Consider the following 144179-nt stretch of genomic DNA (forward strand, 5'->3'; position numbering starts at 1 on the left):
TCCTACTATAAACCTATACTTTTTCTATTTGGATTCATAAAATAGAGTTCAATATGAAACCATAGCAATTTGATTCACTCAAAACGGATTTAAAATGAAGAAGTTATGGGTAAAACAAGATTGGATATTTTTTGATTGTTTTAGCTACGGGAAATATTGTAACAATTCTATGCAAATCATATCCTAGCTAACTTATATTGTATTATATATGTATTCTAATATATTATGTAATCTTGGGATACCATAGACACGTATGCAAATGTTTTGACATATCATATCGACCCATGTATATATATTATTTAGAACAACCATAGACACTCTATATGCAGTAATATTTGAGTTAGCTATACAGGGTTGAGGTTGAATCCAAAAATATATATACTTTGAGTTGTGATCTAGCCTGAGACGTGTATACACTGGGTCGTGGATTGATTCAAGATAATATATATCGATTTATTTCTGTACATCTAATTGTGGACAACTAGTTGTAGGTTACTAACGAGGACAGCTGACTTAATAAATTTAAAACATAAACGTATTCAAAATGTTGTAAATATATTTTGAACATACTTTGATATATATGTACATATTTGTTGGAAGTTCGTGAATCGACCAGTGGCCAAGTCTTACTTCCCGACGAAGTAAAAATCTGTGAAAGTGAGTTATAGTCCCACTTTTAAAATCTAATATTTTGGGATGAGAATACATGCAGTTTTATAAATGTTTTACAAAATAGACATAAGTAAATGAAACTACATTATATGGGTGAATGATCGAAGCCGAATATGCCCCTTTTTGCTTGGTAACCTAAGAATTAGTAAACCGATCTACTAATTGACGCGAATCCTAAAGATAGATCTATTGGGCCTAACGAACCCCATCCATGGTTGCGGATGCTTTAGTACTTCGATGTTGTTTTATCATGTTCGACGGATTTCCAGGAATGATAGGGGATATTCTTATATGCATCTTGTTAATGTCGGTTACCAGGTGTTCACCATATGAATGATTTTTATCTCTATGTATGGGATGTATTATGCAATATGAAATCTTGTTGTCTATTATTACAATTTGATAATTATATAGGTTAAACCTATAACTCACCAACATTTTTGTTGACGTTTAAAGCATGTTTATTCTTAGGTGATTATTAAGAGCTTCCGCTGTTGCATGCTAATATGTGAACAAGATTTGGTGTCAGCATGCTTGTATAATATTGTTTAAAACGGCATTCGAGATCTATTTTGTTGTAACATATTAATATTGTAAACCAATATGTATTGGTAGTGTGTAAGTGTGATATTTTTAGATTATCATTTTTGGATAATCTAGGTGGTGTCTTTTTAACCTTGTCGATAAAATAAAGGTTAAGGTTTGTTGTAAAAACGAATGCAATCTTTGAAAAACGTTTCATATAGAGGTCAAAACCTCGCAAAGAAATTAATTAATATGGAACGTTTATAATCGATATGAACGGGACATTTCAGTTGGTATCCGAGTGAAAGGACCCATTCATATACATTATAAACGATTCACAATAGTTGATTACATTGATAGGTATTTGACCTCTATATGATACGTTTTACAAACATTGCATTCGTTTTTAAAAGACAAACTTTCTTTACGTCAAAAATTGACGGCATGCATACCATTTCATATTACATCCAACTATAATTGACTTAATATTAATCTTGATGAACTCAACTACTCGAATGCAACGTCTTTCAAAGTATGTCATGAATGACTCCAAGTAATATCCTTAAAATGAGCTAATGCACAGCGAAAGATTTCTTTAATACCTGAGAATAAACATGCTTTAAAGTGTCAACCAAAAGGTTGGTGAGTTCATTAGTTTATCATAATCAATCATTTCCGTAATAGTAATAGACCACAAGATTTCATATACATAAACGTTTTAATAAAAATATTCTAAGTGGTTGAGCACTTGGTAACCATACTTAACATTTAATCAACGTCGCATATTCCCTTTATTATGAAATCTCACTACACTGTACCAAGTGTAGTTACTGAAACGAAGTACTGTGCAACCGTTGAATACTGGTCGTCCAGTCCGGTTGGGGTTGTCAGGCCCGATAGATCTATCAACAGGATTCGCGTTTACAATACCACATGTAAATGGTAGTTACCAAGCTATTAGGGAAAAAATATGCAAAGTGGTACAACTTAACGTAGAATATGTTTTTAGTACTTGTGTCTATTTTGTAAAACAGTTATAAAACAGTGCATGTATTCTCAGCCCAAAAATATATATAAAAAGGGAGTAATGAAACTCATAATACTGTATTTCGTAGAAATTATGTATATGATGGCACTGAACAAGTGCAGGGTTTGTCTCGAATTCACGAACGTATCAATATTGTGATTCAATATTGCAGGAAAGTACGTAGACGCAACAAAAATGATAAACGTTAGGTTGACCTCACGAGCAATACCCTCGATCAATACCCATAACCTCTATAGCTATAACCCATAATTTCCTTAGCTCTATCCCGTTTGAAAACTTATTTTGAAATCGTCTGAATATAACTCCGTCATAGTATTTTATGTATACTAATAATATCTTGAAATAATACTAAGTAAATATATATATGTAAATCGATTGAGAGAGTTTAGAGAAATATATTTTCAAGTTTCTATGAAATAATGAAACCTATTGAATTTTATTTATAATAGATTTTTGAATTATTAAAGTGAATTATTAAAGTATGAATTATTAAAGTGTGAATTATTAAAGTATGAATTATTAAAGTGAATTATTAAAGTATGAATTATTAAAGTGAATTATTAAAGTATGAATTATTAAAGTGAATTATTAAAGTTAAAGTAAAGTAAAAGTAAAGTAAAGGTAAAGTTAAAGTATAGGAAAAGTATAAAACTATGTACGTATAATACGCGTATAAATATATATAATATTAATTTAAATTGTTATATATATTTAATAAAATAAAATATAAATATCGTTATTTTTATCATACTAGTTAAGTAATGAGTTGTCAAAAGTGGTTCTAGATATTTATAAAAGATATATACATTTTAATAATAAAGTTCTTTTTAAACTGAAAACGTTTTTTGTACTTTTGAAACTAAATCAAATAAATATGAAAATTTTGTTTTCCAAAACTAAATATATTTAAGAATCATTTTGTTAAAAGGTTAAAATAATGGAAATCGTTATATCATAAAACATTTTAGAAAAGTAGATTTATATATATTCATAATAGGTTTCAAGTTTTTAAATTACAGTCTGTTGGAAATCGTTATTTACACTCCATGTTCTTATTTTCATATCAAATAAAATGAAAGTTAACATAGTTATCTTATCAAGGTCACGAGAAAAATATTATAAAACATGCCTTGGAAATTAAACAGGAATTTTCACTAACCCTTGTCTAGTTCCCGTTAATTGACACATTTGTTCTTACTTATAAATCACTTCACCATTTTCCGAATGTTGTCAAAAAGAATAGATTTCTTAAATCACAGTGGACCTCATAACATAGGCCCTAATCATATCATAATGTATCTGATAATTCAATCATTTGATATTATCTCTTAATTCTATCGATAAATATATCGAAACAAATATGTTCATGTAAAGTATCATATATCTAATACTTTGTTAATATTGTCAGTTAATATTATATATTATATATACATATCTATATACACATAATTGTTCGTGAATCGTCGAACACGGTCAAAGGGTAATTGATTACATGAATGTAGTTCCAAACTTCTTGAGATTCAACATTGCAAATTCTGCTTATCGTGTCGGAAACATATAAAGGTTAAGTTTAAATTTGGTCAAAAATTTTCGGGCCGTCACAGTACCTACCCGTTAAAGAAATTTCATCCCGAAATTTGATCGAGGTTGTCATGGCTAACTATAAAAATGTTTTCATGATGAATATGAGTTGATAAATAGAGTTTTATCATCATTGAGTAATATAGATAAAACAATTTGATTACGCGAATAGTATAAGTGAAGCTATCGCAAGAGAGTGAAATGAGTAAACGTATATTCGTTTTAACCAATGACGTAGTTATGATTGATTTCCGGAATTCATAGGATTTAAAGAAAATCTTTGCAATAAGATTTGGTTCTTCGGTGATTAAGGAAATCAGGATCTTCTTTGATTAAATGCGATAATCTGTCTCGATTTCTCTGTCTGATATTTTACTATAAATCTACCCCCTTCGTTTCTTTATTTCCACAGCTCACACCTTCTAGTCTTTCTCCCCAATTCATACTTTAAAGCATTCGTTAATATGCTTCATCCAGTATTGATTCTTGATATACTCTTAACTATCATATCTGTCATTCTTCTTTTTCATCTACCACCGGAGGAAGTTATTTTATTCTACCATTACCTTGGGGTTATTCTGGTTTTCATTCTCCCGGGTCTTTATATTGCTATACGCATTGATATACACGGTTTGTAATTTTGGGGTTGTTATCGGACTTTATATCCTCCATTATATTTCGGAGCTTCATGCTTTCGTTTTCTCTTCCCGACCTTAAGTCAAGCGAATAATGGTCCAGAATTCGTAGATATGAATTTTTGGATGAACATAGTTAATGTTCCAAGAAGAAAATCGTAATGGCACGATCTTGATTTGACAAATTACCAGAATATCCGAAAATATAGAGCTATCAAGATGATATGTTCTTAATATATTTGGAAAATGGGTAGAATGTAAGAGTCGTGTAAATAGTACATGATGACGGTATGTTCTGTGAATCATCACGTTCCATTAGAAACTCAGCATGACTTACGGTAATATAATCATGTTGATCAAGTGTCATTATATTATACTAACTCATGCTTTAGTTCCCAACACTACTTCAAAAACATTCCTATTTTAAATTCGAATTTTTTTCTTCAGAATTTAGAAACTAACATAGTTTCTTTTTATATTGTAACGCAGATATTGCGAAGAGATAAAAGATTTCGGATAAGAATAGTTGTGAATCTTCAGGAATATCGAAGATATTTATAATAAAAGATACGATAATATCTTAGAATTCTTAACATAGATGGATGATGAAGAAGACTTGTCTGTGAAGGTTTAGAATAAGAAGTAAGGTGTTTGCTAACGATTTCAGTAGACACTGAATCATTTGGATCCTTAAAAGGCAGGTTTAGTCTTTGTTATTTGTCCACAGCCTCCTTCATGGTCTGCTCAATCCGTTTTCCAGTTTCAAACCTTCTCTTTTTCTCAGCTTTACCACCATACTATTCTTTATCATCAAACTTTTGACTGTTAAAGTCGTTTACAGTTTTTGCTGCTTCATCAGCATTTTTTCCAATTTCGGAGAACTAGTTCATAGTTTGGGATGTTTTTCAGAAAATTCACATTCGAAGTATGTAAGTCTAGGAGATAGACATTATATGTATACATATAACTTTTGACGTAAAATTGTCGCGAAATTCAAAATACTGATTGCTAATTCCCAGTAGTTGGTGTGACAATTATTGTTACAGGATGTATGTGAGTACATGATGGGGTTTTAATGAATAAGTATAGTGGCTTTTCGGAGAGGCTTAATTCAAAGGTTAATGAAGTTGTTGATAAGTTTACTGCTAATGTAGCGAGATATGAAAGGTTCCCCGGTAACAATGATGAACGGGTAATTGTTCGTATAAACAAATGAAGGTGATTTGCTGGAGCTGTGACAAAACTGTCTATTTTGGAAAGAGATTGAAAAATTATATTTGGTAATAAATGTCAAAGGATCTGACACTGATACGTGTTAAACTATAACTTTGGTTTCGAGAGCTTTTCAGGTGCATGACAGTGGGTAATATGTGGTTGGATCATCATCTCGCATGTCTTTAGGAATTTCGAAGTGTTTGAACACATATTGTGATTGTTAATATACATATGATGTTCTAAGATTTTGAATGATACATATATTTTTGTGAGTTCCATGAATAGAAATGAGGTTCTAGGACAGTTTTGAAGTCAAAGTATAGTTTTGAAAGATGTAGGAATATAAGAGTGATGATTTCGGTTATATCTTGAATCGAATTCTGAGATTTCAAAATCAGAATACGTAATTAGATTTTGAATGAGTATGGTTGTTTTGATTTCTATAAAAGAATGTATATTGTTGTGAAAGTAGGGAGTATAATGGATGATTTGCTGAATCAGATTCGAAGAATGTAACATATTAATTGTGAATTTATATATCTCTCGGGTATTACCTACCCGTTAAAAAAATTCACAATTAGTATTTTGTACAAAAAAATTTTATTACAGTCTTTATGGAAATATATACGTGTATATTTCTTCATATGTAATATAGATTTAATGAGTTAATATTAAATTAAACTCATTTGATTTATGGTTAAGGCTAGGATAGATAATTTCTAAACTTTAGAAATTACATAATCGCCGTAGAATGTTTCCCCAATGAAGTTATGAATCAATACTTCATCGTTGTGGTATTCCTTGGTATCTACATGGCGTATGACGTCGATGCTCATGGGACAGATTGTGAAGTTGAGGTTTGCGATGCGGTTGTTGGTGGTGGTAATGGTACTGTTGATGTTGTTGATGGTGGTACTGGTTATGCTGCTGGTGCTACTTCTGGTGTTTGTAACCTTTGCACCATATTCTCCAAAGGCACTACCCGAGCGCGAAGCTCGTTGATTTCTTCTATTACACCGGGGTGATTGTCGGTTCGGACGAGCGGATAAATAAGATCTAGAATTTGGTGTAGTATATAATCATGACGAGATACTCTGGAAATGAGAGAGAAAATGGTGTTTCGGACAGGTTCGCCGGTAAGTGCTTCAGGTTCATTGCCAAGAGGGCAATGTGGTGGATGAAAGGGATCACCTTCTTCTTGTCTCCAATGATTAAGTAGATTACAAACCCATCTCCAATTCATCCAGAATAGATGATGGCTAATTGGTTGATCCATTCCGGTCACGCTGCTTTCGGAGCTCATGTGCAAATCCATATCGGCATAGCTGTCGAAATCCGAGGAACTCGAACTTGTTGAGGGATCCATCTTATATGATCAGGGAAAGAATTTTTGGTATGAAATAGATTGTAGAATTTATATTTGGTATTCTTCAATACATAATTTACATATGTATATATAATACCAAAATCCCATAAATTACGGAGGAATCTTTGAAAGATGTCAGTCAAAGTTCACAGTAACAGATATGCTAAGATAAGAATTCGTCTATACACTATTATGCAATAAATGTAGGAAAACGCGTCTAGACTTAAGAATGATAAGCAGGTAATTTCCTAAGGATGGTAAGTAGATGATTTCCGACTAAAAATGATAAGTAAAACTTTTGACATGCAGACACGGTCGAAGTCCAGACTCACTAATGCATCTTAACAACTATCAGCTAGACACACTAATGCAAGACCTGGTTCGCTAAGACCACCACTCTGATACCAACTGAAAGGACCCGTTCATATACATTATAAACGATTTACAATAGTTGATTACATCGCGAGGTATTTGAGCTCTATATGATACGTTTTACAAACATTGCATTCATTTTTAATAGACAAACTTTCTTTACATCAAAAATTGATGGCATGCATACCATTTCATATTACATCCAACGATAATTGACTTAATATTAATCTTGATGAACTCAATGACTCGAATGAAACGTCTTTCAAAGTATGTCATGAATGACTCCAAGTAATATCCTTAAAATGAGCTAATGCACAGCGGAAGATTTCTTTAATACCTGAGAATAAACATGCTTTAAAGTGTCAACCAAAAGGTTGGTGAGTTCATTAGTTTATCATAATCAATCATTTCTGTAATAGTAATAGACCACAAGATTTCATATACATAAACGTTTTAATAAAAATATTCTAAGTGGTTGAGCACTTGATAACCATACTTAACATTTAATCAACGTCGTATATTCCCTTTATTATAAAATCTCACTACACTGTACCAAGTGTAGTTACTGAAACGAAGTACTGTGCAACCGTTGAATACTGGTCGTCCACTCCGGTTGGGGTTGTCAGGCCCGATAGATCTATCAACAGGATTCGCGTTTACAATACCGCATGTAAATGGTAGTTACCAAGCTATTAGGAAAAAAATATGCAAAGTGGTACAACTCAACGTAGAATATGTTTTTAGTACTTGTGTCCATTTTGTAAAACAGTTATAAAACAGTGCATGTATTCTCAGCCCAAAAATATATATAAAAAGGGAGTAATGAAACTCACAATACTGTATTTCGTAGCAATTATGTATATGACGTCACTGAACAAGTGCAGGGTTTGTCTCAGATTCACGAACGTATCAATATTGTGATTCAATATTGCAGAAAAGTACATAGACGCAACAAAAATGATAAACGTTAGGTTGACCTCACGAGCAATACCCTCGATCAATACCCATAACCTCCATAGCTATAACCCATAATTTCCTTAGCTCTATCCCGTTTGAAAACTTATTTTGAAGTCGTCTGAATATAACTCTGTCATAGTATTTTATGTATACTAATAATATCTTAAAATAATACTAAGTAAATATATATATGTAATTCGATTGAGAGAGTTTAGAGAAATATATTTTCAAGTTTCTATGAAATAATGAAACCTATTGAATTTTATTTATAATATATTTTTGAATTATTAAAGTGAATTATTAAAGTATGAATTATTAAAGTGAATTATTAAAGTATGAATTATTAAAGTGAATTATTAAAGTATGAATTATTAAAGTGATTTATTAAAGTATGAATTATTAAAGTGAATTATTAAAGTATGAATTATTAAAGTAAATTATTAAAGTTAAAGTAAAGTAAAAGTAAAGTAAAGGTAAAGTTAAAGTATAGTAAAAGTATAAAACTATGTACGTATAGTACGCGTATAAATATATATAATATTAATTTAAATTGTTATATATATTTAATAAAATAAAATATAAATATCGTTATCTTTATCATACTGGTTAAGTAATGAGTTGTCAAAAGTGGTTCTAGATATCTATAAAAGATATATACGTTTTAATAATAAAGTTCTTTTTAAACTGAAAACGTTTTTTGTACTTTTGAAACTAAATCAAATAAATATGAAAATTTTGTTTTTCAAAACTAAATATATTTAAGAATCATTTTGTTAAAAGGTTAAAATAATGGAAATCGTTATATCATAATACATTTTAGAAAAGTAGATTTATATATATTCATAATAGGTTTAAAGTTTTTAAATTACAGTCTGTTGGTGAAGCATAGGATAAAGTCCAAAGGTTAAATAAACGTATGAAATCATCTTAATGAAAAATGTCGAGTTACTTAACTTGTCGTTATCCAACATCTAAGTTATTTACACTCCACGTTCTTATTTTCATATCAAATAAAATGAAAATTAACATAGTTATCTTATCAAGGTCACGATGAAAATATTATAAAACATGCCTTGGAAATTAAACAGGAATTTCCACTAACCCTTGTCTAGTTCCCGTTAATTGACACATTTGTTCTTACTTATAAATCACTTAACCATTTTCCGAATGTTGTCAAAAAGAATAGATTTCTTAAATCACAGTGGACCTCATAACATAGGCCCTAATCATATCATAATGTATCTGATAATTCAATCATTTGATATTATCTCTTAATTCTGTCGATAAATATATCGAAACAAATACGTTCATGTAAAGTATCGTATATCTAATACTTTGCTAATGTTTTCAGTTAATATTATAAATTATATATACATATCTATATACACATAATTGTTCGTGAATCGTCAAACACGGTCAAAGGGTAATTGATTACATGAATGTAGTTCCAAACTTCTTGAGATTCAACATTACAAATTCTGCTTATCGTGTCGAAAACATTTAAAGGTTAAGTTTAAATTTGGTCGGAAATTTCTGGGCTGTCACACCGAGCGTTGGTCTTAGAAAACCAGAAATTTGCATTAGTTAGTCTTATCGAGTTTGTTAGGATACATTAGTGAGTCTGGACTTCGACCGTGTTTTCTTTAAAAACGATTGCTTAACACTTTTGTTGGAAACTATATATTATTAACATGTAAATATTATGTGATATATTAACCTCTTAATGTGTTTGATATTGTGAGATAGATGTCTACCACTAGTACAAATCCCATCGATTAACTTAATAATAATGAAGAGTCGAATATATTTTGGGAAGATTCACAAATTCCCGAAGAAGAACCAGAAGAGGAGGAACTAGAGGAGGAATCGGAAGAAGAGGAACCGGAAGAGGAGGAACCGAAAGAGGAGGAACCGGAAGAGGAGGAACCGGAAGAAGAAGAGGTTCCGGAGGAAGAAATATTGATACCTACAGTAATTCGATTAAATAAAAGAAAATCCTCAACCAACGGACCAAAGTTAATAATGGTCAGTGGTGTTTCCGCTGAGGAAGCAAAATATTGGGAAGATTACCAATTTTCCGATGAATAGGATCCCGATGAGGATTCCGATGATGTTATAGAAATTACCACGACCCAATTTAATAAAGCGAAAGAAAATAATAAGGGAAAAGGTATAAAAATAGAGAAACCCGATTACAACCCCGATGAACTTTATATGTATCGGCAACATCCGTATTTCCTAAAATGTAACAATGACTCGGGAACCTCTAAACCACCAGGTTTTTCTAAACCATTGTGGAAAACGACGGCTCATATTAGAGGAACCCCATATATTCCTAGAAAATTAGGAAAACGAACCAAGTCAGAAGAAGAAGAAACCAGTGATTCAGATTAGAGGGTTGTAATCATGTTGTGTATTATATGTATTGTAGTGTGCTTGTACTTTTATGTTCTATGTAAAAATTGCTTGTATTATTTAGTAATTATCTTTTACGAATCTAATCCTTATCTATTTTACAGTATAAAAACAAAATGGACGTTAAGGGTAGACAATCAAATATTTTAGAAGATCTACCAGAGGATATGATTGAGGAAATCTTGTCTAGAGTCGGTCAGAATTCATCAGCACAATTAATTGTGGCAAAATTAACTTGTCAAACATTTGAAAGACTTTCCAGAAATGCCTTAGTTTATAAAAGGCTTTCCTTTGATAGGTGGGGTATATCACATTGGGAAGACCGTAAGTTACGCCTTGTTTTCTTTAAAGCGTTAAATGCGGGGAACCCAAATGCAATTTTACGCTACGGGTTAAGAACCTATTTTGACTCAACATATCCCAACATAGGATTTCGTGAATTAGAAAGAGCTTCTAACATGCAACATAAAGAAGCATGTTATGCTTACGGGTTAGTGATGTTCACTTCTTACCAAAGTGAGAAAAATAACATCGGATTGCAACTTTTAAATAAAACCTTCCCACAAGTGACGGATTCAATAGTTGGGGTGAGAAATAAGGTTGTTAGATTATTACGGGGTTGTTGGACATTACGAAACCCTCGTCCTTTTGACGACATTACAACATGCTTCCTAGCCAATGGTCATAACGGTTATTTTCCAAAAGACCAAGGATGGGAAGCCGCCTTAGTAAAACCAGAATGCATGACTTGTTTCTGGACTTATGAATTACGTGTATTTATTTTCTTTGCAAAACAACTTGCGTATTAACTAGATTTATCTTCAAAACTGTCCTGTATCAAGGTGTACTATATTTCATGTTATATGTAATATAGCGAAGTTGTAAGTTTGAAGAATATTTATATGTGATATATTATTATAATCAGTTTTTTATATGGAATTGTAGTTGAATTGTATATTAGCTACTAAGTATGAACTTAACGGGTAGGTAGTACCCGAATTAAAAACTATAAAATGCTAATATGAAGAAAAAGCTTTTATAAATAAGTTCATACTATGCTACGAAATACTATTGACTACTCTTAAAATTCTATATGATTAACTTAATTCTTTTGGGCTATTTTTGAAGGAAATGGCACCGGCAACTCGTCAGAATTTGAACATGAGCGAGGAAGACTTCCGTGTTTTCCTTGCAGCAAACATAGCCGCAGTACAGGCTACGATGCAAAATAACAATAACTCTGGATCTAGCAGTGGAACTAATTTCACAAGAAATCGTGTAGGATGCTCCTACAAAGAATTCACTGCCTGCAAACCTTTGGAATTTGATGGAACCGAGGGTCCAATTGGATTGAAACGGTGGACTGAGAAGGTTGAATCGGTGTTTGCCATAAGTAAATGTACTGAAGAAGACAAAGTAAAGTACGCTACGCATACCTTCACAGGTACGGCGCTAACATGGTAGAATACCTATCTCGAGTAGGTAGGACAAGATGCTGCTTACGCACTACCGTGGTCAGCATTCAAGCAATTGATGAACGAGCAGTATCGTCCCAGAAATGAGGTCAACAAGCTCAAGGTAGAGCTTAGTGATAAAGCTAAAAACGAACATATATTTCATAGCATTATTCCTCAAGAAAGACAAGCTTTTAGTTGCAATTGTTCTATTTACAAGTGATATTCGTTTAAATAATAAAAGGTGAAGACAAAAGACAGATTCGACGAATTGAAGACGCAAACGACCAAAAAGCTCAAAAGTACAAAAGACAATCAAAGAGGTTCCAATTATTGATAAGAAACGTCTCAAAATTACAAGAGTACAAGATTCAAAATGCAAAGTACAAGATATTAAATTGTACGCAAGGACGTTCGAAAATCTGGAACCGGGACCAGAGTCAACTCTCAACGCTCGACGCAACGGACTAAAAATTACAAGTCAACTATGCACATAAATATAATATAATATTTAAATAATTCTTATAATTATTTATATATTATATAAATAAATAAAAACCGTCGGCAAGAAAGACTCCAAAATGTGTGAGCTGTATTTACAAACTCCGCGACTCGCAGAGTTTGAAGGCAAAAAAATGCCGCGAGTCGCGGAGCCCCAATTTCTGAAACTCCCTATAAAACCAACCGAATTCTGATCGCAAAATCATCCTTTTTCTTCTTCTCTCATAATACGTAAATATTTATATTTATATTTTAATTTTAATTTTAATTTTAATTATAATTCTAATAATAAGGGTATGTTAGCAAATGTTGTAAGGGTGTAAGTCGAAATTCTGTCCGTGTAACGCTACGCTATTTTTAATCATTGTAAGTTATGTTCAACCTTTTTAATTTAATGTCTCGTAGATAAGTTATTATTATGCTTATTTAATCCGAAGTAATCATGATGTTGGGCTAATTACTAAAATTGGGTAATTGGGCTTTGTACCATAATTGGGGTTTGGACAAAAGAACGATACTTGTGGAAATTAGACTATGGGCTATTAATGGGTTTTATATTAACTAAACAATACCTTGTTAATTTAATATAAAAACTTATAATTCAACGTATTTATATATAACCACATACGCTTGACTGGGTACGGTGGGCGGGATATCTATAAATACCAATAATTATTCATTTTACCGAACACGGAACTGGATTAATAGTTAATAGACTTGTTGAAACAGGGGTAAATTACATTCAAGGGTAATTGGTGTAATTGTTAACAAAGTAGTAAAACCTTGGTTTACACGCAGTCGATAACCTGGTGTATTCATTAAACAAAGTATTAAAACCTTGTTACAATTCGAATCCCCAATTAGTTGGAATATTTGACTTCGGGAATAAGAATAATTTGACGAAGGCTTTCGCTCTTTATATTTATGACTGATGGACTATTATGGACAAATCCGTATGGACATATTAAATAATCCAGGACAAAGGACAATTAACCCATGGGCATAAAACTAAAATCAACACGTCAAACATCATGATTACGGAAGTTTAAATAAGCATAATTCTTTTATTTCATATTTAATTTCCTTTATTTTATATTTAATTGCACTTCTAATTATCGCATTTTTATTGTTATTGTATTTAATTGCACTTTTAATTATCGTACTTTTTAATTATCGCAAGTTTATTTTATCACACTTTTATTATTCGCAATTTCATTATTGTTATTTACTTTATTCTTTAATTTAAGTCTTGTATTTATATTTATTATTTTACATTTGGTTTTAACTGCGACTAAAGTTTTAAATCGACAAACCGGTCATTAAACGGTAAAAACCCCCCTTTATAATAATAATATTACTTATATATATATATATATATATATTTGTATTTTTATAAAAGTAAACTAATATAGCGTTAAGCTTTGTTTAAAAAGATTCCCTGTGGAACGAACCGGACTTACTAAAAACTACACTACTGTACGATTAGGTACACTGCCTATAAAGTGTTGTAGCAAGGTTTAAGTATATCCATTATCTAAATAAATAAATATCTTGTGTAAAATTGTATCGTATTTAATAGTAAATTTAATAGTATTTCCTGCTAAATTTAATAGTATTTTTATATACACCTCGCACGACATCAAGTATTTTTGGCGCCGCTGCCGGGGATTCGCTTAAAAGCCGGAAGCGCAACGCTAATATAAAAAAAAAAATTTAGTTTACTTTTATTAAAATTCACTTTTGTAAAAATACGTTTTAAATATTCGAAAATATAAAAAGAAAAACAAAAATTTATATATTTTTAAGATTTTGTTAAATATTTAAGTTTTATAAAGTTTCTTTATTTTTATTTTATAAAAGTATAAGTTTTATTTAAGTATTTGGTTTTTATTTAAAACATAAAAATAAAAAACCGAAAAAAAGAAAAAAAAATTTTAATATATATATAAATCTATTTTTAAGATATTTTTAAAATTATAAAGTAGTTCTATTTTTATTTAAGTTTTTAAAATATAAGCTTTTTATTATACAAATATTTTGATATAAATAGAAAATATAAAAACAGAAAATATAAAATAAAATAATAAAAAAAACGCGTAAAATTCTAAACTGTACCAGAGTTGAATTTTTGAACCCCGCGACTCGCGGAGTTTGATGCTTTGAATACCGCAAGTCGCGGAGCCGTCTGACACGGGCCACACAGAACCCTAATCTGCATTAATTACGGGTAATTATTAATTATTATTATTATTAACCCTAAAATAAGTATTATTATTATAATTAGTTTTATTTTAAAAGTTTCTTTTTATTTAATTTATATTTTAGTTAAATTAGTTTAATTAAATTGTAAAATTAGTAGTTTTAATAAATAAATAATATAAAAATAATATTTTTATAAAAATTGTAATTTTTACAACTTTTTGTATATTTTTATATTTTGTCCCTTTTCAATCGTTTTAGCGTAATATTTGTATTTTTCGCTCATATTTAGTTTTAAACTTAGTTTTTTGCCATAGTTATTTTTACTTCTAGATTTTTAGGCTTTGCCGTAGAATTCCTTAAGTGTCTTTTCTTTAGACTAAGATTTAGGTGCTTTAGAATTTTGCGACGCCTTTTTAAGTTTTAGTTTCTTTTTAAGTTATTTCCATTTGGGATTTAGTTTTTCCTTTAAGCTTTAATATTTTTAGACGACTTTTACCTATGTATCAATTATCATTCCAATTAGTAATCTCAATTTGCGATTATAATTTTAAGTTAGTTGTAGTAATAAGGTTAGGTTAGTCAAGTGTTTTTAAGTTTTATAAGTTTCTTTTATTTTTCCGTCACCTTTTATTTTTCAACCATTTTTCTTTTTCGACCTTTTTCCGACGAACTCTTTTTCTTTCTTATTTCTCGCTATTCTAGTTTTAGGACATAGATTTTTATTCTACTTCTTATCTAAATTTCTTAAAATTACGAAAATTTATTTTAAGTGGTTAAATTGATAGACATCAAAATTTTCTGGTTCGTAGTAATAGTTGGATTTGTACGTGGACCGGGTTATTGGAGCCAAACAGTCCTCAATTATATTGAGACCAAACGAATCCTGCCCCTCTGTTGCATCTTTTGGCTATTCGAAACGTGAGCAAAATCAGAAAAGTCTATTGATTGGATAACTTATTATAATTTTTCTTTCCTTTTTAAAACAAATAGGATATTCAGTGAATGCACCGAGCAAGACGTTCACCACCTTTTGTACGTTCACCACCTGTAACTAGATCAAGACATTTAGCAAATATTACTGCCGTTGATTTTTCTTTAGAATCGTCATCCAGTCGACCAAGTACTCCAGTTCAAATTTCCGATAATCCATTTTTTGAACCCGACCTCACAATTGAGAATCCGGAGAATATTCAGGAACGATTCGTAGATCCTGAACCATTAAACTTTCCTCCGGAACCACCAATCATTCAAACAGAGATTGTTGAGGAACGAACCATTAAATCAGAATCATCTAGTGATTCCGATTCAACAAATTCAATTATGGAGAATCTGGAACCTTTAAGAATGGAAGACCGAATGAGAGCTAAACGCACTGGCCAAGGTCACGCAATTACTCATCCAGACATTAATGCGCCAGATTATGAAATCAAAGGACAAATTCTACACATGGTGACTAATCAATGCCAATTTAGTGGTGCGCCGAAGGAAGATCCAAATGAACATCTACGTACCTTTAATAGGATCTGCACACTATTTAAAATTCGAGAAGTGGAGGATGAACAGATATATCTCATGTTATTTCCCTGGACTTTAAAGGGAGAAGCCAAAGATTGGTTGGAATCGTTACCTGAAGGGGCGATTGATACATGGGACGTTTTAGTTGAAAATTTTCTTAAACAATTCTTTCCTGCATCTAAAGCCGTAAGACTTCAAGCAGAAATTGTTACGTTTACACAGAAGCCAAATGAAAATCTATATGAGGCGTGGACAAGATATGGAAAGTTATTAAGAGGATGTCCGCAACATGGTTTAGACACCTGTCAAATAGTACAAATATTCTACCAAGGATGCGACATCACTACAAGAAAAGACATAGATATAGCAGCTGGTGGTTCTATTATGAAGAAAACCGAAACTGATGCTTACAAAATTATTGATAACACTGCTTCCCACTCACATGAGTGGCACCAAGAAAAAGATATCGTTAGATCATCTAAAGCAGCTAGAGCCGATTCTAGCCATGACTTAGATTCCATTTCCGCAAAGATAGATGCTGTGGAGAGACGAATGGAAAAGATGACTAAAGATATTCACTCAATACGAATTAGTTGTGAGCAGTGTGGAGGACCACATTTGACAAAAGATTGTCTCAGTATTGAATTAACAATGGAACAAAGAGAGAATATTTCATACATAAACCAAAGGCCTGGAAATAATTATCAGAATAATTATCAACCGCCAAGACCGATTTACAATCAAAACCAGAATTATAACCGAAATATTCCATACAACAACCAACAAGGTCCTAGCAATTAACAAATATCCAATAATACATACAATCAGCAAAGACCTAATTTTCAAAACAAACCACCACAACAAACCGATGATAAAAAGCCGAATTTAGAAGATATGATGACGAAGCTAGTTGAAACTCAAACGCAGTTTTTCACATCTCAGAAACAAACTAATGAACAAAATGCTCAAGCATTTAGAAATCAACAAGCTTCTATTCAAAATCTGGAACAAGAAGTAAGTAACCTAGCAAGGTTAATAGGTGAAAGAAAACCGGGAAGTCTACCTAGTGATACAAATGCTAACCCCCGGAATGAAACAGCTAAAGCCATTACCACAAGAAGTGGTACAACACTTAAACCACCTGAAATACCTGTAACTTCTGATGAAGCTATTCCTACTCCACAAGAACCACAACCTGATCAAGATAAGGAAAAAGAACCGGTAGTTGAAAAGGTTAATGAAGATAACACAGTTAAGACTAAACCTTATGCTAAACCATACCAACCACCACTTCCTTACCCGAGTAAAATGAAGAAAGAGAAACTTGAAGCCGAGCAATCCAAATTCTTGGATATGTTTAAACAGATAAATGTAAATCTTCCTTTCATTGATGTGATTTCAGGAATGCCTAGATATGCTAAATTCTTGAAAGATCTAATCTCAAATAGAAAGAAAATGGAAGAACTCTCGGCTGTTACCATGAATGCTAATTGTTCAGCAGTGCTGTTGAATAAGATACCAGAAAAATTATCTGATCCAGGAAGTTTCACAATTCCATGTTTTCTGGGTAGTCTTAGTTCAATAGAAGCATTGGCAGACTTAGGTGCTAGTATAAATCTAATGCCGTATTCACTATACGGTAAACTAGACCTTGGAGAATTGAAACCAACTAGAATAAGCATACAACTAGCCGATAGATCAATAAAATATCCTAGAGGGATAATGGAGAACATGCTAGTTAAAGTTGGTACTTTAGTATTCCCAGTAGATTTTGTTGTTTTGGACATGGAAGAAGATTCTCAAGTTCCTCTCATATTAGGAAGACCATTCTTAAACACGGCTAAAGCAATGATAGACGTGTTCGGCAAGAAACTGACCCTAAGTATAGAGGACGAGAGTGTTACCTTTTCAGTTGATAGAGCAATGCAACAACCACAATCTGCAGATGATACATGTTATTATATTCAAACTATAGATGCACATGCAGAATTATTAGAAGAATTTCCAGAATTACAAGGAACAGGAGAATGTTCTTTAGGAGAAGGTAATGAACCAATTGATGAAGCTGAAATGTTAGCTACACTTATAGCTAATGGATATGAACCAACAACAGAAGAAATCCAAATGCTAAAAGAAGAAGACAGATATCGATACAAATCATCGATAGAAGAACCTCCGAAATTAGAGTTAAAGCCACTTCCAAACCATTTGGAATACGCTTATTTACATGGTGAATCTGAATTACCTGTAATAATATCGTCTTCTCTTACTAAAAATGAGAAATCACAACTCATTTCTGTGTTGAAAGCTCATAAACCAGCCATTGCATGGAAGATTCATGATATTAAAGGAATAAGTCCTTCGTATTGCACACATAAAATCCTTATGGAAGAAGGTTATAAAACGTATGTGCAACGCCAACGAAGACTAAATCCTAATATGCAAGATGTAGTTAAGAAAGAGATTATTAAACTGCTAGACGCACGTCTAATTTATCCAATCTCTGATAGTCCATGGGTAAGCCCAGTTCAATGCGTGCCTAAGAAGGGTGGCATGACTGTCATTACAAATGAGAAAAATGAGCTTATTCCTAATAGGACTGTAACAGGATGGCGTGTATGTATTGATTATAGAAAATTAAATGACGCCACCAGAAAAGATCACTTTCCCTTACCTTTCATAGATCAAATGTTGGAAAGATTAGCCAGAAATAGTTACTATTGTTTTCTAGATGGATTTTCCGGATATTTTCAAATTCCAATAGCACCCGAGGACCAAGAGAAAACCACATTCACGTGCCCTTATGGTACTTTTGCTTACAAACGCATGCCATTTGGACTTTGCAACGCCCCTGCAACCTTTCAAAGGTGTATGATGGCAATTTTTCACGACATGATAGAAGAATGCATGGAAGTTTTCATGGATGACTTTTCAGTCTTCGGTGATACATTTGAATCATGTCTAGTTAATCTAGAACGAATGCTCATTAGATGCGAACAATCAAATCTAGTACTTAATTGGGAGAAATGTCATTTTATGGTTAAAGAAGGCATCGTTCTTGGTCATAAAATTTCAAAAGAAGGAATTGAAGTGGATAGAGCTAAAGTAGATGTAATTGCTAAACTTCCACATCCCACCAATGTTAGAGGAGTTAGGAGTTTTCTAGGGCATGCCAATTTTTACCGACGTTTCATAAAAGATTTTTCTAAAATTGCCACTCCTATGAATAAACTCCTAGAAAAGGATGCTCCATTCATCTTTTCAGATGAGTGTATCAAATCTTTTAATATTCTTAAAGAGAAACTCACTAATGCGCCGATCATGATAACACCAAATTGGAATCTACCATTTGAACTAATGTGCGATGCAAGTGATTTTGCAATGGGAGCCGTTTTAGGACAAAGGATTAAAAAACGATTTCAACCTATATATTATGCTAGTAAGACGTTATAAGGAGCACAAACGAACTATACAACTACTGAAAAAGAACTCCTTGCTATTGTCTTTGCTTTTGACAAATTTCGATCATATCTCGTTCTAGCAAAAACGGTGGTCTATACCGACCATTATGCTCTTAGATACCTATTTTCAAAACAAGATGCTAAACCAAGATTAATCCGTTGGATCTTACTCTTACAAGAGTTTGATATTGAAATCCGAGATAAAAGAGTAGCAGAAAATCTCGCCGCTGATCATCTTTCTCGTCTTGAAAATCCCAAATTAGAAGTTCTAAATGAATCGGCCATACAAGACAACTTTCCTGATGAATATCTATTGAAGATAGATTATAAAGAAATTCCATGGTTTGCAGACTATGCAAACTAATTAGTTTGTGGATTCCTTGAAAAAGGATTATCATACCAAAGACGAAAGAAATTCTTCAGTGATATAAAACACTATTGTTGGGAAGATCCACATCTGTTTAAAAGTTGTCCCGATGGAATAATTCGCCGATGTGTATTTGGAGATGAAGCTAGTAAAATTTTAAACCATTGTCACACAGGACCAACTGGAGGGCATTATGGGCCTCAACTAACAACAAGAAAAGTTTATGATGCTGGATTCTATTGGCCTACAATTTACAAAGACGTACACCTTCTTTGCAAATCATGTGATGCTTGTCAAAGGGCCGGAAAAATAAGTCAACGTGATGAAATGCCACAAAATGTCATCCAAGTATGTGAAGTATTTGACATTTGGGGTATTGACTTTATGGGTCCATTTCCAAAATCTCATAATAATCTCTATATTCTCGTAGCCATTGATTATGTATCTAAATGGGCGGAAGCACAAGCTCTCCCAACTAACGATGCACGAGTTGTAGTCAACTTTTTAAAACATCTTTTTGCAAGGTTTGGAACACCGAAAGCTTTAATAAGTGATCGGGGTACTCATTTCTGTAATAATCAACTTGAGAAAGTTCTTAAAAGATATGGAGTAACTCATAAAATCTCCACCGCATATCATCCACAAACAAGTGGACAAGTTGAAAATACCAACCGAGCTTTAAAACGTATTCTAGAGAAAACCGTAGGATCAAATCCGAAAGAATGGTCCATTAAATTGGAGGATGCACTCTGGGCTTTTAGAACAGCCTACAAAACTCCAATTGGAACCACACCTTTTAGACTTGTTTATGGAAAAGCATGTCATCTTCCAGTAGAAATTGAACACAAAGCATTTTGGGCTTTGAAGACATGTAATCTTGATTTACATGAAGCCGGACGTCTACGGTTAAGTCAACTAAATGAATTAGAAGAATTAAGACATGAAGCATACGATAATTCGTTAATCTATAAGGAAAGAATGAAGAAATGGCATGATAAAAGAATCAGAAGTTCAAAAAAATTTAAAGAAGGAGACAGAGTTCTTCTTTTCAATTCACGATTCAAGCTATTTCCTGGAAAATTGAAATCAAGATGGTCTGGACTATTCATAGTCAAAAGAGTTTTCCCATACGAAACGATAGAATTAATAAATTCAAATGGGATTGAATTTAAAGTTAATGGTCACAGAGTTAAACATTACATACATGGTCCGATGGAAGTTGACAATGAAGTTAATCATAATTTCACCACCCAAGAAAACCTTCAAAATGAAAACTTAAATATGTTATCAACAACATATGAAAAATCAAAATTGGAATATAGGGAGGATTCAAATTTGAGTGATGAAGAAGAATTCCTATACAAACCTCCCATTTCAAGAAACGAAGAAAAATGTGAACAAGAAATTCAAATAGAAATGAAAGAACCAAGGAAAGAACACCCGAAAAAGGTTTACAAACCAACTCGACTTACTAAAGCAGGAGACCCGAGTGAATTTATCATTTCTTGCTTACTTAATGATGGTGCTGTATATAATGGACTCGCAGATTTAGGAGCAAGTGCAAATATTATGCCTCTTTCCTTATACAAAAGATTAGGCATGGGTAAATTAAAACCAACCAAAATAGGTGTTCAATCATTTGACCAAACCATTAAACACCCGGTTGGAATAGAAAATAATTTACTTGTTAACGTGGGAAGTTTGACCTTTGTTGCAAACTTCATAGTGATTAATATGGAGGAAAACCTTGATATTCCTCTAATTCTAGGTCGCCCATTTTTAGCAACCACCGAGGCATTCATTGATGTAAGAGAAGGTAGAATGACACTTAGGGATGGTGATACATCGATCACCTTTGTGAACCGAAAGTTTAAATCTCCACAAACCAAAACTGTTAGACCAATAAAAACGCATAAGTGTGGGGAAGATGAAGAAACACTTAATGATGATCCAATCACAAAGAATGCTGTTAACGATACGAAATTAGATGAACCCATTTTTAACAGTTCAATGAAGAAACTTTATAAACGGATTCACGATGCTAAGATTAAAGGAAACTTTAAGTTATATAACCGATTAATATCCAATTTATCGTCAAAAGAAAAGGCAATGTTAGTTGAATTTGTGAAAGTTACGGAGGAAATCAACAAATGGGTTAATGTAAAAGTCAAAGATATACAAGTTGTTGATGATTCAATTGAAAATAATGTTAATCACAATTTCAACTAAGTATAGGGGGTTTATGTATTTCTGTTAGAGTTAGATTGTCTGTTTTCGTGTAGTTCTCGAAAATGGAACCCGAATGGTCTTTCCCTAGCAGACCCTAAAGAACTAGTCTTCTCCCCACATTCTGAATTTTTTTTTTTTTAGGTTTTTACAAAATGAAGACTGCCTGTGAACTAAACCATGGTCTAATGCTACACGCTTTGATCACTAAACGTAATAATGACACACTACCGAGTGAAATAGTATCAGTAATCAGAGAAAGATTGGACGGAGTTAGAAAAGAATCCAGATGCGAAGATAATAAGTTACAATTTGGTAAAGGAAAATCAAAATCCGCAGCGAAAAGAAGAGCACGACACCTAGAAAGATGTCACAAATGCGGAAAATGGTCACATGGAGGTAAATGTTCAAATAATCAAACCTATTCAAATACCGAATTTGTTACTTTATGCAGAGACGGACCGTTCATATGTTTAGAAGAAAAGACACTGAATGCTCGAGGTTACGCCTATGTAGCCATGGAAAACCAATTAAACCGACTATCTTATGAATGGGATAGATCATATAACTAAGAAATCTATTTCACAGGTAAGTCTGTACAGTTTTTATTATTTTTTTATTTTTAACCTTTTGATAATAAACGCTAATTTGTTCGCTATAAAGTATTAAATTGGTATTGAATAAAATTAGGTTTGGCGACCGAAATTGTTGATATCATACAAAAATTTATTACATCACTGCGAAATTTAACGTTTATTCTTAAGGTATAAATATCTTTAATCAATCAATCCAAAATATTTCAAAAAATTCGTCATGAGTTAAATTAGGTCTTGGAACCGAAATTACTTTACCGAAAAGAGGGGCGCATATTTTTGATAATATTTGATTGATTAAAGTGGGATAAAAAGCCAAAAAGATTTTTAATTTTATTTTTACCATGTTTTTAAAATTAATATATAAATCTTAAATTAATATTGTAAACTTTGTAAAAACAATATATTTAAAATTATAAATATTTGAAAAATTAATATAAGTTTGGTGTGGATTTATAATATGAATTTTTAAATTAAGTTTGGTGTGAATTTTTTATTTTTAAAAAAATGAATTTTTAATTTTATGCATTTCAAATTTTAAGTTTGGTGTGAATTTTTAATATTAATTTTGAATTTTATATTTAAATTGTGTGAATTTAAAAATAAAAATTTACTTTATCTCATTAAGTTGAAAATATGATTTTTAAAATTCGTCGTAAGTTGAAGACTAGGTCTTTGAATCGAAATTGCTTTACCCAAGGGAGGGACGAGAACTTTTATTATCATTATTTTTAATCTTATTGAATTAAAGTATGCCAAAAACATTAAAAAACCCAAAAATCTTAGCTTTTAAAACAATCGCTACAAAAAGACAAATTTTAAAATTTTGTCGAAGGACGGACTAGGACATCGATCCGAAACGACCTCGTCCTAAATAACAAGGGAAACAAAATTTTAAATTAATTAATTAATTTTTTTAATTAGTTTAAGATGTTAAAAAAAAAAAAAAAAATAACAAACTCCGCGACTCGTGGAGTTTGAAGCTTTAAACCCCGCGACTCGCGGGAGGACCGAAATACAGAAAAAAAATAAAAGGAGCTGGAACAGCTCAGTTGCACACCTCAAACAAGAAAAACACTGCGAAAACACTGCACAAAAACCCGAAAAATACACCCCAAAATCACAATTTTTAACCGTTAATCATCAAATCTTTTACTAAAATCATGTTGAGAAGGATGCTATCTAGGAATTACTCAAGAAAAACGGTAAATTTCTACACCTAAACACCATTTAATCCGAAAATTAGTGTTCTTGAGCAATTTTTTTCCGAAATTGATTTTGATGCTTTTTAGTGTAATTAGGCTTAAATTGTTTATGTATTATACTTGTATAACCTAGATTGATGCTATTTAACATGATTAGAAGCCTTAAACTTCAAATTTTGAGTATCTAGGGTTTGTGTTCTTGAGCAAATTTGGAGCTTTTTGATATAAACAGGTTATGGCCGATTTTTGTCATGAATTGTTGCTAAATTAAGTAGTGTAACATGTTTAGGTAGTTAAATGATCCAAACTTTGAGCCTAAACATGATTTTGAGAATTAAAGTGGACTTTTTCAAGTCTAAAATTCATGAACTTGATTTTTGAGAGATAATGCCATTTGAAACTTGTTTAATTGCTAGTAATGATTATTTTGACATGTTATTTGAGTTGAATGCTTATGAACTTGGCGAACATTTTCGTATATGCTTATTTGAAAAAGTGTAAATTTGATAAAAATGTGAAAATGAGCTTAAGTTTGATATAAAATGATCATGTCATTGTAATTATTTTGATTGATGATTTTGCTGACACTAATGCATATTTGGATGCACAAAAATTGTGTTTGATGTGTTTTGCAGACTGGAAGGGGTGAATCTTCATCCCAAGCTCGCAATGCTCCTGCTGAGAATGCGGAACAACAGGAGGTGGATAACTACTACAAGCAAGATATACCTCATCCAGTCATGACATTTTCTGATATGCACTTGGAAGATTTGCATCCGAACCTGAGATTTGACAGACTTTGGATAGATTATCCAAAGTATCAAAGGGGGTTGCATACTCTTCATTCTAAAGTTGTTGAGGAAGCTAGGGTCATAGAATGGGGACCATTAGAAGCTGTAGAATTGGCCGGGCCAATTAGGGAATTACTTGCACAGAGGTATGGTAATTCTACTTTTAATGACTGGGTACGTTTATTCACCATACGTAGACCTGTATATAAAGTATGGTGTGAAGAATTGTTGTGTAGTATAGAATTAAATGATCGGGTAGCTAGTTTAACCGATCGATCTTTTATTAGATTTTTGTTAGGAGGTTCGATGCGCCACATGTCTTTACTAGACATGGCTCAGGGTTTACATATATATACGCCTGAGGAGTTAGCATCTGCCGATTATAGAGGGTTGATACTAAATGGTAGAAAGATAGATGAAAATTTTGATACACACGGTGTATGGAGTCAAATGACAAGCCATCACCGATTCAAAGGGGGAAATTACTCTTATTTGGATATAGATAGAGCTGAATTAAGAGTGATTCATAGGTTTTTAGCTAATTCGATTACACAAAGAGGTAAGAACAAGAAAAAGGTAAATGAACAGGATTTGTTTTACGATATGTGTATTCGAGACCCACAAAGCGCTGTAAGTATACCTTATTGTGTGGATTATTATTTATCAGCTATGGTTAGGGGGATGAGACCGCATAGCATAATAGGAGGTGGTATTTTTATTACTTTGATTGCTGAATATCTCGGTGTGGATATAAGTCGGGGGGGATTATTAGTGGAAGAACCAGAACCCCGCGATACTATAGGTTTAAATGTATACCATGGTGCGAAAGTTTTGAAGAGGCGAAATAACGCCGCAGTACAATACCATGGTAGACATCCACAGGTTGAGAGAAACCAACAGCAAGGTAATGTAGGAGGGGAAATGAAATGCAAGAAATGCAAAGGTTTATAGCTTCACAGGAGTACGAAAATGCTAGACAGAGAGCATTTGAAGATTGGCAAGTTCATCAAAACCAAATCATAGCTCATTGCCAACATATAGGTAGAAACTATATTCCTACACCAAAACCCATATTCCCTCCCTGGTCTATAGAGATGCAACCACCGTATCCTACGTATAACCCTGCCGAAGCATTCTATAGCACCTATGGTTATGCATGGAACCCCTATTGGTACCAGTATCATCCCTAGTCTAATTAGTTTTATTTATTTTGTAATTTGTAATGTTGATACGTTTAATACTTATGTTAATATTGTAATATTTTTTATAATTTTCTAACTTTTATTCTTAGATTTTAATAATTTTTGAATGTGGGGTAATATACCAAACTTCAAAAATATGTATATATGTTTGCAGTTTATCTTATGTACACAACAGGGTAAAACAACGCATTTTCAAAGATTGGCATTAAGTTCAGCAAAAGCAACTAATTTTGACGACAAGATGCAAAATATATGTGAAATAACAACAAGACGGAATGAACAAAATGATGTGCACCATTTATCATTCAGCAAACAAACGCCAATATATTTGGAAACTTTGGTAAAATTTAATCATTTTCACACAAATCACCCTCAATAATTTAAATTGTTACTGATTTCTTGCAAATGAGGGCATTGCAAGATCTTAAGAGTGGGAAGGGGTTAAATTCTTTCGGATTTTAAAATTTTTACTTTATACACTTGGTTACCATTAGAAATACTAGTAAAGCAGTAGTTGTATTAGAATCTAGTACTCTCTGATAATAAAGAACAGCCCTAGTCTTATATACTGACTACCCAATTCTAGTAAAATTTTTAAAAATTTTCAATTAAATGAACTCAAAATCATGTTTATACATATTTATGAACAATAAAACTAGGTTTTAACACCGAAATTATTGTTACCTCAGAAAGGACATAAATTGAGAAACAAACCAAAATGTTAAAATTCATTTAAAATGGAATAGAGGACGATAAAAAGAAAAATAAAAGCCAAGTGTGGGAAAATTTACCAAGTTATCTTAAACATATGTCACATATATCTGTAACAAATAACTGAAAATACTTTTGCTTTGGACTAAACTAAACTGTTTTACCCGATGAAAGAAAAGAAGAGATGGATCTACACGATGAATCAATTCCATCATTTAAAGGAAGTAAAGTCTTCCGAAAAAGAAACGCGCTTCTTGATTTAGGTCAAGAAGTTGTCGTCCAGACTAGCTGTAGGTTGACGAAAAATCTAGAAAAGTCATCACTAAAATCAGCAGGAAATCCACGGACCTCAGCATTAAACAGGGTCGCCAAGTGGTCAGATTTATCCTAACCATGAGAAGGATTTATCTCGTAAAATGTGGGGCACCATGCAAATTAGCTGGATAAGACTAATGAATCAGATCCCCAGAAAGGATAATCTCCTTAAAAGATCAAAAACCAGCTTTTAAGCATGATATTACTCAATCCTTGAGATTGACCTTAAAGATTGAGAATTACAAACTCATGGAATTCAATGATATCTAAACTCGAGCTTGAACGAGAAAATATTTTGATCAAAATTACAAACCGATTTGTTTTCTGAAAACCCATTTTCAATGCGTTCATTACCATTGAACGTAAAATCCTAGGAATTCACCTGGAATTCATTAGGTCACCTGAACCAAATCGGGTGTCAACCGTAAGAACGGTGGTTGCATAGCATGGTCAAAGACAGGACCTTGTGCCAGACCGAAAAATTATACGGGTGAGCTTTACTATTGCTCCTACAAAGGATAGTAATTGCGTCCAACACGTTATAGACCATAATCAAAAGCAAGTCACGGGACATTGCCTTAACAGTTGCTTGTTCATCGCTTTCCTTTACAATTGGACGGTAGTTTACCGAAAGGTAATATACGGGACAAGTAAACTGGACGTGTTGCTTTCCAAATACAAGGTTAGCAAGTGGGTGACACAAAACCATAAGTTTTGAGCTAAAATTTTCAAATCTGAAACCCACCAAACCCACAAAAATATTTTGCAAACACCGGTAAAGGGTTATTCCGGAAAACTTATCTAGGGTAAAAACTAGATTTAATTTTCAAAAGATCAAATGTTTTCATAAAGATCCAATTTCCTTAATGGATCTAAATTTTTATAGTCATGTGGGACTGTAAACCATATCGTTACAACCATTGTTTATACCACCGTATAGAAATCACTGATGTACAAAGTGTGAAGAATAAAGAAGTGATTCTAGTATTTCAAGACGATATTGCTTGAGGACAAGCAATGCTCAAGTGTGGGAATATTTGATAATGCTAAAAACGAACATATATTTCATAGCATTATTCCTCAAGAAAGACAAGCTTTTAGTTGCAATTGTTCTATTTACAAGTGATATTCGTTTAAATAATAAAAGGTGAAGACAAAAGACAGATTCGACGAATTGAAGACGCAAACGACCAAAAAGCTCAAAAGTACAAAAGACAATCAAAGAGGTTCCAATTATTGATAAGAAACGTCTCGAAATTACAAGAGTACAAGATTCAAAACGCAAAGTACAAGATATTAAATTGTACGCAAGGACGTTCGAAAATCTAGAACCGGTACCAGAGTCAACTCTCAACGCTCGACGCAACGGACTAAAAATTACAAGTCAACTATGCACATAAATATAATATAATATTTAAATAATTCTTATAATTATTTATATATTATATAAATAAATAAAAACCGTCGGCAAGAAAGACTCCAAAATGTGTGAGCTGTATTTACAAACTCCGCGACTCGCGAAGTTTGAAGGCAAAAAAATGTCGCGAGTCGCGGAGCCCCAATTTCTGAAACTCCCTATAAAAGCAACCGAATTCTGATCGCAAAATCATCCTTTTTCTTCTTCTCTCATAATACGTAAATATTTATATTTATATTTTAATTTTAATTTTAATTTTAATTTTAATTATAATTCTAATAATAAGGGTATGTTAGCAAATGTTGTAAGGGTGTAAGTCGAAATTCTGTCCGTGTAACGCTACGCTATTTTTAATCATTGTAAGTTATGTTCAACCTTTTTAATTTAATGTCTCGTAGCTAAGTTATTATTATTCTTATTTAATCCGAAGTAATCATGATGTTGGGCTAATTACTAAAATTGGGTAATTGGGCTTTGTACCATAATTGGGGTTTGGACAAAAGAACGACACTTGTGGAAATTAGACTATGGGCTATTAATGGGTTTTATATTAACTAAACAATACCTTGTTAATTTAATATACAAACTTATAATTCAACGTATTTATATATAACCACATACGCTTGACTGGGTACGGTGGGCGGGATATCTATAAATACCAATAATTATTCATTTTACCGGACACGGAACTGGATTAATAGTTAATAGACTTGTTGAAACAGGGGTAAATTACATTCAAGGGTAATTGGTGTAATTGTTAACAAAGTAGTAAAACCTTGGTTTACACGCAGTCGATAACCTGGTGTATTCATTAAACAAAGTATTAAAACCTTGTTACAATTCGAATCCCCAATTAGTTGGAATATTTGACTTCGGGAATAAGAATAATTTGACGAAGGCTTTCGCTCTTTATATTTATGACTGATGTACTATTATGGACAAATCCGTATGGACATATTAAATAATACAGGACAAAGGACAATTAATCCATGGGCATAAAACTAAAATCAACACGTCAAACATCATGATTACGGAAGTTTAAATAAGCATAATTCTTTTATTTCATATTTAATTTCCTTTATTTTATATTTAATTGCACTTCTAATTATCGCATTTTTATTGTTATTGTATTTAATTGCACTTTTAATTATCGTACTTTTTAATTATCGCAAGTTTATTTTATCACACTTTTATTATTCGCAATTTCATTATTGTTATTTACTTTACGCTTTAATTTAAGTCTTGTATTTATATTTATTATTTTACATTTGGTTTTAACTGCGACTAAAGTTTTAAATCGACAAACCGGTCATTAAACGGTAAAAACCCCCCTTTATAATAATAATATTACTTATATATATATTTGTATTTTTATAAAAGTAAACTAATATAGCGTTAAGCTTTGTTTAAAAAGATTCCCTGTGGAACGAACCGGACTTACTAAAAACTACACTACTGTACGATTAGGTACACTGCCTATAAAGTGTTGTAGCAAGGTTTAAGTATATCCATTCTCTAAATAAATAAATATCTTGTGTAAAATTGTATCGTATTTAATAGTAAATTTAATAGTATTTCCTGCTAAATTTAATAGTATTTTTATATACACCTCGCACGACATCACTTAGATTATTACAAACGCAAGGTTTCGATATCACCACGTACGAATGACGATTCACCGAATTGTGCCTATTGTGCCCCAGAACGTTCGAAGACGAAGAAGAGAAGATCGACGCATTTGTAAAAGGGTTACCGGAAAGGATTCAAGAAGATGTGAGTTCACACGAGCCCACCTCCATACAAAAGGCAAGTCGAATGGCTCACAAATTAGTGAACCAGATCAAAGGAAGGATTAAAGAGCAGACGACTGAAGAGGCTAACATGAAACAAGTCAAGAGAAAGTGGGAAGAAACCAATGACAAGAGGCACCAACACAACAACAACAACAATCACAACCACAATCGCAATAACTATCCCAACAACCGCAACATCAATCGCAACAACAACTTCAACAAACGTCCTAACAACAACTACAATAACCGTCCCAACAACAATAACAACAACAACAATAGCAACAATAACAATCCCAACAACAATCTCAATAATAACAATGGCAACAAAAACCAAAAACAGTCATGCGAAAGGTGTGAAGAGAATCACCAGGAGTTCTGCACTACATTTTGCACTAGGTGTAGAAGAAATGGTCATAGTGCGGAAAAGTGTGAGGCCTATGGACCAAAGTTTAACAGAATTAAAAGAACAAATAATGTCGAAACATATAATGCCGCCATAGTTTGCTTTGCATGTGGAAAACCGGGCCACATTAGTAGAAATTGCCCGAATCAGGGGAATACTAGTGGGCAGGGCCGCGGAAGAGTTTTCAATATTAATACGGCAGAAGCGTAGGAAGACCCGGAGCTTGTTACGGGTACGTTTCTTATTGACAATAAATCTGCTTATGTTTTATTTGATTCGGGTGCGGATAGAAGCTATATGAGTAGAGATTTTTTTTCTAAACTAAGTTGTCCACTAACGCCTTTGGATAACATATTTTTACTCGAATTAGCAAACAGTAAATTAATTACAGCAGATAATATATGTCGGAATTGAGAAATTAATTTGGTTAGCGAAACATTTAAGATTAATTTGATACCAGTAGAGTTAGAGAGTTTTGATGTGATAATCGGTATGGATTGGTTGAAAAAGGAGAGAGCAGAAATCGTATGTTACAAAAATGCAATTCGCATTGTACGAGAAAAAGGAAATCCCTTAATGGTGTACGGAGAAAAGAGCAATGCGAAGCTAAATCTTATTAGTAATTTAAAGGCGCAAAAACTAATAAGAAAAGGTTGCTATGCTGTTCTAGCACATGTCGAGAAAGTACAAACTGAAGAAAAGAACATCAATGATGTTCCCGTCACAAAAGAATTTCCCGATGTATTTCCGAAAGAATTACCGGGACTGCCTCCACACCGATCTGTTGAATTTCAAATAGATCTCGTACCAGGAGCTGCACCAATAGCTCGTGCTCCATACAGACTTGCACCAAATGAAGGAACTCCAAAGCCAATTACAAGAACTTTTAGAGCGTGGTTTTATACGACCAAGTACATCACCATGGGGAGCTCCTGTTTTGTTTGTCAAAAAGAAGGATGGTACATTCAGGTTGTATATCGACTACCGAGAGTTGAACAAACTTACCATCAAGAATCGTTACCCACTACCGAGAATCGATGACTTATTTGATCAACTACAAGGCTTGTCGGTTTATTCGAAGATCGATTTACATTCTGGGTATCATCAAATGCGAGTGAAGGAGGATGATATTCCGAAGACTGTTTATTCGAAGTTTATGGTTATGCCGTTTGGGCTAACTAACGCACCAGCCGTGTTCATGGACCTCATGAACCGAGTGTGTGGACCATACCTTGACAAGTTTGTCATTGTTTTCATCGATGACATACTTATTTACTCAAAGAATTATCAAGAACACGAAGAACATTTGAGAAAAGTGCTAGAGTTGTTGAGGAAAGAAAAACTGTACGCTAAGTTTTCAAAGTGTGCATTTTGGTTGGAAGAAGTTCAATTCCTCGGTCACATAGTGAACAAAGAAGGTATTCAAGTAGATCCGGCAAAGATTGAAACCGTTGAAAAGTGGGAAACCCCGAAAACTCCGAAGCATATACGCCAATTTTTAGGACTGGCTAGTTATTACAGGAGATTCGTCCAAGATTTTTCTCAAATAGAAAAACCCTTGACTGCATTAACGCATAAAGGGAAGAAATTTGAATGGAAGGATGAACAAGAGAAAGCGTTTCAATTATTGAAGAAAAAGTTAACTACGGCACCTATATTGTCATTACCTGAAGGGAATGATGATTTTGTGATATATTGTGACACCTCAAAGCAAGGTCTCAGTTGTGTATTAATGCAACGAACGAAGGTAATTGCTTATGCATCTAGACAATTGAAGATTCACGAGCAGAATTATACGACGCATGAATTGGAATTAGGCGCAGTTGTTTTTGCATTAAAGTCTTGGAGGCACTACTTATATGGGGTCAAAAGTATTATATATACCGACCACAAAAGTCTTCAACACATATTTAATCAGAAACAACTGTATATGAGGCAGCGTAGGTGCATTGAATTGTTGAATGATTACGACTTTGAGATTCGTTACCACCTGGGGAAGGCAAATGTGGTAGTCGACGCCTTGAACATAAAGGACATAGAACCCATTCGAGTAAAAGCTATGAATATAATTATTCGTACTAACCTTACTACTCAAATAAATGAGGCGCAGCAGGGAGTTGTAAAAGAAGGAAAGTTGAAGAATGAAATACCCAAAGGATCGGAGAAACATCTTAATATTCGGGAAGATGGAACCCGGTATAGGGCTGAAAGAATTTGGTTACCAAAGTTTGGAGATGTGAGAGAAAAGGTACTTAAGGAAGCACATAAAACTAGATATTCAATATATCCCGGAGCGGGAAAGATGTACAAAGATCTCAAGAAACACTTTTGGTGGCCGGTATGAAAGCCGATATTGCTAAATACGTAAGATAATATTTGACGTGTTCTAAGGTCAAAGCTAAACATCAGAAACCATCAGGTCTACTTCAACAACCTGAAATCCTGAAATGGAAATGGGAAAACATTACCATGGATTTCATTACTAAATTGCCAAGGACTGCAAGTGGTTATGATACAATTTGGGTAATAGTCGATCGTCTTACCAAGTCAGCACACTTTCTGCCAATGAGAGAAGATGATAAAATGGAGAATTAGCGCGATTATAATTGAAGGAAGTTGTCTCCAGACATGGAATATCAGTCTCTATTATCTCAGATACGGATGGCAGATTTGTTTCAAGATTTTGGCAGACACTGCAACAAGCATTGGGGACTCGTCTAGACATGAGTACTGCTTATCATCCACAAACTAATGGGCAATGTGAAAGGATGAAACAGACCCTTGAAGACATGCTACGAGCATGTGTTATCGATTTCGGAAACAGTTGGGATCGACACCTATCGTTAGCAGAATTTTCCTACAACAACAGTTACCATTCGAGTATTGAGATGGCGCCGTTTGAAGAACTTTATGGTAGAAAGTGTAGGTCTCTGATTTTTTGGAGTGAAGTGGGGGATAGACAGATTACGGGTCCGGAGATAATTCAAGAAACTACCGAGAAGATCATCCAAATTCAACAACGATTGAAAACTGCACAAAGTCGACAAAAGAGCTATGCGGACATTAAAAGAAAAGATATATAATTTGAGATTGGAGAGATGGTCATGCTTAAGGTTTCACCTTGGAAAGGCATTGTTCAATTTGGTAAACGGGGGAAACTAAATCCAAGGTACATTGGACCATTCAAGATTATAGATCGTGTCGGATCAGTAGCTTACCGACTTGACTTACCGCAACAACTCACCAGGGTACATAATACTTTTCATGTCTCGAATTTGAAGAAATGTTTTGCTAAAGAAGATCTCACCATTCCATTAGACGAGATTACAATTAACGAAAAACTATAATTCATTGAAGAACCCATCGAAATAATGGATAGTGTGGTTAAAAGACTTAAGAAAAACAAGATACCAATTGTTAAGGTTCGATGGAATGCTCGTAGAGGACCCGAATTCACCTGGGAGTGTGAAGATCAGATGAAGCTAAAATACCATCACCTATTTTCAGAAGATGCGTCAACACCTTCAACAGCTTAAAATTTCGTGACGAAATTTATTTAACGGGTAGGTACTGTAGTGACCCGAACTTTTCCATGTTTATATATATCAAATGAAATTTTTATTTACATGATTAAGTGTTTCTAACATGTTAAGCAATCAAACTTGTTAAGACTTGATTAATTGAAATATGTTTCATATAGACAATTGACCACCCAAGTTGACCGGTGATTCACGAACGTTAAAACTTGTAAAAACTATATGATGGCATATATATGATTATATATATAGTTAACATGATATTATGATAAGTAAGTATCTGATTAGGTATTTTAAGAATGAGTTATATACATAAAATTAAGTTTATTGAATTAAGAAACTCGAAACGATATATATAACGATTATCGTTATAACAACGTCTTACTAAATACATATGAATCATATTAAGATATTGATACACTATGTTTAATCATGATAAATGATAAGTAAACATGTCATTAAGTGTATTAACAATGAACTACATATGTAAAAACAAGACTATTAACTTAATGATTTCGAAACGAGACATATATGTAACGATTATCGTTGTAACAACATTTAACTGTATATATATCATAATAAGATATATTAATATATCATAATATCATGATAATGTAATAATTTAACATATCTTTAGATATAATAAACAATGGGTTAACAACATTTAACAAGATCGTTAACCTAAAGTTTTCAAAACAACATTTACATGTAACGACTAACGATGACTTAACGACTCAGTTAAAATGTATATACATGTAGTGTTTTAATATGTATTCTTACAATTTCGAAAGACTTCAAGACACTTATCAAAATACTTCTACTTAACAAAAATGCTTACAATTACATCCTTGTTCAGTTCATCAACAATTCTACTCGTATGCACCCGTATTCGTACTCGTACAATACACAGCTTTTAGATGTATGTACTATTGGTATATATACTCTAATGATCAACTTTTAGTAGCCCATGTGATTTACCTAACCCATGTGGGAACCATTATTTGGCAACTAGCATGAAATATCTCATAAAATTACAAAAAACATTAGTAATCATTCATGACTTATTTACATGTAAACAAAATTACACATCCTTTATATCTAATCCATATACCAACGACCAAAAAAACCTACAAACACTTTCATTCTTCAATTTTCTTCATCTAATTGATCTTTCTCAAGTTCTATCTTCAAGTTCTAAGTGTTCTTCATAAATTCTATAAGTTCTAGTTTCATAAAATCAAGAATACTTCCAAGTTTGCTAGCTTACTTCCAATCTTGTAAAGTGATCATCCAACCTCAAGAAATATTTCTTATTTATAGAAGATATCTTTCTAATACAAGGTAATACTCATATTCAAACTTTGATTCAATTTCTATAACTATAACAATCTTATTTCGAGTGGAAATCTTACTTGAACTTGTTTTCGTGTCATGATTCTGCTTCAAGAACTTTCAAGCCATCCAAAGATCCTCTAAAGCTCAATTTATTTTTTCATCATTTCCAGTAGATTTACCTACTAAACTTGAGGTAGTAATAATGTTCATAACATCATTCGATTCATATATAAAAAACTACCTTATTCGAAGGTTTAAACTTGTAATCACTAGAACATAGTTTAGTTAATTCTAAACTTGTTCGCAAACAAAAGTTAATCCTTCTAACTTGACTTTTTAAAATCAACTAAACACATGTTCTATATCTATATGATATGCTAACTTAATGATTTAAAACCTGAAAACACGAAAAAACATCGTAAAACCGGATATACGCCGTCGTAGTAACACCGCGGACTGTTTTGGGTTTGATAATTAAAAACTATGATAAATTTTGATTTAAAAGTTGTTCTTCTGGGAAAATGATTTTTCTTATGAACATGAAACTATATCCAAAAATCATGGTTAAACTCAAAGTGGAAGTATGTTTTTCAAAATGGTCATCAAGACGTCGTTCTTTCGACTGAAATGACTACCTATTAAAAAATGACTTGTAACTTATATTTCTGACTATAAACCTATACTTTTTCTGTTTAGGTTCATAAAATAGAGTTCAATATGAAACCATAGCAATTTGATTCACTCAAAACAAATTTAAACGAAGAAGTTATGGGTAAAACAAGATTGGATATTTTTTGATTGTTTTAGCTACGGGAAATATTGTAACAATTCTATGCAAATCATATCCTAGCTAACTTATATTGTATTATACATGTATTCTAATATATTATGTAATCTTGGGATACCATAGACACGTATGCAAATGTTTTGACATATCATATCGACCCATGTATATATATTATTTGGAACAACCATAGACACTCTATATGCAATAATGTTTGAGTTAGCTATGCAGGGTTGAGGTTGAATCCAAAAATATATATACTTTGAGTTATGATCTAACCTAAGATGTGTATACACTGGGTCATGGATTGATTCAAGATAATATAATTTGATTTATTTCTGTACATCTAATTGTGGACAACTAGTTGTAGGTTACTAATGAGGACAGCTGACTTAATAAACTTAAAACATAAACGTATTAAAAATATTGTAAATATATTTTGAACATACTTTGATATATATGTACATATTTGTTATAGGTTCGTGAATCGACCAGTGGCCAAGTCTTACTATTCGGCGAAGTAAAACTCTGTGAAAGTGAGTTATAGTTCCACTTTTAAAATCTAATATTTTGGGATTAGAATACATGCAGTTTTATAAATGTTTTATGAAATAGACACAAGTAAATGAAACTACATTATATGTGTGAATGATCGAAGCCGAATATGCCCCTTTTTGCTTGGTAACCTAAGAATTAGTAAACCGATAATCCTAAAGATAGATCTATTGGGCCTAACGAACCCCATCCATGGTTGCGGATGCTTTAGTACTTCGATGTTGTTTTATCATGTCCGATGGATTTCCCGGAATGATAGGGGATATTCTTATATGCATCTTGTTAATGTCGGTTACCAGGTGTTCACCATATGAATGATTTTTATCTCTATGTATGGGATGTATAATGAAATATGAAATCTTGTGGTCTATTATTACAATTTGATAATTATATAGGTTAAACCTATAACTCACCAACATTTTTGTTGACGTTTAAAGCATGTTTATTCTCAGGTGATTATTAAGAGCTTCTGCTGTTGCATGCTAATATGTGGACAAGATTTGGTGTCAGCATGCTTGTATAATATTGTTTAAAACTGCATTCGAGATCTATTTTGTTGTAACATATTAATATTGTAAACCAATATGTATTGGTAGTGTGTAAGTGTGATATTTTTAGATTATCATTTCTGGAAAATCTAGGTGGTGTTTTTTTAACCTTGTCGATGAAATAAAGGTTATGGTTTGTTTTAAAAATGAATGCAGTCTTTGAAAAACATCTCATATAGAGGTCAAAACCTCGCAACGAAATCAATTAATATGGAACGTTTATAATCGATATGAACGGGACATTTCATATACCCTTAGGGTTTCGACTCATTCAAACAACAAATTAATGGACTAAAACTCGATGAAATTGTACCTATTGGGTGGCGCTGAGATCGGAATCAAGTAATGAACGAATGCTGCGGTGGAAATCTTGATTGGTTAAGATCGAAAATAGAGAAAGAAAGTGAAATGGGTGCACAAGTGTGAGCTTCTGAGCTCGTCATCCCTATTTATACTCTCGTGATCAACCGTACAGTTGATCACACGATCCACCTTCAACCGCATCTCACCTTTATCACACGATGTGACCCAATAGTCTAAGACCAATTTTGATTAGGGTCATCCGTACGGTTAACCTCAAACGTGTGGTTACTCGTACGGTTCACACATCAAGCGTGCGTGTGAGCCACTTAGGCAATTTCAAAATTTCATAAACTTGGGATTTCGACTCGTTTAGCAATCTTAGGGCTAACTTTACACTTTCATTTCGAGTCATAAATCACTAACCCTTCAAGAAATGATCATCAACACTTCGGTAGACTAAAAATCCTAACCCAAACATGGTTATTACACTAAACGTTCTTTGTTCCAAGAGTAAATCCTACTGTGTAATGTCATTCTTGAGTTCACTAACAATCCTTAAATCATTAAAGTTCTTCATGTAATCACCAGCTCTAAAACTTCAAACTTATGGATTTGGTGGCCAGAAATATCTTGAACTCAACAAAGTTCTTTCAGATGTCATTATGCATTCCGAGGGTAATCCGAAAACAATGAAATGATAAAATCTTTATGGATTTTCTGATGCAAAATGTCGTGCAACTAAAATTATGCAAATAAAAGACATTCTATCATGAAATGCAATAACATGTAAACCAAAATCTTTTGTTGTTTTTCAGTAATCAGAACAAGCTATTTAACATATAAATGAAATATACAAATTCACATTCTTTTTGTGAGCAATATGATTAATTAATATAAAAATGGATCAGAACTGACATATTGAATCAATTTCTGTTGTTCATTCCCAATTATCCAGTCTATGTCTATTATCATACAATTACTGATATCAATCCTCATTAAACATGAACATATTCATTCCGGACACTTCGACAATTATGTTGGCATTATTTACTTGAACACTAAAGAGCAATGATTTTTGAGATCACGCTAAGTTCATTAATCCTTGATTCTTTCATCACTTACGATTGTGCGTTGTTATTGGGTTGTCAATTCATTACATGTAACTTTTCGTTATCTCTTTCCATGTATTTCATTCAAATTTAATAGGATGGTTCTCACGGCATTTTGAATAACCCTATCAGCCTTTGGCTTCTATCAGTGTATTGATAATATTCAATCTAGTTGGTATGGCAGATTTTAGAATATATTGGATTATCCGAATAGGCGCATTATTTACCGCGGGGATTGATCTATAATTAAAGCAGACTTGCCTGATGACCAGTCATCACATGAAATAAATCTCAAGGCCCTTAACTTCATTATGTTCAAGTTGACATGGAAAACGGAATCGAAAGATAAACTTTCATATATATATTTAATTAGAGTATATCTAGATAAGTATCTTTCCAACTTATGGTCTTAATAGGTATAACTCTATATTGAAGACAACAAGAATCTTGATAGTTCAGTGTGAACGTCGTGATTAAACAATTCAAGCTGCGCGGGGGCATCACACTAAGAATGATCTGGGTTCTTTATGAGCACATCATGAATCAGCATTCTTCATACTTTCAGGACTTTGCCATCTTGATACGCCAATTATTTTTGACATTGATTTTCTTTTGATATTCCTTTTTCAGCATATCACAGTCTTTTGATATATTGATTTTGAAGGCCATCATGAATGGATTTTCTATTTTTATGCATGAACTCATGTTTCTTTGTTGTGTGCTCAGATCACTCGAAGGTGTTCTCCCTTAAATGCTTGAACGGTCCGCAATAAGGAATTATACTTTTCAACCTTAAGCGAGAAGGGACACTTACTTTCAACATAAACTAATTTTCTCTGATATTTTCGGGGTTTAGTTTCGATTATAAAGTTTTAGGTCCGTGACAACGTGGCATGCACCAGCCAAACAGATAATCCTCAACTTAAAATTCACCCCCAACTTTCTCTAACGATTATCAATTATGATACAATTTCATTAGATACAATTTCGAAGATAATTAGGTGAATACCTTCAAACGCAACAGATCGTTCATGACTTCTGAATCTCAGATGATCGTTATTCTTATTATGATTGTCTAATGCCAAGAATTCTATAACAACCCTCACTTTTCCCTTCTGAATTTACCAAGTTACCCTTAGGGATTTAATGTCAAATTCTGTACATCATTAGGGTTGTTATCCATTTCGACAAACGAACTAAAAACTTATACTTTCATTAAATGATCGTAATTATTATTAAAACCCTAATATTATTCAAAACCCTAAACCTAACTCTATACATTAAATACTATACCCTAATACTATTTAATATTGAATATTAATCCTAACCCTAATACTAAATAAATAATCTAAATAAAATGTAATAAATTAAAATGTGACAATATTAATAAGATTTAAACAAATAAGAATTTATGTAAACTAATTGGAACTAAATAAAATTAATAAAAGTTAGGGACAAATATATAAATAAAATGTAATTAAAATAAATGTAGCCTTAATATTAATAATATAAAAAAATAAATAAATAATATATATATAAATAAATAAGAAATACGGTATAAAAAAAATATAAACACATGAAGTAACAAAAACAAATCGGCTAGTAAATAAACTAAAAGAGGAAGCCATCTTGATTACTAAGTTAACTAGTCCTAGTTTAAGTCTAATTCTAACTCTTGATCACCAAGTAATCTTAGGAACCTAGTGCAATTAGGAAACTCAAATGCACCTATATAAACCCTCAAGTCTTTCCATAAAAATCACGACAAAAACCCTTGTATTTGTCGACTGAAAATCCCCACCAAAAACCCTGTTGTAGTCGATCACCCAAGGCAACCTGATTACTTGCTGTGCAATTGATAGGTTACAGCCCCTTTACCCTATCTTTTAGTCGACATCTGCAGCAAATCCTCTCATCACCATCGACGTTCAATCAGCCCTCCAAGTCTACAATTCGATCACCTGTCACAGCTCATCATTCACCACCTTTACAGCCTTTTTAGTCGACATTAAATAGCCCCAAAAGTACACTTTTTGCTGCTGTAATAGCCTTCTGTTTTGGTACCACAAACAATTTTATTTTATCGCCAAAGTGCTCCTGAATTGCTGATCCAAACCAGCTTCAGAATCGAATCAAGAAGTGCTGCTGTTTTTCTATTTCAGACGAGCCAACTCAGACCCAAGGAACCCTCCAATTTGGGTCGTGATTGCTGCTGAGTTACTTGCTGTATTTGCGAACCAAAACAGTCCAAGCAGTCCCTTGTTTGGTTCATGATTGCTTGTTGGAAGTGTGTTGCAGATTCAGTTTTCATAATCATCATCTTCCCTTGATTTTTAATCTCCTCTAAGGTAGTCCTCAAACCCTATTTCAATTCTACTTTAATCGCTTAAGTTATTATTTAAGTTTTATGTTATGTATTATAAAGTTGATTTATGAATAATAAGATTAAGTAAAGAATGAGGGTTAAAAGATAATGAAGGATTTGATTAATAAGATTGTGAAATTTTAAAAATATTATGGTTATTAATAAGGTTAAGGATTGATCTTAATCAAGTATTATGATTAATAAGAAGATTATGAGGTATTAATAAGTATGATTAGGCTATGAATATGAATAAAAAGTTTATGATTTTATGTAAGTGAATAAGCTAGTTAATAATAATAGTTGTAGATAAAGATTATGATCATGATCTTTGCAATGAAGATAATTAGAATAGATAAAGAATATGTATACGAATTGATTGTGGCTAATGAGATTATTAGTTATTATGTTAAAAAGTTATGACTTTATGTGATTAAAAGATATAATGAGGGATAAGGTGCTGATTAATAGAGATTGTAAACTTAAAAGTGTATAGTTAGTAAGAATTAGGAATGATGAATAGGTTAAGATTATGATAAAAGTTTTGATAGTAATATTAGTATGGTTAGTAGAGAATAATGATAATAATACATGTGCATGCATGCATGCATACGTGCGTATGTGCATGTATACATTGTAGGTATATGTGTGTGTGTATATGTAAATATATACATACGTGTATATGTATGTGTATATATGTATGTATATGTACGTGTGTATATGTATGAGTGTGTGTATATATATATGGTTAGTAAATAATAATAATAAAGGTAATAAGTATATATATATATATATATATATATATATATATATATATATATATATATATATATATATATATATATATAACCTTCTCGAAAACGGTCACTGTTAATATAGTTTACTATATTAATAAACAAGCTATATGTCTATTAGACATTACCTAATCGAATATTATATCTCTAGGTTGAGATTACACACTCCATTCATACTACTTGTGTGGATTTGCTTGCTTGCTATTAAGGTGAACTTCATAGCCCCTCTTTTTTTTTACTATTTCTTAACTGTTTTATAAACTTTGGGATGAGACACATGGTTGCTTTTAAACTGTTTTACGCTTAGACACAAGTACTCAAATTTTATCCATTACATGTTGTTTGTTAACAATAACGGTCACTGCTAATATAATTCGTTATATTAGTAAACATGCTTTGTCTGTTGACAATATCGGTCACTGTTAATATATTCGTTATATTAATAAACAAACTTTATCGTCACTGTTAATATATATTTGTTATATTAATAAACAAAATTTATCGTCACTATTAATATATTCGTTATATTAATAAACAAACTTAATCGTCACTGTTAATATATTCGTTATATTAATAAACAAACTTTATCGGTCACTGTTAATATATTCATTATATTAATAAACAAACTTCATCGGTCACTTTTAATATATTCATTATATTAATAAACACACTTCATTCTATTGATTGATTTTATATCAGTCAACTCTAATTAAATCTCGTGGTCTAAAAACTTGTTATAATTATTAAACCTATGTTGTTCACTCAACCTTTTTGGTTGACACTTTAAGCATGTTTTGTCTCAGGTACTTAGATATATTGCTTCCGCTGTAGAACTCTGCTGTTACTTAGAAGTCAAGCCGAGCACTGGGACCAGAGATAACATCCACGTCAATGGCGATTTTGGCGGGGTGTTACAGTTGGTATCAAAGCTCTGGTTATAGGGAACTAGGTTACATTAGTGTGACTAACATGAATAGTTAGGATGCATTAGTGAGTTTAGACTATAACCGAGTTATTCATTTGCATTGATTAATTGCACTACATTCTAGATTATGTGCATTAAGTTCACTTATATTTCTTATGCCTAGAACTCCTATACCATTCAAATCTTTAGAAAACACTTTGCTATAGGAACTATACTTACACGTCTGACTCTTAGAATAAGTGCCATGACTCACTTGTATTCCAACAATAGAACACCACTATACCTATCTCATTATAGGAGAGCCAAGTCTTGTTATAGAGAACAAGGATTGCATTCTACGTGTGCCTTATGTGGGTGCCTTAGCAATCTTTAGGACTACAACCTTTCCTGCCTCAGTTTTAAGTTCTTTCCCTTAATCTTTATACTGCCAATCCATCTTACTACATGCTTTTACCTCTTCTGACATTATGTATCCTTTCCTAAGGATGTCAATCCAAAACCCTATCATCTTGCATGATCCCGACTCTAAAGGATCGATTAGTATGTGATTGTTATCATATCCAAACATATCCTATGAACTGACTTCGCCATTGTGATTCAAAGTATTCTTTGACTCACACGAAGGGATGTCACTCATGACTCAACATTCCCACATCAACTTTCTAAGTTTGATCACGTGTCCTGACCTTATGGAGTGACCTTGGAATGGAAATATGAATTAGTGAAATATAATGACGCTTGGCCGACGTTATTATATTACGGTAATTCATAAAGAAATTCCAATATCATGACATATGGAATAGAAAGTGAATCAAAGAAAAATTTCCAAGCCATTCATTCAAAAATCTTAATGTTATTACAAGAAAGGTAATTATCATCTGATTTATAGATATACGAAGAGATCTTTACGATCAAACTATCTATCTCATACCCGTGAGTAGATTAACAAATTCTCCTATGCCATAAAAGTTGTAAAGCTTGGCATTATTTCTTTCTCAAACAACTTATCTCTTTGACGCTTAATTATCACATCCCCGTTGGAAGGAAGGATGCATGTTCTTAAGTGACTTGAAGTGACACCCCCGAAACTTCTTCGAGATGCCTCCTGTTATCTGCAATTACGATCCTAGTGTAGATTTTTCATAAACCCATTATGAAACCTGTCAAAGATAAGCGACAACCACTCGCAGGATTTTCATTTGAATATTCAAACGAAGACATTATAAACACCTCATTCACTATCACGTCCTCATACTCTACCATTCATATCTCACTCGTCAGCAATAGCTTCACACATGAACATTTTGAATTTCCAAGAACATACGCCCTAATAATAGTCAACAACCGTATTTAAAAACAATAGAATTCATTACATTGCAACATTGTTGCTTAAAATAATCCGAAATTTTCAAAATACCTTAACCCGATGTTCGTAAATCTTTTTCCAACTTGTAACCTCCGAAATATGAAAATCCTGTTACCAAAATTTTCCATACACTGTTTTACTGTGCGATCCTCTCGAAATTTTATAAAATATTTACTTCCATTCGTGCAAAATTTATAAATCGTATATGTTTATATAATAAAGTAAATAAAATTTACCTTTACTTATTTTTGACTAGTACATATAAAATTATACTCTCATTTTTACAAATCAATTATTTTATTCAAAAGATATTTTACTCAAAATAGTACAAGTTGTACATAACTCTAGTTTTATTAAGAACTTCATTTCTTTTTACATTGTCACCTTAAACGACTCGAAACTTCTATAAAATTTTCATTGCTTGTTTACATAAAAATTTTCATATTATTCTACACCACGTATTAATCACAATTCCTCTTGACCTTCGAAACATACCATTGAATTCATCATTCAAAACTCTATGTTCTCGTCAACTTTTCCCCTTTTGAGGTTGACCGTTGAGAGGATTTTACTTCTAATATCTCACGTTTAAACCACAACACCCTCGTGAACATCATTTCTATAATTCTATATTTTGTGGTACAAGAAATCATTTTTGGAGATTTTCTCACCTAATGAAAACTATTCTTATACCCAGTGATTCCCATTTCTTCTCATCCACACTTAAATTCATAAGTGGATGATAGATCGACTCGCCATCTGAGCGAGAAAGTCTTTCTCATTAAGATATCACACCTTTCATGCGGATTCCTATCAGAAATATGACTTATGATCCTTTCATGCGGATTCCTATCAGAAATATCACACCTTTCATGCGGATTCGCTATCTTCTCTAAAGGAGTTACGTTAAAAGTATATGACATTTATTTGTTTACTCCAAATATCTCTCCTCGTTGGTTGCAAATAGATGATTATCCTAGATTAGGGTTCAACCTCTGTTTCGAACTAACGGAAATCATAATCATAAAGTTACATTCGACAGTGTGCCTCCAAAATTTCTTCCAAGGATAAGTTCACATGTATTGTAATATATTGGACAATATCTTTTCCACAAGACCATTTTTGAGGGCATCTTAGTAATCATGGCTTGCTTTGCATATAAGCCAGATTAATGACCCCTCGGCTGGCATCTCGTTTCGCCTCCCTTGAAAATCATAGGCATCATGCCTATGGTTAATCTTACGGAATTAAAATCTAAACATCAACTATATCAAACACAAGTCATGCATCAAAATACATGGCTATGATCTCCAAGTACTTCTCTCTGATTGTCTGCCCCAATGGCGACATAAACGCTCAAGGTTTCAAATAAACTCAGTAATGTTCGTTGCACATTTCAGGTATTCAACTTACTGAAATGCTTGTACGACTAAAATATCACAATCCCTTTTAATTACCTCCGCATTAGTAAAAAATGCACTTCATAGAAGAACCTGTATAAGTTATGGGTCATAAGATTCAAACGCTTAGTACAGGGTAATATTCCTATTGTTAAAGTCCGTTGGAATTCACGTAGAGGCCCCGAGAATACCTGGGAACGTGAAGACCAAACGAAACGAAAATGATCACATCTATTCTCACCTGTCGATGCATCCGAGAAGATCTTCCTGAAACTTCGGGACGAAGTTTAAATTAACGGGGAGGTACTATAACAACCCTCACTTTTCCCTTTTGAATTTACCAAGTTACCCTTAGGGATTCAATGTCAAATTCTGTACATCATTAGGGTTGTTATCCATTTCGACAAACGAACTAAAAACTTATACTTTCATTAAATGATCGTAATTATTATTAAAACCCTAATATTATTCAAAACCCTAAACCTAACTCTATACATTAAATACTAAACCCTAATACTATTTAATATTGAATATTAATCCTAACCCTAATACTAAATAAATAATATAAATAAAATGTAATAAATTAAAATGTGACAATATTAATAAGATTTAAAAAATAAGAATTTATGTAAACTAATTGGAACTAAATAAAATTAATAAAAGCTAGGGACAAATATATAAATAAAATGTAATTAAAATAAATGTAGCCTCAATATTAATAATATAAAAAAATAAATAAATAATATATATATAAATAAATAAGAAATACGGTATAAACAAAATATAAACACATGAAGTAACAAAAACAAATCGGCTAGTAAATAAACTAAAAGAGGAAACCATCTTGATCACTAAGTTAACTAGTCCTAGTTTAAGTCTAATTCTAACTCTTGATCACCAAGTAATCTTAGGAACCTAGTGCAATTAGGAAACTCAAATGCACCTATATAAACCCTCAAGTCTTTCCATAAAAATCACCACAAAACCCCTTGTATTTGTCGACTGAAAATCCCCACCAAAAACCCTGTTGTAGTCGATCACCCAAGGCAGCCTGATTACTTGCTGTACAATCGATAGGTTACAGCCCCTTTACCCTATCTTTTAGTCGACATCTGCAGCAAATCCTCTCATCACCATCGACGTTCAATCAACCCTCCAAGTCTACAATTCGATCACCTGTCACAGCTCATCATTCACCACCTTTACAGCCTTTTTAGTCGACATTAAACAGCCCCAAAAGTACACTTTTTGCTGCTGTAACAGCCTTCTGTTTCGGTACCACAAACAGTTTTATTTTATCGCCAAAGTGCTCCTGAATTGCTGATCCAAACCAGCTTCAGAATCGAATCAAGAAGTGCTGCTGTTTTTCTATTTCAGACGAGCCAACCTAGACCCAAGGAACCCTCCAATTTGGGTCGTGATTGCTGCTGAGTACTTGCTGTATTTGCGAACCAAAACAGTCCAAGCAGTCCCTTGTTTGGTTCGTGATTGCTTGTTGGAAGTGTGTTGCAGATTCAGTTTTCATAATCATCATCTTCCCTTGATTTTTAATCTCCTCTAAGGTAGTCCTCAAACACTATTTCAATTCTACTTTAATCTCTTAAGTTATTATTTAAGTTTTATGTTATGTATTATAAAGTTGATTTATGAATAATAAGATTAAGTAAAGAATGAGGGTTAAAAGATAATGAAGGATTTGATTAATAAGATTGTGAAAATTTAAAAATATTATGGTTATTAATAAGGTTAAGGATTGATCTTGATCAAGTATTATGATTAATAAGAAGATTATGAGGTATTAATAAGTATGATTAGGCTATGAATATGAATAAAAAGTTTATGATTTTATGTAAGTGAATAAGCTAGTTAATAATAATAGTTGTAGATAAAGATTATGATCATGATCTTTGTAATGAAGATAATTGGAATAGATAAAGAATATGTATACGAATTGATTGTGGCTAATGAGATTATTAGTTATTATGTTAAAAAGTTATGACTTTATGTGATTAAAAGATATAATGAGGGATAAGGTGATGATTAATAGAGATTGTAAACTTAAAAATGTATAGTTAGTAAGAATTAGGAATGATGAATAGGTTAAGATTATGATAAAAGTTTTGATCATATGATTAGTAAGGTTAGTAGAGACTAATGATAATAATACATGTGCATGCATGCATGCATACGTACGTATGTGCATGTATACATTGTAGGTATATGTGTGTGTGTCTATGTAAATATATACATACGTGTATATGTATGTGTATATATGTATGTATATGTACGTGTGTATATGTATGAGTGTGTGTATATATATATGGTTAGTAAATAATAATAATAAAGGTAATAAGTATATATATATATATATATATATATATATATGTATCACTCTTACATTAATGTATATATATATAACACTTACACATATTATACATATATATCACCTAGTTATAAATATATATATATATATATATATATAATAAAGAATATATATGTATGTATCACATGGATATAATTATATATGTAACATATAATGATATGATTACATATTAGTTGAATAATTAAAGTAAATAACAAAACTATTATAAGTATAACATGTACACATACCTAGGTAGTAACACTTATAACACTAAGTATATTATCATATATATATATATATATATATATATATATATATATATATATATATATATATATATATATATATATATATATATATATATATATATAACCTTCTCGATAACGGTCACTGTTAATATAGTTTACTATATTAATAAACAAGCTATATGTCTATTAGACATTACCTAATCGAATATTATATCTCTAGGTTGAGATCTCCGTTTACACACTCCATTCATACTACTTGTGTGGATTTGCTTACTTGCTATTAAGGTGAACTTCATAGCCCCTCTTTTTTTTACTATTTCTTAACTGTTTTATAAACTTTGAGGTGAGACACATGCTTGCTTTTAAACTGTTTTACGCTTAGACACAAGTACTCAAATTTTATCCATTACATGTTGTTTGTTAACAATAACGGTCACAACTAATATAATTCGTTATATTAGTAAACATGCTTTGTCTGTTGACAATATCGGTTACTGTTAATATATTCGTTATATTAATAAACAAACTTTATCGTCACTGTTAAAATATTCGTTATATTAATAAACAAACTTTATCGTCACTGTTAATATATTCGTTATATTAATAAACAAACTTTATCGTCACTGTTAATATATTCGTTATATTAATAAACAAAATTTATCGGTCACTGTTAATATATTCATTATATTAATAAACAAACTTCATCGGTCACTGTTAATATATTCATTATATTAATAAACACACTTCATTCTATTGATTGATTTTATATCAGTCAACTCTAATTAATTCTTGTGGTCTAAAAAATTTTTATAATTATTAAACCTATGTTGTTCACTCAACCTTTTTGGTTGACACTTTAAGCATGTTTTGTCTCAGGTACTTAGATTGTGACAACCCGGGAATTTCCAACCAAATTTAAACTTTAATCTTTATATGTTTCCGACACGATAAGCAATATTTGTTAAGTTAAATTTCAAGAATTTTAAACTATGTTCATACATCCATTAAACCTCGACCAAGTTCCAACGATTCACGAACCATTAAATGAATATGATTATATATGTATATGTGTATATATATTATAACTTGAAACGTAAACAAAATATTAGATTAAATACTTTATATGATTGTATCTGTTTCAAAATGTTTATCAATGGAATTAGAAGATAAGATCAAATGATTGAATTATCAGATATATTGAATTATGATTACAAGTCTCTGTTGAAAGGCCCACGTTGATTTGAGAAATCTTTCCATTTTAACAATATTCGAAAAATGGTAAACTGATTTATAAATAAGAACAAGTTGTCAATCATTGAGAACTAGACAAAGGATAGTGGAAGATTGAATCTCATAAAGACTCGATTGATCTATTTAGTTTCAAACGTACAAAAACGTTTTCAGTTTAAAAAGAACTTTATTATTAAAACGTATATAACTTTTATAAATATCTAGAACCACTTTTGACAACTTATTACTTAACTAGTATGATAAAGATAACGATATTTATATTTTATTTTATTAAATATATATAACGATTTAAATTAATATTATATATTTATACGTGTATTATACGTACATAGTTTTATACTTTTACTATACTTAAACTTTACCTTTACTTTATTTTTACTTTACTTTAACTTTAATAATTCACTTTAATAATTCATACTTTAATAATTCACTTTAATAATTCATACTTTAATAATTCACTTTAATAATTCATACTTTAATAATTCACTTTAATAATTCATACTTTAATAATTCACTTTAATAATTAATACTTTAATAATTTATTTTAATAATTCAAAAATCTATTATAAATAGAATTCAATAGGTTTCATTATTTCATAAAAACTTGAAAATATTTTTCTCTAAACTCTCTCAATCGATTTACATATATATATTTACTCTGTATTATTTCAAGATATTATTAGTATACATAAAATATTACGACGGAGTGCCGTCCGAGTGATTTCGAAATTGTTTTTCGAGTGAGATAAGATTAAGGAAATTATGGGTTATAGCTATGGAGGTGATTGAGTATGGTTCATGGGTATGCTCGTGAGGTCAATATAGTGTTTATCATTTCCGTTGCGTCTACGTACCTTTCCTGCAATATTGAATCTCATTATTGATACGTGAGTACTCATAATTTAACTTTTACATACTAATAGTGTATCCCTAACTAGTGCTCGAGTATTTAGGATTATGCATGCTTGTACTTTTGATATTGCCATTAGACAGGTTAGGTTGAATGTTGAATTAGTTACACTTGCGGTTGAGATAAGGTATAAGATATGCATGTCCTTGGAAAGCTAGCGAAAAATTAAGAACTTTTCCTTTAGATAGCGAATGGTTTCGATGAACGGATTAGAAGTTATAATCAATTGAATTTTCGATATTTTTATTAAAAATGATTATTATTATCGTCATTTTTATCGTCGTTCTAGTTTTATCTTATTATTATCATTATTATTATCTTTATCAATAAAAGGGATTTATCATTAAAAATTGTTATTTTTTTTATTATTACTATCGTTATTATCGTTAAAGTTATAATTAGTATTATTATTATTATCCAATTATTATTATTATTATTATTATTATTATTGGTATTATTATTATTATTATCATTATTAATATATATATATCATTATTTAAAAATGGTTATTGTTATTGTTATTATTATTATTACTATAGTATCATTAAGATAATTATTAGTATTATCGTTAATAATGTTATAGTAACTATCATTATTAATATTAGTGTAATTAAAACAAATATTTGTAACACCTAATTATTTTGATTACTATTATTATCATTATTATGAACACGATATAAAAGACGATTAAAAGCTATTAAACGAAACGATTAGGAAATAATGGGTAAGAGTATCATGATGAAATTAAAATATTATAAGATATTGATTTAGATAAAATTATCGTTCTTATTATTTTTATCATTACTATTATTATTAAAAGTATCGTTAGTATTAAAAATATCATTTTAACAAAAATTATCATTTTAATAGAAATGTCATTGTTACTATAAAATATCATTATTATTATTATTATTTTAAATAGACTTATTATTTTAAAGATAATATTAAAAATTATCGTAAATATTAAAGTTATCATAATTAGAATTATCGTTTTATCATAACGTCATCTTAGTAATTACAAATATTGATATTTTTATAATAATAATAATTATTACAAAATAATACAACTTTTACTTACTATCATTATAGATATTATTTGTGATACAAACATATTTTACTACGTGTAATAACTTACTTTAATAATACCTATCATATTATCTTTATGATATTAAATGAACCCTATAAATTTTATTACTTAATATATATATAAGTATATTTTATTATATAAATTTAATATAAAATTTTATTTATTAATAAATAAATTATATTATTTACTCTAATAAATCTTTTAAAAATATTTAAAAATATAAAACAACGATATTTAAACTATATATTAATCATGTATAGATTTTTGGAAATTATTTTGAGTCAAATTTACTTTTGTTGACTTTTGCATATTAGTCTCGAGCATTAGGATTGTGGTACACTATGACTTGACCTAATTTGTTAGACAAATATTGACCAACACATAAATATATACAATTAATTTAGGTTCGTGAATCCGAAGCCAACCTTGCACTTGTTCAATGACGTTATATGTATTTTTACTACGAAATACAGTATGGTGAGTTTCATTTGCCTTTTTACCCTTTATATTTTTGGGACTGAGAATACATGCGCTTTTATAAATGTTTGACAGAATAGACACAAGTAATTGAAACTACATTCTATGGTTGAATTATCGAAATCGAATATGCCCCTTTTTATTAAAGTCTGGTAATCTAAGAATTAGGGAACAGACACCCTAATTAACGCGAATCCTAAAGATAGATTTATTGGGCCTAACAAACCCCATCCAAAGTACCGGATGCTTTAGTACTTCAAAATTTATATCATGTCCGAAGGAGGATCCCGGAATGATAGGGGATATTCTTATATGTATCTAGTTAATGTTGGTTACCAGGTGTTCACCATATGAATGATTATTTTTGTCTCTATGCATGGGACATATATTTATGAGAACTGGAAATGAAATTCTTATGGTCTATTAAAATGATGGAAATAAATGATTATGATAAACTAATGAACTCACCAACTTTTTGGTTGACACTTTAAAGCATGTTTATTCTCAGGTGTTAAAGAAATCTTCCGCTGTGCATTTGCTCATTTTAAAGATATTTCTTGGAGTCTTTCATAGCATATTTCGAAGAACGTTGCATTCGAGTCATTGAGTTCATCAAAGATTATTATTAAATCAATTTATAGTTGGATAGTGGATATTATGAAATGGTATGCATGCCTGTCAATTTTTGATGTAAGGAAAGATTGTCTTTTAAAAACGAATGCAATGTTTGTAAAATGTATCATATAGAGGTCAAATACCTCACAATGTAATCAACTATTGTGAATCGTTTATAATGTATATGAACGGGTCCTTTCCGTTGGTATCAGAGCGGTGGTCTTAGCGAACCAGGTCTGCATTAGTGTGTCTAACTGATAAGTCGATAGGATGCATTAGTGAGTCTGGACTTCGACCGTGTCTGCATGTCAAAAGTTTTGCTTATCATTTTGTGTCGAAAATTAACTACTTATCATCCTCAGAAAATTACCTGCTTATCATTTTTAGTCTAAGACACGTCTTGCTGCATTGATTGCATGAATAGTGTATAGACAAAAATTCATATCTTAGCATATCCGCTAAATCATATCTTATCGTATCTGTTACTTTAACCTTTGCCTGACATATCCCGCAAAGTCCTCCGTAATCTACGGAATCTTTTGATCTATATATATATATATATATATATATATATATATATATATATATATATATATATATATATATATTCTATGTAATTAGAATACCATCCGTTAGCCAAAATCATTTCATATCGAAAAAAAAAATCCTTTGTCCAATCGTACGAAATGGAATTCGTCATCAGTTCAAGTCACTCAGATTCCGAAATGGAATCCCATTCAAGCTCCGAAAGCAGTGTGACCGGAATAGATCAACCAATCAGTCATCACCTATTCTGGATGAATTGGGGATGGGTTCGTAGCCTCCTCAATCATTGGAGACAAGAAGAAGGTGATCCCTTCCATCCACCACATTGCCCTCTTGACGAAGAACCTGAAGCACTTACCGGTGAACCTGTCCGAAACACCATGTTCTCGCTCATTTCCAGAGTATCTCGTCACGATTATATATTACATCAAATTTTAGATTTTATTTATCCGCTCGTCCGAACCGACAATCACCCCGGTGTAATAGAAGAAGTCAACGAGCTTCGTGCTCGGGTAGTGGCTTTGAAGAATATGGTGCAGAGATTACAAACACCAGCAGCAGCATCAGCAGCATAACCAGTACCACCATCATCAACGCCAACAGTACCATTACCACCTCCAACCACAACCGCGTCGTAAACCTCAACTTCACAATCTGTCCCACGAGCATCAACGTCATACGCACCATAGATACCAAGGAGTACCAACAACAATAATCGACGAAGTATTAATTCATAACGTCATTGGAGAAACATTCCACGGCGATTATGTAATCTCTAAAGTCTTAGAGATTATCTAATCTAGCCCTAACCATAAATCAGTTAAGCGAACCAAAAATGATAGAAGGAAGAGTAGAAACCCTGACAAAAATGGTGTGTGATTAATAAGCTAAACTTGCTTTACCAACAGCATCAGCAGTACCGTCAGAGTTACCAGCATCGTCAGTACAGTCAACATCCGAATCAACAACACCGATAACATCACAAACTCCGTCAGTTCAAGAATCACTGTGGACATCATTACGAATCAATAACGTGTATATTGTATCAACGAGTTATGAAGAATTAACTCATTCCCTCTGAAGAAATTATATGTATATTATATATATATATATATATATATATATATATATATATATATATATATATATATATATATATATATATATATATTTTGAAATAAATATTTCCGTGCTAAACTATTGTGTGTGAATCTTAACTACTCGGTTAATTCATATTACAAATATGCAATAATGTACGTCCTTCGGTCGCAACTTAACCAGCATTAACTACAATCTCTGTCGCAATTCAACAAATTCCAATTCATAATAAATCAAGTATATATTTGATTTTACACTTTCATCATCGATGTACCCGAAACTTTTCAGATAACATTATTCGTACTTTGCGAAATTCACAAGAATTCCATGAACCGAACATCATACATCAATAAATAACGAAGTATTGATTCATAATTTCAATGTCATTAAAGAAATACTGCGTAAAAGTTATGTACTTTTTAAAGCCTTTAGGGATTATTAAATTCTAGTTTCAACCGTAAATCAAATGAGTTTAATTTAACATTAACTCATTAAATCTATGTTAAATCTGAAGAAAATATACATATATATATATTTTCATAAAGACTGTAATAAAATTCTTTTGTACAAAATATTAATTGTGAAATTTTTTTTTAACGGGTAGGTAATACCCGAGAGATATATAAATTCACAAATAATATATTACATTCTTCGAATCTGATTCAGCAAATCATCCATTATACTCCCTACTTTCACAACAATATACATTCTTTTATAGAAATCAAAACAACCATACTCATTCAAAATTTAATTACATATTCTGATTTTGAAATCTCAAAATTCAACTCGAGATATGACCAAAATCATCACTCTTAGATCCTTACATCTTTCACAATCTGTGTTCAAACCCTTCAAAAATTTCTGAAGACACTTCGAATGATGAGCAATCGAGATGATGATCCAACCACATGTTACCCACAGTTATGTTCCCGAAAAACTCTTGAAACCAAAGTAAAAGTTTAAACAACGTATCCGCGTCAGATTCTTTGGCATTTATTAGCAAAAATAACTTTCCGACTCCTATTCAAAGTAGCCAGTTTTGTCACAGCTCCAGCAAGTCAACTTCAACTTTTCAGTCAGACTAACCTTATTATAACCTTGAGATATACACCATCGTTACCAGGGAACCTTTTACATTCCACCACATTATTATCAGATGTACCAACAACTTCATTACCCTTTGACTTTAGCCTCTCCAAAAAGTCATTATAATTATTTATTGATACCCCATCATTTACTCATTCGCATCTTATAATGAGAATTTCCATACGAATCATTGGGAACTAGCAATCAGTATTTTGAAATCTCGCAGCATGTCTACGCCAACAGTTATATGTGTATATATAACGTCTATCTTCTGGACTAAATTTGAATGTGAAGTTTCTGAAAAACACTCCGAACTAAGAATTGGTTCTCCGAAAATGGAAAAAATGCTGATGAAGCAGCAAAAACTAAAAACGACTTTAAACGGTAAAAGCTGGATGATAATGATGAAGTGTGCTGGCAAAGCGCAGAAAAAGAGAAGTTTTGAAACTGGAAAACGGATTGAGGAAAGTAGGAAGGAGGCTTTGGACAAATTACAAAGACTGAACCTGACTTCAAAGGATCCAAATGATTCAGTACCTGCTGAAGTCATTAACGAATACCTTGCTCCTGACTCTAAACCTCTGCGAACATTATTCTGCATCATCCTCTGATATTAGAAATTCTAAAATATCATCATATCTTTCATTATAAATATCCTCCATATTTCTGAAGATATTTTCTTAATTTTTCTTATTTGAAATCATTTACCTCTTCGCACTATCTGTATTACATCATAAAAGAAACTATTTTAGTTTCTAAATTCTGAAACATTCAAGTTTAAAATAGGAATATTTTGAAGTAGTGTTGGGAACTGAAGCATGAATTAGTATAATATAATGACACTTGATCAACGTGATTATATTACAGTAAGTCATGCTGAGTTTCTAAATGGAACGTGATGATTCACAGATCATAATATCATCATGTGCCATGTTATACGACTCTTGTATTCTATTTAACCTCTAAAATATCAAGAAAATATTTCTTGATGATTCAGCCTTTTCCAAGGTATTCTAGTAATTTGACAAGTCAAGATCGTGCCATCATAATTTCCTTCCTAGAACATTAACAATGTTCATTCCGAAATTCATATCTGTGAATTCTGGACCATTACAAGCGGTGCTTAATCGCAAGAAGAAGAAACAAAAGGACAAAACTCCGAAATAGAAATTGGGGTATAAATTGCAGCAAATAAAAGAGAGCATTAACTGTGAATGATAATGATTATAGAAGACAGAAGCAGAGACTTTGAAATATAAGGGAACATATAAAGCCCAACGATAAACCAGAAATTATAAACCATATATATCGATGCATATAGCAATATGAAGGCACGAGAGAACTAGAAACACTATAAACCCAAGAGTATAGTAGAAGTAAATAGATTCTTCCGGCGGTAGATAAAAAAGAAGAATGACCGATATAAAAGTTAGAAGTATATCGAGAATCAGAACTGGATGGATGTCATAACCCGTCCTTAACCGTAAGAACGTGTTAGATAACGTATGATTTCATTGCGAGGTATTGACCTCTATATGCGACATTTTTAAAAGAAAAACTGCATATATTATACATTACAAACCATGATTCTTATTTTTGATACAAGCTTTGGACGAAATAAAGATGATTATCGTTTAGCGATAATCTTCGACTTACAAACTTTACAAATGATGATAACAACACGATTTCTAGCATATTTTACAACACAAGTTCTTGGATATGCAGTCTTATTTTTGACACAAATATGCGTACGCAAGATCCTGCTCAAATTCAACATAATGCAGCGGAAGCTTTTAGAAATCACCTGAGAATAGACATGTTTTAAAAGGTCAACATAAAGTTGGTGAGATATAGGTTTAGTGCCGGCAGCAATATATATATAGACCACAAGATTTCGTATATAAACAGTTTAATAAAAATATTCTAAGTGGTTGAGCACTTGGTAACCATACTTAACAATTAATCACGTCGCATATTCCCTTTAATATGAAATCTTACTACACTGTACCAAGTGTAGTCACGAAACGAAGTACTGTGCAACCGTTGAATACTGGTCGTCCAGTCCGGTTGGGGTTGTCAGGCCCGATAGATCTATCAACAGGATTCACGTTTACAATACCGCTGTAAATATTAGTTACCAAGCTACAGGGAAGTATGCCAGTGGTACAACTCAGCGTAGAATATATTTTTCAGTTACTTGTGTCCATATTGTAAAACATAAAATACATGTATTCTCATCCCGAAATATTTAGAGTTTAAAAGTGGGACTATATACTCACTTTCGTCTTGAAGATATATATATATAATTTGACTTGGTCTCCGGTTGATATCACGAACCTATCCATATATAATATATCAATACCTTTTCTTTTTAAACAAACGTCACATATATATACTTGTTATACTTTTAATACTTTGAATAATTCCTTAGTCCGTAGTTAGCAGTTCGTTGTTAGTAATTCAATTTTAATGGTTCATTTTTAGATGTTTAATATACCCGCAATGAAATAAATAAAACCCCCAACGAAATAAATAAAACCCCATCGTATATGTATTGGTCGAGATTAATCTTGACCCACGGTACCGGTGTTGTCAAATGACGTGTTGCGTACATAAAGTACCGGTGTTGTCAAATGACGTGTTGCGTACAATCATGGGATCTTATGATTAATCTTCTCGTGTTGTTTACGGGTGATCCTGAACCATATAAAATTGAATTATATAAAATATCATGTTATCTTAGAAAGATGTGATTTTATTTAATTTTTCCCAATTAATCCCGAAGTTAAACAAGTCTTGGATAACCAATTTTGTTTCGGTCATAGTTTCTTCGTTACAAATCCGTTTTCGTTGATTCAACTTGCCATCTCCTTGGATCGAGTCCCTCTTTAAGACTATGAACTGAAAATACCTTGGTTTGCATTCAAAATCACACGGCATAGGTGAAACTTTAGTGAAACTTATGAAGTTAAACATTTTCCTTTATGTAAACAACCTTAAATGATTATTTTTCTAAAAATACTTATACTTTGAATTAAATCATGGAATTTTTATGTGTTATCATATCCATAGTAAAAATCATTTTTCCAGAACATAAACCTCCAATTCAAAGTTTAAGATAGTTTTTAATTATCCAACCCAAAACAGTCCCCGGTGGCACTCCGACGTCGTAAAAACAGTTTTTAAGATAATCTTTGAAAAACCAAGTTATACCTTGTTAAATTAGCATATATTTAAGTTATATTAAAGGTCTTGGAGTATTTTAAAAGTTAAGTTAGAAGAATCTATTTAGTTTGCAAACAAGTTTGAAAACATTCAAACTATGTTCTTGTTGTTAAAATTTTATACCACAAAATAAGATAGCTATATATATATGAATCGAATAAGGTTATGAACATAGATTCTACCTCAAATTCCTTGGACAAGGTTGCTGTAAAAGAGGAGTAAGAACCTAGATCCAAAAGGGTGATGGAAGTGGATGAAAGATTGGAAGTAAGTTGGTGTTCTTGGAAGGTTTTCTTGGAGTATTTTTGTAAGGGTTTTCTTATGATGATTAAGTGATGTTTTGAAGCTAAAAACTTATGAGGACCTTGAAGAACACTTGAAGGTTGAAGATAAGAGAGTTTAGAAGATCATTTAACTTGAAAGAAAATTTTTATGAAAGTGTGGATATGTGTATATAGGCGTATATATGTATATGTATATATAGACTTTATTTTTTTGATGTTTAGCTCAAAAGTCCTCATATATGATCCCACATGTATTGACTAATCAAAGGCTGCTAAGATCATATAATTGAAGTCTAATAATTGGTATTTTTCAATAGTAAAACTTCTAGAAACTGCGTATTTATACGGGTACATATACCCTAAGTATACGTATAGAAATCTTGTGAAAACGGAACGAGGATTCAAATATAGCTATCTTTTGTGAATATACTTATATGGTTTTATGTATTTAAGTCCTTAAAAATGATTAAATACATTACTTATACGATATATGTATAAACATTATATGTCATAAGTATTTAAGTCAAATAACGTTACGTATGGTTATCGTTTTGAAAACTTAAGTTAGTAGTTTCAAAATATACTTATAACTTATTGTTTTTAATACAAAATGAGGTATTAAAACATCCTTAAATCATGTTAAACATGTATATATACATATATATATACAAACGTATAATTATCATAAATTGTATAGTTCGTGATATCATCGGTCAAACTAGACGGTCAAACGTTGTGTAAATCTCTTTTCGAAAAACATAAGTCTCGACAATTTGGATTGCTTATCATGTTGGTAAGGTTTAATTTATGTAAATATTAATCTTATAAGTATAGAATGATCGAAAAAGTGCGGGTCGTTACATTACCTCCCCGTTAAATAAATTTCGTCCCGAAATTTTAAAATTGTACCTATTTTGCGTCATCGAGAAACAAGTGTGGATACTTTTGTTTCATCTGATCCTATCGTTCCCAAGTAAACTCGGGACCTCTTCTAGCATTCCAACGAACCTTAACAATCGGTATGTTGCTCTGTTTGAGCTGTTTAACTTCACGGTCCATGATTTCGATTGGTTCTTCGACGAATTGTAGTTTCTCGTCGATATGGATTTCTTCAACAGGAATAGTGAGGTCTTCCTTTGCAAGACACTTCTTAAGGTTTGAGACATGAAAGGTATTATGTACCCCGGCGAGTTGTTGCGGTAACTCAAGTCGATAAGCTACCGGTCCAATGCGTTCAATAATCTTGAACGGGCCTACATATCTTGGGTTCAGCTTACCCCTTTTGCCGAAACGTATTACACCTTTCCAAGGTGACACCTTTAACATAACCATGTCCCCGACCTGAAACTCTAATGGTTTCCTTCGGACATCGGCGTAGCTCTTTTGGCGACTACGGGCTGTTTTCAATCTCTCCTTGATTTGTACTATCTTCTCAGTCGTTTCGTGTATGATCTCGGGACCAGTTAATTGTCGATCTCCTACTTCATTCCAACAGATAGGAGATCTACACTTCCTTCCATACAATGCTTCGAATGGCGCAGCTCCAATGCTCGCATGATAACTATTATTATACGAGAATTCTGCTAACGGTAAATACTTATCCCATCCGTTTCCAAAATCGATCACACATGCCCTGAGCATATCTTCAAGAGTCTGAATTGTTCTTTCACTCTGCCCGTCCGTTTGCGGATGATATGCGGTACTCATATCTAAACGAGTTCCTAGTGCCTCCTGTAGTGCTTTCCAGAACTTTGAGGTAAATCTACTATCACGATCAGATATAATGGAAATAGGTATTCCATGCCTTGAAACAACTTACTTTATATACAATCATAATAGTTTCTCCATTCTATCCGTTTCCTTTATAGGCAAGAAATGTGCAGACTTGGTGAGACGATCAACAATCACCCAAATGGTGTCGTAACCCCAGGCAGTCTTTGGTAACTTCGTGATGAAATCCATGGTAATACCATCCCATTTCCATTCTGGGATTTCTGGTTGTTGAAGTAACCCTGACGGCTTTTGGTGTTCTGCTTTGACCTTGGAACAAGTTAAACACTCCCCAACATATGTTGCTACGTCTGTCTTTAAATTAGGCCACCAATAACGTGTCTTAAGATCTTGATACATCTTTCCAACTCCAGGATGTATCGAGTATCTTGTCTTATGTGCCTCATTCAATATCAACTTCCTTAATCCACCCAACTTCGGTACCCAAATACGATTTGCAAAATATCGAATTCCGTCTTCCCGTATAACGAGTTGCTTCTCATACTTCTTCATTATTTCATTTCTTATGTTTTCTTTATTGAGTGCTTCTTGTTGAACTTCTTTGATTTGTGAGTTGAGATTCATGCGAATTTTTATGTTCATTGCTCGAACTCGGATTGGTTCTCGTTCCTTTCTGCTTAGAGCATCGGCCACTACGTTCGCTTTCCCGGGATGATAACGAATTTCACAATCATAGTCATTTATTAACTCGACCCACCTACGTTGCCTCATGTTTAACTGTTTCTGATCAAAAATATGTTGAAGGCTTTTATGATCAGTAAACACAGTGCATTTAACCCCATACAAGTAGTGTCTCCATATCTTCAATGCAAACACGACTGCTCCCAGTTCTAGATCATGCGTCGTATAATTCCGCTCGTGAATCTTTAATTGTCGGGATGCGTATGCAATAACTTTCTTCCGTTGCATAAGAACGCAACCAAAACCTTGTCGCGAAGCGTCACAATATATTTCAAAATCATCGTTCCCTTCTGGTAACGATAAAATAGGCGCCGTAGTTAACATCTTCTTTAGTAATTGAAATGCACTCTCCTGCTCAGAAGTCCATTCATATTTCTTCCCTTTTTGTGTTAACGCTGTCAACGGCTTAGCTATTCGGAAAAAATCTTGAATAAACCTTCTATAATAACCGGCTAAACCCAAAAATTGGCGTATCTGCATTGCTGTCTTAGGAGTCTCCCATTTTTCAATGGCTTCAATTTTTGCTGGATCAACCTGAATTCCTTTGCTACTAACAACGTGGCCAAGAAATTGCACTTCTTTCAACCAGAAAGCACATTTAGAAAATTTAGCATATAGCTGTTCTTTTCTTAACAACTCTAATATTAAACTTAAATGTTGCTCATGCTCTTGCTCACTCTTGGAATAGATAAGAATGTCATCAATGAAAACAATAACAAACATATCTAAATATGGACTACAAACTCGATTCATGATGTCCATGAATACAGCTGGCGCATTCGTCAATCCAAACGGCATGACCAAAAATTCGTAATGACCGTAACATGTCCGAAAAGCAGTTTTCGGTATATCTTCTTCTTTGACACGTAATTGATGATAACCCGATCTTAGGTCGATTTTCGAATAAACACATGATCCTTGGAGTTGATCAAATAAGTCGTCAATTCTCGGTAGTGGATACCGATTCTTGATAGTTAACTTATTTAATTCACGATAATCTATACACATTCGGAAAGATCCGTCTTTCTTCTTGACGAATAAAATTGGAGCTCCCCACGGTGAAGTACTTGGTCGTATGAATCCACAATCCAGTAATTCTTTTAACTGACTCTGAAGTTCTTTTAACTCGGATGGTGCAAGTCTATATGGAGCACGGGCAACCGGTGCAGCTCCTGGTACAAGATCTATTTGAAATTCTACAGATCTAAATGGAGGTAATCCCGGCAACTCTTCCGGAAATACTTCAGGAAAATCTCTTGCCACAGGCACGTCATTGATGCACTTCTCTTTTTCTTTCTTTTCGACTTTATTAACATGTGCTAAGATAGCATAGCACCCTTTCTTCAAGTACTTTTGAGCTTTCAAATAACTAATGAGTTTTAGCTTTGAGTTACCCTTCTCTCCATAAATCATTAATGGCGTTTTATCCTTACGAGGAATGCGAATTGCCTTCTTGGCGCACACAACTTCAGCTCCTATTTTGGACATCCAGTCCATGCCGATTATTACATCAAAACTTCCTAATTCTACGGGTATCAAATCAATCTTAAATGTTTCTCCGGCTAAATTTATTTTACAATCACGGCAAATTTTATCGGCTTTAATTAGTTTACCATTAGCTAACTCAATCATGTACTTAGCATCTAGAGGTAATGATGAACAATTCAATTTAGCGTGAAAGTCTCTACACACGTAACTTTTATCAGCACCAGTATCAAATATAATAGATGCGGATAAGTTATTAATGGTAAACGTACCCGTAACAAGCTCCGGATCTTCGCGTGCCTCTCTAGCATTAATAACAAATGCTCTCCCACGTGCAGGTCTGACATTCTTCTCTGAATTCGGGCACTGACTCTTATAGTGACCTTGTTTTCCACACCCAAAACAAGTAACGGTAGCCAAAGCAGTTCTATTTGCATTGGTGGCAGGAGTCTTGGTACCATTTGTATTTGTAACGAGAGCCCTACAATCTTCAGCAAGATGACCCTGTCGATTACACTTGGTGCATAACACACTACAGTAACCAAAGTGATGTTTGTGACAACGGTTGCATAAAGGATTTTGTCCTTTGTAACCAAAGCTTGAACCACTACCTGCACCTTGCGTGGTTTCTTGTTTCTTAAAAGATTGTTGTTGGTTACCTCGATCATAATTTCCATTCCACTTTCTTTTGTTACCTGATACCTTCACATCAGTATTGGATGCTTTCTTATCCATGATGACCTGATCCATTAGCTCGTTTGCCATGGTTATAGCTTCATGAATTGTCTTAGGTTTCGATGCTGTAACATTTGCCTTGACCTTTTTGGGCAAACCATCTTTGTACATTTCAATCTTCCGTTCTTCGGTTGGAACCAATTCAGGACATAGCAAAACTAATTCCATGAATCGCTGATTGTAGTTGGTGATTTCAGTACCAACAACCTTCAGGCTTCGTAATTCATCTTCCAACTTTCTAACCTCGTTCCTTGGACAATACTCGTTGATTAACATTATTTTGAATTCTTCCCATGGAGTATCATAAGCTACATCTCCTCCTACAGCCTTCACATAATTTTTCCACCACGTGAGTGCACTATCTTGTAAAGTGCACGATGCATACTTGGTCATGTCCTTTTCAACACAACCACTGATTTTAAACACAGTCTCCATCTTTTCTATCCACCGGGTTAAACCGATCGGTCCTTCTGTTCCACTGAATGATGAGAGCTTGCAAGCTTGAAAAGTTTTGTAAGTGCACCCCACACGAGGATTTGGGTTAACTGCAGCACCTCTTGCAGCCTCGACCCATAACATTCTGTCGTTCACTCGCTGATTGATGAGTTCCTGGATTTCTTGTTCCGTCATTCGGTTCAATCGCGCCATATTCTTCTATAAGAATGAAAAGAAAATAATTATTCACATGGAATATTATAGATGTAGTGTATATTTACAGTACATTATAGCTTATTAATAATATGAACCAGGTATTATTATAAAAGCCTTTTCTTCTTATTAGCGTTTTATAATTATATCTAGGGTAGTACCTACCCGTTAATGTCCATACTTAATAGCTTAGTACAGAATCAATTACTACCATCTAAATAATACTTAACCATGGAAAATTATTGCATTTCACACTTCACTATTTTACATATGCTTATCTTACATCGAACATTAAGCAAACCACACTAATAATATTATACAAAACATTATATGATCCCATGGTTTAATACGGCAGCGCATCGTTTGGTCTATTTTCTAGGACGTTTAGGTTCAAAGAATCGCTTAACGCTTATCCTGGCTGTCTGCCTATATTTTGGCTGTGGGACTGAAGAACTGGATGCCGGGATAGAACGAATAGGAATAGCGGGAATAGGGGTGGTAGTGTCTAGTGGAGTTGGTGCCACATCTGTAGTGACCCGAACTTTTCCATGTTTATATATATTAACTGAGATTGATATTTACATGATTAAATGTTTCCAACATGTTAAGCAATCAAACTTGTTAAGACTTGATTAATTGAAATATGTTTCATATAGACAATTGACCACCCAAGTTGACCGGTGATTCACGAACGTTAAAACTTGTAAAAACTATATGATGACATATATATGGATATATATATAGTTAACATGATACTATGATAAGTAAACATATCATTAAGTATATTAACAATGAACTACATATGTAAAAACAAGACTACTAACTTAATGATTTTTAAACGAGACATATATGTAACGATTATCGTTGTAAAGACATTTAATGTATATATATCATATTAAGAGATATTCATACATGATAATATCATGATAATATAATAATTTAAAATCTCATTTGATATTATAAACATTGGGTTAACAACATTTAACAAGATCGTTAACCTAAAGGTTTCAAAACAACACTTACATGTAACGACTAACGATGACTTAACGACTCAGTTAAAATGTATATACATGTAGTGTTTTAATATGTATTTATACACTTTTGAAAGACTTCAATACACTTATCAAAATACTTCTACTTAACAAAAATGCTTACAATTACATCCTCGTTCAGTTTCATCAACAATTCTACTCGTATTCACCCGTATTCGTACTCGTACAATACACAGCTTTTAGATGTATGTACTATTGGTATATACACTCCAATGATCAGCTCTTAGCAGCCCATGTGAGTCACCTAACACATGTGGGAACCATCATTTGGCAACTAGCATGAAATATCTCATAAAATTACAAAAATATGAGTAATCATTCATGACTTATTTACATGAAAACAAAATTACATATCCTTTATATCTAATCCATACACCAACGACCAAAAACACCTACAAACACTTTCATTCTTCAATTTTCTTCATCTAATTGATCTCTCTCAAGTTCTATCTTCAAGTTCTAAGTGTTCTTCATAAATTCCAAAAGTTCTAGTTTCATAAAATCAAGAATACTTTCAAGTTTGCTAGCTCACTTCCAATCTTGTAAGGTGATCATCCAACCTCAAGAAATTTTTGTTTCTTACAGTAGGTTATCATTCTAATACAAGGTAATAATCATATTCAAACTTTGGTTCAATTTCTATAACTATAACAATCTTATTTCAAGTGATGATCTTACTTGAACTTGTTTTCGTGTCATGATTCTGCTTCAAGAACTTCGAGCCATCCAAGGATCCATTGAAGCTAGATCCATTTTTCTCTTTTCCAGTAGGTTTATCCAAGGAACTTAAGGTAGTAATGATGTTCATAACATCATTCGATTCATACATATAAAGCTATCTTATTCGAAGGTTTAAACTTGTAATCACTAGAACATAGTTTAGTTAATTCTAAACTTGTTCGCAAACAAAAGTTAATCCTTCTAACTTGACTTTTAAAATCAACTAAACACATGTTCTATATCTATATGATATGCTAACTTAATGATTTAAAACCTGGAAACACGAAAAACACCGTAAAACCGGATTTACGCCGTCGTAGTAACACCGCGGGCTGTTTTGGGTTAGTTAATTAAAAACTATGATAAACTTTGATTTAAAAGTTGTTATTCAGAGAAAATGATTTTTATTATGAACATGAAACTATATCCAAAAATTATGGTTAAACTCAAAGTGGAAGTATGTTTTCTAAAATGGTCATCTAGACGTCGTTCTTTCGACTGAAATGACTACCTTTACAAAAACGACTTGTAACTTATTTTTTCCGACTATAAACCTATAATTTTCTGTTTTGATTCATAAAATAGAGTTCAATATGAAACCATAGTAATTTGATTCACTCAAAACGGATTTAAAATGAAGAAGTTATGGGTAAAACAAGATTGGATAATTTTTCTCATTTTAGCTACGTGAAAATTGGTAACAAATCTATTCCAACCATAACTTAATCAACTTGTATTGTATATTATGTAATCTTGAGATACCATAGACACGTATACAATGTTTCGACCTATCATGTCGACACATCTATATATATTTCGGAACAACCATAGACACTCTATATGTGAATGTTGGAGTTAGCTATACAGGGTTGAGGTTGATTCCAAAATATATATAGTTTGAGTTGTGATCAATACTGAGATACGTATACACTGGGTCGTGGATTGATTCAAGATAATATTTATCGATTTATTTCTGTACATCTAACTGTGGACAACTAGTTGTAGGTTACTAACGAGGACAGCTGACTTAATAAACTTAAAACATCAAAATATATTAAAAGTGTTGTAAATATATTTTGAGCATACTTTGATATATATGTATATATTGTTATAGGTTCGTGAATCAACCAGTGGCCAAGTCTTACTTCCCGACGAAGTAAAAATCTGTGAAAGTGAGTTATAGTCCCACTTTTAAAATCTAATATTTTTGGGATGAGAATACATGCAGGTTTTATAAATGATTTACAAAATAGACACAAGTACGTGAAACTACATTCTATGGTTGAATTATCGAAATCGAATATGCCCCTTTTTATTAAGTCTGGTAATCTAAGAATTAGGGAACAGACACCCTAATTGACGCGAATCCTAAAGATAGATCTATTGGGCCTAACTAACCCCATCCAAAGTACCAGATGCTTTAGTACTTCGAAATTTATATCATATCCGAAGGGTGTCCCGGAATGATGGGGATATTCTTATATATGCATCTTGTTATTTTCGGTTACCAGGTGTTCACCATATGAATGATTTTTATCTCTATGTATGGGATGTGTATTGAAATATGAAATCTTGTGGTCTATTATTATGATTTGATATATATAGGTTAAACCTATAACTCACCAACATTTTTGTTGACGTTTTAAGCATGTTTATTCTCAGGTGATTATTAAGAGCTTCCGCTGTCGCATACTTAAATAAGGACGAGATTTGGAGTCCATGCTTGTATGATATTGTGTAAAAACTGCATTCAAGAAACTTATTTTGTTGTAACATATTTGTATTGTAAACCATTATGTAATGGTCGTGTGTAAACAGGATATTTTAGATTATCATTATTTGATAATCTACGTAAAGCTTTTTAAAACCTTTATCTATGAAATAAAGGTTATGGTTTGTTTTAAAAATGAATGCAGTCTTTGAAAAACGTCTCATATAGAGGTCAAAACCTCGCAACGAAATCAATTAATATGGAACGTTTTTAATCAATAAGAACGGGACATTTCAGTTGGTATCCGAGCGTTGGTCTTAGAGAACCAGAAAATTTGCATTAGTGTTGTAGTGACCCGAACTTTTCCATGTTTATATATATTAATTGAGATTGATATTTACATGATTAAATGTTTCCAACATGTTAAGCAATCAAACTTGTTAAGACTTGATTAATTGAAATAGGTTTCATATAGACAATTGACCACCCAAGTTGACCGGTGATTCACGAACGTTAAAACTTGTAAAAACTATATGATGACATATATATGGTTATATATATAGTTAACATTATATTATGATAAGTAAACATATCATTAAGTATATTAACAATGAACTACATATGTAAAAACAAGACTACTAACTTGATGATTTTGAAACGAGACATATATGTAACGATTATCGTTGTAACGACATTTAATGTATGTATATCATATTAAGAGATATTCTTACATCATAATATCATGATAATATAATAATTTAAAATCTCTTTTGATATTATAAATATTGGGTTAACAACATTTAACAAGATCGTTAACCTAAAGGTTTCAAAACAACATTTACATGTAACGACTAACGATGACTTAACGACTCAGTTAAAATGTATATACATGTAGTGTTTTAATATGTATTTATACACTTTTGAAAGACTTCAATACACTTATCAAAATACTTCTACTTAACAAAAATGCTTACAATTACATCCTCGTTCAGTTTCATCAACAATTCTACTCGTATGCACCCGTATTCGTACTCGTACAATACACAGCTTTTAGATGTATGTACTATTGGTATATACACTCCAATGATCAGCTCTTAGCAGCCCATGTGAGTCACCTAACACATGTGGGAACCATCATTTGGCAACTAGCATGAAATATCTCATAAAATTACAAAAATATGAGTAATCATTCATGACTTATTTACATGAAAACAAAATTACATATCCTTTATATCTAATCCATACACCAACGACCAAAAACACCTACAAACACTTTCATTCTTCAATTTTCTTCATCTAATTGATCTCTCTCAAGTTCTATCTTCAAGTTCTAAGTGTTCTTCATAAATTCCAAAAGTTCTAGTTTCATAAAATCAAGAATACTTTCAAGTTTGCTAGCTCACTTCCAATCTTGTAAGGTGATCATCCAACCTCAAGAAATCTTTGTTTCTTACAGTAGGTTATCATTCTAATACAAGGTAATAATCATATTCAAACTTTGGTTCAATTTCTATAACTATAACAATCTTATTTCAAGTGATGATCTTACTTGAACTTGTTTTCGTGTCATGATTCTGCTTCAAGAACTTCGAGCCATCCAAGGATCCATTGAAGCTAGATCCATTTTTCTCTCTTCCAGTAGGTTTATCCAAGGAAATTAAGGTAGTAATGATGTTCATAACATCATTCGATTCATACATATAAAGCTATCTTATTCGAAGGTTTAAACTTGTAATCACTAGAACATAGTTTAGTTAATTCTAAACTTGTTCGCAAACAAAAGTTAATCCTTCTAACTTGACTTTTAAAATCAACTAAACACATGTTCTATATCTATATGATATGCTAACTTAATGATTTAAAACCTGGAAACACGAAAAACACCGTAAAACCGGATTTACGCCGTCGTAGTAACACCGCGGGCTGTTTTGGGTTAGTTAATTAAAAACTATGATAAACTTTGATTTAAAAGTTGTTATTCTGAAGAAATGATTTTTATTATAAACATGAAACTATATCCAAAAATTATGGTTAAACTCAAAGTGGAAGTATGTTTTCTAAAATGGTCATCTAGACGTCGTTCTTTAGACTGAAATGACTACCTTTACAAAAACGACTTGTAACTTATTTTTCCGACTATAAACCTATACTTTTTCTGTTTAGATTCATAAAATATAGTTCAATATGAAACCATAGCAATTTGATTCACTCAAAACGGATTTAAAATGAAGAAGTTATGGGTAAAACAAGATTGGATAATTTTTCTCATTTTAGCTACGTGAAAATTGGTAACAAATCTATTCCAACCATAACTTAATCAACTTGTATTGTATATTATGTAATCTTGAGATACCATAGACACGTATACAATGTTTCGACCTATCATGTCGACACATCTATATATATTTCGGAACAACCATAGACACTCTATATGTGAATGTTGGAGTTAGCTATACAGGGTTGAGGTTGATTCCAAAATATATATAGTTTGAGTTGTGATCAATACTGAGATACGTATACACTGGGTCGTGGATTGATTCAAGATAATATTTATCGATTTATTTCTGTACATCTAACTGTGGACAACTAGTTGTAGGTTACTAACGAGGACAGCTGACTTAATAAACTTAAAACATCAAAATATATTAAAAGTGTTGTAAATATATTTTGAACATACTTTGATATATATGTATATATTGTTATAGGTTCGTGAATCAACCAGTGGCCAAGTCTTACTTCCCGACGAAGTAAAAATCTGTGAAAGTGAGTTATAGTCCCACTTTTAAAATCTAATATTTTTGGGATGAGAATACATGCAGGTTTTATAAATGATTTACAAAATAGACACAAGTACGTGAAACTACATTCTATGGTTGAATTATCGAAATCGAATATGCCCCTTTTTATTAAGTCTGGTAATCTAAGAATTAGGGAACAGACACCCTAATTGACGCGAATCCTAAAGATAGATCTATTGGGCCTAACAAACCCCATCCAAAGTACCGGATGCTTTAGTACTTCGAAATTTATATCATATCCGAAGGGTGTCCCGGAATGATGGGGATATTCTTATATATGCATCTTGTTAATGTCGGTTACCAGGTGTTCACCATATGAATGATTTTTATCTCTATGTATGGGATGTGTATTGAAATATGAAATCTTGTGGTCTATTATTATGATTTGATATATATAGGTTAAACCTATAACTCACCAACATTTTTGTTGACGTTTTAAGCATGTTTATTCTCAGGTGATTATTAAGAGCTTCCGCTGTCGCATACTTAAATAAGGACGAGATTTGGAGTCCATGCTTGTATGATATTGTGTAAAAACTGCATTCAAGAAACTTATTTTGTTGTAACATATTTGTATTGTAAACCATTATGTAATGGTCGTGTGTAAACAGGATATTTTAGATTATCATTATTTGATAATCTACGTAAAGCTTTTTAAAACCTTTATCTATGAAATAAAGGTTATGGTTTGTTTTAAAAATGAATGCAGTCTTTGAAAAATGTCTCATATAGAGGTCAAAACCTCGCAACGAAATCAATTAATATGGAACGTTTTTAATCAATAAGAACGGGACATTTCAGTTGGTATCAGAGCGTTGGTCTTAGAGAACCAGAATTTTGCATTAGTGTGTCTTATCTAGTTTGTTAGGATGCATTAGTGAGTCTGGACTTCGACCGTATTTACTTGAAAAATGATTGCTTAACAAATTTTGTTGGAAACTATATATTTTTAACATGTGAATATTATGTGATATATTAATCTCTTAACGCGTTTGATATTATGTGATAGATGTCTACCTCTAGAACAAGTCCCATTGACTCACCTAATAATAATGAAGAGTCAAATGTAAATTGGAATGATTCGTGGACTGATTCACAAGTTCCCGAAGAGGAACCGGAAGAAGAGTCGGAACCGGAAGAAGAATCGGAACCGGAAGAAGAATCGGAACCGGATGAAGAAATAGAACCGGTGGGGGAAATAATAAAACGGTTAAGTAAAAGAAAATCCTCAACCAACCGACCAAGGTTAATTATGGTCAATGGTGTTTCCGCCAAGGAAGCAAAATATTGGGAGGATTACCAATTCTCCGATGAATCGGATTTCGACGAGAATTCCGATGATGTTATAGAAATTACCCCAACTGAATTTAAAAAGGCAAAAGAAAATAATAAGGGAAAGGGCATAAAAATAGAGAAATCTAATTCCAACCCCGATGAACTTTATATGTGTCGTCAACGCCCGAAGTCCTTAAGTTGTAACAATGACCCGGGAACCTCTAAACCACCAGGTTTTTCTAAACCAATGTGGACAACGACGGCTCGTATTAGGGGAACATCATATATCCCTAGAAACTTGGCAAAACGAACCAAAACCGAAGAAGAAGAAACGAGCGAGTCGGAATAAGATAGTTGTATTCGTGTGGTGTAATATATGTAATATAGTGTTCTTATGCTTTATGATATATGTAAAAATTGCTTGTATTAATAAGTATTTTTTTTATGAATCTAACTCTTGTCTATTTTACAGTTTAAAAACACAAAATGGATAGACAACCCAATATTTTAAGAGACCTACCCGGAGACATGATTGATGAAATCTTGTCTAGAGTCGGCCAGAATTCTTCGGCACAACTATTTAAGGCGAGATCAGTTTGTAAGACATTCGAAGAACGTTCCAAGAATGTCTTGGTTTATAAGAGACTTTCGTTTGAAAGATGGGGGATATCACATTGGGAAACCCATAAGTTACGATGTGTTTACTTTGACGCATATATTGCGGGGAACCCAAATGCTATTTTACGCAACGGGTTAAGAAATTATTTTGACTCAATATATCCGAATATTGGACTTCGTGATTTAGAAAAAGCGGCTAACATGCAACATAAAGAAGCATGTTATGCTTACGGATTAGTAATGTTCGCTTCTCACCAAAGTGAGAACAAGAACATCGGGCTACAACTATTAAACAAAACGTTTCCACAAGTGACGGAGTCGGTAATTGGGGTAAGAAATGAGGTTTTTAGATTATTACGGGACTGTTGGACATTACGTAACCCTCGTCCCTTTGATGACGTTACAACACGCTGTCTTATCAACGGCCATAACGGTTATGTTGCACAAGACCAAGGATGGGAAGTAGTCCTAGTAAAACCAGAATGCATGACTTGTTTCTGGATGTATGAATTACGTGTCTTTATTGCCTTTGCTGAACGACTTGTGTACTAGCTAGAATTATCTTCACAACTATCTTGTATCAAAGTTATTGTGTGCTATATTTCATGCTTTATGTAAAATAAGCGGTATTGTAAGTTTGTAAAATATTGTATAAAAGCTTGAACGCGAAATATTATTACAATCAGTTTTTCATATAGAATTGTAGTAGTTGAATTGTATATTAGCTACTAAGTATGAACTTAACGGGTAGGTACTACCCGAATTTAAACTTATAAAACGCTAATATGAAGAAAAAGCTTTTATAAATGAGTTCATATTATGCTACGAAATACTATTAACTACTCTTAACATTCTGTATGATTAACTTGTTCCATTTGACTATTTTGAAGGAAATGGCACCGACTACTCGACACACCGTGAATATGAATGAAGAGGAATTCCGTACTTTTCTAGCTTCAAACATAGCCGCAGTACAGGCTGCGCTACATACCAACAATAACCTTGGATCTAGCAGTACAGGAAATCGTGTAGGATGCACCTACAAAGAATTCACTGCCTGCAAACCTTTGGAATTTGATGGAACCGAAGGACCGATCGGATTGAAACGGTGGACCGAGAAGGTCGAATCGGTGTTTGCCATAAGTAAGTGTACTGAAGAGGACAAAGTGAAGTACGCTACGCATACCTTCACAGGTTCTGCGTTAACATGGTGGAATACCTATCTAGAGCAAGTGGGACAAGATGATGCGTACGCACTACCTTGGTCAGCATTCAAGCACTTGATGAACGAGAAGTACCGTCCCAGAACTGAGGTCAATAAGCTCAAGACAGAACTTAGAGGGTTACGAACCCAAGGATTTGATATTACCACATACGAAAGACGATTCACAGAATTGTGCCTATTGTGTCCGGGAGCATTCGAAGATGAGGAAGAGAAGATTGACGCGTTTGTGAAAGGATTACCAGAAAGAATCCAAGAAGATATAAGTTCACACGAGCCCGCCTCCATACAACAGGCATGTAGAATGGCTCACAAACTCGTAAACCAAATTGAAGAAAGAATTAAAGAACAGACTGCTGAAGAGGCCAATGTGAAGCAAGTCAAAAGAAAGTGGGAGGAAAACGGTGATAAGAATCACCAAAACAACAACAACAACAATTACAACAATAATCGCAACAATTATCCCAACAATCGCAACATCAATCGCAACTACAACAAACGGCCCAACAACAACAACAACAACAACAACGACAACTACAACAATCATCCCAACAACAATAATAACCGCAACAACAACAACAATCAGAAGCAGCTATGCCAAAGGTGTGAAAAGAATCACTCGGGGTTCTGCACCAAATTTTGCAACAAGTGTAAAAGAAATGGTCATAGCGCGGCGAAGTGTGAGGTCTACGGACCAGGGGTTAATAGAACGAAAGGAACAAATGGTGTCGGAACGAGTAATGGCGGAGCAAGTAGTGTCGGAGCAAGTTATGCCAATGTAGTTTGTTATAAATGTGGAAAACCAGGCCACATTATTAGAAATTGCCCGAACCAGGAGAACACGAATGGACAAGGCCGTGGAAGAGTTTTCAATATTAATGCGGCAGAGGCACAGGAAGACCCGGAGCTTGTTACGGGTACGTTTCTTATTGACAATAAATCTGCTTACGTTTTATTTGATTCGGGTGCGGATAGAAGCTATATGAGTAGAGATTTTTGTGCTAAATTAAGTTGTCCATTGACGCCTTTGGATAGTAAATTTTTACTCGAATTAGCAAATGGTAAATTAATTTCAGCAGATAATATATGTCGGAATCGAGAAATTAAACTGGTTAGCGAAACATTTAAGATTGATTTGATACCAGTAGAGTTAGGGAGTTTTGATGTGATAATCGGTATGGACTGGTTGAAAGAAGTGAAAGCAGAGATCATTTGTTACAAAAATGCAATTCGCATTATACGAGAAAAAGGAAAACCCTTAATGGTGTACGGAGAAAAGGGCAACACGAAGCTACATCTTATTAGTAATTTGAAGGCACAAAAACTAATAAGAAAAGGTTGCTATGCTGTTCTAGCACACGTCGAGAAAGTACAAACTGAAGAAAAGAGCATCAATGATGTTCCCATTGCAAAAGAATTTCCCGATGTATTTCCGAAAGAATTACCGGGATTACCTCCACATCGATCCGTTGAATTTCAAATAGATCTTGTACCAGGAGCTGCACCAATAGCTCGTGCTCCTTACAGACTCGCACCCAGCGAGATGAAAGAACTACAAAGCCAATTACAAGAACTTTTAGAGCGTGGTTTCATTCGACCAAGCACATCACCGTGGGGAGCTCCTGTTTTGTTTGTCAAGAAGAAAGATGGTACATTCAGGTTGTGTATCGACTACCGAGAGTTGAACAAACTTACCATCAAGAACCGCTACCCACTACCGAGAATCGATGACTTATTTGATCAACTACAAGGCTCGTCTGTTTATTCAAAGATTGACTTACGTTCCGGGTATCATCAAATGCGGGTGAAAGAAGATGATATTCCAAAGACTGCTTTCAGAACACGTTACGGTCATTACGAGTTTATGGTCATGCCATTTGGTTTAACTAATGCACCAGCTGTGTTCATGGACCTTATGAACCGAGTGTGTGGACCATACCTTGACAAGTTTGTCATTGTTTTCATTGATGACATACTTATTTACTCAAAGAATGACCAAGAACACGGTGAACATTTGAGAAAGGTGTTAGAAGTATTGAGGAAGAAAGAATTGTACGCTAAGTTTTCAAAGTGTGCATTTTGGTTGGAAGAAGTTCAATTCCTCGGTCACATAGTGAACAAAGAAGGTATCAAGGTGGATCCGGCAAAGATAGAAACTGTTGAAAAGTGGGAAACCCCGAAAACTCCGAAACACATACGCCAGTTTTTAGGACTAGCTGGTTACTACAGAAGGTTCATCCAAGACTTTTCCAGAATAGCAAAACCCTTGACTGCATTAACGCATAAAGGGAAGAAATTTGAATGGAATGATGAACAAGAGAAAGCGTTTCAGTTATTGAAGAAAAAGCTAACTACGGCACCTATATTGTCATTGCCTGAAGGGAATGATGATTTTGTGATTTATTGTGACGCATCAAAGCAAGGTCTCGGTTGTGTATTAATGCAACGAACGAAGGTGATTGCTTATGCGTCTAGACAATTGAAGATTCACGAACAAAATTATACGACGCATGATTTGGAATTAGGCGCGGTTGTTTTTGCATTAAAGACTTGGAGGCACTACTTATATGGGGTCAAAAGTATTATATATACCGACCACAAAAGTCTTCAACACATATTTAATCAGAAACAACTGAATATGAGGCAGCGTAGGTGGATTGAATTATTGAATGATTACGACTTTGAGATTCGTTACCACCCGGGGAAGGCAAATGTGGTAGCCGATGCCTTGAGCAGGAAGGACAGAGAACCCATTCGAGTAAAATCTATGAATATAATGATTCATAATAACATTACTACTCAAATAAAGGAGGCGCAACAAGGAGTTTTAAAAGAGGGAAATTTAAAGGATGAAATACCCAAAGGATCGGAGAAGCATCTTAATATTCGGGAAGACGGAACCCGGTATAGGGCTGAAAGGATTTGGGTACCAAAATTTGGAGATATGAGAGAAATGGTACTTAGAGAAGCTCATAAAACCAGATACTCAATACATCCTGGAACGGGGAAGATGTACAAGGATCTCAAGAAACATTTTTGGTGGCCGGGTATGAAAGCCGATGTTGCTAAATACGTAGGAGAATGTTTGACGTGTTCTAAGGTTAAAGCTGAGCATCAGAAACCATCAGGTCTACTTCAACAACCCGAAATCCCGGAATGGAAATGGGAAAACATTACCATGGATTTCATCACTAAATTGCCAAGGACTGCAAGTGGTTTTGATACTATTTGGGTAATAGTTGACCGTCTCACCAAATCAGCACACTTCTTGCCAATAAGAGAAGATGACAAGATGGAGAAGTTAGCACGACTGTATTTGAAGGAAGTCATCTCCAGACATGGAATACCAATCTCTATTATCTCTGATAGGGATGGTAGATTTATTTCAAGATTCTGGCAGACATTACAGCAAGCATTAGGAACTCGTCTAGACATGAGTACTGCCTATCATCCACAAACTGATGGGCAGAGCGAAAGGACGATACAAACGCTTGAAGACATGCTACGAGCATGTGTTATTGATTTCGGAAACAGTTGGGATCGACATTTACCGTTAGCAGAATTTTCCTACAACAACAGCTACCATTCAAGCATTGAGATGGCGCCGTTTGAAGCACTTTATGGTAGAAAGTGCAGGTCTCCGATTTGTTGAAGTGAAGTGGGGGATAGACAGATTACGGGTCCGGAGATTATACAAGAAACTACCGAGAAGATCATCCAAATTCAACAACGGTTGAAAACCGCCCAAAGTCGACAAAAGAGCTACGCTGACATTAAAAGAAAAGATATAGAATTTGAAATTGGAGAGATGGTCATGCTTAAAGTTGCACCTTGGAAAGGCGTTGTTCGATTTGGTAAACGAGGGAAATTAAATCCAAGGTATATTGGACCATTCAAGATTATTGATCGTGTCGGACCAGTAGCTTACCGACTTGAGTTACCTCAACAACTCGCGGCTGTACATAACACTTTCCACGTCGCAAATTTGAAGAAATGTTTTGCTAAAGAAGATCTCACTATTCCGTTAGATGAAATCCAAATCAACGAAAAACTTCAATTCATCGAAGAACCTGTCGAAATAATGGATCGTGAGGTTAAAAGACTTAAGCAAAACAAGATACCAATTGTTAAGGTTCGATGGAATGCTCGTAGAGGACCCGAGTTCACCTGGGAGCGTGAATATCAGATGAAGAAGAAATACCCGCATCTATTTCCAGAAGATTCGTCAACACCTTCAACAGCTTAAAATTTCGGGACGAAATTTATTTAACGGGTAGGTACTGTAGTGACCCGAACTTTTCCATGTTTATATATATTAATTGAGATTGATATTTACATGATTAAATGTTTCCAACATGTTAAGCAATCAAACTTGTTAAGACTTGATTAATTGAAATAGGTTTCATATAGACAATTGACCACCCAAGTTGACCGGTGATTCACGAACGTTAAAACTTGTAAAAACTATATGATGACATATATATGGTTATATATATAGTTAACATTATATTATGATAAGTAAACATATCATTAAGTATATTAACAATGAACTACATATGTAAAAACAAGACTACTAACTTGATGATTTTGAAACGAGACATATATGTAACGATTATCGTTGTAACGACATTTAATGTATGTATATCATATTAAGAGATATTCTTACATCATAATATCATGATAATATAATAATTTAAAATCTCTTTTGATATTATAAATATTGGGTTAACAACATTTAACAAGATCGTTAACCTAAAGGTTTCAAAACAACATTTACATGTAACGACTAACGATGACTTAACGACTCAGTTAAAATGTATATACATGTAGTGTTTTAATATGTATTTATACACTTTTGAAAGACTTCAATACACTTATCAAAATACTTCTACTTAACAAAAATGCTTACAATTACATCCTCGTTCAGTTTCATCAACAATTCTACTCGTATGCACCCGTATTCGTACTCGTACAATACACAGCTTTTAGATGTATGTACTATTGGTATATACACTCCAATGATCAGCTCTTAGCAGCCCATGTGAGTCACCTAACACATGTGGGAACCATCATTTGGCAACTAGCATGAAATATCTCATAAAATTACAAAAATATGAGTAATCATTCATGACTTATTTACATGAAAACAAAATTACATATCCTTTATATCTAATCCATACACCAACGACCAAAAACACCTACAAACACTTTCATTCTTCAATTTTCTTCATCTAATTGATCTCTCTCAAGTTCTATCTTCAAGTTCTAAGTGTTCTTCATAAATTCCAAAAGTTCTAGTTTCATAAAATCAAGAATACTTTCAAGTTTGCTAGCTCACTTCCAATCTTGTAAGGTGATCATCCAACCTCAAGAAATCTTTGTTTCTTACAGTAGGTTATCATTCTAATACAAGGTAATAATCATATTCAAACTTTGGTTCAATTTCTATAACTATAACAATCTTATTTCAAGTGATGATCTTACTTGAACTTGTTTTCGTGTCATGATTCTGCTTCAAGAACTTCGAGCCATCCAAGGATCCATTGAAGCTAGATCCATTTTTCTCTCTTCCAGTAGGTTTATCCAAGGAAATTAAGGTAGTAATGATGTTCATAACATCATTCGATTCATACATATAAAGCTATCTTATTCGAAGGTTTAAACTTGTAATCACTAGAACATAGTTTAGTTAATTCTAAACTTGTTCGCAAACAAAAGTTAATCCTTCTAACTTGACTTTTAAAATCAACTAAACACATGTTCTATATCTATATGATATGCTAACTTAATGATTTAAAACCTGGAAACACGAAAAACACCGTAAAACCGGATTTACGCCGTCGTAGTAACACCGCGGGCTGTTTTGGGTTAGTTAATTAAAAACTATGATAAACTTTGATTTAAAAGTTGTTATTCTGAAGAAATGATTTTTATTATAAACATGAAACTATATCCAAAAATTATGGTTAAACTCAAAGTGGAAGTATGTTTTCTAAAATGGTCATCTAGACGTCGTTCTTTAGACTGAAATGACTACCTTTACAAAAACGACTTGTAACTTATTTTTCCGACTATAAACCTATACTTTTTCTGTTTAGATTCATAAAATATAGTTCAATATGAAACCATAGCAATTTGATTCACTCAAAACGGATTTAAAATGAAGAAGTTATGGGTAAAACAAGATTGGATAATTTTTCTCATTTTAGCTACGTGAAAATTGGTAACAAATCTATTCCAACCATAACTTAATCAACTTGTATTGTATATTATGTAATCTTGAGATACCATAGACACGTATACAATGTTTCGACCTATCATGTCGACACATCTATATATATTTCGGAACAACCATAGACACTCTATATGTGAATGTTGGAGTTAGCTATACAGGGTTGAGGTTGATTCCAAAATATATATAGTTTGAGTTGTGATCAATACTGAGATACGTATACACTGGGTCGTGGATTGATTCAAGATAATATTTATCGATTTATTTCTGTACATCTAACTGTGGACAACTAGTTGTAGGTTACTAACGAGGACATCTGACTTAATAAACTTAAAACATCAAAATATATTAAAAGTGTTGTAAATATATTTTGAACATACTTTGATATATATGTATATATTGTTATAGGTTCGTGAATCAACCAGTGGCCAAGTCTTACTTCCCGACGAAGTAAAAATCTGTGAAAGTGAGTTATAGTCCCACTTTTAAAATCTAATATTTTTGGGATGAGAATACATGCAGGTTTTATAAATGATTTACAAAATAGACACAAGTACGTGAAACTACATTCTATGGTTGAATTATCGAAATCGAATATGCCCCTTTTTATTAAGTCTGGTAATCTAAGAATTAGGGAACAGACACCCTAATTGACGCGAATCCTAAAGATAGATCTATTGGGCCTAACAAACCCCATCCAAAGTACCGGATGCTTTAGTACTTCGAAATTTATATCATATCCGAAGGGTGTCCCGGAATGATGGGGATATTCTTATATATGCATCTTGTTAATGTCGGTTACCAGGTGTTCACCATATGAATGATTTTTATCTCTATGTATGGGATGTGTATTGAAATATGAAATCTTGTGGTCTATTATTATGATTTGATATATATAGGTTAAACCTATAACTCACCAACATTTTTGTTGACGTTTTAAGCATGTTTATTCTCAGGTGATTATTAAGAGCTTCCGCTGTCGCATACTTAAATAAGGACGAGATTTGGAGTCCATGCTTGTATGATATTGTGTAAAAACTGCATTCAAGAAACTTATTTTGTTGTAACATATTTGTATTGTAAACCATTATGTAATGGTCGTGTGTAAACAGGATATTTTAGATTATCATTATTTGATAATCTACGTAAAGCTTTTTAAAACCTTTATCTATGAAATAAAGGTTATGGTTTGTTTTAAAAATGAATGCAGTCTTTGAAAAATGTCTCATATAGAGGTCAAAACCTCGCAACGAAATCAATTAATATGGAACGTTTTTAATCAATAAGAACGGGACATTTCAAGTGTGTCTTATCGAGTTTGTTAGGATGCATTAGTGAGTCTGGACTTCGACCGTGTTTTCTTTAAAAATGATTGCTTAACATTTTTGTTGGAAACTATATATTTTTAACATATGAATAGTATGTGATATATTAATCTCTTAACGTGTTTGATATTATGTGATAGATGTCTACCTCTAGAACAAGTCCCATTGACTCACCTAATAATAATGAAGAGTCAAATGTAAATTGGAATGATTTGTGGACTGATTCACAAGTTCCCGAAGAGGAACCGGAAGAAGAGTCGGAACCGGAAGAAGAATCGGAACCGGAAGAAGAATCGGAACCGGATGAAGAAATAGAACCGGTGGGGGAAATAATAAAACGGTTAAGTAAAAGAAAATCCTCAACCAACCGACCAAAGTTAATTATGGTCAATGGTGTTTCCGCCAAGGAAGCAAAATATTGGGAGGATTACCAATTCTCCGATGAATCGGATTCCGACGAGAATTCCGATGATGTTATAGAAATTACCCCAATTGAATTTAAAAAGGAAAAAGAAAATAATAAGGGAAAGGGCATAAAAATAGAGAAATCTAATTCCAACCCCGATGAACTTTATATGTATCGTCAACCCCCGAAGTCCTTAAGTTGTAACAATGACCCGGGAACCTCTAAACCACCAGGTTTTTCTAAACCAATGTGGACAACGACGGCTCGTATTAGGGGAACATCATATATCCCTAGAAACTTGGCAAAACGAACCAAAACCGAACAAGAAGAAACGAGCGAGTCGGAATAAGATAGTTGTATTCGTGTGGTGTAATATATGTAATATAGTGTGCTTATGCTTTATGATATATGTAAAAATTGCTTGTATTAATAAGTATTTTTTTTATGAATCTAACTCTTGTCTATTTTACAGTTTAAAAACACAAAATGGATAGACAACCCAATATTTTAAGAGACCTACCCGGAGACATGATTGATGAAATCTTGTCTAGAGTCGGCCAGAATTCCTCGGCACAACTATTTAAGGCGAGATCAGTTTGTAAGACATTCGAAGAACGTTCCAAGAATGTCTTGGTTTATAAGAGACTTTCGTTTGAAAGATGGGGGATATCACATTGGGAAACCCATAAGTTACGATGTGTTTACTTTGACGCATATATTGCGGGGAACCCAAATGCTATTTTACGCAACGGGTTAAGAAATTATTTTGACTCAATATATCCGAATATTGGACTTCGTGATTTAGAAAAAGCGGCTAGCATGCAACATAAAGAAGCATGTTATGCTTACGGATTAGTAATGTTCGCTTCTCACCAAAGTGAGAAAAAGAACATAGGGATACAGCTATTAAACAAAACGTTCCCACAAGTGACGGAGTCGGTAATTGGGGTAAGAAATGAGGTTTTTAGATTGTTACGGGACTGTTGGACATTACGTAACCCTCGTCCCTTTGACGACGTTACAGCACGCTGTCTTATCAACGGCCATAAAGGTTATGTTGCACAAGACCAAGGATGGGAAGTAGTCCTAGTAAAACTAGAATGCATGACTTGTTTCTGGACGTATGAATTACGTGTCTTTATTGCCTTTGCTGAACGACTTGTGTACTAGCTAGAATTATCTTCACAACTATCTTGTATCAAAGTTATTGTGTGCTATATTTCATGCTTTATGTAAAATAAGCGGTATTGTAAGTTTGTAAAATATTGTATAAAAGTTTGAACGCGAAATATTATTATAATCAGTTTTTCATATAGAATTGTAGTAGTTGAATTGTATATTAGCTACTAAATATGAACTTAACGGGTAGGTACTACCCGAATTTAAACTTATAAAACGCTAATATGAAGAAAAAGCTTTTATAAATGAGTTCATATTATGCTACGAAATACTATTAACTACTCTTAATATTCTGTATGATTAACTTGTTCCATTTGACTATTTTGAAGGAAATGGCACCGACTACTCGACACACAGTGAATATGAATGAAGAGGAATTCCGTACTTTTCTAGCTTCAAACATAGCCGCAGTACAGGCTGCGCTACATACCAACAATAACCTTGGATCTAGCAGTACAGGAAATCGTGTAGGATGCACCTACAAAGAATTCACTGCCTGCAAACCTTTGGAATTTGATGGAACCGAAGGACCGATCGGATTGAAACGGTGGACCGAGAAGGTCGAATCGGTGTTTGCCATAAGTAAGTGTACTGAAGAGGACAAAGTGAAGTATGCTACGCATACCTTCACAGGTTCTGCGTTAACATGGTGGAATACCTATCTAGAGCAAGTGGGACAAGACGATGCGTACGCACTACCGTGGTCAGCATTCAAGCACTTGATGAACGAGAAGTACCGTCCCAGAACCGAGGTCAATAAGCTCAAGACAGAACTAAGAGGGTTACGAACCCAAGGATTTGATATTACCACGTATGAAAGACGATTCACAGAATTGTGCCTATTGTGTCCGGGAGCATTCGAAGATGAGGAAGAGAAGATCGACGCGTTTGTGAAAGGATTACCGGAAAGAATCCAAGAAGATATAAGTTCACACGAGCCCGTCTCCATACAACAGGCATGTAGAATGGCTCACAAACTAGTGAACCAGATTGAAGAAAGAATTAAAGAACAGACTGCTGAAGAGGCCAATGTGAAGCAAGTCAAAAGAAAGTGAGAGGAAAATGGTGATAAGAATCACCAATACAACAACAACAGCAATCGCAACAATTATCCCAACAATCGCAACATCAATCGCAACTACAACAAACGGCCCAACAACAACAACAACAACAACAACAGCAACTACAACAATCATCCCAACAACAATAATAACCGCAACAACAACAACAATCAGAAGCAGCTATGCCAAAGGTGTGAAAAGTATCACTCGGGGTTCTGCACCAAATTTTGCAACAAGTGTAAAAGAAATGGTCATAGCGCGGCGAAGTGTGAGGTCTACGGACCAGGGGTTAATAGAACGAAAGGAACAAATGGTGTCGGAACGAGTAATGGCGGAGCAAGTAGTGTCGGAGCAAGCTATGCCAATGTAGTTTGTTATAAATGTGGAAAACCGGGCCACATTATTAGAAATTGCCCGAACCAGGAGAACACGAATGGACAAGGCCGCGGAAGAGTTTTCAATATTAATGCGGCAGAGGCACAGGAAGACCCGGAGCTTGTTACGGGTACGTTTCTTATTGACAATAAATCTGCTTACGTTTTATTTGATTCGGGTGCGGATAGAAGCTATATGAGTAAAGATTTTTGTGCTAAATTAAGTTGCCCATTGACGCCTTTGGATAGTAAATTTTTACTCGAATTAGCAAATGGTAAATTAATTTCAGCAGATAATATATGTCGGAATCGAGAAATTAAACTGGTTAGCGAAACATTTAAGATTGATTTAATACCAGTAGAGTTAGGGAGTTTTGATGTGATAATCGGTATGGACTGGTTGAAAGAAGTGAAAGCAGAGATCGTTTGTTACAAAAATGCAATTCGCATTATACGAGAAAAAGGAAAACCCTTAATGGTGTACGGAGAAAAGGGCAACACGAAGCTACATCTTATTAGTAATTTGAAGGCACAAAAACTAATAAGAAAAGGTTGCTATGCTGTTCTAGCACACGTCGAGAAAGTACAAACTGAAGAAAAGAGCATCAATGATGTTCCCATTGCAAAAGAATTTCCAGATGTATTTCTGAAAGAATTACCGGGATTACCCCCACATCGATCCGTTGAATTTCAAATAGATCTTGTACCAGGAGCTGCACCAATAGCTCGTGCTCCTTACAGACTCGCACCCAGCGAGATGAAAGAACTGCAAAGCCAATTACAAGAACTTTTAGAGCGTGGTTTCATTCGACCAAGCACATCATCATGGGGAGCTCCTGTTTTGTTTGTCAAGAAGAAAGATGGTACATTCAGGTTGTGTATCGACTACCGAGAGTTGAACAAACTTACCATCAAGAACCGCTACCCACTACCGAGAATCGACGACTTATTTGATCAACTACAAGGCTCGTCTGTTTATTCAAAGATTGACTTACGTTCCGGGTATCATCAAATGCGGGTGAAAGAAGATGATATTCCAAAGACTGCTTTCAGAACACGTTATGGTCATTACGAGTTTATGGTCATGCCGTTTGGTTTAACTAATGCACCAGCTGTGTTCATGGACCTTATGAACCGAGTGTGTGGACCATACCTTGACAAGTTTGTCATTGTTTTCATTGATGACATACTTATTTACTCAAAGAATGACCAAGAACACGGTGAACATTTGAGAAAGGTGTTAGAAGTATTGAGAAAGGAAGAATTGTACGCTAAGTTTTCAAAGTGTGCATTTTGGTTGGAAGAAGTTCAATTCCTCGGTCACATAGTGAACAAAGAAGGTGTTAAGGTGGATCCGGCAAAGATAGAAACTGTTGAAAAGTGGGAAACCCCAAAAACTCCGAAACACATACGCCAGTTTTTAGGACTAGCTGGTTACTACAGAAGGTTCATCCAAGACTTTTCCAGAATAGCAAAACCCTTGACTGCATTAACGCATAAAGGGAAGAAATTTGAATGGAATGATGAACAAGAGAAAGCGTTTCAGTTATTGAAGAAAAAGCTAACTACGGCACCTATATTGTCATTGCCTGAAGGGAATGATGATTTTGTGATTTATTGTGATGCATCAAAGCAAGGTCTCGGTTGTGTATTAATGCAACGAACGAAGGTGATTGCTTATGCGTCTAGACAATTGAAGATTCACGAACAAAAGTATACGACGCATGATTTGGAATTAGGCGCGGTTGTTTTTGCATTAAAGACTTGGAGGCACTACTTATATGGGGTAAAAAGTATTATATATACCGACCACAAAAGTCTTCAACACATATTTAACCAGAAACAACTGAATATGAGGCAGCGTAGGTGGATTGAATTATTGAATGATTACGACTTTGAGATTCGTTACCACCCGGGGAAGGCAAATGTGGTAGCCGATGCCTTGAGCAGGAAGGACAGAGAACCCATTCGAGTAAAATCTATGAATATAATGATTCATAATAACCTTACTACTCAAATAAAGGAGGCGCAACAAGGAGTTTTAAAAGAGGGAAATTTAAAGGATGAAATACCCAAAGGATCGGAGAAGCATCTTAATATTCGGGAAGACGGAACCCGGTATAGGGCTGAAAGGATTTGGGTACCAAAATTTGGAGATATGAGAGAAATGGTACTTAGAGAAGCTCATAAAACCAGATACTCAATACATCCTGGAACGGGGAAGATGTACAAGGATCTCAGGAAATATTTTTGGTGGCCGGGTATGAAAGCCGATGTTGCTAAATACGTAGGAGAATGTTTGACGTGTTCTAAGGTCAAAGCTGAGCATCAGAAACCATCAGGTCTACTTCAACAACCCGAAATCCCGGAATGGAAATGGGAAAACATTACCATGGATTTCATCACTAAATTGCCAAGGACTGCAAGTGGTTTTGATACTATTTGGGTAATAGTTGATCGTCTCACCAAATCCGCACACTTCCTACCAATAAAAGAAGATGACAAGATGGAGAAGTTAGCACGACTGTATTTGAAGGAAGTCATCTCCAGACATGGAATACCAATCTCTATTATCTCTGATAGGGATGGCAGATTTATTTCAAGATTCTGGCAGACATTACAGCAAGCATTAGGAACTCGTCTAGACATGAGTACTGCCTATCATCCACAAACTGATGGGCAGAGCGAAAGGACGATACAAACGCTTGAAGACATGCTACGAGCATGTGTTATTGATTTCGGAAACAGTTGGGATCGACATCTACCGTTAGCAGAATTTTCCTACAACAACAGCTACCATTCAAGCATTGAGATGGCGCCGTTTGAAGCACTTTATGGTAGAAAGTGCAGGTCTCCGATTTGTTGGAGTGAGGTGGGGGATAGACAGATTACGGGTCCGGAGATTATACAAGAAACTACCGAGAAGATCATCCAAATTCAACAACGGTTGAAAACCGCCCAAAGTCGACAAAAGAGCTACGCTGACATTAAAAGAAAAGATATAGAATTTGAAATTGGAGAGATGGTCATGCTTAAAGTTGCACCTTGGAAAGGCGTTGTTCGATTTGGTAAACGAGGGAAATTAAATCCAAGGTATATTGGACCATTCAAGATTATTGATCGTGTCGGACCAGTAGCTTACCGACTTGAGTTACCTCAACAACTCGCGGCTGTACATAACACTTTCCACGTCTCGAATTTGAAGAAATGTTTTGCTAAAGAAGATCTCACTATTCCGTTAGATGAAATCCAAATCAACGAAAAACTTCAATTCATCGAAGAACCCGTCGAAATAATGGATCGTGAGGTTAAAAGACTTAAGCAAAACAAGATACCAATTGTTAAGGTTCGATCGAATGCTCGTAGAGGACCCGAGTTCACCTGGGAGCGTGAAGATCAGATGAAGAAGAAATACCCGCATCTATTTCCAGAAGATTCGTCAACACCTTCAACAGCTTAAAATTTCGGGACGAAATTTATTTAACGGGTAGGTACTGTAGTGACCCGAACTTTTCCATGTTTATATATATTAATTGAGATTGATATTTACATGATTAAATGTTTCCAACATGTTAAGCAATCAAACTTGTTAAGACTTGATTAATTGAAATATGTTTCATATAGACAATTGACCACCCAAGTTGACCGGTGATTCACGAACGTTAAAACTTGTAAAAACTATATGATGACATATATATGGATATATATATAGTTAACATGATACTATGATAAGTAAACATATCATTAAGTATATTAACAATGAACTACATATGTAAAAACAAGACTACTAACTTAATGATTTTTAAACGAGACATATATGTAACGATTATCGTTGTAAAGACATTTAATGTATATATATCATATTAAGAGATATTCATACATGATAATATCATGATAATATAATAATTTAAAATCTCATTTGATATTATAAACATTGGGTTAACAACATTTAACAAGATCGTTAACCTAAAGGTTTCAAAACAACACTTACATGTAACGACTAACGATGACTTAACGACTCAGTTAAAATGTATATACATGTAGTGTTTTAATATGTATTTATACACTTTTGAAAGACTTCAATACACTTAATAAAATACTTCTACTTAACAAAAATGCTTACAATTACATCCTCGTTCAGTTTCATCAACAATTCTACTCGTATTCACCCGTATTCGTACTCGTACAATACACAGCTTTTAGATGTATGTACTATTGGTATATACACTCCAATGATCAGCTCTTAGCAGCCCATGTGAGTCACCTAACACATGTGGGAACCATCATTTGGCAACTAGCATGAAATATCTCATAAAATTACAAAAATATGAGTAATCATTCATGACTTATTTACATGAAAACAAAATTACATATCCTTTATATCTAATCCATACACCAACGACCAAAAACACCTACAAACACTTTCATTCTTCAATTTTCTTCATCTAATTGATCTCTCTCAAGTTCTATCTTCAAGTTCTAAGTGTTCTTCATAAATTCCAAAAGTTCTAGTTTCATAAAATCAAGAATACTTTCAAGTTTGCTAGCTCACTTCCAATCTTGTAAGGTGATCATCCAACCTCAAGAAATCTTTGTTTCTTACAGTAGGTTATCATTCTAATACAAGGTAATAATCATATTCAAACTTTGGTTCAATTTCTATAACTATAACAATCTTATTTCAAGTGATGATCTTACTTGAACTTGTTTTCGTGTCATGATTCTGCTTCAAGAACTTCGAGCCATCCAAGGATCCATTGAAGCTAGATCCATTTTTCTCTTTTCCAGTAGGTTTATCCAAGGAACTTAAGGTAGTAATTATGTTCATAACATCATTCGATTCATACATATAAAGCTATCTTATTCGAAGGTTTAAACTTGTAATCACTAGAACATAGTTTAGTTAATTCTAAACTTGTTCGCAAACAAAAGTTAATCCTTCTAACTTGACTTTTAAAATCAACTAAACACATGTTCTATATCTATATGATATGCTAACTTAATGATTTAAAACCTGGAAACACGAAAAACACCGTAAAACCGGATTTACGCCGTCGTAGTAACACCGCGGGCTGTTTTGGGTTAGTTAATTAAAAACTATGATAAACTTTGATTTAAAAGTTGTTATTCAGAGAAAATGATTTTTATTATGAACATGAAACTATATCCAAAAATTATGGTTAAACTCAAAGTGGAAGTATGTTTTCTAAAATGGTCATCTAGACGTCGTTCTTTCGACTGAAATGACTACCTTTACAAAAATGTCTTGTAACTTATTTTTTCCGACTATAAACCTATACTTTTCTGTTTAGATTCATAAAATAGAGTTCAATATGAAACCATAGCAATTTGATTCACTCAAAACGGATTTAAAATGAAGAAGTTATGGGTAAAACAAGATTGGATAATTTTTCTCATTTTAGCTACGTGAAAATTGGTAACAAATCTATTCCAACCATAACTTAATCAACTTGTATTGTATATTATGTAATCTTGAGATACCATAGACACGTATACAATGTTTCGACCTATCATGTCGACACATCTATATATATTTCGGAACAACCATAGACACTCTATATGTGAATGTTGGAGTTAGCTATACAGGGTTGAGGTTGATTCCAAAATATATATAGTTTGAGTTGTGATCAATACTGAGATACGTATACACTGGGTCGTGGATTGATTCAAGATAATATTTATCGATTTATTTCTGTACATCTAACTGTGGACAACTAGTTGTAGGTTACTAACGAGGACAACTGACTTAATAAACTTAAAACATCAAAATATATTAAAAGTGTTGTAAATATATTTTGAGCATACTTTGATATATATGTATATATTGTTATAGGTTCATGAATCAACCAGTGGCCAAGTCTTACTTCCCGACGAAGTAAAAATCTGTGAAAGTGAGTTATAGTCCCACTTTTAAAATCTAATATTTTTGGGATGAGAATACATGCAGGTTTTATAAATGATTTACAAAATAGACACAAGTACGTGAAACTACATTCTATGGTTGAATTATCGAAATCGAATATGCCCCTTTTTATTAAGTCTGGTAATCTAAGAATTAGGGAACAGACACCCTAATTGACGCGAATCCTAAAGATAGATCTATTGGGCCTAACAAACCCCATCCAAAGTACCGGATGCTTTAGTACTTCGAAATTTATATCATATCCGAAGGGTGTCCCGGAATGATGGGGATATTCTTATATATGCATCTTGTTATTGTCGGTTACCAGGTGTTCACCATATGAATGATTTTTATCTCTATGTATGGGATGTGTATTGAAATATGAAATCTTGTGGTCTATTATTATGATTTGATATATATAGGTTAAACCTATAACTCACCAACATTTTTGTTGACGTTTTAAGCATGTTTATTCTCAGGTGATTATTAAGAGCTTCCGCTGTCGCATACTTAAATAAGGACGAGATTTGGAGTCCATGCTTGTATGATATTGTGTAAAAACTGCATTCAAGAAACTTATTTTGTTGTAACATATTTGTATTGTAAACGATTATGTAATGGTCGTGTGTAAACAGGATATTTTAGATTATCATTATTTGATAATCTACGTAAAGCTTTTTAAAACCTTTATCTATGAAATAAAGGTTATGGTTTGTTTTAAAAATGAATGCAGTCTTTGAAAAACGTCTCATATAGAGGTCAAAACCTCGCAACGAAATCAATTAATATGGAACGTTTTTAATCAATAAGAACGGGACATTTCAACATCATCCTTATTAAACTCAGGATTTGAATTTTCTAATTCATTAGCCTTTCGTTTCTTTCCTAGTTCGAACTCTTCTTTTGTAATTTCCTGTATTTCTTCCTCGGGTTCACTTTCCTCCTCGGGTTCACTTTCCTCCTCGGGTTCACTTTCCTCCTCGGGTTCACTTTCCTCCTCGGGTTCACTTTCCGGGTTCTCTATAGTCGGTTCATCCGGAATTTGTGAGTCTTCCCCAAAGATATTATTTTCATCATCGGATAGGTTAATGACTGGAACACCATCTGAAGATTCTGGTTCGGAGTCGCTGAATGTGATAACAAGTTTTGAGCCCGACATCTATCACACAACAACTAACCCATTAGTACTACATAATATTTACATATAAATTTTAACCAACAATGATAAGCAATGGTTTTTAAATCAGACCCGGTCAAAGTCCAGACTTACTAATGTATCCTAACGACTTATCAGTTAGACACACTAATGCAAACCTGGTTCGCTAAGACCACCGCTCTGATACCACATGTCATAACCCGTCCTTAACCGTAAGAACGTGTTAGATAACGTATGATTTCATTGCGAGGTATTGACCTCTATATGCGACATTTTTAAAAGAAAAACTGCATATATTATACATTACAAACCATGATTCTTATTTTTGATACAAGCTTTGGACGAAATAAAGATGATTATCGTTTAGCGATAATCTTCGACTTACAAACTTTACAAATGATGATAACAACATGATTTCTAGCATATTTTACAACACAAGTTCTTGGATATGCAGTCTTATTTTTGACACAAATATGCGTACGCAAGATCCTGCTCAAATTCAACATAATGCAGCGGAAGCTTTTAGAAATCACCTGAGAATAGACATGTTTTAAAAGGTCAACATAAAGTTGGTGAGATATAGGTTTAGTGCCGGCAGCAATATATATATAGACCACAAGATTTCGTATATAAACAGTTTAATAAAAATATTCTAAGTGGTTGAGCACTTGGTAACCATACTTAACAATTAATCACGTCGCATATTCCCTTTAATATGAAATCTTACTACACTGTACCAAGTGTAGTCACGAAACGAAGTACTGTGCAACCGTTGAATACTGGTCGTCCAGTCCGGTTGGGGTTGTCAGGCCCGATAGATCTATCAACAGGATTCGCGTTTACAATACCGCTGTAAATATTAGTTACCAAGCTACAGGGAGTATGCCAGTGGTACAACTCAACGTAGAATATATTTTTCAGTTACTTGTGTCCATATTGTAAAACATAAAATACATGTATTCTCATCCCGAAATATTTAGAGTTTAAAAGTGGGACTATATACTCACTTTCGTCTTGAAGATATATATATATAATTTGACTTGGTCTCCGGTTGATATCACGAACCTATCCATATATAATATATCAATACCTTTTCTTTTTAAACAAACGTCACATATATATACTTGTTATACTTTTAATACTTTGAATAATTCCTTAGTCCGTAGTTAGCAGTTCGTTGTTAGTAATTCAATTTTAATGGTTCATTTTTAGATGTTTAATATACCCGCAATGAAATAAATAAAACCCCCAACGAAATAAATAAAACCCCATCGTATATGTATTGGTCGAGATTAATCTTGACCCACGGTACCGGTGTTGTCAAATGACGTGTTGCGTACATAAAGTACCGGTGTTGTCAAATGACGTGTTGCGTACAATCATGGGATCTTATGATTAATCTTCTCGTGTTGTTTACGGGTGATCCTGAACCATATAAAATTGAATTATATAAAATATCATGTTATCTTAGAAAGATGTGATTTTATTTAATTTTTCCCAATTAATCCCGAAGTTAAACAAGTCTTGGATAACCAATTTTGTTTCGGTCATAGTTTCTTCGTTACAAATCCGTTTTCATTGATTCAACTTGCCATCTCCTTGGATCGAGTCCCTCTTTAAGACTATGAACTGAAAATACCTTGGTTTGTATTCAAAATCACACGGCATAGGTGAAACTTTAGTGAAACTTATGAAGTTAAACATTTTCCTTTATGTAAACAACCTTAAATGATTATTTTTCTAAAAATACTTATACTTTGAATTAAATCATGGAATTTTTATGTGTTATCATATCCATAGTAAAAATCATTTTTCCAGAACATAAACCTCCAATTCAAAGTTTAAGATAGTTTTTAATTATCCAACCCAAAACAGTCCCCGGTGGCACTCCGACGTCGTAAAAACAGTTTTTAAGATAATCTTTGAAAAACCAAGTTATACCTTGTTAAATTAGCATATATTTAAGTTATATTACAGGTCTTGGAGTATTTTAAAAGCTAAGTTAGAAGGATCTATTTAGTTTGCAAACAAGTTTGAAAACATTCAAACTATGTTCTTGTTGTTAAAATTTTATACCACAAAATAAGATAGCTATATATATATGAATCGAATAAGGTTATGAACATAGATTCTACCTCAAATTCCTTGGACAAGGTTGCTGTAAAATAGGAGTAAGAACCTAGAACCAAAAGGGTGATGGAAGTGGATGAAAGATTGGAAGTAAGTTGGTGTTCTTGGAAGGTTTTCTTGAAGTATTTTTGTAAGGGTTTTCTTATGATGATTAAGTGATGTTTTGAAGCTAAAAACTTATGAGGACCTTGAAGAACACTTGAAGGTTGAAGATAAGAGAGTTTAGAAGATCATTTAACTTGAAAGAAAATTGTTATGAAAGTGTGCATATGTGTATATAGGCGTATATATGTATATGTATATATAGACTTTATTTTTTTGATGTTTAGCTCAAAAGTCCTCATATATGATCCCACATGTATTGACTAATCAAAGGCTGCTAAGATCATATAATTGAAGTCTAATAATTGGTATTTTTCAATAGTAAAACTTCTAGAAACTGCGTATTTATACGGGTACATATACCCTAAGTATACGTATAGAAATCTTGTGAAAACAAAACGAGGATTCAAATATAGCTATCTTTTATGAATATACTTATATGGTTTTATGTATTTAAGTCCTTAAAAATGATTAAATACATTACTTATACGATATATGTATAAACATTATATGTCATAAGTATTTAAGTCAAATAACGTTACGTATGGTTATCGTTTTGAAAACTTAAGTTAGTAGTTTCAAAATATACTTATAACTTATTGTTATTAATACAAAATGAGGTATTAAAACATCCTTAAATCATGTTAAACATGTATATATACATATATATATATACATATATATATACAAACGTATAATTATCATATATTGTATAGTTCGTGATATCATCGGTCAAACTAGACGGTCAAACGTTGTGTAAATCTCTTTTCGAAAAACATAAGTCTCGACAATTTGGATTTCTTATCATGTTGGTAAGGTTTAATTTATGTAAATATTAATCTTATAAGTATAGAATGATCGAAAAAGTGCGGGTCGTTACAATGGAGCATATTGATGAATACTTTAAAATATGAGTTGAGGGGGAAAGAATAGAAGGTGATGAAACATGACTAGGAACTTAGAAATTAACAGATTTAACTCACATAATGGCGGAATAAGTGAATCAAACCCTCTAGTGAATAGGTTAAGTTTTTTTTTGATTAATTTAGTCAAACCACAACTAAATCAAGTGTGATTAGATCAACACCTAGAGCTATTATTCACCACCTGGGTGATTTGGAATGAAAGAAAATCAGAGGAGCTCACTAGATCTGAGTGTGTATAACAAATGAGAGGCTTAACCTAAAATGAAGAACATAAGACTTTATATACCCCTGATGTTGACTCACCCATATGATTCATTCATCACACGTAAGAGTTAGCTTCATCAGCCGTACGGGTGATCACTCACTCGTGTCTTCTCATTTAGGTTGTAATTGTGACTTAGCTCAGCATCAACCGTGCGTATGAGCCTGTCAGCCGTACTATTGAGGCTTCACTCGTACGTCTGACTAAGTCTAACATAGTCAAACATCTAAATCTCGTTCTTGTAGTTCCTGTAACCACATACAAACACGGATAGGATAATAACGAGCAATCATGGTGGCCTATAAACTGTTGTACCTGCAATGGACATGGGTAGATGTCTAGGGACTTGCATAAAATGCATCAACAGAAGGTGTGAGTTGTAAGGAAACGAAGGAGGTAAATTTATAAGAAAATCTCCGACAGAACAATTAAAATGGACGATCGCATTTAAAGCGGATCCTAATTCCCTTGATTACCGGAGAGTCAAATCTTATTAAGAAAATTTTCTTTAAATCCCTTGAAATCTGGGAATCAATCATATCTACGTCAAATGATAAGATGAATCTACACTTACTCATTTCACTCTTCTATGTTAGCTTCATTCGTACTCTTCATATAAATGGATTGTTTATCCAAATTATTCGCTGATGATAAAACTCTAATTTTCAGCCCGTATGCATCATGAAAACATACTTATTATCATTCACGACCTTTCCACTCAAATTTCGGGATGAAATTTCTTTAACGGGTAGGTACTGTGACAACCCAGAAATTTCCAACCAAATTTAAACTTTAATCTTTATATGTTTCCGACACGATAAGCAATATCTGTTAAGTTAAATTTCAAGAATTTTAAACTATGTTCATACATTCATTAAACCTCGACCAAGTTCCAACGATTCACGAACCATTAAAAGAATATGATTATATATGTATATGTGTATATATATTATAACTTGAAACGTAAACAAAATATTAGATTAAATACTTTATATGATTGTATCTGTTTCAAAATGTTTATCAATGGAATTAGAAGATAAGATCAAATGATTGAATTATCAGATATATCGAATTATGATTACAAGTCTCTGTTGAAAGGCCCACGTTGATTTGAGAAATCTTTCCATTTTAACAATATTCGGAAAATGGTAAACTGATTTATAAATAAGAACAAATTGTCAATCATTGAGAACTAGACAAAGGATAGTGGAAGATTGAATCTCATAAAGACTCGATTGATCTATTTAGTTTCAAACGTACAAAAACGTTTTCAGTTTAAAAAGAACTTTATTATTAAAACGTATATAACTTTTATAAATATCTAGAACCACTTTTGACAACTCATTACTTAACTAGTATGATAAAGATAACGATATTTATATTTTATTAAATATATATAACGATTGTAATTAATATTATATATTTATACGCATATTATACGTACATAGTTTTATACTTTTACTATACTTAAACTTTACCTTTACTTTATTTTTACTTTACTTTAACTTTAATAATTCACTTTAATAATTCATACTTTAATAATTCACTTTAATAATTCATACTTTAATAATTCACTTTAATAATTCATACTTTAATAATTCATACTTTAATAATTCACTTTAATAATTCATATTTTAATAATTCAAAAATCTATTATAAATAGAATTCAATAGGTTTCATTATTTCATAGAAACTTGAAAATATTTTTCTCTAAACTCTCTCAATCGATTTACATATATATATTTACTCCGTATTATTTCAAGATATTATTAGTATACATAAAATATTACGACGGAGTGCTGTCCGAGTGATTTCGAAATTGTTTTTCGAGTGGGATAGGATTAAGGAAATTATGGGTTATAGCTATGGAGGTGATTGAGTATGGTTCATGGGTATGCTCGTGAGGTCAATATAGTGTTTATCATTTTCGTTGCGTCTACGAACCTTTCCTGCAATATTGAATCTCAATATTGATAATTTGTATCCCTGACTAGTGCTCGAGTATTTAAGATTATGCATGCTTGTACTTTTGATATTGCCATTAGACAGGTTAGGTTGAATGTTGAATTAGTTACACTTGCGGTTGAGATAAGGTATAAGATATGCATGTCCTTGGAAAGCTAGCGAAAAATTAAGAACTTTTCCTTTAGATATCGAATGGTTTCGATGAACGAATTAGAAGTTATAATCAATTGAATTTTCAATATTTTTATTAAAAATGATTATTATTATCGTCGTTTTTATCGTCGTTCTAGTTTTATCTTATTATTATCATTATTATTATCTTTATCAATAAAAGGGATTTATCATTAAAAATTGTTATTTTTTTTTATTATTACTATCGTTATTATCGTTAAAGTTATAATTAGTATTATTATTATTATCCAATTATTATTATTATTATTATTATTATTATTATTATTATTATTATTATTATTATTGGTATTATTATTATTATTATCATTATTAATATATATATCATTATTTAAAAATGGTTATTGTTATTATTATTATTATTATTACTATATTATCATTAAGATAATTATTAGTATTATCGTTAATAATGTTATAGTAACTATCATTATTTATATTAGTGTAATTAAAACAAATATTTGTAACACCTAATTATTTTGATTACCATTATTATCATTATTATGAACACGATATAAAAGACGATTAAAAGCTATTAAACGAAACGATTCGGAAATAATGGGTAAGAGTATCATGATGAAATTAAAATATTATAAGATATTGATTTAGATAAAATTATCGTTCTTATTATTTTTATCATTACTATTATTATTAAAAGTATCTTTAGTATTAAAACTATCATTTTAACAAAAATTATCATTTTAACAGAAATGTCATTGTTAATATAAAATATCATTATTATTATTATTTTAAATAGAATTATTATTTTAAAGATAATATTAAAAATTATCGTAAATATTAAAGTTATCATAATTAGAATTATCGTTTTATCATAACATCATCTTAGTAATTATAAATATTGATATTTTTATAATAAGAATTATTATTACAAAATAATACAACTTTTACTTACTATCATTATAGATATTATTTTATAAAATAAATATGTGATACAAACATATTTTACTACGTGTAATAACTTACTTTAATAATACCTATCATATTATCTTTATGATATTAAATAAACCCTATAAATTTTATTACTTAATATATATAAAAGTATATTTTATTATATAAATTTAATATAAAATTTTATTTATTAATAAATAAATTATATTATTTACTCTAATAAATCTTTTAAAAATATTTAAAAATATAAAACAACGATATTTAAACTATATATTAATCATGTATAGATTTTTGGAAATTATTTTGAGTCAAATTTACTTTTGTTGACTTTTGCATATTAGTCTCGAGCATTAGGATTGTGGTACACTATGACTTGACCTAATTTGTTAGACAAATATTGACCAACACATAAATATATACAATTAATTTAGGTTCGTGAATCCGAGGCCAACCTTGCACTTGTTCAATGACGTTATATGTATTTTTACTACGAAATACAGTATGGTGAGTTTCATTTGCCTTTTTACCCTTTATATTTTTGGGACTGAGAATACATGCGCTTTTATAAATGTTTGACAAAATAGACACAAGTAATTGAAACTACATTCTATGGTTGAATTATCAAAATCGAATATGCCCCTTTTTATTAAAGTCTGGTAATCTAAGAATTAGGGAATTGACACCCTAATTGATGCGAATCCTAAAGATAGATCTATTGGGCCTAATAAACCCCATCCAAAGTACCGGATGCTTTAGTACTTCGAAATTTATATCATGTCCGAAGGAGGATCCCGGAATGATAGGGGATATTCTTATATGTATCTAGTTAATGTCGGTTACCAGGTGTTCACCATATGAATGATTATTTTTGTCTCTATACATGGGACGTATATTTATGAGAACTGGAAATGAAATTCTTGTGGTCTATTAAAATGATGGAAATAAATGATTATGATAAACTAATGAACTCACCAACCTTTTGGTTGACACTTTAAAGCATGTTTATTCTCAGGTGTTAAAGAAATCTTCTGCTGTGCATTTGCTCATTTTAAAGATATTACTTGGAGTCTTTCATAGTATATTTCGAAGAACGTTGCATTCGAGTCATTGAGTTCATCAAAGATTATTATTAAATCAATTTATAGTTGGATAGTGGATATTATGAAATGGTATGCATGCCTGTCAATTTTCGATGTAAAGAAAGATCGTCTTTTAAAAACGACAGCAATGTTTGTAAAATGTATCATATAGAGGTCAAATACCTCGCAATGTAATCAACTATTGTGAATCGTTTATAATGTATATGAACGGGTCCTTTCATAGATATATTGCTTCCGCTGTAGAACTCTGCTGTTACTTAGAAGTCAAGCCGAGCACTGGGACCAGAGATAACATCCACGTCAATGGCGATTTTGGCGGGGTGTTACAAATTCATAAGTCACATCTATCAGTACATCACACAACAGATAGACATAAATGTTCAAATCAGTCATTACTAATCAAATATATCAATTCTAGTATAGTAATTTCTTCATCTCCAAAGATTAATCAAAACAAGCTCATTTTTATATTTTTCAACTTTTTATGATTTTCTGGATGAGGCATTTTTCACTTTTTAGGTATTTTCTGCTGATGACATATACTCCCCCTAAAATACTAAAATATAAAATCTTTTTGTCTTTTAGCATTTTGACGAAGGAAAAACAGAAAATAACTACAGACTAGCATGCAATCATAAATGAAATCATGTAAAGAAATGCAGACAGGAAGCAAAAAATATGCGATACAGATAATCAGAAACTAAAAATCTATATGTCATGCATCCTACATGCAAAGTCTAAAAGTTTGATTAACCCTCGCACACAACATCCGAAATCACTTTGTCTCGATCAACAATGTCATTCATCTATAGTAGGAATAAGAACCTAGGTTTATCAAAAGCCTTAGTAAATAAGTCAGCCCTCTGGTCCTTAGTACCTATTCTCTTAACCTCAATAACCTTTTTCTCATAGCAGTCCCTAAGAAAATGATATTTAACACCTATGTGTTTTGTTTTAGAATGTTGAACAGGATTCTTAGTGATCGCTATAGTAGCAGTATTATCAATATAAAGCGGAGAGAAAGAGATTCTTAGCCCGTAATCGCGAAGTTGTTGTTGGATCCAAACAACTTGCGAACAACAACTAGCAGCAGCGATATATTCAGCTTCACACGTGGAAAGAGCAACTGCAGTTTGTTTCTTGCACTGCCAGGTCACCAGCCTTTCACCTAAAAATTGACATCCTCCTGATGTTGTTGATTTTGCAACCTGCATAATCTGAATCGCTGTAAGCTACAAGATCAAACTTCTCATCGTTCGAATACCAGATGCCAAGATTTGGAGAATGCAACAAATAACGTAGGATTCTCTTGGCAGCTGTAAGATGAACTGTATTCAGATTAACTTGATAACGAGCACACAGACATGTGGCGAACATAATATCTGGCCTAGACGCAGTGAGGTACATAAGCGACCCGATTATTGCTTGATAATACGTAGGATCAACAGGTTCTCTTTCGCACTCTAGCAAAATACCATGATTCACAGCTAATGGAGTTGACACATGACGTTCTTGAGTCATACCGAAACGTTCCAGTATATCATTCACATACTTTCCCTGATTAAAAAAAATTCCATTTTCTGTCTGTTCGACTTGTAAACCAAGAAAGTAGTGTAGAAGACCCAATTTACTCATTTCGACTCGTCCTTCATCACCTGTTCGAACTCATCAACAAGTTCCTGCTTACTAGCACTGAAGATAATATCGTTAACATAAATCTGGACTAAAATAATGTCTTCATCTTGAACTTTTGTGAACAGAGTACAGTCTACCGTGCCCAATTGATATCCTTTCTCGATAAGATAACTCGATAATCGTCCGTACCAAGCTCTAGGAGCTTGATGTAAACCATAAAGGGCTCGTCGTAATCAGTAAACTTTGTCAGGATGAAGATGATCTTCAAAAACCAGAGGTTGACTGACATATACTCGTTCGTTTAGCTTGCCGTAAAGAAATGCACTCTTAACATCCATTTGATAAACTTTGAACTTCATGAAAGAAGCGAAAGTCAAGAAAATGCGAATCGCTTCCAATCTGGCAACAAGAGCAAAAACTTCATCGTAATCAAAATCAGGATCTTGCTGATAACCTTTAGCAACTAATCTTGCTTTGTTATGGGTAACATTGCCATCTTCGTCGAATTTGCACTTCCAAACCCATTTGAGATCAATTACTTTAGCACCATGCGGCTTAGTAACTAGCTTCCAAATATCTAGACGATTGAATTGCTGAATTTCTCCTTGCGTAGCCATGACGAAATCAACATGCTTCAAAGCTTCTTTTGTAGTCTTTGGCTCAATTCTCGAAATATGACATGAGTATTCGTAATATGCAGCAGCAGCTGTCATATAAGCATCAACTTGACCATCAAACTGAACTTGTCTTCTTGTCCTAACACATGCATTTGGATCTCCAATTATATTTTCTCTAGGATGAGCAGCTGTAGTTCTAGGAACTGGGTGTGCGGGAACAGGTATCTCGTGGTGTAGATTCGTGGTATCTCCATCTTCAGGATTATCAGAATTCTCACTTGAAATATCAGATCCGCAGGTATCGTACACTGGATCAACATCCTGATCTGAATCTTATGGTGGTTCAATGACTGTAGGTAATGGAGTTGGAGTAGGTTCAGACACTTCTGGCTCATTGTGTAAATCAAATAGCATTTGTAACTCTACTTCATTCTCCGTCTGATCTGGAGCAAGATTAAATGAATCAATCAGCTCATCATAGTTGTAGATCCAAGGATGACTTTTGGTAGCAGTCTTTGTGTAATTCCGTTAGACGTAAACTTCAGACCATTCTTCAACACATCTCGTTGCATTGTTGAAAACTCGCTTGTTAGGAGAACTATACCCTAGAAACACTCCAGTAACCACTTTCAAATCAAACTTAATTCCTGGTTTTCACTTCAAAATGGTACACGAGGCACCAAATGGTTCTAGATGCTTCAAAGAAGGTTTTCTCCCATGAAATAACTCATAGCACATTTTACCTAGTCGTTTAAAAGTTAAAACTCGATTCATAGTGTAACAAGCATTTGCAACAGCGTCACCCCAAAAATGAACATGTAGAGTTGAATCAGCTAGCATAGTTCTAGCAGTCTCAATCAAAACCATATTCTTCCTTTCAGCAACACCATTCATATGTGGAGCGTATGCAGAACTGAATTGCATATTGATACCTTTTTCAATACAGAAACCTTCGAGATACTGATTCTTAAATTCTGTACCATTATCGCATCGAATCTTTCTAACTTTCAAATTAAAACATGTCTCTAATCGATTGATTAGCACCTTCAAATTCTCAAATGTATCAGACTTTTCTTTCAAAAACATAACCCTTGAGAATCTTGAATAATCATCAGTTACCACCAGACAATACTTACTACCATCAATACTTTTAAACCGAATTGGACCAAAGAGATCCATGTGCAACAACTCAAGTGGAGCAGAGATTGGATTATACTTCACCAACTTGTGTGCTTTCTTGCTCTGCTTACCCTTCTTATAAGGAACACATGTGCCTGGAATCTGAAATGAACGAAGATCAACACCTACGATATTGTTGTGAACCAGATGGTTCATCTTCCAAAAACTTAAATGACCCATGCGTTTGTGCCATGTAATAGAATCTTGTTCAGTTGCTTTAGAAACAAAAGCTTGATGATGTTCAGCAGTTGAAGTAGCAACATTCATATCTAGCATGTATAAATCAGCTTGTCGAGGAGCCTTCATCAAAATCATTTCAGGAGAAATTACAAACTCTGGTTTCAAGATGTAGCAGAATTCGTCATCAAATGCTACTTTGAAGGATTTTTCACAGATTTGTGAAACTGATAACAAATTATTTGCAAGCTCTTGACAATAGTTCACTTTATCAAAATTGACTTTATCATTCTTCAATAAACCCTGAGCTGAAATATGACCACCCTTATCTCCAGCAAATGCAATATAACCTCCCTTAATTGGGTGTACATCCGAAAGAAGAGATAGATGTCCAGTCATATGTCTCGAAGTGCCGCTATCCACAATCCAGGTGTTGTTTGCAGGTAGCCTGGTTCCCTGCATATCACATTAAGAAAATTAATTGATAATGGGAACCCACGCCCTGACGGCAGAAGGTTGTCCATTAACACCCATAGCTTGAACTTCCATCCATTTCCCGTTTGAGTCCGGAGGAATCTCATCATTAGAAACTTTAAACTTAGAAAATTTGGAAGGAGAGGTGTCACGCCCTTGGCGTTTGACATTCATCTCTGAATCGGAATGATTCATCCGTGGTCTAGTTCTTGAAAAATACTTTCTGCGACTAGCTCTTTGAGATGGAGACCTCATCTTTGGTTCAAAAGGTCTACCTTGCTCACTAGAACTGGCAACATTTGCCTCAAAATTTCTTTTAGGAATTTTCCCTTCACAGGAGAAACAGATCTATTGAAGTACTTCCTTTTGGAGTCTCCAAAGACAACATTTGTCTTAGATCTTTTATCACGAAGTTCATTATTTACAGGGAAACCTGTTCGATGAACATGAGATGATCTAGAATCATCATGTGATAAGTCTACTTTATGTCTCGGGGATCGGAATCTTCTACGACAATAAGCATCAATGTGTCCAAAAATAGCACAATTAAAACATTGTCTAAACTCCATATATCCTTTGAATTGATACACATTATTAGAGTTTTAAGATGAGGGGTCTTGTGCTCTTACTAACACAGGAGAATCATTTGATCTCTCTTTTTGAACAGGCTTAGGGGTAACAGGAGGAACAGGTCTGTTAACAAATATAGGATTTTTCAAAATCTTAACAGGACCTTTTGGTGTTCTAACTCTACTTTTCTTAGAGTTATCTCCTAACCCAGTTTTCCTATCTTCCTCATGATCTAGAGCACCTTCAGCAGTATCAAAAGAAGTTGTATTCTTAGATGAACTACATTTTTTATTCTTTTTAACATAATCTTCATAACTAGGAGGGATACAATCTTCTGGTCGACCATCAACTACGTTAGCATTGATAAATGTGTTCTGAAAAGGAGGAGATGCAGAACTATATCCAATACCCTTTCCCTTGGTGTCATTAAGTTCCACCATTAATGCATTCCATTGTGACGCACTTGCCCAACATTTCATTTTGATTGAAATTGCCTCTAAATCAGCTTTAACGCATTCATTTTCTTTCTTTAGTTCATTAATTGTGCCAACACGTTTAATTATAGCTTGATTTATGTCAAGGTTATAACATTTAAGATCGTGAAGTTGTTTTTTATAAACTTTGATTTGCTCTTTCAATTCATTTTCAACCTTAGTGGTCACATGGTCAGCATGCCATTTTTCTTTCATCTCCGCATATGCCTTAGTTAAATTATCTATTGTTACCTTAGATTCAGCACATTTAACACATTCAATAACAGTAGATGGATCAGAAGATACCTGTTGAGCGTTATTTGATGAGGAAGTCTCGGCCATAAATGCAAAGAAATCTGTCTTCTTTCCATCATCGAGCTCATCTTCTGATTCTGACGAGTCTGTAAGAAACTATGATGTATCAGCATCTTTACCTAAATGAATCTGCTCAAGTCTGTCTCATATATCCTTAGCTCTTGTCAAACCTGAAACCTTTTCAAGATCACTTTCTGATAAGCACATCTTTAGTAAATCTACTGCTTGCTTGTTCAATGCTTCAAACTCAGATTGATCTGCTCCAGTATGATCAGCCTTATCTTCAACCTCTGATTCTGACGTCTTGTCCGAATCATCATCTGAACTTAAACTCTCAAGATCTGAACCTTCACCCATAAGAACTAACATTTCCAATTCAGCAGCAAACATTTTTCCACATTTGTCTAGTTCTGTATCAGAATCAACCAATGTCTCCTCACTCTGATTAGCCTCTAGACTTTCTTCAAACACATAGGTATCACCATAGTTATCCTTCCAACTGTTGAAGTAGTAGTCCTCTGACGATGCTGGTGAAATACTTCCAAATTCAGGTGTACAAGGAACTGAATCACATGCCTTCTTGAATTTATCTTTAACCATGTTTTGAATCTTCTCTTTCCGAAAGATTCATGATAACTTTCAGCTCTTTCAGCACGGGCAGTCAGCTTCTCAATTATACTTTGACCGATAACACATTTTCCTTTTTCTTCAGAAATCTTGGCCATGTTAGCTTTAGGTTGTTGATCATCAACATTCAATTTGATAGACCAATCATCATCGTCTCCATGAATGACAACTAAAGCTTTGTTCGGACTCTCAGCTGTATCAGCTTCATTTACTTTATCAGTAATGTAAATCTCACACTTTGTAGATTGACTCTGAGAATTGTAGTTATGATTCTTGAACGGATTACGATTACCCTGCTTCTTCTGTTTTGTGCACTGTCTTGAAAAACGCCCTAATTCTCCACAGTTGTAACAAGTAACAGAATTCATATCAAAACCCAGTTTTGTATCTTTGGTCATACTGATTGGTTTTCCAGTTCACTCTTCATAATCTCTAGCTCGTTTCACAAGATTTGGATTACCCCATATAATATCCATCTTTTCTGCTTCATCTTTATCAAGCTGATGATAATCTTCTGTTGTTAGATGAATGTTACCCACACGACCATTAAGATAACTGTCATAAGAATTAACAAGGCTTGACAACAAAGCTATATCTTCACTAATCTTTTCTTTTCCAGATTTTCTCAAGTTCTCGATCTTAAGAGCAGAAAGAACATCTGATGCAGTCGTTGTAGATGACGCTGTAGTATTGGTAGTAGGCTGTGATTGAGTATTGAGAGAACATGATGAAACTTCTGGTGGATACAAAGTTTGTTGAATAGGTGTACTACTGACATTCAAACCATACATATTCTGATTGTTCGAAGCAAAAGCTGTTTGAAATAGTGCATGAGCCGACTTAGGCGGTGTATAACCATTTGTACAATACATTTTCCTGTCTTGAACTTGTTTAGACCTCTTGACTTTGTTTAACAACTCTAGTTCTTCATCCCGAAGTCTTGCAATAAATGAGTTCACTGTAGCAGCAGCAAGTTCTCCACTGGTCTTCATAGTTAATACGAAACCATTCCATTCCAAAGTTAATGCTCCAGCTAGACAAGTAACTTTATCTTTCTCTTTAATGGTTACATCATGCTTGTGTATTTCAGCCAGCAAATGATGATATCTTTCAACCAATTCTGTAATAGACTCTCCAACTTGCTAGTGAAAGTGATCAAACTCAGCTTTCAGTTCAAACCCTTTTCTTGTTCTGTAAGATGAATTCCCTTCATTGAAGGTATGAAGTGCTTCCCATATCTTGAATGAGTAATCATGACACAGAAATTGATGGAAAATCGGACCATCAAGAGCACTTATCAAGTTACAGTACATCTTCTTTTCCAAATTATACTCATTACGTTCTTCCGAAGGCATATTATGTAACGTATACAGTTCATTTGTCACAGGTGAACGTGGCCATTGAAACTCGGTTTCAATATACTTCCAAAGTTTCGTGTCCTGACCATCAGACCAAATCTTAAATCTCGATTTCCAAGTAGAATAATTATCCATATTCATTAATCTTGGACATTTCGTACCACTTCCGGATTTGCTTTCAGCAAGAAATAATCGTTGAGTCATACTCGTAATGCTCTGAACTAACGGTGCAGCTAACGCATAATCATTTGAATTAAACATCTTATGATATTACCAAAACTGGTAAACCTTGCGGTTCAAGTTATCAACCATACTGTTCAGGATGTCAAGCGTACATGTAACAGTCTCACTCGTACGTGTCATAACTCAAACGTACGTGTCACTACTCAAACCAAAGTACCAAACACTAAGTATCAAACCTGCGAGTTAGGATCACTCGTGTGATTACTCGTATGTGTCACACTCAACCGCTTGATCACTCGTGTGATCAGACTTGTAGTTTCTTAACCTAAAAGGTTATGCTTACCCGTGCGTGTGAGTTCACGAGTGATGTCAACCGTCTGGTCAACCGTGCGTGTGATCAAAAATCTTGACCCACTCGTGTGAGCTGCTGTACACACACAAATCACTCAAAAACCCTAGAAATTAAAGCTAAACCTCAATTTCTTTGTTCACAAGCTGGATTAGCACTAAACTAACATAAACACACTCTCAAATCACAATTACACACGTAAAAATGATTCCTTTTGCTTAAAATTACTCTAAACTCAAAAACCCAAACAAATAAACTCTTTAATCACCAAAAATCACTAGGATGATGTTGAAATCACAACCAACGCTCTGATACCAATGATGAAACATGACTAGGAACTTAGAAATCAATAGATTTAACTCACACAATGGCGGAATAAGTGAATCAAACCCTCTAGTGAATAGGTTAAGCTTCTTGGGATTAATTTAGTCAAACCACAACTAAATCAAGTGTGATTAGATCAACACCTAGAGCTATTATTCACCACATGGGTGATTTGGGCTGAGAGAGAATCGGAGGAGCTCACCAGATCTGAGTGTGTGTAACAAATGAGAGGCTTAACCTAAAATGAAGAACATAAGACTTTATATACACCTGCTATTGACTCACCCGTACGAGTCATCCATCACATGTACAAGTTGGCTTCATCAGCCGTACAGGTGATCACTCACTCGTGTCTTCTCATTTAGGTTGTAATTGTGACTTAGCTCAGCATCAATCGTGCGTATGAGCCTGTCAGCCGTACGAGTGAGACTTCACTCGCACGTCTGACTAAGTCTAACATAGTCAAACATCCAAATCTCATTCCTGCAGTTCCTGTAACTAGATACAAACACAGATAGGATAATAACAAGCAATCATGGTGGCCTGTAAACTATTATACCTGTAATGGACGTGGGTAGATGTCTAGGGACTTGCATAAAATGAATTAATACCAAATTCTTTGCATGGGGCCGGGGACGTAGAACAAAAAATAATATCATCAACGTAAATTTGAACAAAGAGAATGTGACCGTGGTTTTTTATGGATGAAGAGCTTTGTATCAATCGTTCCACGAGAGAAGCCATTATCCACCAAGTACTTTGTTAAAGTTTCGTACCATGCACGTAGTGCTTGCTTCAGACCATACAAAGCTTTCTCTAAATAGTAGACATGGTTTGGATGAATGGGATCGACAAAGCCTTCTGGTTGATCAACATAAACTTCCTCTTGAAGATGACCATTCAAAAAAGCAGTTTTGACATCAATTTGAAACACCGTGAACTTCATATGAGAAGCAAATGTAAGGAAAAGACAAATAGCCTCAATCCTAGCAACCGGAGCAAACGTTTCATCATAATCAATACCCTCTTGTTGTCGGTATCCCTTGGACACAAGACATGCCTTGTTTCTAACCACAATTCCATCAGAATCCTTCTTGTTCTTGAAAATCCACTTAACGCATATTGGTCGTTGACCTGCTGGTCTTGGAACTAAGCGCCATACTTTTAAATGATGAAATTGATTGATCTCCTCTTGCATTGCTACCACCCAGTTCGGATCGAGTAAAGCTTGAGCAACGATTGTTGGTTCAATCTTACTAAGAAAGGCAGTATATAGACACATATTCCGAGTAGCCATTCGAGTTGAAACTGGAGCAGATGCATCACCAATGATAAGATCAATTGGATGACTTTTAGTCCATCAGTTGTGATGTGGAAGAGGTTGTTCATCAGTGATATCCTTTGAAACATCAACCGTTGTTGACGTTGAGCCTTGATCCGCTTGTGCTGATGTAACACTTTCTAATAGATTCATTTGAGTATCTGAAGAAACAACTGGAGTTGTATCAACGGATGAATCTTGAATTGGCTCAAGATTATCAGTAGTAGGAGGTGGGAGGGAGGATGAAGAAGCAACAGGTGACTGTGATGAATCTGTTGGTGTTGAATCTTCATCAAAGAGACTTAGTTGAGTTTCCACAGTAGTTGACTGTGATGGCGTAACCGGTACGGCTTGAACATTTGAATTCCGTTGAGGAGCATAAAGACTATCAAACAAGATATTTAGTTCCTCTGTTGTAACCGTCGGAACACCCTTCTTCAAGAAAATTGAATTGTACACGGAAGAAGTAGAAGCCAGGTTAGGATCGGGTTTTGAACTGATTTGTCCCAAAGCCATTCCCGAAAATTCATCAAACTTGACATTGATGCTTTCCTTGATCGTCTTTGTCCATTTGGGATAGTGAAAGGACCCGTTCATATACATTATAAACGATTCACAATAGTTGATTACATCGCGAGGTATTTGACCTCTATATGATACATTTTACAAACATTGCATTCGTTTTTAAAAGACAAACTTTCTTTACAACGAAAGTTGACGGCATGCACACCATTTCATAATACATCCAACTATAATTGGCTTAATAATAATCTTGATGAACTCAATGACTCGAATGCAACGTCTTTCAAAATATGCCATGAATGACTCCAAGTAATATCCTTAAAATGAGCTAATGCACAGCGGAAGATTTCTTTAATACCTGAGAATAAACATGCTTTAAAGTATCAACCAAAAGGTTGGTGAGTTCATTAGTTTATCATAATCCATCATTTCCGTAATAGTAATAGACCACAAGATTTCAGTTTCTATAAATATCCGTACACTCGCAAGTGTATAAAAGTATTCTATAAGTTGTAGGCACCCGGTAACAAGCCTTAACATTCATGTTTTACCCTCTGAAGTACACCAGATCATGTGTGTTTAAAATAACCTCGAAGTACTAAAGCATCCCATAGTCAGGATGGGGTTTGTCAGGCCCAATAGATCTATCTTTAGGTGTAGCGACCCGTCCTTATCCCCTTGGACGTAGTCATCAACATCCGGTTCCATCGCGATGATCGAATCCAAGTAATGTCCTTAACATGAGCTTATGCACAGCGGAAGACTTAATTTGTACCTGAGAATAACATGCTTTAAAAAGTCAACATAAAGTTGGTGAGATATATAGGTTTGATGCTAGCAGCGTTATAACTATGGACTACAAGATTTCATATTCAAAAACATAATACACTCGCAAGTGTATGAAAAGCATTCCAAGCAGTGGGCACCCGGTAACTAGCCTTAACAAGAGTGTGTACCCCTGAGTTATAAAAATATGTGCACCGAATCAAGTGCGTTCCGTTAACCTCGAAGTACTAAACACCCGTTCTTCTAGTTTACTAGAACAACATCTGGGTGGGGGTGTAAAACCCAATAGATCTATCTTTAGGATTCGCGCCTACCAGTTCATAAACCAATAGTTAAAGTTACCAAGCTAGGGGATTTTTGATTCAAACCCATGTAGAACGTAATTTTAGTCACTTGTGTCCATAACGTAAATCATTTATAAAAATAGCGCATGTATTCTCAGCCCAAAAGTATTTAAAGTTCAAAAAGGGATCTATATACTCACCTAATGTATTTTGTAGTAAAAATACATATAACATCATTGAACAAATGTAGGGTTGGCCTAGGATTCACGAACCTATTATTCAATCATGTATATTAATACATTTAATGGTAATCGAACAAAATATATTATTAGTGATTTTATTTGTTATATCACATCATGTATTTTATTAATAGCTTACCTAGATATATTTATATTTATTACCAAGGTATTATTATGGTTAAGTTTTACATTTTAAATATATGTTTATATAGAAATCTTTATTTGATGTATTACTAGTAATAATAGAAATAATGATAAAAATAACACTAATTATAATAATTCTAATAATAATAACAATAATGATAATTTTTGATATTAATGATAAAGATATTACTAATAATAAAAATTGTTTATAATGATATTAATAATAACGTTTAATGATAATACTAATGATTATGAAATAATACTAATTAAAAAGATTACTAATAAATTTTATTATGTTCATATAAATGATATTAATAATCTTAAACATAATAATAATAATAATAATAATAATAATAATAATAATAATAATAATAATAATAATAATAATAATAAAAGTAAAAGTAATTGTGTATACCCTTGAGAAACTTTGTCTAAAAAGAATTGTTGCATTTGAGACTCGAACCAATGACCTCCCACTCTCTGCTAACACTCTTATCCATTGGGCTGTTGCCTCCTTTCTGATTTAAACCCCAACTAAATTCATTTAACCCTTAAAATCTTTTCTAAAAAGATTTGTCCATGACAAGACTTGAACCCAGGATCTCTTGATAACCCGATATATACCTAAACCATCTGCTCTACTTCCCTTTTCTGTTTTAAAACAATAACTGAATTTACTTATACGGTTTTGCTGTTTTTAAAACCCTTATCTAGTTATTTAACCCGTTTCTGGTTTAGTCCATCATTGACCCATCATAACTTTCAGCCCATCTGCACACTCTTACGGCCCAACTATTTAATGAATATGGAACCTGATTTCAACCCATTTAAACACAGAAAAAAAAAATATAAATCAATCAGAGATTATCCAGCTGGATTCCAGTGAATATCAATCATCGACTTTTACATCATTATCATCAAAAAAAAAAAAAAAAAAAAAAACGAATCAATTGTTGATGCTTTAAATTGATTCATGGTTGGTTGTCGAGCTGTAATTGTAGCCGTCTTCATCAAATAACAATAGCATACAGTAAATAAATTGTTGGGGTTGTTCACGACGTCATAACCATCATGCTATTTATCATGATCCGAGACCCATCATCATCTTTATCACTCCATCAATCTCCACTGTAATTAATTGTTGTCGCGTTTAATAGTTATCAGAACAAGAGGGCAACAGTAGGCATGTTGCAGGTTTGATCGATTCGAAACAATAACAAGAGGAAGAATAGTTGCTAGTTTAGCAAACGAAAACAGTGGCCGGTGGGTGACATCTTTGAGAAGATGATGAACAAAAGTTTGTTTCGGTTTTTAAATAATAAACAGAAGTAACAGCAGAAAATAGAAAGGAATTGCGGTTGATTTCATGTAGATGGGTTTTCGTTTTTCAAACCATGAAGTATAACTGTACGTAATTGTTGGTGTGCATAATAGTATTTGATTTTGTGGCTATTTAATGTAAATAGAAACGGGGCAGTGAAACAGAAAACGTATAGCAGCCTGGGATTGTTTGATCGAAAATGAAACAGGAAGCAGGAACACTTCATTTGTTGCAGTAGGCGGTGGTTCTAATGGAAGTGGTGGTGGCTATGGAGATCACTTTAAACATAACCGAAGCCATGGTGGTTTGTGGTGGTCGAGTGGTGGTGTAAAAATGGGTCGAACACAAAAATGATGGAAGGTTGTTTGAAAATTAGAAATATAAGTCAAGTAGCATATGATGATTCTTAGTTTATGTTGGGTTTGGTTGATTACAATAAGAAACAGAGGAATAAGTTGATGATGGTTGAAGATGATCTCGGTTGATAAAATGATCATGTAGGTGGGTGTTTCTCGGGTTAAACAGAAAGAGAGATGATGCATATATTGCTAAGAGAGTTAAGAGAGTTGATGAATGTTGTGTGTTAATTTGGTGTGTATGTCCATATTCATATAAATATGTATATTATATATAGATATATACAAGGGTTGTAAAAGCAAAGTGTTCCACTTGCATTCTAAAAATATCCATTCACTAATATAGTAAATCTTGTGAAACTTAATTGTGCTTATGCTACCGACATCCTTCACAGTGTATCGTGCACTATTTTAAACTTATAGTTAAATTTAATGTGTTTAAATTACATATATAAATTTCATAACATTATTATTAAAGGTTATATTACTAGTTATAATAATACTCGTATTATTAATAAAAATAATAATACTATTAACTTTAATGATTTATAATGAATTTGTATTTATATATTTTAATTAATATTATTAACATTGTTAATATTGAAAGTAATGGCAATATTATTATAATAACTATATTTATTCTTGTATTGTATATATATATATATATTTATTTAAATACATACATATCTATGTACAAATAGTGGTTCGTGAATCGCCGGGAATGGTCGAAGGGTATCTAATTATCCAGATATAGATTTCAGACTTTCTAGACTCAATATAACAGATTTTGCTTATCGTGTCGGAAACATATAAAGATTATAGTTTAAATTTGGTCGGAAATTTCCGGGTCGTTACAGTACCCATCCGTTAAAAAAAATTTCGTCCCCGAAATTTTGATAGAGGTCGTCATGGATAACAATAGGAATGTTTTTATGACGAATATGAGACGATAATGGAGTTTTATCTTTATTGAGAGATATAGACTAAACGATTCAATCAGACGAAGCGCACGAGTGAAGTTATCACAAAAGAGTGAAATGAGTAAATATTGATTCGTTCTTAACCGATGACGTGGGTATGATTGATTTCCGGGATTTATAGAATTTAAAGAAAATCTTACGTAATAAGATTTGGTTCTTCGGCGATTTAGAAAACAGGATCTCCTTTGATTTAATGCGGCAATCTGTTGTGATTTCTTTGTCGGATATTTCACTTATAAAACTACCCCATTCGTTCCCTTATTTCCATATTCCACATCTTCTACTCTTTCTCCTTAATTCTTACTTAAAGATACTTGCCAATAGGCTCCATCCTATTCTAATCCTTGATATATTCTAAATTTTTACATCTATCATCCTTTTCTTTCATCTACCACCAGAAGAATCTATTTACTTCTACTATACTCTTGTGTTTATAGTGTTTCTAATTCCCCCGTGTCTCTATATTGCTATTTGTATTGATATACATGGTTTGAAATTTCTGGGTGGTTATTGAGTTTTATATCTTCCCTTATACTTCGATGTTCATACTCCTTTCTTCTATAATCATTGTCATTCGCAGTTAATGCCTTCTCCTATTTGCTGCGATTTATACTCTAATTTCTATTTTGGAGCTTCATTCTTTCATTTCCTCTTCCCGTCCTCAAGCCAAGCGAGCAATGGTTCGGAATTCGTAGGTATAAGATTTGGAATGAACATGGCTAATGTTCTCAAAAAGGAATGATAATGACACGATTTTGATTTGTCAAATTACTAGAATATCCAGGAAAATAGAACTATCAAGATGATTTGTTCTTAATATGTTTCGGAATTGAATAGAATGTAAGAGCCGTGTAACATGACACATGATGACGGTCCTGCGAATCATCACATTCCATTAGAAACTTAACATGACTTACTGTAATATAATGAAGTTGATCAAGTTTCATTATATTATAATAATTCATGCATCAGTTCCCAACACTGCTTCAGAACATTCCTATTTTAAACCTGAAGGTTTCAGAATTTAGAAACTAACACAGTTTCTTTTATGTTGTAACGCAGATTTTGCAGAGAGATGAATGTTCTCAAATAAGAATAGTTGTGTGAATATTTCCAGAAATATGGAGAATACTCATAACGGGGGATATGAAGATATCTTATAATATTTACGATAAGATGATGATGGGGAATATCATCTGAAAAGATTTAGAATAAGGAGTAGGGTTCTTACTAACGGTTTTAGCAGACACTAAATCATTTGAATCCTTTGAAGTCGGGTTTAGTTTTCATGATTTATCCACGGTCTCCTTCATATTTTGCTCAATCCGTTTTCCAATTTCACCTCTTCTCTTTTCTGAGCTTTTCCAACATTCTTTACTTTATTGTAAACTTTTGACTGTTAAAGTCGTTTACGGTTTTTGCTGCTTCATCAGAATTTCAAGAACTACTTCATAGTCCATGGTGTTTTTCAGAAACTTCACATTCGAAGTATGAATTTCTTAGGGATAAACGTTATAGGTATAACTGAAGAAGTTCTTCGAGATTTTCAAAATACTGATTGTTGATTTTGCCAAAGGGATGACGAGCTGCTGGTACATGATGTCGTGGAATATAAAAGATTCTCCGGTAACGATGGCGGAAGAACAACGTGTATATATATATTGAAGTTGTAATGAGAGTAATCTTGCTGAGAAGTCGAAATGGGGCTGTGACAAAATTAGCTACTTGAAAAGGAATCGTATGGTTGTTTTTGCTAATGAATGATAAGGAATTCGACGCGAATAGGTTTTAACTATAACTTCGATTTCGAAAGTTTTTCAGGTGCATAAGTATATGCATGAATCTTTCTTCCATAGACGAGGTGCAGCTGGTTCAACTTCTCGACCGAGGTGTTTTTAAGAATCATGAAAAGATTTGAACGAGGATTATAATTGTCGAGATACAAATGAGGCTTATGGTGAAATCAAGTGGCAAACTTGAAGAATTGTTTAGTTCCATATGTTATAATCAATATTTTAATTCATTTTAATTGTCCATAGTTAGCAGTCCAATAGTCCGATAAATTCATATATAAATTAAATATATAATATTCGAATTAATTAATACATATCGTGACCCGTGTACCGGTCTCAGTGTCGCTCACAACTCAAACCATATATATATTTTGGAATCCACCTCAACCCTGTATAGCCAGCTATAGAGTGTCTATGGTCGTTCCGAAATATATATATAGATGGGTCGATATGATAAGTCGAAACCTTGCATACGTGTCCCGACGGTATGTAAAGTGCGGAAATTAAATAACAGTAAATAAAATTGCGAGAATGTAAATTGCGAGAATGTAAATTGCGATAAATTAAATGTTAGCTGGGAACAGTTAGCCGGAACAGTTAGCGTGGAATCCTTAACAATATTTCAATTAGTTAATCCGTTTGTTTCTAACAATTTTTATTATATCCAATGTTTTCTTCATTATGCCACTTGTTGGATTATGATAAGTCAAAATCTCAATATGAAATTTGAACGGAAATGGTTATTCTGTGGTGAACGGATACGTATATCGGTGATTGTAAATAGGATAATAGATAACCGTTGAATCAGATTCGAAGAATGTACAATGTAACTTGTTAATGTGAAATCTAAATATTCCTCGGGTACTACCCACCCGTTAAAATATTCTCATCATTAACAGTTTGTACAAACGAAGTTTTAAATTACAATCTTTATGAAAATATACTTGCATATATATTTTCTTCGGATATAATTATGAATTTAATGAGTCAATAAAATATTATACTCATTTGATTTATTGTTAATACTGGATTACATGATCTCTTAAAGCATTAGAGATTTCATAATCACTATATCGAACGAAGATATATGAGGTAGAACGTTACGTAAAGCGAAGGTAATCGATGTAGAACGATATATAGAACGAAGATTATGCTTGAAGTACAGGTGATGATATTGAGACGTGTGATGTAGATATCTGGGCTACAGGTTGTGATGAGATTTACGACACGATTGTGGTTTTAGGGTGATAAGAGTATTGTCGGCGTTGATGATAGTGGTACGGATTATGATGCTGGTGCTGTTGCTGGTGTTTGTAACCTTCGCACCAGATTCTCCAAAGCCATTACTCGAACATGTAGTTTGTTAGCTTCTTATATTATGCCGGGATGATTGACAATTGAAACGAGCGGTTAGATAAGATTTGAAATAGGGAATAGTATGTAATTGTGACGAGATACTCTAGGAATGAGAGAGAAAATAGTTTCTCGAACAGGTTCGCCGGTAAACGTTTCAGGTTCATCGCCAAGAGGACAATTTAGTAGATGTAAAGGATCCTCGATTTGAAATGATTTTCGGATGTGATATGATATTCTAGCTATATGGAATATCCATAATACTAAAGATTTCGTAGACTACAGAAGACCTACGACATATGTCAGGCAAGTCTACAGATGCGCTAATATATGAATTTTGTCTATACACTATCGATGCACTAAATGCAATAAGACGTGTCTAGACTAGAGAATGATAGACAGGCAATTTCCTAAGGATGATAAGCAGATGATTTCCGACTAGAAATGATAAGCAAAACTTTTGACAGACAGACACGGTCAAAGTCCAGACTCATTAACGTATCTAAACAACTAATAGTTAGACACACTAATGCAAGACCTGGTTCGCTAAGACCATCGCTCTGATACCATCTGTAGCGACCCGTCCTTATCCCCTTGGACGTAGTCATCAACATCCGGTTCCATCGCGATGATCGAATCCAAGTAATGTCCTTAACATGAGCTTATGCACAGCGGAAGACTTAATTTGTACCTGAGAATAACATGCTTTAAAAAGTCAACATAAAGTTGGTGAGATATATAGGTTTGATGCTAGCAGCGTTATAACTATGGACTACAAGATTTCATATTCAAAAACATAATACACTCGCAAGTGTATGAAAAGCATTCCAAGCAGTGGGCACCCGGTAACTAGCCTTAACAAGAGTGTGTACCCCTGAGTTATAAAAATATGTGCACCGAATCAAGTGCGTTCCGTTAACCTCGAAGTACTAAACACCCGTTCTTCTAGTTTACTAGAACAACATCTGGGTGGGGGTGTAAAACCCAATAGATCTATCTTTAGGATTCGCGCCTACCAGTTCATAAACCAATAGTTAAAGTTACCAAGCTAGGGGATTTTTGATTCAAACCCATGTAGAACGTAATTTTAGTCACTTGTGTCCATAACGTAAATCATTTATAAAAATAGCGCATGTATTCTCAGCCCAAAAGTATTTAAAGTTCAAAAAGGGATCTATATACTCACCTAATGTATTTTGTAGTAAAAATACATATAACATCATTGAACAAATGTAGGGTTGGCCTCGGATTCACGAACCTATTATTCAATCATGTATATTAATACATTTAATGGTAATCGAACAAAATATATTATTAGTGATTTTATTTGTTATATCACATCATGTATTTTATTAATAGCTTACCTAGATATATTTATATTTATTACCAAGGTATTATTATGGTTAAGTTTTACATTTTAAATATATGTTTATATAGAAATCTTTATTTGATGTATTACTAGTAATAATAGAAATAATGATAAAAATAACACTAATTATAATAATTCTAATAATAATAACAATAATGATAATTTTTGATATTAATGATAAAGATATTACTAATAATAAAAATTGTTTATAATGATATTAATAATAACGTTTAATGATAATACTAATGATTATGAAATAATACTAATTAAAAAGATTACTAATAAATTTTATTATGTTCATATAAATGATATTAATAATCTTAAACATAATAATAATAATAATAATAATAATAATAATAATAATAATAATAATAATAATAATAATAATAATAATAATAATAAAAGTAAAAGTAATTGTGTATACCCTTGAGAAACTTTGTCTAAAAAGAATTGTTGCATTTGAGACTCGAACCAATGACCTCCCACTCTCTGCTAACACTCTTATCCATTGGGCTGTTGCCTCCTTTCTGATTTAAACCCCAACTAAATTCATTTAACCCTTAAAATCTTTTCTAAAAAGATTTGTCCATGACAAGACTTGAACCCAGGATCTCTTGATAACCCGATATATACCTAAACCATCTGCTCTACTTCCCTTTTCTGTTTTAAAACAATAACTGAATTTACTTATACGGTTTTGCTGTTTTTAAAACCCTTATCTAGTTATTTAACCCGTTTCTGGTTTAGTCCATCATTGACCCATCATAACTTTCAGCCCATCTGCACACTCTTACGGCCCAACTATTTAATGAATATGGAACCTGATTTCAACCCATTTAAACACAGAAAAAAAAAATATAAATCAATCAGAGATTATCCAGCTGGATTCCAGTGAATATCAATCATCGACTTTTACATCATTATCATCAAAAAAAAAAAAAAAAAAAAAAACGAATCAATTGTTGATGCTTTAAATTGATTCATGGTTGGTTGTCGAGCTGTAATTGTAGCCGTCTTCATCAAATAACAATAGCATACAGTAAATAAATTGTTGGGGTTGTTCACGACGTCATAACCATCATGCTATTTATCATGATCCGAGACCCATCATCATCTTTATCACTCCATCAATCTCCACTGTAATTAATTGTTGTCGCGTTTAATAGTTATCAGAACAAGAGGGCAACAGTAGGCATGTTGCAGGTTTGATCGATTCGAAACAATAACAAGAGGAAGAATAGTTGCTAGTTTAGCAAACGAAAACAGTGGCCGGTGGGTGACATCTTTGAGAAGATGATGAACAAAAGTTTGTTTCGGTTTTTAAATAATAAACAGAAGTAACAGCAGAAAATAGAAAGGAATTGCGGTTGATTTCATGTAGATGGGTTTTCGTTTTTCAAACCATGAAGTATAACTGTACGTAATTGTTGGTGTGCATAATAGTATTTGATTTTGTGGCTATTTAATGTAAATAGAAACGGGGCAGTGAAACAGAAAACGTATAGCAGCCTGGGATTGTTTGATCGAAAATGAAACAGGAAGCAGGAACACTTCATTTGTTGCAGTAGGCGGTGGTTCTAATGGAAGTGGTGGTGGCTATGGTGATCACTTTAAACATAACCGAAGCCATGGTGGTTTGTGGTGGTCGAGTGGTGGTGTAAAAATGGGTCGAACACAAAAATGATGGAAGGTTGTTTGAAAATTAGAAATATAAGTCAAGTAGCATATGATGATTCTTAGTTTGTGTTGGGTTTGGTTGATTACAATAAGAAACAGAGGAATAAGTTGATGATGGTTGAAGATGATCTCGGTTGATAAAATGATCATGTAGGTGGGTGTTTCTCGGGTTAAACAGAAAGAGAGATGATGCATATATTGCTAAGAGAGTTAAGAGAGTTGATGAATGTTGTGTGTTAATTTGGTGTGTATGTCCATATTCATATAAATATGTATATTATATATAGATATATACAAGGGTTGTAAAAGCAAAGTGTTCCACTTGCATTCTAAAAATATCCATTCACTAATATAGTAAATCTTGTGAAACTTAATTGTGCTTATGCTACCGACATCCTTCACAGTGTATCGTGCACTATTTTAAACTTATAGTTAAATTTAATGTGTTTAAATTACATATATAAATTTCATAACATTATTATTAAAGGTTATATTACTAGTTATAATAATACTCGTATTATTAATAAAAATAATAATACTATTAACTTTAATGATTTATAATGAATTTGTATTTATATATTTTAATTAATATTATTAACATTGTTAATATTGAAAGTAATGGCAATATTATTATAATAACTATATTTATTCTTGTATTGTATATATATATATATATTTATTTAAATACATACATATCTATGTACAAATAGTGGTTCGTGAATCGCCGGGAATGGTCGAAGGGTATCTAATTATCCAGATATAGATTTCAGACTTTCTAGACTCAATATAACAGATTTTGCTTATCGTGTCGGAAACATATAAAGATTATAGTTTAAATTTGGTCGGAAATTTCCGGGTCGTTACATTAGGATTCGCGCCTACCGTACATAGACAAGTAGTTTAATGTTACCAAGCTAAGGGTATATTTCTGGTTTAAACCCACATAGAATTAGTTTTAGTACTTGTGCCTATTTTGTAAAACATTTATAAAAGAGCGCATGTATTCTCAGCCCAAAAATATATATAAAAAGGGAGTAATGAAACTCACAATACTGTATTTCGTAGCAATTATGTATATGACGGCACTGAACAAGTGCAGGGTTTGTCTCGGATTCACGAACGTATCAATATTGTGATTCAATATTGCAGGAAAGTGTGTAGACGCAACGAAAATGATAAACGTTAGGTTGACCTCACGAGCAATACCCTCGATCAATACCCATAACCTTCATAGCTATAACCCATAATTTCCTTAGCTCTATCTCATTTGAAAACTTATTTTGAAATCGTCTGAATATAACTCCGTCGTAGTATTTTATGTATACTAATAATATCTTGAAATAATACTAAGTAAATATATATATATGTAATTCGATTGAGAGAGTTTAGAGAAATATATTTTCAAGTTTCTATGAAATAATGAAACCTATTAAATTCTATTTATAATAGATTTTTGAATTATTAAAGTGAATTATTAAAGTATGAATTATTAAAGTGAATTATTAAAGTATGAATTATTAAAGTGAATTATTAAAGTATGAATTATTAAAGTGAATTATTAAAATATGAATTATTAAAGTGAATTATTAAAGTATGAATTATTAAAGTGAATTATTAAAGTATGAATTATTAAAGTGAATTATTAAAGTATGAATTATTAAAGTGAATTATTAAAGTGAATTATTAAAGTGAATTATTAAAGTTAAAGTAAATAAAGTTAAAGTTAAAGTATAGTAAAAGTATAAAAACTATGTATGTATAATACGCGTATAAATATATATAATATTAATTTAAATCGTTATATATATTTAATGAAATAAAATATAAATATCGTTATATTTATTATACTGGTTAAGTAATGAGTTATCAAAAGTGATTCTAGATATTTATAAAAGTTATATACGTTTTAATAATAAAGTTCTTTTTAAACTGAAAACGTCTTTGTACGTTTGAAAATAGATTAATAGAATATTATGGAAACCAATTCTCCACTAACTTTTGTCTAACTTTCATAAATGACACTTTTTATTTAAATAGCGTTACAAATTATTCTGAATATCGTTAAGAGGAATAGATTTTCTCAAATCATAGTGGACCTCTCAACAGAGACTTGTAATCTTAATTCAATGTTTCTGATAATTCAATCATTTAATATATTTTTTTTTTAATTTCGTCAAAAATCATATTGAAACAAATACGTTCGTGTCAAGTATTATACGTTTAATACTTTATTAATATTCTCAAGTTATAATATATATATACATATACATATCTATTTATATATAACGGTTCGTGAATCGTCGGAATTTGGTCGAGCTTATAATGAATGTATGAACACAGTTTAAAATTCTTGAGATTTAACTTAACAAACTTTGCTTATCATGTCAGAATAATATAAAGATTAAAGTTTAAATTTGGTCAGAAATTTCCGGGTCGTCACAGTACCTACCCGTTAAAGAAATTTCGTCCCCGAAATTTGATAGAGGTCGTCATGACTAACAATGAGAATGTTATTATAACGATTATAGAGTTTTATCATGTTCAAGAAGAATGGATAAAATAATTCGATTACTCGAAGCGTGTGAGTGAAGTTATCGTAAATGAATGAAATAAGATAATAGTGATTCGTCGTATCTTTTGACGTCATCACAATTGATCTCCGAAAAGAAAATCTTTGTAATCTATATTGGATTTGATTATTCGGCGATTAAGGAAATTATGATCCTCTTCGAATTAATGCGATAATCCATTTTGATTTCTCTGTCGGATATTTCACTATAAATCCACCTCATTTGTTTTCTTACAACTCACACATTCTCAACTCATATTTTAAAGTATTTGTCAATATGCTTCATCCAGTGCTGATTCTTGATATACTCCTCACTTTCATATCTGTCGCTCTTCTTTTTCATCTGCCTTCGAAAGAATCTATTTACTTCTACTATACTCTTGGCTTTATAGTGTTTTTAGTTCTCCCGTGTCTTTATATTGCTATATGCATTAATATATACGGTTTGTGATTTCTGGGTTGTTGTTGGGCTTTATATCTTTCCTTATATTTCAAAGTCCTTGCTTCTTCTATAATCATTGTCATTCACAGTTATTGCTCTCTTCTATTTGCTATGATTTATACTCCCATTTCTAGTTCGGAGCTTTGTCCTTTCGTTTCTTGTTCTTGCGATTAAGCACCGCTTGTAATAGTCCAGAATTCGCAGATATAAATTTCAGAATGAACATTGTTATTGTTCTAGGAAGGAAATTGTAATGGCACGATCTTGACTTTTCAAATTACCAGAATACCTCGGAAAAGGCCGAATCATCAAGAAATATTTTCTTGATATTTAGAGATCAAAGAGAATACAAGAGTCGTGTAACATAGCACATGATGACGTTATGATCTGTGAATCATCATGTTCCATTTAGAAACTCAGCATGAATTACTGTAATATAATCACGTTGATCAAGTGTCATTATATTATACTAACTCATGCTTCAGCTCCCAACACTTCTTCAAGAATATTCCTATTTTAAATTCAAATTTTTTTTTAGTATTTAGAAACTAACACAGTTTCTTTTTATGTTGTAACGCAGATATTGTGAAGAGATAAAAGATTTCAGATAAGAATAGTTGTGAAAATATATTCAGGAATATCGAAGATATTATAATAAAAGATACGATAATATGGATGATGAAGAAGATTTGTCTGTGAAGGTTTAGAATAAGAAGTAAGGTGTTTGCTAACGATTTCAGTAGACACTGAATCATTTGGATCCTTTGAAGGCAGGTTTAGTCTTTGTGATTTGTCCACAGCCTCCTTCATGGTCTGCTCAATCCGTTTTCCAGTTTCAAACCTTCTCTTTTTCTCAACTTTACCACCATACTATTCTTTATCATCAAACTTTTGACTGTTAAAGTCGTTTACAGTTTTTGCTGCTTCATCAGCATTTTTCCAATTTCGGAGAACTAGTTCATATTTTGGGATGTTTTTCAGAAAATTCACATTCGAAGTATGTAAGTCTAGGAGATAGACGTTATATGTATAACTTTTGACGTAAAATTGTCGCGAAATTTAAAATACTGATGGCTAATTTCCAGTAGTTGGTGTGACAATTATTGTTACAGGATGTAGGTGAGTACATGATGGGGTTTTAATGAATAAGTATAGTGGCTTTTCGGAGAGGCTTAAGTCGAAGGTTAATTAAGTTGTTGATAAGTTTACTGCTAATGTGGCGAGATATGAAAGGTTCCCCAGTAACAATGATGAAGGGGAAATTGTTATAATAAGGTTTATTCGTATAAATAAATGAAGGTGATTTGCTGGAGCTGTGACAAAACTGTCTATTTTGGAAAGAGAATGAAAAATTATATTTGGTAATAAATATCAAAGGATCTGACACGGATACGTGTTAAACTATAACTTTGGTTTCAAGAGCTTTTCAGATGCATGACAGTGGGTAATATGTGGTTGGATCATCATCTCGCATGTCTTTAGGAATTTTGAAGTGTTTGAACACATATTGTAATTGTTAATATACATATGATGTTCTAAGATTTTGAATGATACAAATATTTTTGTGAGTTCCATGAATAGAAATGAGGTTCTAGGACAGTTTTGAAGTCAAAGTATAGTTTTGAAAGATGTAGGAATCTAAGAGTGATGATTTCGGTTATATCTTGAATCGAATTATGAGATTTCAAAATCAGAATATGTAATTAGATTTTGAATGAGTATGGTTGTTTTGATTTCTATAAAAGAATGTATATTGTTGTGAAAGTAGGGAGTATAATGGATGTTTTGCTGAATCAGATTCGAAGAATGTAACACATTAATTGTGAATTTATATATCTCTCGGGTATTACCTACCCGTTAAAAAAAATTTCACAATTAATATTTTGTACAAAAGAATTTTATTACAGTCTTTATGGAAATATATATGTGTATATTTCTTCAGATGTAATATTGATTTAATGAGTTAATATTAAATTAAACTCATTTGATTTATGGTTAAGGCTAGGATAGATAATTTCTAAACTTTAGAAATTACATAATCACCGTAGAATGTTCCTCCAATGAAGTTATGAATCAATACTTCATCGTTGTGGTATTCCTTGGTATCTACGTGGCGTATGACGTCGATGCTCGTGGGACAGATTGTGAAGTTAAGGTTTGCGATGCGGTTGTTGTTGGTGGTGGTAATGGTACTGTTGATGTTGTTGATGGTGGTACTGGTTATGCTGCTGGTGCTGCTGCTGGTGTTTGTAACCTTTGCACCATATTCTCCAAAGCCACTACCCGAGCGCGAAGCTCATTGACTTCTTCTATTACACCGGGGTGATTGTCGGTTCGGATGAGCGGATAAATAAGATCTAGAATTTGGTGTAGTATATAATCATGACGAGATACTCTGGAAATGAGAGAGAAAATGGTGTTTCGGACAGGTTCGCCGGTAAGTGCTTCAGGTTCATTGCCAAGAGGGCAATGTGGTGGATGAAAGGGATCACCTTCTTCTTGTCTCCAATGGTTAAGTAGATTACGAACCCATCCCCAATTGATCCAGAATAGATGATGGCTAATTGGTTGATCCATTCCGGTCACGCTGCTTTCGGAGCTCATGTGGAAATCCATATCGGCATAGCTGTCGGAATCCGAGGAACTCGAAATGGTTGAGGGATCCATCTTGTATGATCAGGGAAAGAATTTTTGGTATGAAATTGATTGTAGAATTTATATTTGGTATTCTTCAATACATAATTTACATATGTATATATAATACCAAAATCCCATAAATTACGGAGGAATCTTTGAAAGATGTCAGTCAAAGTTCACAGTAACAGATATGCTAAGATAAGAATTCGTCTATACACTATTATGCAATAAATGTAGGAAAACGCGTCTAGACTTAAGAATGATAAGCAGGTAATTTTCTAAGGATGGTAAGTAGATGATTTCTGACTAAAAATGATAAGCAAAACTTTTGACATGCAGACACGGTCGAAGTCCAGACTCACTAATGCATCTTAACAACTATCAGTTAGACACACTAATGCAAGACCTGGTTCGCTAAGACCACCGCTCTGATACCAACTGAAAGGACCCATTCATATACATTATAAACGATTCACAATAGTTGATTACATCGCGAGGTATTTGACCTCTATATGATACATTTTACAAACATTGCATTCGTTTTTAAAAGACAAACTTTCTTTACAACGAAAGTTGACGGCATGCACACCATTTCATAATACATCCAACTATAATTGGCTTAATAATAATCTTGATGAACTCAATGACTCGAATGCAACGTCTTTCAAAATATGCCATGAATGACTCCAAGTAATATCCTTAAAATGAGCTAATGCACAGCGGAAGATTTCTTTAATACCTGAGAATAAACATGCTTTAAAGTATCAACCAAAAGGTTGGTGAGTTCATTAGTTTATCATAATCCATCATTTCCGTAATAGTAATAGACCACAAGATTTCAGTTTCTATAAATATCCGTACACTCGCAAGTGTATAAAAGTATTCTATAAGTTGTAGGCACCCGGTAACAAGCCTTAACATTCATGTTTTACCCTCTGAAGTACACCAGATCATGTGTGTTTAAAATAACCTCGAAGTACTAAAGCATCCCATAGTCAGGATGGGGTTTGTCAGGCCCAATAGATCTATCTTTAGGATTCGCGCCTACCGTACATAGACAAGTAGTTTAATGTTACCAAGCTAAGGGTATATTTCTGGTTTAAACCCACATAGAATTAGTTTTAGTACTTGTGCCTATTTTGTAAAACATTTATAAAAGAGCGCATGTATTCTCAGCCCAAAAATATATATAAAAAGGGAGTAATGAAACTCACAATACTGTATTTCGTAGCAATTATGTATATGACGGCACTGAACAAGTGCAGGGTTTGTCTCGGATTCACGAACGTATCAATATTGTGATTCAATATTGCAGGAAAGTGCGTAGACGCAACGAAAATGATAAACGTTAGGTTGACCTCACGAGCAATACCCTCGATCAATACCCATAACCTTCATAGCTATAACCCATAATTTCCTTAGCTCTATCTCATTTGAAAACTTATTTTGAAATCGTCTGAATATAACTCCGTCGTAGTATTTTATGTATACTAATAATATCTTGAAATAATACTAAGTAAATATATATATATGTAATTCGATTGAGAGAGTTTAGAGAAATATATTTTCAAGTTTCTATGAAATAATGAAACCTATTGAATTCTATTTATAATAGATTTTTGAATTATTAAAGTGAATTATTAAAGTATGAATTATTAAAGTGAATTATTAAAGTATGAATTATTAAAGTGAATTATTAAAGTATAAATTATTAAAGTGAATTATTAAAATATGAATTATTAAAGTGAATTATTAAAGTATGAATTATTAAAGTGAATTATTAAAGTATGAATTATTAAAGTGAATTATTAAAGTATGAATTATTAAAGTGAATTATTAAAGTGAATTATTAAAGTGAATTATTAAAGTTAAAGTAAATAAAGTTAAAGTTAAAGTATAGTAAAAGTATAAAAACTATGTATGTATAATACGCGTATAAATATATATAATATTAATTTAAATCGTTATATATATTTAATGAAATAAAATATAAATATCGTTATATTTATTATACTGGTTAAGTAATGAGTTATCAAAAGTGATTCTAGATATTTATAAAAGTTATATACGTTTTAATAATAAAGTTCTTTTTAAACTGAAAACGTCTTTGTACGTTTGAAAATAGATTAATAGAATATTATGGAAATCAATTCTCCACTAACTTTTGTCTAACTTTCGTAAATGACACTTTTTATTTAAATAGCGTTACAAATTATTCTGAATATCGTTAAGAGGAATAGATTTTCTCAAATCATAGTGGACCTCTCAACAGAGACTTGTAATCTTAATTCAATGTTTCTGATAATTCAATCATTTAATATATTTTTTTTTTAATTTCGTCAAAAATCATATTGAAACAAATACGTTCGTGTCAAGTATTATACGTTTAATACTTTATTAATATTCTCAAGTTATAATATATATATACATATACATATCTATTTATATATAACGGTTCGTGAATCGTCGGAATTTGATCGAGCTTATAATGAATGTATGAACACAGTTTAAAATTCTTGAGATTTAACTTACCAAACTTTGCTTATCATGTCAGAATAATATAAAGATTAAAGTTTAAATTTGGTCAGAAATTTCCGGGTCGTCACAGATAGATACGATAAGAAACTTTGTTCGAAGAATAATCGAGAAATATTGCCTGATCGCCATGAGGATCAAACTTTCCGAGGCTGTCAAAATCGTTAAGCACAAAGCATATACAACCAAAGACACGGAAATATTTGACATTCGGGCGTCTACCATATAGTAACTCATAAGGAGTTTTGTCAAAACATTTATTAATGATACAATGATTTTGGGTATAACATGCAGTTGAAATGGCCTCCCCCCCACACACACACACACATTTATGGAGGTAGTTTGGAGTAGGCAAGCATCGTTCGAGCTGCCTCGCACAACGTACAATTACGTCGTTCGACTACTCCATTATGTAGAGGGGTTCGTGCAGCAGAGAACTGATGTTCAATGCCTTGGTCTTTCAAATAACTATCAAGCAGGTCATTCTTAAATTCCGGTCCCATTATCAGTTCGGATGCTCTTAACATGTTTGTTAAAAGAGCGTTGAGTCTTTTTGATGAACTCAATGATAATGGCGGGGGTTTCAGATTTGGTCCTTAAAAGAAAAATCCATGTAAATCGTGTATAGTCATCTACAATGACAAGCACATGTTTTCGGCCACCGAGGCTAGAAATCCTCATGGGTCCACATAAGTCCATATGCGATAATTGCAAAGACGATGAAGTACTAAGGTTTTGCTTAAGCGGATGATTGGTCCGTTTCTGCTTACCCATCACACATGATGGACACACATGATGCTTATCATACTGAAAGCTAGAAATACCATCAACTAAGTCTTTGGAGACCAGTCGATTAATACCCTTGTAATTCAGGTGTGACATCCGGTGATGCCATAACCATGAATTTTCTTTTGTCGAACGGGTAGCCAAACACATGTTTCCATGTGGTGGTGCATCATTGAGGTCAATATTATATAGTTATGCACAATGTTTACCAATAAGGAGATCATTTCCATCGGTGGATTACACCGAGCATTGACGACGTTCAAATAGAACTTTGAGATCTCCGTCACAAAATTGGCTGACACTAAACAAACTGCACCCCAAACCCTCAACATATGAGACCCGTTTGATCATTATGCCATTTTTCACATAATCTCCATATCTCATTATCATTGCAATATCATCATTTCCGAATGTAACCGTTCCTAGGAATTTTTCAACGAATTTGACAAGCAAGGATTTATTGCCTGTCATGTGTCGAGAGTAACCGGAATCGATATACCAAACACAGACATCAAAACCCTGTAAACGTTAATCTCTTAGTGTTTAGGTACCCACAGTTTCTTGGGTCCTCTACGGTTAGTACCATCAACAAACTTTGGATCAACAATGAGATAATCACGTACAACATCATGCAATTTAGACAATAAAGCATTATTTAAAACCACATTACATGAAGCATCATACACAATATCAAGTTTTACATCATTATCAGAAGTCTTAACACACAGCTTATTCCATGTAGATGTTTTGTTCACAGAAGAAAATTGAAATACATGTGATGACTTCCTAGGTCAACTAGCAGATTTCTTTGGTTTGTTTGCTACTTTCTTAGTTGTTGACTTAGGAACCCATACAGACTTGTAATTCAAGTTTGAATTATGACCTGTGACACGAAAAACACCTCTATTAGTTAGAGGTCCAAACTTTTCAGTTGACACATGAGATGATTGATTTTACGTTCCTTTGCATCATCACGAAAAAGACTCACCTTTGATTTATTTGACATTGGAATCATAGGAATCTTTTCAGTTAACACAGAACCATCTTGAGAATAAACTTTCTTGACAAAAATTTGTGTTGAAGGTACAACTTTTGAAACACAGTTACCAAATTGAGAACGTAGAGGATTTTTAAGAATAGTAATGGGTTTAGCATCCTTAGATGTTGTTAACACTTTCCTTTCTTAGTAATCCCACCAACACATTCAGACACATTGGTTTCAACAGTAGATGGTTGCTTAAGCGTGTTAGCCTGTTTCAGTTGAATTATCTTTTGTTTTAAGTTTCTAATCTCAAGACATAATTCCTCAGCAGAAACTATCACTTCTCCTTCCTTAAAAGCATAAGTACATTCTTTCTTAGGAAGTAGAGGCAATTTATCACACAAAGCAAGCATTTGTTCTAATGATTTACACTTAAGTTGCAATTCAACATTCTCCTTTTCAAGTATATCTACTATACGATTCAAATTATGTACAACAGGTATGTTTGCATAAAATTCATTCAAAGGATCAATTGTTGTATTAAAATCTATCAAAGGTTCAACAGTTGGTTCATCTCAAGGTTCTATCTTTTCATCTAAAGAATTTTTGACCTAGGGATTCTGTCTCAAAGAAGACAGTGAGTTCATGTACTAGGTCTTCACAGAAAACATCATCAGAAACAGAACATGCAGGTAAGGCCGGTAGAATTGGTTTCACATCAAAAGTTGGTTCATCAAACACTTCATCTATGGTAATAATGCTTGAACTAGGTTTGTTAAACACTTCATTCTCAAGCATTAAAATGTATTTCTCTAGCATGAGTGTAGCAATATAAACCAGTCTACGCTTAGGCACATAATTATCACGTTGCATATTCCTTTCAGTTTCAACAAGTTCATTCAAGAAATCAGGATTTGATTTACCCATTTTTACATTAATTTTCTCATACATTAAGCTAATTTGATGGTATTTTCTAGATTTGAGATTAACAATAATAGCATCAAAATCAGCATCAGAGGCAAGCACAAAATGAGATGGTAAACTAGCTTGAAAGTAATCAGAATGATATAATCCTGGAATCTTTTTGGAAGCATCATCTAAAATCTTATGATCATCATAACCCAACCCCCACTTTTCACCATGAATCGTTTTTAATCTATTCATGAAAATGGTTTGTTTTGAAAGTTCCATATCAATGATAGCTTTAGATTGCTCTGTTCGGTAGAGTTTTTCCTCATATCGAGCAAGTTGAGCTTTCATTTGAAGAGACTCTTTTGACAATGAAGAAATTTCAGTGTTCTTCTCAATTATGGTGTCTTCCAATTGAATAATTTTCTTGTTTAGCTTTGAAAGTGTGGGTTCATGTTGGTTTTTCAAATCAGAAAGATCTTTTTCTAAAAATTGAACTTTTTCTGCAAGTCGTTCTCATTTTAGACAATAATCAGTCCTTTCGACTTTAATCAGATGAATTGTCTTTTTAAGATCTTCCAACTCAGTTTCTGTAGATCTGAGTTAGACTTTTAATCTATTCATCTCCGATTGTGTTGTGGATGATGAAGGTTTGGTCTCATTTAGTTTGATTTTGTCTTTCAAAACCTTGTTTTCAGATTTTAAACCTTTGACTTCTTTTGACATTGAGACCAAGTTCTTCATCAGGTCATTTTCCATTTTGATAAAATCAGTTGAGATTTCATTTGATTGTATCTCATCATCATATGCTGAGTCAGAATTCTTCATTGCTTCCTTTGCTTTGATGAGCTTAGTCACCTTGCAAACATTTTCATGTTCCACCTCTGAATCTGAATCATCAGAACAGTTAAACCAAGTATCATCAACCGGTTTCAGCTCTCTTCCAGTTTCCACATTCTTTGCCATCAACATTTTCTTCTTGTAGTAAGCTGCATCCTTTTTCTTAGACACCTTGCACTCACGAGAGTAATGACCAGCTTTCCCATTTGAAACAGATTGAACCATCCTTCTTGGAATCATCAGCACGTTGAATCTTTGGTTGATCTGGTTTCTTTTCGTAGGAGGAAGAAGATGAGTTCTTGCGTTGATTGCTTGATTTGCCTTTGAATTTGTGTTTGTTCAAGGCTTTAGTGAACATGGCTGCCATCTTGACTAATTCAAGGTGAGAATCATCAGCATCAGAAAGATTTAATTCTTTAGAATCAGTTGATTCTTCAACAAGCACTTTCTTGGATAAGCTTTTGGAAGTAGAAAATGATTTGCTCTTCTTTTTCGCAATGAGAGCAAGAGGATCACTTGGAGATGACTCTTTCCTTCCCTCTTGAAGTTTAGACACCTCTGGTTGATAATGCATAAGAACTCCAACAAGCTCATGAACAGTCATCTTGTCAATCTCCTAGGTAGATCGAACAATGGTTCCATAAGGAAGCCAATCAGCATTAAGCTTTTTGAGGAACTTCATGTTGACTTCTGCATTCACTTTTATAATCTTACATCTTTTCAAATCATTGAGAACACCATTGAAATGACGATAGGTATCCTTGAGTTATTCTTCGGGTTCCTGCTTGAAATCTTCATAAAATCCAAGAGCCTTATTCAGTTTAGTAACATCTGACTTGTCATAACCTTCTTGCTGTCATTTGATCTCATCCCATATGTCTTTTCCTGTGGTGTTGCTATCAATATTTTCAAACAACTCATACGGGATGACTTGCATAACAATGTTCTTTGCCTCTATGTCACCCTGAGCTCTCTCACATCTATAACCAGAAAGTTTATAGACTGGAATTGGCATACCAGTATTCGAATGATACTCTATAACTGGACGATCTCTCAAAGAAGCCCATATGTACTTTACTTTCTCACCCTTGTTGTCTATGTACTGAGTTATATGGTGGAGCCACTGAGTATACTTGCCATCAAATAACACTGGAGGTCGGGAATCTGATCCAATGATCAAAGTATCTTGGGTAGAATCTTGAAATTGAGATAGATTCGGTAAAGATTCGGTATTACACAAATTTAGGATGAAGGTTCACAAAAATCTAACAAAAATGTCAGATTCGGTATCTGGTTCGGTACTGTAGCAGACTCGGTAAGTGGTTCGGTACTGTAGCAGATTCGGTAAATATTCGGTAAACCAGATTATGTATTAGAAACGGATTAGTAACACAAGTAACACACCCAAATTCGGAATATATTTCGTAACCACAAGATTTGAGGCCTTGGAACACTTAAAACCAATGTATTAAGTGATACCGAGACTCTGGTTCAGTATTTGACTTGGTAGTCAAATTCTGTAAACTTTTGAATGCAAACACAATCCAATTCCTTTAAATTAGATTCGGTAACCTTGCTGCACGAGAAAACAAGTTAGTAACACACAGAATATCAAAGATACCAAATGTATAGGATACCAAATGTCAACTGTAGCAGTTGACAAACCGAGTCTAAGTATAGAATCTTAGAAATTCAATCGAATCCTTTCTCAAACCACACCAATTAGCTGCGTATGATCAAACCAAATGTGATAGAATTACTAACACACCACAATCTGCAACACTTAACATGAGTTATCAACTTTGAAGCAGACTCGGTATGGCAGTTACGATACCGAGTGTTGATCAAATCATCAAAACTTGAAGAATTGAAGAAATTAAACCGTCAAAAACTTGATTAATCACCTCACGAACACAACTGAAACCACAAACCTTTACTAAAATACGGAATCAAGCTGGAATGGATCAATACCGAGAGTTCTAGCCACGAACTCTAAAAATCAACTTGATTCTTCATAATTGTTGTTAAAAAGCTGTAATGATGATCGAAACTCTTTCTAATCAACCTAATACACATTCACTGAACTTATCACAATAATCTGAACGTCAGATAATCAAATTCGATAATACCGAATCTGATTCAATCTAACCGTGAACGTATAGATTCTGTAATCTTCAATCTCTGGAACGAATAGTGATGTTGAATCACTCCCTGGATGCTCTGATACCAAATGATAGGTCAAATCATGGGGAGATTAGAAGATGTGATGAGTTAGAGTGAGACTCGGTAAGTGAAGAACAAATTCAGTATTAGAGAGAATCGGTACAATTTACATTCTACAGCTTCTAGAACTCAGTTACAATACAATGGCTATCTAATTAGGACTACATAGGTTTCTTATATAGCCCTCTTCTAAGGAAACTTCATTTAAGCATGTTTCACATTAACAGTATACAACTTCGGGGTCCTAACACAATAAAACATTAACACACATAGGTTTGTTTAAGTCTAAAATTAAGTTTATAAATAAATTTAAACTTGATTAACTTGATGTCTTGCAACATGCTTAATTGTTATTACTTGCTTTATTTGTCAAGACATCACGAACACACTTAATTAATTACAAACAAGTTGAAATTTGAATACTAGAATGCTTTGTGATTAAAGTGAGTTTGTGTCATCAATGACATGTTGACTAACCAATAGAGATTTAGAAAACGTGTTAGTTACAAATAAAGGATAATGACAGAAATGAGATTGACTCAAATGATTATCGTAACTTATATCCAAGAATGTTAGACTTTCCACTTTGAGCATGACAAGTCACCATCAAGCAATACATCCAAGGTAGATGGACATTTAATGCATATAGTACTTGTATAGGATGATGGGTATCTTTTTGCAGGTGTTAAATGAAGTAAAGTATCAAAGGAGTGATGTCCAAAACTGATTCAAACAGTTATACAACGGATATATATTTTGGACTAGAACACGTGCGGTCGACCCATAGTCGACCGTGGGTCATGCCCCAGACAGGGCTGACTTTTTATCACTCGATATAAACAGTAAGACTTGGAGAACTTTGAAGACTTTGTAAGATCATGTTTTCCCAGATGATTGGAACGCCGTCCAAAAGGGTGGGATACCGTCCTGTTTTTGAAGGGCTAGACGCCGTCCAGTATTCTGGACGCCATCCAGATGAACTGGCAGACCAGCTGCTTTGTTTTTAGATATTATAAAGGGGTATCTTGGAAATTTCACATGGAGGGCGATTTTAAGGCCCCTAAGATCAGTTGGTGGGTGCCTTTACTACATTTCCATCTACCTTATCATCTTCCACTTCAAGTTAGAGAGAGAGATTCCTTGTGTGAGAAAGCTCAAATCGAGAAGGAAGGAGCTTGTTTCGGGTTTAAGCTCGAGTTTTAAAGTTGTTCATCTTGTCACTAGCTACGCTGTGATTGTGGTGGTATGTCCTAATCTTGACTTCCTTACTTTAAATTAGTTCAAGGGTTAGGGTTTGGGTTAGTGATGAACATAAAACCCACTTGATAGCCATTTGGGGGTCTTTTGGGTAAGTTTGGGTCATGAGGACTCAAAGATAACTAACCTAGGGTTTCAAAGTGTTCTTTGGTGGTTATGAGTCTTAAATGGTTAGTTAATCACTAGCACACTTTGATATTAAGTAGTGGGTGTTATTCGGGTATGATGGTGACCCAAATGGATGTATTTACCTTGAAATGGGTCAAATGAGTCTTTGATGACTTAAGTTGTTTAATGAGTACGAAAATGCGATAACCTTGTGATAAAAGTGTATTAAAACCATTTTTGACTAGTGTTAAGGTTTTGACAAAGTTGACCTAATATTAGGGATAAGAGTGTAAATGGGTCCAAATTACACTATAGGTCAAATGACACTAGGATGGTGAGTAAGTTGGTTGACCAACTTGATTGCGTGTTTGATTATATGCTTAAGGTGCGAGCTTGGTTTAACATTCACCAAAGGCATTGAGGTGAGTGAAATAATTATACATGTATGTATATAGTGTATCTATTTGTGTGTTATGGCATGAACCAAAGCGCTGATAGTGCCATAGCATTTACGAATGTGCTATGATGAGAACCAAAGCGCCGATAGCATCAAGGCATGTATGTTGTAGTGTGAACCAAAGCACCGGTAGCACTAAAGTATAAATTGTTAGGGTGTGAACCAAAGCGCCGGTAGCACCTTAGCGTTAATTGTTAGAGTGAGAACCAAAGAGCCGGTAGCACTTTAAAATGAGTATGACTCAAGTTGTGATGTGAACCAAAGCGCCGATAGCATCACGACTAATGCGTATGGTGTAAACTAAAGTGCTGGTAGCACCATGACACGTGTATGGTTAACCATATTGTTATGTATGTGTTGTAGTATAGCATATTTATACTATTCGATTATATGCTAATGGTTATGCTAGTTGCGGTATTGGAGGTTTGTAGCTTTGTACTTGTGATGGTAAGCTAATTATATTACTAGCATGTATGCGGGTTTTGTGAAAGTGTTGCAAGTAGGTATATTATATATGTATATGTATAACTATTACATTCACTAAGCGTTTTTCTTACCCCTCTCGTTGTTTACTCTTTTTAGGTTCCGGCGTGGACAAGGGTAAGGGTGTTCTGTTGGATTAGTGGCCTCCCGCTTTTTTTTTGATAGGGGACGCATTTGGAATGTTTAACTTTTGAAGCTTGGCCAAGATGTGGGTAGTTTAACCCCAAACACCATGCTCTAGGTGTCTTTTGGAATTTAAACTCTTATGGTTGAACTTGTATTTTTGTACGAAATTCGTAAAACGGCCGATATGGACCGATGTTGTAAAACTTGGTTTTATTGTAGAAATTTCATAGTTTTAATTATGTTAACATGTTATGAAAAGGGTTTCGTTTAAAAGTGTCGGGAAGCGGGTTTTCCGCTCGAGTAAGTTGGACCATGAGGTCAGAATCTGATAGTTCATTTGGACACCGTCCAGATGTTTTGGATGCCGTCCTGGTCTTCTTTGCTGGACGCCGTCTAGATAACTGGACGCCGTCCAGATGTGTTGAAACAGAAAAAAAAATTTGGGTCATATTTTTGTATAACGTGGATTGGGTCGTTACAAGTGGTATCAGAGCATGGTCTAAGGGATTTAGGCGACTTGAGATAGGTGCCTAGACTTAGAATTTATTGTGTATGCGTTTTATGCAGGACTTGTAGGAGACGGGTCGAACCGGGTATGGTTAGTGCCTAGGTTTATGTGATCTAAACTTGTACTAATTATTTTGTGTTGTGTTTGCAATCATCAAGCGAGATAGACGTTGTACTAGAAAGTTAATGCAACGTGCTCACGTAACAATGAATAGCTACCATTGTTACGGGTTCAAATCGTGTCGAACAAGCGATGTACGATGATTGTTGAACAAGCGATCTAACCTCTTCCGTTTTATAGAATGAAGACGAGAAACGGTCATGATACCGAAAATGGAGGTCCGAGCGAGGACACCGAATTCACGGCCAAAGTTGAGGACATCGTTAAAAGGCAAAAAGCGGAATTTCTCGAGGACGTCCGAAAGGTCTTCCAAGACTAGGTTGATGGGCAAGTAACCGAGTTAATTAATGAACGAATGAATGCCACAATCGAAGAGGCACTCAAGGCTAGAAACTTAAATCCTCATGGTGAAGGGGGAAATGGTAACGGTGGATATGGAAGGCGAGACTTCCATTATAAGAACTTCAAGGACGCTCAACCTCCTATGTTCAATTTGGTGAGAGACCCGATGAAGAGTACTTGTTGGGTTTCCGACATCAAGGGGGCTTTCCGTACTGCGGAGTGTCCTCCCGAGAAGAAAACAAGGTATGGTTCTAGCATGTTGTGTGAAGAGGCGAAGTTGTGGTGGGATGATAAGATTCAATTGTATGTTGAAGAACAATGTATGAGTTTGATGTGGGGAGAGTTTAAAAAGGAGTTCTTTGATGAATATCGAACTCAAGCCAACCTTAATACAATCCAGGACGAGTTGTGCGATTTGCGACAAAGTGCTATGGACTTGGTTACTCTCAAGTCTACATTTTTGTCAAAGACTCGTTTTTGTCCGGAGTATGTTGGTGATGACCGAATGTGGATGCTAGATTTCTATAGCACCTTGAGCGATGAGTTGAAACGTAAGATTAGTCGGGTAATGGTTAAGTCTTTTGAAGAGTTTTATGAGTTGGCTCGAGGTTTTGAGCCGGAAGTTCTAAAAAGAAGTGATTTCTCTTTCTCTAAGAGAAAATTTGAAGGTTCAACTCATTCGAACTTTTCAAACAAAAAGAACAAGAATGGCTCCGAAAGTGTTAATAGTGTGAAGAAAAGTGCTTCTGGGGGTTTCGGACCCACGTGCTATAATTGTGGGCAAAAAGGTCACATCTCTCGTGAATGTCCAAAGCCGGCTACAAACACACTCACATGTTTTAATTTCCAAAAGCAAGGACACTGAAGGACGGAGTGTCCTGATTTGAACAATGATCATGTTAAACGGTTAGAGAAGGCGGCGGGCATGGCTAGAGGACGAAACTATTTGATGACGAATGATGAGGCCAAGCAATCCAATGAAGTTGTCTCGGGTACTTTCATGGTTAACTCTAATCCGGCAAGGATATTATTTGATAACGGTGCTAATTTGTCGTTTATGTCACCAAAATTTGTGCCTAAGCTTAATAAGCCGCAAGCTAAGTTAAGTCATCCGGTAGAGGTTGAAATAGCGGATGGTAAGACGGTGCTAGGGGTTGAAGTGTGTAATGATTGTAATGTTGTGTTTAATTCCTAAACTTTTAAAATCAATCTTATCCCGATGACCTTGGGCGAGTTTGATATTGTTGCTGGTATGGATTGGCTCGATCGTTATAGAGCCGATATTGCATGTCATGAAAAGTCTATTAGTGTGAAGACCCCAAGTGGGGGAGAATTAATTATTCATGGCGAGAAACGTAGAAGACTTGTGCCATTATGCACTTATGCACGGGCATGTCGATTTCTTACTAGTGGTGGCATGGTTTTTCTTGCCCATGTAGTTGATACTCGTGAAGAGCCACCATCCATTCGTGAAATTTAGGTGGTTAATGAATTCAAAGATGTTTTTCCGGACGAATTACCGGGTGTTTCGGCGGAAAGACAAGTTGAATTTCGCATTGAGTTGGTTCCGAGTGCTACTCTCATTGCTAAAACTCCTTATCGTTTAGCACCAATAGAAATGCAAGAGTTATTGAATCAAACCCAAGAGTTTCTTGAAAAGGGTTTTATCCGACCGAATGCTTCGTCATGGGGCGCTCCGGTTTTATTCGTGAAAAAGAAAGATGGTAGCATGCGGATGTGCATTGGTTATCGGGAGTTGAATAAAGTGACGATCAAGAATCGTTATCCATTGCCTCGGATTGACGATTTGTTTGATCAACTCCAAGGCGCGACATATTTTTCTAAAATTGACTTACGATCCGGCTATCACCAAATGCGGGTCCGTGAGGAAGATATTGAGAAAACAGCATTTCGAACGCGTTATGGGCATTTTGAGTTTGTAGTTATGCCTTTTGGTCTCACGAATGCACCGGCGACATTCATGGATCTTATGAACTGAGTGTGCCAACCTATGTTAGACAAGTTGGTAATTGTGTTCATCAACGACATTCTTTTCTATTCTAAGAGCATGAAGGAACACGAACGTCATTTACGCGAAGTGTTGAAGGCGTTGCGGAAGGAGAAGTTGTATCCGAAGCTCTCCAAGTGTGAATTTTGGCTAAGGGAAGTTCAATTCCTTGGCCATATCGTGAATAAAGAAGGAATTCAAGTAGATCCGGGGTTGATAGAGACGGTGAAGAGTTGGGGACAACCGACTACGCCTACGGAAATTCGAAGTTTTCTCGGATTGGCCGATTATTATCGTCATCCAAGATTTTTCTAAGATTGCTTCCCCATTTACGAAATTGACAAGGAAGAACGCTAGATTTAATTGGGAAATGAGCAAGAGATCACTTTCCAATTGTTAAAAGAGAAGTTGTGTCAAGCTCCGGTGTTAGTGTTGCCGGAAAGGGTAGAAGATATGACGGTTTATTGTGATGCTTCATTAAATGGAATCGGGTGTGTTCTAATGCAAAGAGGTAAAGTCATCGCTTATGCCGCTCGACAATTAAGGGAACACGAAATGAGATATCCGACTCATGATCTTGAATTGGCAGCGGTGGTTCATGCGTTGAAAATTTGGCGCCATTACTTGTACGGTGTAAAGTGTATAATTTATTCGGATCACCAGAGCTTAAAACATATTTCTGATCAACGCGATTTAAATTATCGTCAACGTCGATGGATGGATGTGGTAAAGGACTATGATTGTGAGATACTTTACCATAGGGGCAAGGCGAATGTGGTCGCGGATGCGTTGAGGCGAAAGAGTCAACATCCGGCGATACGAGTAGGATCGTTACGCATGATTATTACTAACGATTTTCTTGTGAAGCTTGACGAGATTCAAATTGAAGCTTTTGTTAACAACAAGCATCAAGAATGAATCGTGGGGCAAACGGAGTCTATTACCTTAGGCGCGCATGGTTTGTTTTTCTTTCAAGGACGAGTGTGGGTGCCTAGAATGGGAGATTACCGACAAGTGCTACTTGACGAAGCGCATAAGTCAAAGTATTTCATTCATCCGGGCACGACGAAGATGTACCTTGATTTGAAGAAAGAGTATTGGTGGCCGGGCATGAAACGTGATGTTGTAAAGTATGTTGAACAATGTGTCACTTATTTGTAGGTTAAGGCCGAGCACCAAAATCCGTATGGTAAGTTACAACCATTGGAAGTCCCGAAATAGAAATGGGAGCACATTACCATGGATTTCATTACAAAGTTACCAAAGACAGCGAGAACCCAATTTGATACGATTTGGGTGATAGTTGATCGGTTGAAGAAAAGTGCTTTGTTTCTTCCCATTCGAGAAACGATATAGTCGAAGACTTTGTCAAAGTTGTTTATCAAGGAGGTGATATCGAGACATGGGGTCCCTATATTTATTATTTTGGATCGAGACACTCGTTTCACATCTCGTTTTTGGAATAAGTTTCATGAAGATATGGGTACACAATTGAGAATGAGCATGGCGTACCATTCTCAAACGGATGGTCAAACCGAACGTACGAATCAAACATTGGAGGATATGTTACGGGCGTGTATTATTGATTTCGGGGGTAGTTGGGATGAGCACTTACCATTGGTGGTTTCTCGTACAATAATAGTTATCATACTAGTATCGGGATGCCACCTTAAAAGATGCTTTACGGGCGTAGGTGTCGAACTCCTATTTGTTGGGGTAAAGTGGGACAAAGGGAAATCGGGAGTACCGATTTAGTTTTAGAGATGAATAGAAAGATTGAGATGATTCGGACTCATTTGAAAGCGGCTCAAGATAGATAAAAGTCATATGCCGACAAACATAGGCGATTGATTGAGTTCCAAGAAGGTGATATGGTGATGCTTAAGGTTTCTCCATGGAAGGGTATTATTCGGTTTCGAAAATGGGGAAAGTTAGCTCCTCGGTTTATTGGGCCATTTAAGATTTTAGCTCGTGTTGATAAAGTTGTATCGTTTGGAATTACCCGAAGAGCTAGTGGGGATCCATAATACATTTCATGTTTCCCATCTCCGTAAGTGTCTTATGGATGATTCTTCATCGATGCCATTAGATGAAATTGAACTAAACAACAAGTTAGAGTATGTTGAGGAGCCGATTGCGATACTCGATGAAAAGGTCAAAAGGTTGTGGAATAAAGAGGTGAGAACTTATAAAGTTCAATGGCGTCGTAGTAAAGGTTCCAAGTTTACTTGGGAGCCCGAAGAGTTTGTGTTGGTTTATCTTCCTGCTTGTCATGCAGCTTGGATTGCGAGGATGCAATCCGGTTCAAGTGGGGGAGAGTTGTAAGATCCTGTTTTCCCAGATGATTGGGACGCCATCCAAATGGGTGGGATGCTGTCCTGTTTTGAAGGGCTGGACGTTGTCCAGTATTCTGGACGTCGTCCAGATGAACTAGCAGACCTGCTGTTTTGTTTTTAGATATTATAAAGGGGTATCTTGGTAATTTCACATGGAGGACAACTTTAAGGCCCCAAAGATCAGTTGGTGGGTGCCTTTAATCCATTTCCGTCTACCTTATCCTCTTCCACTTCTAGTTAGAGAGAGAGAGAGAGAGAGAGAGAGAGAGAGAGAGAGAGATTCCATGTGTGAGAAAGCTCAAATCGAGAAGGAAGGAGCTTGTTTCGGGTTTAAGCTCAAGTTTTAAAGTTGTTCATCTTGTCACTAACTACGTTGTGATTGTGGTGGTAAGTCCTAATCTTGACTTCCTTACTTTAAATTAGTTCAAGGGTTAGGGTTTGGGTTAGTGATGAACATAAAACCCATTTGATAGCCATATGGGGGTCTTTTGGGTAAGTTTGGGTCATGAGGACTCAAAGATAACTAACCTAGGGTTTCAAAGTGTTCATTGGTGGTTATGAGTCTTAAATGGTTAGTTAATCACTAGCACACTTTGATATTAAGTAGTGGGTGTTATTCGGGTATGTTGGTGACCAAATGGATGTGTTAACCTTGAAATGGGTCAAATGAGTCTTTGATGACTTAAGTTGTTTAATGAGTGCGAAAATGCGATAACCTTGTGTTAAGAGTGTATTAAAACCATATTTGACTAGTGTTAAGGTTTTGATGAAGTTGATCTAATATTAGAGATAAGTGTGTAAATGGGTCGAAATTACACTATAGGTCAAATGACATTAGGATGGTGAGTGAGTTGGTTGACCAACTTGATTGCATGTTTGATTATATGCTTAATGTAATATGTACGTTTATGTTGAAGGTTGTGAGCTTGGTTTAACATTCACCAAAGGCGTTGAGGTGAGTGGAATAATTATATGTGTATATATATAGTGTATCTATTTGTGTGTTATGGCATGAACCAAAGCTCCGGTAGTGCCATAGCATGTACGAATGTGCTATGATGTGAACCAAAGCGCCGGTAGCATCATGGCATTTATGTTGTAGTGTGAACCAAAGTGCCGGTAGCACTAAAGTATATATTGTTAGGGTGTGAACCAAGGCGCCGGTAGTACCTTAGCGTTAATTGTTAGTGTGTGAACCAAAGAGCCGGTAGCACTTTAACATGGGTATGACTCAAGTTGTGATGTGAACCAAAGCGCCGGTAGCATCACGACTAATGCGTATGTTATGAACCAAAGCGCCGGTAGCACCATGACGCGTGTATGATTAACCATATTGTTGTGTATGTGTTGTAGTATAGCATATTTTTACAGTTTGATTATATGCTAAAGGTTATGCTAGTTTCGATATTGGAGGTTTGTAGCTTTGTACTTGTGATGGTAAGCTAATTATATTACTAGCATGTATGCGGGTTGTGTGTAAGTGTTGTAAGTAGGTATATTATATATGTATATGTATAACTATTGCATTCACTAAGCATTTTACTTACCCCTCTCGTTGTTTACTCTTTTTAGGTTTCGGCGTGGACAAGGGTAAGGGTGTTCGGTTGAATTAGTGGCCTCCCGCTTTGTTTTGATAGGGGACACATTTGGAGTGTTTAGCTTTTAAAGTTTGGCCAATATGTAGGTAGTTAAACCCCAAACACCATGCTCTAGGTGTCGTTTGGAATTTAAACTCTTATGGTCGAACTTGTGTTTTTGAACGAAATTTGTAAAACAACCGATGTGGGCTCGATGTTGTAAAACTTGGTTTTATTGTGGAAACTTCTTAGTTTTAATTATGTTAACATGTTGTGAAAAGGGTTTCGTTTAAAAGTGTCAGGAAGCGGGTTTTTCGCTCTAGTAAGTTGGACCATGAGGTCAGAATCTGATAGTTCATTTGGACATCATCCAGATGTTTTAGACGCCGTCCTGGTCTTCTTTGATGGATGCCATCCAGATAACTGGACGCCGTCCAGATGTGTTGAAACATAAATTTTTTTTTTTTGGGTCATATTTTGGAATAATGAGGTTTGGGTCGTTACAGACTTGAACCTCTTACATGCTACAACTCAGAATCATCAGAGAATCACAAGAACATAACATTCATACATATGTTTGTGATTAGCAACAGAAGTTTTATAGTCTCATAGATTATAAAAGGGGTGTTTGTAAACTTACTTTCAAATTCTAATATTTGTAAGTTTGCATAGTGGTGTAATAATTCTTAGAATTGTCTTAGAATTATCATCAATAGAAAAGGGTGAGTCTTTGTACTTTGTAAATAGAAGCATATGCTAGCTTAGCTATCATCTTCCTTAAAGGGAACCAGGGAGTTGATTAATCTCATTGGAGATTAATACTTGTCCAAGTTAAAGACAAGTTGATCCAAGTTGGAGGTAATCTTTCAAAGGGATATAAGGATTAGGTTTATTGTCCAAGGGGAAGTACAATGCTTGTAAATCTAATCTCTACCGAATTTGGAGAAAGGTGCTTAGTGAAGCAAGAAATCCCAATTAGTGAATCGGGGAGTGGATTAAGGTGGATTAGTTAACATCCACCCAAACCACTATAAATCCTTGTGTTTATTCTCTTTACGTTACATTCCGCATTATTACAAACATAAACACACCACGCATTGGTTTGAGTTGATTAAGGTGATCAATTATTGTTCAAATCTTTTTGATAATCAAAAAGTTTTAAAAATCGTATTAAGTAACTATTCAGCCCCCCTCTAGTTACTTACAATTGGTATCAGAGCAGTTGCTTGTACATTTGCTCTAGAAACGTTTTTGATTAAGTCAAAAATCATTTTGGGCAAAAACCCGAGTCAAACGTTCTTGGGATCAACTCAAACGATGGCATATTTCGAAAGATTGGCTAATGAAGCACCAATCTTTGATAGAAAGAATGTCTATATGTGAAAGAG

Source organism: Rutidosis leptorrhynchoides, chromosome 11, assembly GCF_046630445.1.
Source record: "Rutidosis leptorrhynchoides isolate AG116_Rl617_1_P2 chromosome 11, CSIRO_AGI_Rlap_v1, whole genome shotgun sequence".
Classification (NCBI taxonomy): Eukaryota; Viridiplantae; Streptophyta; class Magnoliopsida; order Asterales; family Asteraceae; genus Rutidosis; species Rutidosis leptorrhynchoides.